This window comes from Oreochromis aureus, linkage group 16, assembly GCF_013358895.1.
Source record: "Oreochromis aureus strain Israel breed Guangdong linkage group 16, ZZ_aureus, whole genome shotgun sequence".
NCBI classification, from domain to species: Eukaryota; Metazoa; Chordata; class Actinopteri; order Cichliformes; family Cichlidae; genus Oreochromis; species Oreochromis aureus.
The window spans coordinates 13,555,314-13,664,198 of record NC_052957.1 but is presented as its reverse complement, the minus strand read 5'-3'; the positions used below and the strand labels follow the sequence as shown (position 1 = coordinate 13,664,198).

General features: G+C 38.7%; 8 protein-coding genes across 12 annotated transcripts in view; 5 read left to right on the top strand and 3 right to left on the bottom strand.

The window, feature by feature from the left end:
- The first annotated feature begins 6,180 nt into the window (after window positions 1-6,180).
- Window positions 6,181-25,784, top strand: ptprna (protein tyrosine phosphatase receptor type Na). Of its 2 annotated transcripts, none has more exons than XM_031730431.2 (24): window positions 6,181-6,593; window positions 9,814-9,864; window positions 14,573-14,683; window positions 14,894-14,999; window positions 15,089-15,236; window positions 15,408-15,603; window positions 15,848-16,000; window positions 16,144-16,281; window positions 16,408-16,442; window positions 16,532-16,773; window positions 17,023-17,109; window positions 17,231-17,310; window positions 17,707-17,771; window positions 19,415-19,624; window positions 19,908-20,126; window positions 20,225-20,372; window positions 20,508-20,581; window positions 20,918-20,995; window positions 21,185-21,304; window positions 22,662-22,828; window positions 23,587-23,640; window positions 23,796-23,860; window positions 24,536-24,609; window positions 24,720-24,791. In XM_031730431.2, exons 1-24 carry the CDS (start codon window positions 6,518-6,520, stop codon window positions 24,789-24,791), a joined length of 2,769 nt encoding a protein of 922 aa, XP_031586291.2. In that variant the 5' UTR covers window positions 6,181-6,517. The 2 variants fall into 2 exon arrangements, with proteins under 2 accessions (XP_031586291.2, XP_031586290.2); XM_031730430.2 differs by having other exon boundaries at window positions 6,183-6,593; window positions 19,860-20,126; window positions 24,720-25,784.
- Window positions 25,785-26,366: 582 nt separating this feature from the next.
- Window positions 26,367-36,103, bottom strand: dnajb2 (DnaJ heat shock protein family (Hsp40) member B2). 2 transcript variants are annotated; one of them, XM_031730429.2, is made up of 11 exons: window positions 35,477-36,072; window positions 34,134-34,229; window positions 33,637-33,746; window positions 33,478-33,531; window positions 33,126-33,239; window positions 32,508-32,582; window positions 32,010-32,142; window positions 30,991-31,061; window positions 29,867-30,151; window positions 26,719-26,790; window positions 26,367-26,587 (listed from the first exon to the last, which is right to left on the bottom strand). In XM_031730429.2, exons 2-10 carry the CDS (start codon window positions 34,196-34,198, stop codon window positions 26,762-26,764), a joined length of 936 nt encoding a protein of 311 aa, XP_031586289.2. In that variant the 5' UTR covers window positions 34,199-34,229; window positions 35,477-36,072; the 3' UTR covers window positions 26,367-26,587; window positions 26,719-26,761. The 2 variants fall into 2 exon arrangements, with proteins under 2 accessions (XP_031586289.2, XP_031586288.2); XM_031730428.2 differs by lacking the exons at window positions 26,367-26,587; window positions 26,719-26,790 and having other exon boundaries at window positions 27,357-30,151; window positions 35,477-36,103.
- A 1,086-nt stretch (window positions 36,104-37,189) lies between these two features.
- LOC116312895 (tubulin alpha chain) lies at window positions 37,190-40,520 on the bottom strand. The gene is made up of 5 exons (XM_039600545.1): window positions 40,444-40,520; window positions 40,167-40,296; window positions 38,787-39,009; window positions 38,384-38,532; window positions 37,190-38,277 (listed from the first exon to the last, which is right to left on the bottom strand). The coding sequence occupies exons 1-5, from the start codon at window positions 40,503-40,505 to the stop codon at window positions 37,300-37,302; spliced, it is 1,542 nt and encodes a 513-aa protein (XP_039456479.1). The 5' UTR covers window positions 40,506-40,520; the 3' UTR covers window positions 37,190-37,299.
- A 1,351-nt stretch (window positions 40,521-41,871) lies between these two features.
- On the bottom strand, window positions 41,872-43,528 carry LOC120433648 (tubulin alpha chain-like). The gene is made up of 3 exons (XM_039600283.1): window positions 43,385-43,528; window positions 42,950-43,098; window positions 41,872-42,861 (listed from the first exon to the last, which is right to left on the bottom strand). The coding sequence occupies exons 1-3, from the start codon at window positions 43,503-43,505 to the stop codon at window positions 41,887-41,889; spliced, it is 1,245 nt and encodes a 414-aa protein (XP_039456217.1). The 5' UTR covers window positions 43,506-43,528; the 3' UTR covers window positions 41,872-41,886.
- Window positions 43,529-47,639: 4,111 nt separating this feature from the next.
- On the top strand, window positions 47,640-52,967 carry LOC116312903 (tubulin alpha chain-like). The gene is made up of 4 exons (XM_039600181.1): window positions 47,640-47,774; window positions 51,137-51,359; window positions 51,454-51,602; window positions 51,721-52,967. Exons 1-4 carry the CDS (start codon window positions 47,772-47,774, stop codon window positions 52,693-52,695), a joined length of 1,350 nt encoding a protein of 449 aa, XP_039456115.1. The 5' UTR covers window positions 47,640-47,771; the 3' UTR covers window positions 52,696-52,967.
- Window positions 52,968-53,320: 353 nt separating this feature from the next.
- On the top strand, window positions 53,321-62,742 carry LOC116312900 (tubulin alpha chain-like). 3 transcript variants are annotated; one of them, XM_039600184.1, is made up of 5 exons: window positions 53,322-53,490; window positions 59,970-60,258; window positions 60,979-61,201; window positions 61,301-61,449; window positions 61,544-62,742. In XM_039600184.1, exons 3-5 carry the CDS (start codon window positions 61,081-61,083, stop codon window positions 62,510-62,512), a joined length of 1,239 nt encoding a protein of 412 aa, XP_039456118.1. In that variant the 5' UTR covers window positions 53,322-53,490; window positions 59,970-60,258; window positions 60,979-61,080; the 3' UTR covers window positions 62,513-62,742. The 3 variants fall into 3 exon arrangements, with proteins under 3 accessions (XP_031586282.2, XP_039456118.1, XP_039456117.1); XM_031730422.2 differs by lacking the exon at window positions 59,970-60,258 and having other exon boundaries at window positions 53,321-53,490; XM_039600183.1 differs by having other exon boundaries at window positions 59,970-61,201.
- Window positions 62,743-63,900: 1,158 nt separating this feature from the next.
- On the top strand, window positions 63,901-75,269 carry pofut2 (protein O-fucosyltransferase 2). Its single transcript, XM_031730423.2, has 9 exons — window positions 63,901-64,105; window positions 64,719-64,972; window positions 65,366-65,510; window positions 66,486-66,596; window positions 67,265-67,331; window positions 67,579-67,704; window positions 67,822-68,002; window positions 72,364-72,487; window positions 73,330-75,269. Exons 1-9 carry the CDS (start codon window positions 63,930-63,932, stop codon window positions 73,481-73,483), a joined length of 1,338 nt encoding a protein of 445 aa, XP_031586283.1. The 5' UTR covers window positions 63,901-63,929; the 3' UTR covers window positions 73,484-75,269.
- Window positions 75,270-91,018: 15,749 nt separating this feature from the next.
- The window catches only part of abca12 (ATP-binding cassette, sub-family A (ABC1), member 12), a 45,887-nt gene continuing 28,020 nt past the window's right edge, over window positions 91,019-108,885 (top strand). The window contains 24 exon segments of the mRNA XM_039600109.1: window positions 91,019-91,205; window positions 91,755-91,867; window positions 92,156-92,223; window positions 92,423-92,571; window positions 93,672-93,802; window positions 94,012-94,154; window positions 95,215-95,382; window positions 95,551-95,768; window positions 96,825-97,283; window positions 97,568-98,026; window positions 98,312-99,238; window positions 99,424-99,530; window positions 100,671-100,777; window positions 102,116-102,315; window positions 102,599-102,675; window positions 103,515-103,645; window positions 104,520-104,684; window positions 105,313-105,468; window positions 105,638-105,839; window positions 106,177-106,316; window positions 106,915-107,034; window positions 107,189-107,279; window positions 107,858-108,037; window positions 108,524-108,839. Coding sequence (XP_039456043.1) covers window positions 91,126-91,205; window positions 91,755-91,867; window positions 92,156-92,223; window positions 92,423-92,571; window positions 93,672-93,802; window positions 94,012-94,154; window positions 95,215-95,382; window positions 95,551-95,768; window positions 96,825-97,283; window positions 97,568-98,026; window positions 98,312-99,238; window positions 99,424-99,530; window positions 100,671-100,777; window positions 102,116-102,315; window positions 102,599-102,675; window positions 103,515-103,645; window positions 104,520-104,684; window positions 105,313-105,468; window positions 105,638-105,839; window positions 106,177-106,316; window positions 106,915-107,034; window positions 107,189-107,279; window positions 107,858-108,037; window positions 108,524-108,839 — 4,907 coding nt within the window. The 5' untranslated portion in view covers window positions 91,019-91,125.

Below are 108,885 nucleotides of genomic sequence, written 5' to 3'. Positions count from 1 at the left end.
CTAAAAGCCTTTCTTTCATATTTCTTTATGCTCTTCAGCGATGCATTTTTGTCCAGCCTTCTTTTTCTTGTCTTTCAGCCTCTCCCTGCCCCCCTTGTTGCACCTTTTGCCAGCCCTTGATTCAGCTGTTGTAGGGATCTGGTTTCACGATGGCCTTCTGCATGTATGTCTGTTTGACGATCTGTGATCGAATGAATGAAAATCAGTCAGACAGTCCCTTCACTTTTGTGCAGAAAGTCTAATATAGGAAGTTTTGATCAAGAGCTGTGAGAAACACTGCATCACATTATGGTTATATTTTGTATAAAGCTTCACTTAGTGGAAATTGTCAGACTTAATTCAGTTTAGGCTAAAGAAACTGGCTCAGAAAAGCACATAACCAAAATTAACATGAATGATTGTTCTAAAATATGGCCAACATCATGTTAAAAATTATTACCATTTTGTGTTATAAGTACGTGGAAAGAATGTGTTCTGCTCTGTCCTAATGTAGCACATCAGAATTTATTATATGCATTGTTTAAATTAGTATAAAGCTATAGAGTTACAATAGAGTTATGTAGCCTTGGTTATATAAGAAGTATGACCGACTACTGCCGGGAAGGTCACACGCTCAGCTTTGTCATCAGAGCTCTCTACCCGACTCGCACACACCGAGAGCAGATGGATAAATCTGTGCGTATCAGCCGAGTGCTATCTTGTTACATGCATCCTGAAAATTTAAAATAATGAATGTCAATACAAGTTGCAACTTTGTGTAATTCCATATATGAGTGTTTTAAATTTGTCAAATTTCTCAGCTCAGGAAAAAAAGAAAGAATGAAAAAGAAATCCATCCCAAAAGGTTTTACCCATTACCACACTGTTCTGACATAATACACAATCACAATGCTGTCATTGCTAGCATATTGAAAATTCTTAGTTAGATTTCAGTGTAGATTGTGTTTCTGAATATTATATAAATGTAAATGTTATTTAAATATTATTTTGCTACAAGTAGAAAAGGTAAGGAAAGTCCAGCACTTTCTGAAATACATTTTTAATCCAGCGTTGTTGAAGGCTGGAGCCTATAGGATGAGGAAATTAATGTAATGATCTCACTGGCTACAGCTGAAAGCATTCTAACACTTGAGGAATCATTGCCCTCTCGTGTGTCATAGCTGAGTAATGATGATAAAAAGGATGATGATGACTAACTCTCGTTCTGTAGGATGCTAAATATTCCTCTGAGTGCAATCTACCAGATAAAAAAGCAATGCTTACAACAGAACAAAGGCATAAAGTACAAATATCTGAGCTGTTTTGCAAAATTTAAAACCCTGTCTGTAGAATTTCAGTCCTGAATCAAAGAGGAAACATGCCACTAATGTACGTGGGAGTTGTGGCTGTTGGAGGAGTTGTGTGTGGTCGTGCACATATTTGCGTTTCACAGAGCAGTCTGCATGTCAGCTGCAAATGGTGTCAACTCTATTTTTAGATTTCTCGTTTGAACTCTGTTTTGTGGCCAATGGACTGGAGATAGAGCTTGACTACTTTTACTGCCATGCTGTGAGATTATTGTGGCTGCTAATCAAAGTCAGATAGAAAATGTAAATAGGCCTGACCTAAATTGGCTCACTACACAAACTGACTGGTGCCAGGTCATTATTACCAGATAAGAGTGATTCAAGATGGATCTCTTGCATTATAAAAACAACCGCAACATCAACAAAAGTTTAATATTTAGTTGAAGCAGTCAAGCTGAAAAATGTAAGATATGTGTAAATGTAAAATTTTAGTTTTCACCATTTTGAATTTCTAAAGTCTGTTTGCAATTCTTTAAAAACCTAAAGAATTTATGAAAAGCACTTCTCTGTGGGAGCTCAACAGTTTTTTTTTTTAATTACAATTCTTTAAATATTCCTGTCACATTTCATGAGCTATAACATAATAACAAGGGATATCACAATTACTTTAGTAAAAGTCAGACAGCTTGTCATACATAATTAAGTCCCATCTTATCTTAATGACCTTAAAGTATCGTATCACCCCATTAGAGCTCTCAGACTGTTGGTTTACATGTGGTTGCTAGAGTATTTAAAATGGGAGGCAGAGCCTTAAGCTTTCAGGCCCCTCTTCGTGGAGCCAGCTCCCAGTTTGGATTCAGGATACAGAAAACCTCTCTGCTTTTAAGATTAGGCTTAAAACTTTCCATTTTGATAAAGCATGTAGTTCGAGCTGGATCATATGATTCCCATGATGCACCGGGGATTTTTTTTCTTTGCTCACCTTTTCTTCACTCTGTGTGTTTCTGCATTTAATCATTAGTTATTATTAATCTCTGGCTCTCTTCTACATTGTGTCTTTGTCCTGTCTTCTTCCCTTCACTCCAACCCGTCACAGCAGATGGCCATCCCTCCCCGAGCCTGGTTCTTCGCCTTTTCCTGTTAAAGGTTTTCCTTCCCACTGTGGCCAAAGTGCTTGGTCAAAGGGGGGTCACATGATTGTTGGGGTTTTCTCTGTTTCCTTTATATTATTGTAGGGTCTTCATCTTACAATATAAAGTGCCTTGGGGGAACTAAATAGGGAAATACATTTATTGAAATTCATTTTTGATATTAGTATTGATCTGTCAGTCTAACACTAAAATCCCATTTTTATTATTTACAAAAAAAACTTCATATATAATGTTCATATGTACATGTCTTCATATGTAATGAATCATAATAGGTGATCTGACTTTTCTGAAGTTGATATCATATGAATCCATATGAATCATATGAATGAAGTACTTAATTTAGTTTAATTCTTTGGCTTACGACTTATTATTTGTAAAACAAATGACATTTCCTTTACCCTCCACTGCCAGCTTCTTTAGTGGTGATTAGCACATTTTAGCATGCTGACATGACAAAGAAAACAATCGTGATCATGATCAAAATTAGCAACGCACTAATTGTTAAATATTACCATGTGAGCATTGTTCTCGTTGGTAGGATGCTAGCATGCTCACGATGTTATATAGGAGTATTTAACTAAAGTGCAGCTCAGTCCACAGTCAGACACTGGGAATCAAGGACTTGTAAGGCTCCCTTCCAGGGCCATTTGATTGTTCCATTGCCAAAATCCCATCAAGTCTGGGTAAGATCCCTGTCTAGAATTGGACCCAAAAACATATTGTGTTCTAATGATACCATTACTGAACATGAATCCTGTGGTTTATTTCCTTCAATTTTCCATCCAGTTGCAAACATCCATCAGAAACGACGAGGGGGCTTTTCGCCCCAAGAAATAATGTAGGGACACCACCAGAGGTGATGGGAAAAATCTGATATGTGCTCGATGTGACTTGACTGTGGCATCTGCTGACGTGGCAGGAGCAGTCATCCAGGTGTTTTCCCGTTAAAGAACACATCATTAGCTCAGGACAGAAAATGAGCTACCTACAAGTTGCCTAACAACCCCAGATTCATAACTATTACACCATGACCCATAGCCTAGAAAAGACACCCTTAAATTAGAACCAGATCCCAGAACGGCTGGGAAAAGCATTATAATACAGACACATGCACGCACCAAGTCTCAGAATATCAACAGTGCATAGCAGCCGAACCCTTTACTCAGGGCATGTCACAATTCTATTTTGGAAGTAGGATGCAACACTGCAGTATAAAAATATCAGCAGTAATTTCCCCATACCCCCCCCATACAATACAGCTTTATGCCTGTGTTCAACTCTTAGTTGGGAAATACCCAGCCACTTTAGATATTTGGATTCTAATCCTTACACAGCACCCCCATGGAGGGTCTGGCTGACCCCAAATTTATCTTGGTTTGCATGACAACGACCCCAAACAGCCAGAGTAATAAAGAACAAGCCTATCTTCAGCAACAAGAAGGTTAAAGTGTCCTTCAAACGATCATATGATCTCCCATATGTCACCTTCCTCCTATAGGACAGCACTAATGTCAACCTCAGTAACAGAAGGATCCGTGTCGATCTATATCCAAGGCAGAACTGTGGCAAATTCTTAGACCCTGTGGAATGCTTGGGCAGTCAAAAGCCATGCAACGTGATGGCATGATGGGAAAATGGAATGATGTGAATACTGTTTGGGGATTGTTTTTTAAAGACTGAAACTAGAGAACATATAGACGACCTGTAAGCTTTTGTGGGAGTCCTGGAGAATCGTTACATAGCCCCTGTTTTATGGATACATTGTACATGACGGTGAATACACTTACAGTTTGGAAAAATGAAAGAAAAAAACAAAAATTAAAAATGAAATATGATATAACTAGCATCTATAGGTGATTAGGGGTCAGGCGACTTCATCATTCATGAACGCAGAATGCTTGTTGCCCTGCAACCACCCAAACATGCATACACACATGCCAAAGAGCTGAGCTCTAGCATAAAAGTGACTCTGGGACTAAAAGGATCTGAGTAAAGGCGAAGGGAGGAAAGAGACGTTCATGTGTATTTCTGTGTGTGCAGTATGTGTGCTTGCACATTAGTGATTACATACAAGTGTGTAACAACTTTATAGACCTCTTTTACAAGAGAACCTGTTCCAGATTTTTTTTGGGTCTATCACAGGAGAGAGATATGATATCAAATGCCAGCAGAACCACAATGTGCCTGAAATAGAGAGCAGCAGGCTCCGCATCAAACCATGTCAAACCATCAAATCATGAGTCACGCTAGATAGAAAGGCTACTTCCTATTTTATGAGACCCCAGTACAGCAGACAGTCAGCTGCTAAAATGAAGAGAATTTGATGGTCACAACAGGTATGCATTTAAAGGTGTAATGCAAATTTCATGACACACTTTCACATATTATATGTTACCGACCAAACTGTTGCAAAAACACAACACTGTTTTTAATGAAATTTTAGTATGTTTCAGAAGAGTGGCTTTCCAATTACTGCTGTTTACTTCGTAGGACAGCGATTACCACTGTTGCCTCACAGCAAGAAGGTCAAAGGTTTTAATCTGTTGGCTGAGGATCGGTAGTCAGCTGTCACAAATAAGTCATTTGGACATCTGACTTAAAAATAACAAGAAAAATAAATTGAATGTGCAGCAGTTGAAGGTTACATACAGCATAGAGTCAGATAAACATATATTGTAAGCTAGTAGCATGATTATATATTTAATTCTTCTTCTCCTTTTTTTTAACCTTTTTCTGTTGTTGTATTGGATCAGTATTATAAGTTACTTTGACTTCAGCAAACACCACATGTGTAGAGGAAATGATATGTATGCCCTTTCTAATCCCTGAGCTGTGTCATCATTTAAATATTTTATATGTAATAAAAAGCATCTTGAATGTTTTTGGTTTTGTTTTTTGTTTTGTTTTGTATTGTTTTGTTTTGTTTTGTTTTGTTTTGTTTTAGAGTGGTGTACCTCCAGCAACAGCAGAAGCCACAATCTAACAAGTGCCAACTGGTTTTTCACAGACACAAGATGGAGCAAGAGGACAAGCAGAAAAGAGAAAGTGCTGTGGTACTGCTTACTCTGGGGGAAAAGAGAGTTCTGCCATATTTAGTGGAGTTTCTATTAGCTATAGCTCATCAAGTGTTGACAAAAGAAAATTGCCTTGAGATGGAAGACACACACACACACACACACAGTAATAATAATGATGATGAAGAATATAAATGTGTAGCCTACATAAACATTATATTTGGGAGAGTAGGGCTCAGAGAGCCTTATTCTGTGGGAATCCTTTCCCTTGGTCTGGTCTCCTAGTGCACTGTCCTCTTACCTGAATTCATTGAAGGGCTGAAGAATTAACAATCTCGCCAAACCTTTGACTGTGGAGCACATTATTTTTTAACTATTTTAATAATAAACCAAAAACCTTTAGCGCAAAATTCTAACAAGACTCATATTTACTTTCAGCTACAAGAAAGTTAACCTCGGACAAATCCTTAATGAGGCAAGAAATTAAATATGAGGCTGTACTGTATACCCTTCAATTGATGCGACTGACACATGTGCACATGTTTGAAGGAAGAGAAATATATCTACATTTTACGTGAGAGGACGCACAAAAAAGAAAGAAAGAAAAAAGAAAAACAAATATGGATAACGAATGCATGACGTTCAGGAACGGGCGGACTATAAAAGTTAACGCTTTCGTTCACCCCCCGCCCCCCTTTCTCAAAGCCGTGATGACGTAGGTGCAGGTTGAGCTCCTGTATGGAAGAGAGCTCCCTGTTTCTACAGATTCTACGTTATTTCCGCAACTGTGCCGTCGTTGAGTCGATATACGTTGCATGTTAACAGTCTATCCCCGCTTCTCTCGATCTCCACGCCCCACCCGGTGACTGTGAAGAGTTACTTTTCTCTCCTATTTATTTTTTATATTTTTCCCGTCACATGGGCTTTTAGGGTTCAATGTGAGCTGTCGACTCCGCACGGGCTCTTTTTTTTTTGTCAATATGGACGTTTAAAAGAGGGGAAACGCAGAGGGACTCCGCATCTTTCTCTCTCCGTCTCCTCCTCTGCTGTGAAGCTTCGCAAGATCATGCAACACCTTAAACCATGGCGAGCTCTGCTCCTTTTGACGGTGCTGTATCAACCAGGGATCTGTGATAAATACGGTAAGACAATGATAGAAATGATAGTGGAGCGGTAATCATCGCGAAATACACTCCTGGGATATAGTCGCAGTTTGATGTTAGCAGATGACTTTACCATGGTGTCACCTTTACCGTGGGATACTTTATCCTCTGTTTTTGGTTTTATAATGAGTTCCTTTCTTTTATTATACTCTTCTTATCGTTCAACAACGGACTGAGAGATGGACTGTGTGTGTAAATACAGAGGATGTTTAATGAGATTAAACACGGGCAGAGGAGAGATGGAGGATGTGGGGAGTAACAGGGAAAACAAAACCGAGTCTTAACAATGAGTAGTTTTTTGTTTTGTTTTTTGTTTTTGCTTTTTGTTTTTGGCTTGTGATGCATTAAGGGATCGTTTTAGGGTACTATTACACTTACAATACCACCCTGACGCTCCTTGTTGGCCTCAGTTTTTATTTATTTTTTTATTTTCACGTTTCCAAGAGAGACAAGAGAGTAGGGAGCCACTTGTTAATGAATAACGCCCACACTAGTGTGTGTAGGCTCTACAAAACAAGATGAAAAGTAAACAGCAGGGGTATATACATGTACATCACTAAACTAACTAAAGCTGTATTTAATAATGTGACCAAAAAAACCCACCTAATTCAAGTTCAATAAATATTTTGTTTACTGGGCTGAAACATGTGAAACCAGTTAAACATTTCCACTCAGTAGAAATGATCGTGACATTATAGTCCCTGTCATTTCTATAACAATGCTAGGAATACAGTTTCAGCTTTATTATTTCAAACTGACGGCAGCTGGGTTGGGTTATGAGCTTAGTTCCTTTAGTAGATTGATGCATTGTGTGTGTAACATGAGCAGGTTGAGATTTGTGATGCAGGCAGTGAATTCAGGGAGTAATTCAGAATTAAGCTGAAAAAAGCAACTGTTTTTTCTCTCTCTCACTTCATCTTTCTGTTGTGGGTTTCTTTGGCAACAAACACAAGAGCAACCCAGAAACATTTTGTGACAATTTAATGATAAACAATAAATTGGAAGGAGGACAGAGCTACTTACTTAAAAAATCTCTATAAAATAAAATTTAAAAATCAACACAAAATCTTGGTGTGTTAGTTCTGGCTTTTGAGAATGTCATTAAAAAGAACAATGTGAATTGTAAAACCCAAAGAATAAGAAAGCGCATAAACAGAAAGAACAATGAAAAGCCGTACTGCTCAAATTTCAGCACCATGGAGAGAAACCAGTAACCACTGTTGCTTCCCTTTGTCCATTCATCCGCTGGCACCTCTCCTTTCCTTCCATCTCTCTTCTTTCACACATGCCTCCTTCCATCTGTTCATTTGATGAACAATCCATCCATATGTCTGACTGTCCGTCCTCTCGCAGACCGTATGATGCTCAGTGTCTGAGTAGCTCCGCTCAGTTATTTCTCTGATGGCCTGACAAAACAAACACTGTTTGATAGGTCAGGCTTCCTCAGAAAAGCTAATGGAATTACTGGGATCTTTGTGATACATTTGTGATACATTACAATACCTTGCTCTGGTATACATTTTACTGTTCCCTCTCTCTTTCTCTCTCTCTATATATATAGATATATACATATACATAAAATACAACAGTGAACATTATAATCACTATGAAAAGGATATATCTGATATATTTGCAATACTATCTCCATCTAATCTGTTGATGTGAGGAAGCTGACTTATTCTACCTGCCTGCAGAAAGTTTTACAGTGAAATCATAATAGTTGAATATATAGCAAGCAAACACATGTAACAATATCTTGTTGTCTTGTCTTCCTCTGTGCTGTTTTATAAACCAGAGTGCACAGAAACCATACAATGAAATAAATAAATAAATAAATGAGAGCCATAATTTAAAATCAACTTTAGACATTTTTTATGTTTTTTTTTTTTTATTTTATTTTATTAGGGTATTTACTTTCACTTATGATGACGTGTATGTCAGTCCTTCTGCAAGCCCCTGCAATTGCACAGATATTTTTTTATTCAGTGAGTGTTGCGCATGTATATTTTTATTTTTGCCAAAGCTTACTTCAGGTAGTAACCACCATCCCTTCTATGGTGGGTGTGTTGACGTCAGTGCAACGCAAACACATCTTTGGCTTATTGTTTGTGAAAGAAATCCAGTTTGTATTCACAGTTGTAAGATTTTGCTTCACTAATGCCACTCATTAAAAGAAAGTTTCAGGGCTTCTCAGCAATACAAAATCCATGCACTGTGTGTTTGCAGTGTGTCTGTTTCTAAGCGGTGAGTCATTTTTAGGTACTGCGTCATTTCAATAAAAGGTAGAGAAAATAGTTCTCATTCTTTGCTCTCTGCTCGAGTTTGAGTTTAACCAGCCAGCTAGATTACTGACATATTTGAGATATAGTTTTGCATGTACACACTCTGTCACACACATCTACTTAGAATTATTTTGTTTTATTTTATTGATTTTGAATTATTGTCTGGTACATGCAAAGGGATCCAAGCATTGACGTAGAAGAAAAAAGACAGAAAGCTTGGGCGAGTTATCTCATGCATATTCTGCTGGGTTATATTCCTCTCTATCGCCAGCCACCTGCTCTTTCCCACATTGCCGTACCCTCCAAGGTCTTACTCACTGACCTAAAAAAAAGAAAGTGTAAAATCTACAAATGAATTACAGTAAAATACCCCAAAATATATAATGAAAGCATTGTTATTTGCACCCATGTTCAATCACAGTGTCATCTTTTAACAAATATGCATTTTATACCCACAAAATGTAAAGGTCACGAACATTTTGTCTTCAGCCATGCTTATCAAATGCATTTGTTCAAACGCAGATATCATTTTAACTGTGTCATTTCATCAGAAAATGCAAATAATAACACAGTACAGTCATAAAGTTTTAGCCATTTAATTATGGGTTAACTGGGATGAGGGAATGACTAAAATGCCATTATATAAGAGGCTTATTCTTATGTAAATAATAATTGCATTTACTTGTATTGACATCCGTAACATTTGTATATAAAAGGCAAGGTGACGATAGTGGGTACTTGTGTTATGGTTGCCACTGAGTTTGTATCTCATTAAAATGAATAAGCCCAGGTTAAGCTCACTTTGTCTCATTTCCGCCCTCTGAATGTGCATTTAAGGCAGTCGTTTCCATGGAAATTACTGTAAAAGAATTTACTCTGGGTGCTTGTTAGCCTTCTCTTTTGTGTTTCTGTCTCAGGTTGCCTGTTTGAGCGAAAACTGTGCAGTAGGGATCAGTTCTGCTCAGATGGTGAGTACGACACACACACGTGCACAGACAAACACACACAATCAAACACAATGTTCTTGAACTTGTTAAACTTTTAAGACAGACCGCTTTCTTAATCCTTCTGTAACACTGCACCATACTAAATTATTAGCCCTCGACGCTATGCGCACACAGATCCTGACACAAAGGCTGCGCATAGACTCATACAAACACAAGTCAAGGATTTTTGCTCTCTCTGCCTTATTTACCACAGATTCTCAGTCACCTGCCCCTCTCCTTTTCCTCATTTTAAGCCCCACCCCTGCCCTCTGTCTCCATAGCAACACTGACATCACAGTGAGGTCGACACCCCCACAGTTGTTGTGCTAATACAGTGATGAGTCACTGACACACACACTTACGTCCTTCCCCGTGGAAGCTTCACTTACGCACACGCACAGTCATTGGACAGAATACTAAATGGATGAGCTGCCCAGGAGCAGACACAGAGACAGATATCAGCGTGTCTGACAACACTGGGAGAAAAACAGTCCAAGTGGATGAAATGTGCCCCTTTTTCTTTTTTCCTATTGATGTCTGTACCACCTCAAGAACCTACTAAGCAAAATAAGCTGTAAACGGTCTGTGTTTGTCAGACGGTCTGTGTTTGTGGCCAGCACAGCTCCTGTAACACCTAACAAAGATTAATTGAGCGTCTGGAATTTTTGTTGCTTGAAGACGTGAGCAAAGCTCCTGTAACAAACCTTTGACTACAAACCTGGATGATGAGAATCTCACAGACATTAACTCATAAAGAATAACAGCAACTGTGTTGAGTTTAGATGAAGACACCGAGGAGCAATAATAAAATAATTAAAAAAACATTAAGGCTGAATTAAGGTGTGTCCTCATTAACTGAAGCAACACATCTTCTCTGTTTGTGTTCAGAATAAAGGACTTGGATGACATTTTTCATATGCTGCTAACCTTGTAGTAGCCGTAATGCCTTATTTATTTATTTATTTATTTGACCTTCTAATGTACAGTCCACACAGGCTTCGTTGTAGTTATATAGGCCTAGCAGTTTTTGTTCATCTTTGAGACTTTAATATTTTATACTCTGTTCAGTCACTAATAATGTTTTCAATAATTTCTGTGATTACAAAGGTACTGAACTCTAAGAATAAATCAAAAAATAAGGTTTGCATTCTCTAACTTAACTTAAATAACTACAAGATTTGTGAATGTGCCTTTTTAAAAACTCAACAGAACAAATAATTTAATGATCTGCCAAATGTTGTTTATTGTTTCAACCCAACAGTAATCAGAGACTTATGGGCTTAATCTATGATGTCCTCTGAGGTTTCACCAAGGCTTCATTGCATCCACAATCACCCCTTGAGCAGTAATTACTCTAATAATGTCTGCTCATTGTAAAGCAGTCTTTTATATGGTTGCAGTAAATCTAATACCTTCATGAATTATTGTAGTGAAGTCCCCTTTTCACCTTCAGTACTGCTGTGTGCCTACCGTGTGAAGGAACAATGATTGTATCATACTGCATCTTTTTTAGTGTGTTTAATGAAATACACACCTCCCTTCAGATACTTTGAGTTTGTGTCTGTGACAGGATGAACAAGCTGCTTTATTCTGCATGCATTTGCAAGAAGTAGTGGAGTGTGCAGTGACACATTTTGCTCTGCACGATCCAAGTTTTTATGCTGAGGCCTGTAGTTTTTACTCATGACAGTCTCTTCCAGAAAGAAGTGTTTGTAGGTTTACTGATGATCCCTATGATTCTTAGAATCTCTGACTCTTTTCCCCTCTCAGTTGCTGGTCTGTTTATCATATTGTGAAGGGTCAGTTACTCTAGGAGGGTATGCTGTTGGAAGCATTATCAGTGTAATGTAGGAGGCATGTTAATCCCTCTTCTACATAGTGGTATAGTAACCTGACCTTGTATCTTTGCTGGTTAATGTGTAACAACACAAGTCTACTAAGGACGGTTTAGAGGTTTCCTATATTATATATGGTGCTATAAATGTGAGTGAATGCATATGACCTGATGATCGGGCTGAGCTTGTGCTTTTACATGTATGGGTAGCGTCAATTTATTAAATCATTACTTCATCTGGCTGTTTTTTCCTGTTTTATTTTACATTATTTTACATTATTTACCTGGGATGAAAATGAGATGAAACTGCTGTTGCAGGTTTTCTGTCAGTTGGACAGCAAGTTGTAGGTTACCAAAAATATTAAACTGGGACTGTTTCCAAACAAGTGGACTGGTACTTATATGGTTCTTTTCTATGCTATTTAAGCCCTCAGAGTGCAGAGTGTTAATATTTCTGTGTTGTTGTTGTTAAGGTGATAAATCCAACGTGACTGATAAATGTATTAATGTTTTACAGCTTGATTGTTACTATGCATACTTTTGTTCCAAGGATATGAATAACTAATGCATGTTTTTAATCACAGTTAATATATTGGGGGGAGTATGTTTTTAAATTAGATCATTTATGTTGAATGTTACCTTTCTATTGTCAGATTCTTGTCAGATTTCATATTGTCAGATTCTTTTGGACAACAACACTGAAATCGATGTCCTATGTTCCCTGCAGAAAAAAATGACATCTACTGCAATAACCTGAGCTCTCAGAATAGTCCCAGTCCAATCAAGCCGTCCAGTTTGATGGCTTCTCTTCATTTGTCTTCAATTCTGCCTTCTTCTTTCTGTCATCAGTCCATTCACCAGGAATAATAACAGCTTTACACTCTACTAGTACAATAAACTGCCAGGATGTCACTTCATCAACATTTGTAATTTGATGGTGCGTTTCACAATCATTAGGATGAGATATGTATTTATATGATTGTTTTTCTTTAGTGGTCTTGGTGGGGAAGCATATACAAGTTTGTATCTTTATTTCTTTATAAGAATTTTTAAATTCTGTATCTCTCATGAGATTGTAAATGTCTCTGGTAAAACTGTGATGCAGCACACGGCCTAGATCTTATCACATGAAACATTTTCTGCAAAAAGGAAACTAAATAAACATAATAGAATATTTATTTTTTACTATAGATAATGGTAAAATAGAGTGAAAAGTCTCGTAGTAAAAGTCTTAAAGAAATTCTCTTGGTTTTTACTGTCCAACCTCACTAATTCACAGCATTTTTAGCTGCTCCGATGTCAACCTTAACTCAAAGTGTTGTCTTGGCTTTAATCACAGATTATAATGACTGTGTAGGTATCATTTCTTTACCTTTAGTGACTGTTTCTTAAAGCAATAACAAGCTGGAACTGAATTAATGTTTTCTTTTCGGGCAAAAAAACAAAAACATCTTTTAAATCAATACCTGACCTGACATAGTGCATGTGTAACACTTTCTACACTGCTCCTGACTTTTCAATTGAAAAAATAAAAGCTGGGCTCTTTCATACAAAATGTGTGGCTATAAAAACACCTTAATCCTCTCTAATCTGTTCACTAAAACAATTCACTATCTCAGTGTGGCAAAGTGGGTTGTGTGAGATTTAGCTGGTGTAGTGGCTGTGGTGACTCATCAGTGCACCAGTTAAAGCATAGCCTGCTCGGTTTTATCTTTATTCCTATCACATAGCATTTCAGCAATCTAGGTCCTAATTCACTGAGTATTCAGATTAGAAACACAAGCCTTCTATATCTGATTTAGACTTTTCACAGCGTTTCATTTGCAATAAACTTACCCAAGTGAGTTAGATGCTTACAAAACTCTAACCTACACTTTTTATCATCCATCTGTGTGGAACATACACTTTTTAAGCACTGATTCCAGACTTTTTCCATGTAACCCAAACAGTTTATTTATTATTTATAGGGGTAATTCCTATTGCATTGCACTGATTACCTAAGTGCAAGTGCAGCAAATACTAACTTTGTTAAGATCCCAGTAATTTATCGTTGAAGAGCAGATCCATGACGATGCATGCGGTTTATGATAACAAAGAGAGAAAGCTGTCCCCAGGTGATCCTGACAATATGCTATTAATATTTCTGTTGCCATGAAGGTACCTGCAAGTTAGCGACTTCAATTTTTCAAAAGGACTTACACACACAGATGGCGACAGGAGCTCTTCAAAAGGATTGTGACAAGTGTGTGGGCTGAACTTCAAAACTATGACTCACTGCTGTGGGCTAGTGTAGTGTGGGCCACCATATGAATTACAGCTATGACTAAATAACCTCCAAAGCAGTGTCAGTGGAACCATTTGTATTGAAATGTATACGGTTAAATCACAAAAAGCACAAAAAACTGAACTTCGCTTGATGTCTTGTGAAATAATGGGATCATTCTCAGAGGCTTATTGAGATTTAAAAAATATAATAGCTTCTCCATTATGGCAATGTCTTTGTTATGAGGGGAATTTCTCCTGAGGGCTTTTTTTTACACAGCAGACATTTTGAATGAAGAAAAAAGTTAACGATTGCTCCCTTCTGTTCAAGCGTTGCACTCTGCCTTTTTTGTCATAACTGTAAGCAGACATGGCAGTATGTCAGTGATGCCGTAGTACAACGGGGTCCGGAGACACAGCTGACACAGCCACATAAAAAGTCAGCCAAATTTTGTTACTTGCACCTGTTGATTTCCTGCTGCGCTGTGAAATCACTATCAGCTTAGTTGTTGTATCCTGGACCAGGACTCGAGAGGCTGCCCTTGGCAAATTTGGGGTTACATAATTACATCCGTATTCATGTGTGTATTTCAGATGGGTTGTTTGGTCAGTGTCGAAGCTCTAAGCAGGACCAGGTCCAGTACCAGGTGTCAGTTCCTGTTCTGAAGAGGATGCAAGAAGTTCTAAAACAGCTCATGCTAGAAGGTGAGACAGAACATAATAGAGAGCTAAAAGTGTTAAAGTGAATACCCACGTGTATTTAAATAGCTGCGATCAAACAAAAAAGTGCTCTATTCATTCATGATTTCAGCCCCTTTTTCTGTCTGTATTTCTGTAATCTGTACACACACCTTAGTCTTGCACTTTTTACTTACAGCTATTTTTTTTTTTTTTATTTTCCATCTGTGTGTGCAGGGCTGTCATGGCAGGATGACATCACCCAGTATATTTTGTCAAAGGAGCTGAAAAGAGTTCCTCATACCACACTTCCCTCAAAGCCAAACACCTCATCCTTGTCTCAGCAAGTACACCTTAGTTATTTTGAAATTGACAGAGAGAGAGATTGTATATTTATATAACAGATTTAGTCGATTCTCTCTCGGTCGCCAGGTCCAAACAGCCCTCCTCCCACCACCAAAGTTCAAAGTCAGCATCTGCTTCTCCTAGTGGCAAATATGTGGACTACATGATTGTTGAGCCGCCTCAGTCGCCACTGCGCATGCAAACAGCATCTATGGACCCATACACATACCGCCAGGTATGAAAACACACACTGTGATTAGCAGCAGATTAGCTGGGTCTATGTCATTCATTTACACTTCATGCACAGGTGTAGACAAACTTTTGCATATAAGTGTAACACACATAATAATGTGCCACAGTTTACATCTAGTATAACAGGTATTATATACTGTCCCTGCCAACACAGCATAGGTACCAAGACGAAGTAGAGAGATCTCTCATGGGTTCAGCAGGTGCCTATGCCCGCCCTTCCTCGAGGTCCCAGACCAACCAGAGAGAACGTGAGCGTGACAGGCAGCTGCTCCTGGAAGCTCTGTCTCTTTACCTGGCATCTGCACAGCCGTCTTACCGCCACAGAGGAGCTCCTTCCATGGTTCCTGCAGGTAAAAAAATCTAAACATAATTACTTTTTTTCATAAATTTTTTTTACTAATTCACCACAAAGATAAATAGATAGTTTAAAAATATTTAAATGCATAAACTTATATATATTAACTATGAAATCTCATGCACACCTTCAGTTTCTCATGCAGAAAATATCCATAGACTTAAAAAAAATATAGAACTCTGGCACATTTTTGTGCCAATCACAAACAACTTTCCCACTGTACCTGCTTTCATGAGCAGGTCTGCCTTATTATGAGGACTTGGAGTTGGATATACCAGTGGACTATGTGGAAGACTACACCCTACAGGAGAGGCTTGGTACTGCAGGCAGGCAGCAGCCCTCGCAGAATAAGAAAGTTCTTCAGGACTATAGCGCACTGTCTGGGAATAACGGTGAGAAAAAGAACGCAAGCATAATTATATACAGCATAAATATAATGACACACATATTTAAACTATGGATGCACATACAAAATCTGCCAATATGTTTGAAAAATGATTGTTGCAAAAATAACGGTAAACCCATCCTGTGTTAGATGACTTGCTCCAAAGGATGTCGGCTGTCTTGCACAAGTACAGAGTCGATCCAAGAGACCTCAGTCAGGAGCAGCTCTACAAGCTAGCTCTCACACTGCTGCAGCATCAGGGCAAAACTGGCACACACCCCCAACTTGGTAATAAACCAAAACAAAAAACCAACAAACTCATAATTTCTTAAATATAGAAATATCCTAATCCCTACAATTTTCAGCAATTTTTATTTAGCATTTCTGTAAAACAGATTTTCTCTGTATTCATAGATCCAGTCGAAAAAGACCTCAACACCCTCAAGGAAGTATGTTAGCATCTACTGATAGCAGTCATTAAAAATGTAATCATAGGTTCTTACATAGGCATGTTTTCTCCTCTCCCCCTTATATGCAGCTGTTAAAAACAGACAGCATTTCCAATAAACCAGAGAAGCCTGTTCCTGTTGCCCCTGTCCCCTCCACTCCCTCAGTCCAAGCTACACCTTCATCCAAGAGTCCCAGCCTTCCCCCGTCTGCCTCCCAGCCTCCGCAGGCCGCTCCCGCTGAAGCTGGACTAGATTTTAAGGGACAGGGGCTGCCAGTAGTGGAGAGCACAGGGGCCAAAGAGGAGTATGGGTACATTGTCACCAATCAGAGGTCAGAACTTGATCTATTTTAACACTCAGTTCTTCAGTTCATAGTAAACACGTCTAAAACATGAAAAACAACTTTGTTTGAGTCACTAATGATTTGTTTAATGTAGTGATGCTTTAATAAATGCTGTCTAATTATAGCCTGTTTTGTAACGTCAATAGTCATTTATTTAAAAGTAAAAAGCAGAAAACAAGACATTTATTAAAAAAATTGTGTTTACAGCAAAATTAATGATGTTTGTTTCATTCGTAGTCCCCTGAGTCTGTACGACGGAGTCAAGATGTTGGAGCTGCTGGCTGATAAAATACACTTGACAACAAGCAGCTTCATCAACATTAGGTAGCACTGCAGTTGTATGTGTTTGATGCTTCAGACAGTTAGTTTGTTGTACTCTTCATTCCTGTATTTTTACAGTTTTCAGCGATCCAACATGTGTGTCCCTGTGTTTATGTGTTGCCAGCGTCGTCGGTCCTGCACTGACTTTCCGTATCCGACAGAACGAGCACAACATGACGGCAGCAGAGGTAGCTGCTAAAGCCGGTAAGGCTCAAAAACACAGATGTGCATTTATCCACATACTGTACATATGTTAAACACGATTTCACCATAAGGCTAAAAAAGACCATAAGGCTCAAAATATACGTTCCCAATCTTTGGATTTATCCCCACTGAAACACTAAGAAGAGTACAAGACAAAACAACATCAGAAATGAAAAAAAGTGATGAGTTTACCTTTCTATATTACATTAGGAATGTTTTTGTTTGGTAGACTTATACATACTATAGGCATTTCTTTTCCATGAACCGTTTGCCTCATGGAGAACTGAAACGTTGTAAATAAATGTGTTTTTGTCAGGTTGTATGCAAGAGTCGGTTTACAGTGTTAGACCCGATATTAAAAAGCCTGTGTTGTTTTTTTATTTTTTACTCCAACAGTATCTGAAAAGAATTTCCTGGAGTCTGAGACGGGTCTGAAGATTGTGCAGACTGGTGTGGGAGAGGTATTTGATTAACACACGGACATTTTTCATCTTTTTTGTTAACATTTTCTCTCTAATCTAATCACAGATGTGTACTGCTTCTTTATTTGCGCTTATCTTTTGTGGCTTTGTTTAGTACTGATACTGTGACATGAATTAAATGCATAGCTAAGAAAGTGCTGAGGATGGGCTATGTTAGGTTGCTCAGTGGGAATAACTTGATTCCAATCACTTTTATTACCTTCAGCAATAAAGTAACCTTTGTTAACACCATCACTACACTTGTGCTGTATACAACTCTTTTTTTTGTGTGTGTAAATTTTGGTTGCCAGAACCAATAAGTGAGGCAACACATCCTAACAACCAGCATTTCACTTGTTGCCATGGAGTTCCATCCCCCCCCTCACCCCTACTGAGGCTTCCAGATCCCAGGTGCTATGGCAACAGTCACCAATGTCATTAACCTCATTATTCACCGTTTCACATAAACAGCTTGATTCCTAGCCTCTGAATCCTTACTCATGTGTCAGTCTTTGTGTGTAATCGATCATTACTTCCAAAATGCACATGTAGATTGAATATAAGGATGACGCACACACACACACACACACACACACACACACACACAGGCACGCACACAGACAGATTGCTTTCAGGGCTACAGTGATAATATCACGGTCGTGCTGCCAGCATCTGTGTATCTGATACTGATGTGATCAAATGGCACAAGCTGATGTTTTTTTTCTCACTAGACGTGTGTGTGTGTGTGTGTGTGTGTTATTAATTTATTCAAATGATGTTGTCTCCCCCCCCCTCCTAAATTACTGCATTTCTAAATTACCTTATGCAGTTTTTAGCGGTTTTATGTAAATTTTGTAAACTACGACAAAGGACAATTTCTTTGCATTTTTAATCACACAATATCTCAGTGTTGGTAGTGTTTGTCAGAGAAACGATGATATACTGTAAAGTTAGGACAAAGTAAAGATACTGTACTACCTCTGTCTCTTTGGTTACCGCTGTGCACTTCCCTTCTGGCTTTTGATTTTCTTCTCTATCTTGGCCTTCAAATTTAACTTGTCCTTTCAAGGCTGGTTGGTTTATTTATTCAACCAATAAGTTGGTTGTTTTTCCTTGGACTGACATTTCAATTCCACCACTGTGAAACAGCCACAGCATTAGCTGGCAAAGCAGAGCTGGTGACTTCTGTTGTATGCGGGTAGTATGGGGAAAATTGTTTGTAAATAAAGATCAAGTTGAAGAATAGGTGGAATGACACTTGGAGGCAGACGATACCTCATGGCACTGATAGATGGCATGTCGTATAAGATGGTTGGCTGATCTCCTGGAGCCTCAGCTGTCTTTTTAATGATTTCTGGGGCGCAACACCTTGACCTTTAAGACCTCTGTCTTTTAAACTTAGCTCAGCTGCTCACTGGGCACACGTTGCTGTCAGGTGCAGTTACAGAGAAGCAATTCTGTTGGTAAAAGGAAATGAGTGGCCTTTGAATTGCAGTAGTGAGGGTGGATTTGCTGGAGCACCTTAGTTTGGGTTGACTGTTGATGCGCATGTTAAAAAATGGAGATAACAACCTGTTTTCTTTGTGTTCCTGCCCACTTGTCTATATCTTACTCACTGCTCTTTATGATCATCCTTTTTCTAGAGGACAGATGCGCGGGGTCTCCCTCAGGTAACCAGGGTTTCCCAGGGCTCCAGTGGGACAGTTATCACCCTTGTTTCCATGGCAGTTGTTGGAGGTGTGCTGGTATTGGCCATGGCCGTAGCTTGTCTCAGGCACTATGCTCAGCAAGTGAACAATGGCAAGCTTGGCCTGGGGCCAGAGGGAGGAGCAGAAACTCACTTTGACTACCAGGTAAGGCTACATAAGGGGTCTGGTCAAAATCCCTTACATACAAGTGTCCTTTTAGTGCTATTCGATGCATTTTCATCATTATGTATTTTCCCGGTGTTGAGGTGTTATAATGGATTGGAAAAGGAGAAAAAGGCAGATAATTTGAAGCATAGAGAATAGCTCTTAAGTCAGGCAGTTAATTGCGTGCAGTTTATGCATTAAATGCCTAAAGTAATGCAGTTTTCCATCTGTTCAGGAGCTATGTCGGCAGCACATGGCATCTAAATCCTCCCTGTGCCGCCAGGACTGTGTGGGAGGAGTGAGCAGCAGCATCTCTGGACCTGCTGTAAACACGGGTGCGGGTGGACGGAGGGGTACAGATACATCCCGTGTCAGCAGCGTTTCCTCCCAGTTCAGTGATGGTCCCCAGCACAGCCCATCCTCCACCCACAGCTCCACCCCGTCCTGGAGTGAGGAACCTGCCCAGTCTAACATGGACATCTCCACTGGTCACATGATACTAGTGAGTGAAAACAGTCTACAGTACTACAGATTGGTGAAAGGTATTCTCTGCTCTTTGTTTATGAAATATTTATTTCTCATGTCCTGTCTCTTCCTCAGGCGTATATGGAGGATCACCTGCGTAATAAGGACCGTCTCCAGAAGGAGTGGGAGGCTTTGTGTTCCTATCAGGCGGAACCCAGTTCAGTAGCTGTGGCTCAGTCCGCAGACAACATGGACAAAAACAGACATGCTGAAGCCCTCCCCTGTTAGTTCATTAACATGTAACACTTTTTATAATTTCTATATTTTGCACATTTTCATGCAAAGTGTTTAATTGAAAGTCTCACCAACCTTTAACCTAAACATAATTAAAGCCCAAACACCTTCTTTTTTCTTCCAGATGATCACTCTCGTGTGAAACTGAAGACTGATGTAAACCCCAATAAACAAGATTATATCAATGCCAGCATCATTGTAAGAATCCCTCATGTAAAATAAAACATATATAAAATATAACATAGTTATTCAGTTAGGTATAAATTTGTGTAATACTCTGTTGCTGCATAGATGACTTTATAAAGAAAGAAGTCGTTGTTTGGATGTAAGGAAACACTTTGAAGCATAATTATTTGGATGTGTTGTATGAGAACATACAACACATCCATCTGCAGCTCAATCAGGATACACTGTGACATATTTTTCTCTCTTGATATTCGAGATTTATGAAAATATAAATTGCATCTGGACTTTCTAATACTCATATTCTGTGCATGAATTTTAAGAGACTCTTTTTCCTTTTTCAATCAACAGTTTGATCATGATCCTCGCCAACCATCTTACATTGCCACACAGGGACCTCTTCCCCATACTGTTGCTGATTTCTGGCAGGTTGGTGCAGTCTCCCCTCTGCTTTCTTTTCCCCATCACTTTGTCTTTCTCCCATTTCTATGAATTTGTAATATATTCAGTGCAAAAGAAATAGTAAAGCAGTGCATATTTTACAGCTATATACTGAGTCTTCTTAAAGTGACGTTAAGATGTGTGTTTGTGTGTGTGCTTGCTCTGTTCAACCTTCAGATGGTGTGGGAGAACGGCTGCACAGTGATTGTGATGATGACAGCTTTGGTGGAGGATGGAGAGAAGCAGTGTGAACGATACTGGCCTGACGAGGGCTCGTCACTCTACCACATCTATGAGGTTCATTTCCTGTTTAACTTTGACTTTTCTCGTGGAGTGCAGAAGACAACATTACAGAGAAATCATTCACAAGTGGATACAAGTGCAAAAATTGGCACATATCTGCTTCTGTCACCACATTTTTGTTTTTATAAAGCCTGTTAGCTAATTGATGTCTTAAGATGGTGGCTGTTTTCAAGATGGCTGTCCACAAAGGCAAGAAAATATGTATATTTTTATGCAAAATAAACTAGACTTGCCATTCAATGATCATAGTGTCAAATTTGACAAGTTTCACCAAATTGAAGTCTGAAAGCTTTTAAATATTTTTAACAGTATTTATTTTAGTTGCATCTCCATGATAGATCTCTTACACTCCTCACCGGCTACCCAGTTCTTAGCTAGCCCCCAAAAAGCTTGTTGTTTATGGTGGGTTATGATTTAGAGAGGGCTGCCAACTATTCAAATGGATGGTGGTTCCATCTCCAGCTGTATGTAGGAGAGCTTAGACATGGTACTAAACCCCAAATACCCCCGGTGTCTACATCCGGCTTTGCATGAGTGTTAAAAATGTGTTTCTGGAGAAACAAATCATTCACCATGGAGTAAAGGAGAGGGCAGAACTCAGAGAGCAATAACTTTATATACTTGATATCATAGTTGGATTTGTCATTTTATTTAGCCAATACAACAAATATCTGGGCAGCCTCACAGCAAGAAGGTTCTGGGTTTGAACGTCTCCAAAGAACTGCTTGTCGGGTTAACTGGTGATACTTAAGTGGCTGTTGGTGTGACCTAATGTTATCTGTCTGTGAGCATGTTAGAAAAATAACTGGTTTACATTATGTTTGACCTACCTATAGCGAAAAGCATATAAATCAAAGTGAAACTTGAAAAGTAGGCAGTGGTTGAAATGATGTAATAAAACAGCTGTTTCTGAGATGGTCAAATTGGAAAAAATTGAAAACTGTTGTGGCTAATGGGATTTTTCAAATTAATGGCTCCATACCAGAGAGATAAAGATGCAAAGTTTGATTCCTGTATCGATATTTGCAAGACTGTTTCAACACTCATGGAAAAGATCCCTTGATTAGCCCTGCTGTTTCTGTTCAAAATATATGACAAAAAACGATGAGTCATAGAGAATACAGTGAATAAACTGTGCCTTGTTTATACTAAAGGTATTTTCACAGTAACTAAGTAAGTCAGTACACAGTATGTATAACCTTTTTTTCCTTCCTGTTAGTTTACCTGACTGAACGCTTGCAAGTTGAATCCCTGTATGTTTAAATTTTAAACAATTCAAAAGATTCATGAGTCATATTTTTCAACCCCTCCCTCTCTTCTTTCCTCCCCACTGTGTCTTTGTGTGTGTCAGGTGAACCTGGTGTCAGAACACATCTGGTGCAAGGACTTCCTGGTGCGTAGCTTCTACCTGAAAAATGTCCAGACGCAGGAGACACGTACCTTGACCCAGTTTCACCTGCTGAGCTGGCCAGCTGATGGCATCCCCACCTCCACACGACCACTGCTTGACTTCCGCAGGTAAGAAACTATCCACAAACATGCACGCAGACTGCCCTTGTTTATACAAAAGTATACAAATAAATATATGTATAAACCCTTGAAATACCAGTGGTCACATTGGTGGATTTGAATCCCGCTGATCGCCTTCATGTCCATCTCTTTTCTGTGTTTTCCATCCTCCCTGCCATTTGTCAGTGTATATGCTCAATTTCCATGTAATTCATTTCAAGCTTAATCCATCATCGCTGACACTCTCTCTCTCCCTCTACCCCAGTGTGCAGGTTGACAGGTTTGTATTTTAACATCTCCCAGTGTCATTTTTGTGGTTTGCAGCTAGTACTCTGGCTCCAGTTGCATAGTCACAAAAATGAGCATTGGCAGGTGTGACTGGCTACTGCAAGAGGGACAGTGAATCTGTGGCTTCCTCTCCACTTATTCTATCCTGTTTTCACCACCTCACTGCCCTCCACACCCTCATGCACTATCTAATTTTGTCCAGTCAAATTTCCAGCTATTCCTGATCTCATTTTGTTTACCTGTCACATACAGTTATTCCATTCCTTGTATTTCCAACATGGTCACTTACTTTGTTTTCACTGTGATATTCCACAAATACGCAAAGCAGAATTTGCCATTTCTATATTAATAATAAGATGTTATTATTTTTTTGTGCAAAGGTCAGTTGTAACCTTTACCATAAATATTTTATAACCAAGCACATTTTTCTGTCCTTTGTCCTTTTCTTTCTTTTCTCTCCCTGGTTTCTACTTGTTCAGGAAGGTGAATAAATGCTACAGAGGTCGTTCCTGTCCAATCATCGTTCACTGCGGGTAAGAATGAAAGGATGATACTCTGGGGTTTGTAGGATCACAGATTTCTGTGGAACAACAGAAATTGCAGATATACATGTGAATTTTCTGCTTAAAGGGTATTTTAAAGAAAAATACTTTGTAAGATCATGTTTGCGTTTGTGTCACTCCCACAGTGATGGCACTGGCAGAACTGGCACGTATATCCTTATTGACATGGTGCTGAACCGCATGGCCAAGGGTGAGTCAGTTAAAAACAAAAACATTACCCAGATACATTACATCCATACCTAATCTTTATGACTTACAGCCCACAGATGATGCAGTGAAAGATTTTGAGAAGTCAAACCTTTAATTGGTCTGAGTCATATTACGGTTGCATTTCCTGTCAACTACAGCAGAGGGTGCTATAGTTACAAGCTGCTTGTTGAAAGAAATTGGGTACTGGTAGTTCAGACTACATTTTAATAATTACAAACGTAAGCATGTGCGCATGCTTTTGCAGTATTTCTCGAGCTGAGTGGTTTAGCAGCTTAACTGGAATCCTTTAGAAAGAGTCAGGAAACTTGAAATGCAATCAAATTACATCTATACCATTCAAAGTCTTATTTTACTGAAACTAATTTCAGCTGGATTGCATTATCTTTTTCCTTTTTTTTTCTTGCAGTTGTCAGAATCTGTTTTTGTTTATCAGAGATGGTTGCTGTCTGTTTAATCTTCAACCTCAAATGAGACATTGACCTTTTCACTGTCTCTTGTCAGTTCTATCACAATAGTTCTTCACAAATAACCTCAACAGATCTATTTTGTGAATTTTCTACATCATACATCATATCATCTGAAAATAGCAGATTTAGATTGATGGAGATCAGAAAAAAACTATTAGTGATGCTGCTGCTATTCTTGATGACATTAGGGGTGAAGGAGATCGACATTGCAGCCACACTGGAGCACATCAGAGACCAGAGACCTGGCCTAGTCCGCACCAAGGTACATACCATCCATTGTTTGTAGGCATATTGTTTTTAGTATGTTTTTTTCTAGTCTTCAGATTGTGCATCATTACCCAAGTGCCTCACTTCCCTGCTCTTCCTAATTAGGACCAGTTTGAGTTTGCCCTGACGGCGGTAGCTGAGGAGGTGAATGCCATCTTGAAAGCCCTGCCACAGTGAGATGCAGCTGCTGATGGATACAATGACGACATGCAGACAGAAAAGAATACACGCTCCAGTGGACACAATTGTATGATTCAGTCATGTATGATCATTACTGTATATAAAAATCTGCTTGGCCACACTGGAGCTATTATTGCTCTTGCTTTTTTCCCCTGCTGACTCATTGTCTGGGTGTTTAAAACATTTTGAAATCCAATTTTATTTTGAGGATTTTTTTTTTCCAGGAAGCAAAAGGAAAGAGAATCAAAGTTCTTTACAATTACAACAAGATTTGATTTTTTCCATTAGTATCTTAAGTTTCTAATTACACATGGAGGCAGTTATCAGTTGGGAATTTAACAGAAAACCTTGGTGCCTGTGTGAATCCAGATGAATATGGGATAAGGGTGATCATGCTGTCAGACAGAATAGTTATCTTGCACTCATCTGATTAAATTGTTACTGGACATTATTACCTCAAATGATCAGCCAACATAAAAATAATTTATGACCAACACAGGGTTTGTATTGGCTGCTCTAGTGAACATGTAAATTGGACCAAAGTTATAATACTGTCAAATCCCCTGTCAAAACGTATCAAATATTTATGACTGCCATCCCAGTTAACCATGTTGTGGTTGTTCTCCGATCTAACTCTGAATGTGTTGTTATTCGTGTCCATCTGAATACTGTATTCTTTTGTCAAGTGTGTTTTTATTTCTGAGGCGTGTCTTTTTTGCCTTGAAAACATGATCGTTTGCTTTCAGCGCTGGTCGTTTCGTAATGGATGCTCGACTTGACCATGAAGTACCTTCTCGCTGTCTCCCTTTCTGCACACAAAGTAACTTTGCGTTCTTCTATTGTCTTACTCAGTGTACGACCTTGTGATTCGTGTAAATAATTCATTCTGATTGTGTTTATTTCATGTAGCAGACAGACAGAAAATATCTATAAAAATGTATTTTTGACTTGACCTAAATAAATTTGTGATGTGATGCAGCAGAAAACAAACCCAAATGCCTTCAGTGTTCTCTGTTTTCTGGATTGCTGATTCTACCATGACTGCAAGATAGTCACTGTGATATAATCCATCATCAAGTACCATAATGAAGCCTTGAGCATCTTGACTCACCAACTTGGCTTTTGGAAACAAGATGTGATGAGCTAGAGTGATCTGAGTGAGAAACCAAGGCACTCCAGACAATTACAAGGCGGGCCCACCCAACCACCCTACAGTATGGACTGCTTTATCCCTTTCTTAACATCAACAGACACCATAATCTACAAAATGAACATTAACACTTGAAACTAGCAATTCAGATCATTAGGAAATTTTTTCTTATAACAACAAACATGAGGACGCACAGCATTTTATCAGTGCTTCACACATTTGCTTTTTAACGCTCCAAAACAGTTAAAAATAAATGTATTACAATTTTTTACCTCAACTTTATGGTTTTATCTTAACCCTTAGACAGTTAGCCTTAATCTTGTCACAAAGACGCTACCACAAACTGAGGAAAAAAAATCAGCAGGAAAATCTTTATTTTCTCTGCTTCATATGTTTTACAAGAACTTTCTTTTTGCTTTGTGCACTGTTTTCATATTTATTAGAAATATGATCATTTGATGAAGAGATGATTATAACTACTGTACCTCTTTAGAGTTTTCAGTCTTTTGTTCCACAATGAGCTACGTACACACATGCACTCAGAGACACACACATATTAAATACATATATCTTATAAGTGTCATTCAGCAGGTAGGAGCCATGGTGGGCAGAGAAAAGTGCATCGTGGGATATAATCTTTGACCTGTAAGAATAGATGTACAAGGACAGGTTATACTTAATCAGATATGCAAGTAGGCATCATCTGATCTCGTCTACATAGAGTTTGGGGGCAGGAGAAGGAATGGGTGCCTCAGATTCACACTGGTTCTTTACCTCAGGGCAGGGCAAGGGCACAGAGCAGCGTGAGCCAATCAGGTTAGGTTGTGAAGGCCTCGAAGTCTGAGTCTGAAACAGGAAGCATGAATCGTAAGAGAAAAGAACAAGTATTCAAATTTATGTCCCAAAAATATGATACTAGATATGTTTGCTACATAACAGATGAAAAGTAATGTTTATGTGATCCAGCACATTTAAACATTAGAGCCAACAAGACTGAATAACCTGGTCCAAGGAAGTCGTAAGTTGAGATAAACGAAATTAAAAATACAATAAAATAAAAACACACAACAGTCTATGGGACTTAATTACTTTTTAGTTTAAAACACAATGTCTAATGATGCCCTTGCCCTTGTTACATATCTTATCACAAATGGTGCATTACACCGCTCGCATAATAAGGGCTACACTGAAAATACAAGCTCCTGATTTGAACTTAATGAAGACACACAGAGAAACAGTTAACCCACATACATGTGCAGTTTCCAAATCAGTAAAAGCAGGAAGTAGTTTTTAATGCATGATTCTGTTGTCTTATAATGTTTAAGGGTCCTGAGAACTGAAAATAATCCTTCAGATTTCCATGACTATATAATTATTAAACAGTTATCATACTGTATCATCATTTTGCACTAGCATGAATTTAGTGGAAATTAGTGGAAATACGTGGCTGCCATATTCTAAATAAAAAAAATATTCCAAATTATCTTGTGGCACAATCTTTATTCGTTAATTCCTTTTTAACAATGTGAAAATAAAAAGAACATCAACATATGAGTAATCAGTAACAATTAATACAGGCTGATATATTTATTAAAGTTTTCATTTGCCTATTTCACTCTTAGTCTTCGCCAGTGCTGACAGCTATACTTTCAAGTGAAAACAAAACTCATGCAATCTATGATGAATGAGGCACTCGTGAAAAATATGTGTCAATAAAAATTATAAACATAAAGCATAAAACACACCAGGGCAAAGGGACACTGCCTGTAATTAGAAACTAACTGTGACAGGCATGTGTGTTTTTTTAATGCATATTACAACATAACACTGGCAGCAGTAATTATTTTAACATCTGCATGATTTGGCACCAGCATGGTTTTCTTTTGCCTTCAGCTTTGCCCTGCAGCAACAACCACATTTAAAACATTTCTTAGTGTCGCACTTAAAACATTGGCAGTATCTTCATGTTACTTGAGATCTACGAAAAAGGCATATTTGAGTTTTATCCATGAGCTCCAACACTATCTTCAGTGACTCCGTCCTGTGACTGTCTCACATACACAAACATGCAACCCAACAAAATCTACATTAGCGGGACATGAGCTGGATAAACTATTTCAGTTACCATTCACATTAAACCCAACTTTAGTGGCAGCTGACTGATTGTCTAACTGAAATTTGGGAAGCAGTGCAGGAGGGAAAGTCATCAAGTCACCCCTAAAGTACAGTGTTTATAATTTTGCACACAAGGGAGCTCACCTGGAACTGGCTGAGGTTTAATATTTCGCTCAGGGAGCACGTAAACAAATGTTCTTTGATCATTTAGCTATTATACATCCTGTAACCAGATGTAATAATACAAAATTTTAAAAAATCCAGGACAGGTAACACACTGCCGTCACAATCATTGTCACTTTCTTCTTCCTCAAATCTCTTGACAACACTCTCAGTCACATCTACTGCAGGAGGACCAAGGAGAATCCAAAAACTGATTTATCTTTTTAATTTGTTTATAAAGCTTGGCACGTTTGCATCGTGTAATGTAAGAATAGTAAACACATAAGTAGTTAACATGTACAAAGTCTTAACAATCATTATTTGTAGCTGTTTCAGTCACAATACTGTGATTTGTCCTTAATAAAGTGCTTTCCCCAAACTATAATCTAAAATCTGATTACAATTTTAATGCTATTTGTGGTAAAAGTGCAGAATCAACATATGATAAACTTGGATTTAATGATATATGAGCTCCTCCCTACTTCAACTTTCCAACAACAAGATAGTCAAAGTGTGTGAGCATGTGCTTCACCTAACTACTTATTGCTTCATACATATTCTTGACATTATAACTAGCTGACTGAGAAACACTGGTCTTCAGTCAAAAGTATTTTATGTGGCAACCTGGAAATAAACCACAAAAAGTTCTGTGGGCTACCTTTGATTTTCGTGTGGCACAGTTGTGCAACATTCCCACTGCCAGAGAGTCTGAATGAGAAAATTCTATGGCAAGGTCTCAGCTGACTCAAACACACAAAGACCTACACAGTACAACATGCACACACAAACACCACCGCACACACTCAATTTTAGACCTTCACTGACATAATGTATTCTGAAAAAAACTTACACAAACCTCAAAATTCCCAAATATATTCCAGGTTTGGCTTTAAACCCAAACACAAACCTTAAATTCTAAAAGGCCTTTCAAGCTTTGTTTTAGAGTTACTTAAACTTAAACTGGTCCTCACAAAAGACTCAATTGCGGCCATATATACAACAGATCTAAATCATCACTTAATTGCAATTCATCAGTCTATGCAAATATCTGGCAAATTCGCGTTCACAAGCAATCCTCCACACCGGCTTGCACCCAACTGCAAAAACAATTTAAATGCCTGTGATAATGTAGAAATGTAACCACAAATCTTATCTTTAGTGTGTTCCTTTGGAGGAATGTGAAGCCTTGTCATCAGTATAGGCACTGTCTCAAATAAAGATCTGCTCAATTCACATTACATTAGAGCTGGCTGAAGGCAAAACACTGAGGTCAGTATAATAAGGCAACCCAAAGAAAGTAAACCTACACAAACACATCATTAGGAGACAACACACCCACACTTCTTTTTCTTTTTCACGCTGCAATCACTTTTTATCACAGGTTTAAACTTATCCTCACTGCACTGGCTTAGGGGTGTAGTGCTGGCAGTTGTGGATGACTCAGGAGAGAAGCCTGGCTCGACTGTACCCTTTGCCACACTTTTGCATCCATCTCCAGCCACTGAACCCAATTTAATCTCTTTACATTTCTGCCCTGCAACAACCTCTTCCCTGCTCTGTACATTCAAATGTTTTGCCTTAGCAATCCCGCCATCTAAACAGCCCCTGGTTTTGTCACTGACAGCTCTGCCCCCACCCCGAGCACCTGATATGTAGTCGTTAGCAGCAGCTCTCTGCTGGGCTTCCATTTCTGACAGGCTGCATGCCAAAGCCATCTGTAGGTCTTCATCTTCCTCATCATCCTCGCTGCCTCCTGCAACCCCGTAGTGGTAGAATGGGGCCGAGCTAAATGAACGATGCGTGGGTGAAGTGTAAGGGCTCAGCCGGGATCTGTCTGACTCTGTGGTTCTGTTCTGGAGTCGTGGCTTCGGAGCGGCCTGTTCCTCTCGTCGGCTCAGCTCCAGAGCAAGGGCCATTTCATCTTCCACACCTTCGATCAAAACAAAAACAACAAGACAGCTGTCTCACTGCACAATCAACACAAAGCAAAAACCTTAGACATACAGAAAAACACATAACCAAGCAAAAACTTCAGGTCAAGCAGAAATACGAAAAACTAAAGCCAAGGTTAATATAGTTAACCAAACTAAACCAAAAACTAAAACATTTCCACAGACTACAAAAACATGATTAAGGCTTAAAAAAAAAAAATAAAACTAACTGAAATTATTTTGTGAAAAATATCAAGCAAATATCCTTAGTTTTGGTATTTGTTAAACATGTAAAATTAGATATCATAACTTAGCTGATGACGCACTGATGAATGTGTTTATTGAGACTTCGGATGTCTACAAGACTAAGAGTTAACTGCTTTCAAAACATTCAGTGTTTTTATTGTAATATCTATACTAATTTTCTTAAATTTTGCCTTTGGTGCATGTTCTCAATACAATACGATTAAACTAACACTCAAAGTCATAAAAACTCAGCTATAACTAAACCTTTTTAAAAATTAAACTGAACTTAAAAAGCAAACCTACTGTGGGAACTGACTGAAAATAACCTGAATTAAAAATACAAAAAATATTAAAAATAAGAACTAATAAGACAGATTAAATACAAACTGAAACCTCGTCTGTTTTTTTAAAACATTTCCATGCTTGCATTGAAATCTTTTGAATAAGCAAATGCAGCACTGCATTTTGACACAATTGTTACTGTATTAGAAAACGCTGACACTGAATTTGTATTTTCAGGTTAAAGCAAATAAGCACCAGAATAAAGGTTTTTTTTGTTCTCAATTCATTTATTCAGTCAGCATTGTCTCACCATTAATTAGAACACTCTTTAACATGCCATCCTCCTCGATCTCTATTCTTTCCTGCCCATTCTCCTTTATCCTGTAGGAAAGACAAATACAGACATAAGTGGAATTATTTAAAAGCCACCATCATTGCTAGTGCCTCTGTGTTTGTGCAAGTGCACACTCAGTCTTAGGGCTGAGAGATTACAGCCAAAAAATATTTTGATTAACACCAAAATCATGATTATCTACCACGATTACTCACTTTCATTTTAGTGACACAAATGCACTGCCACATAAAGATAAGAATGCTTTCATGTCTATGCTTTGGACTGTCTACAAACCTTTGTAGACAGTCCCCTTGATTCATTTCAGTAGAAAAAGAATATAAACTAATAACGAGGGCACTGCTTTCACTTTTACATTGCACTATATTCCTGTTAATTACGCTTACCCTCCTGCATTTTGCATACAGTGCAAGTTTTCCCCCTTTAGAAAAACACAGATCTATAGAGAAATGAAATGAGACTGTGTTCGCATTTCCACTACATCTTTGTGGGCTTAAACGATATGCTGTATGTGATGTACAGCCTCACTTTTATGGATTTATGAATTGTTATTGGACGAGACATGTCATCAGCCTCTACAAGGTCTTTCAGGGTCTTCATGCATTTTTCATACTGCAGTGTGAATGCTGCATTTTTAGGAGGTGTATACATTAGTTTTGTTGTTTTGTAGTGCCAACACAACTTTATGGCGCCCTTTGCATACGATTTGTTCTTTGTTCTAAATCTAAAGTATTCCCTAACAATAGATGACAATCTGCTTCTAGGGACAATCTACTGAGACAAGTACAATTCAAATATGCACATATGCACTTCTCTTATTCAGCAACCACAGTCACATCAAGATAATTCTTAAAATGCTGGAATGTAAAACTGTTCACTGATGCTAAATTTAATATATTCTTCAATTAATTTTTCACTTTTTGCTTTGACGATAATACACTTATATACATATTAGGAATTGAGAAGGAATTACATACTTCTTGGTGGTGGTGCGTTTTCCATTTATGATGCGAGTGGAAGTAGAAACTGATCTAAAGTTGCCCATCCCTCCACCCATGCTGTCCATCCCATCCAGACCACCCAAGGTAGTGGAGAAAGAGGAGAATTCAACTGTAGAGAGTCAAACAATCAAAGAGAGGAGAGGAAAGCAGTATTAGTTTTTAATGTATCTAAACCATCTCCTGATATTAATTCTTTTAAGCATTTTTTTAAATTAACAACTGAAACTCTAGAGATTAACAATATCAAATATCATTAATCTGGCATTTGTTGATGATATAAAACACAAAAGGTTGTAGACCCTCTTTCTGTGAGACATTCCTGGCAACCACTGATGATAGAAACCACTTATGATAGAGGTTTAACTGAGTAGAATTGAATTAATTACCAGTAAAGGAAAGCTGAAAGAAAAACTACATGGGAAAATCCTCTTCAATCCTCTGCAAACAGTTTACTTATAATATTAAATTCTTTACCTCCTCCTGATGGAAAAGAGAAGAATCGCCCTGGGCCAAGACGAGAGGATGAGCTTCCAAACGAGGAGAAGTCATCTGAGTAAGAGACAGAAACATGCAAGTACATAAAAATACAACAGTAATGGACAATACCTCCCACCCAGTCCATGACGTGCTGGCCAGTCACAGGAGCACGGTCAGTGACAGACTGAAATTACCCAAATGCACCACTGAACGAAGCAGGAAATCTTTCCTGCCTGTGGCTATCTGCCTGTACAGCTCTAATGTACAGTACACAGTGCAATAGTTACTCCCTTTTGCAGTGAAAATAACAAATAGCACTTTAGAGGTTTTACAGTTGACAGTTTAGAGTAGAATATCGACCATTTACATTTAATTTCTGTAATATTCTGGATATTAATAATTGAGCTATTTGTCTATATTCAAGCTAGTTCTTATATTTGTTACTTTAGAATATACTGTAGTTTTTAATTTAGTTCGGTTACAGTAGACCTAAGACAAATTACTCTCATCATATTTTTTATTTTACCTCTAAACTGAATAAATAAATGTTAGTATTAGTTCCTGAACCTAATACTAATAACAGATGAACCCAACCCCAGTATATGTTTTACTTACCGAAGAAGCTGGCAAAAGGATCCTGTCCACCAAAGAACTCTCTGAACACCTCATCTGGGCTGCGGAATGTGAAGGTGAAGCCTGGGATATCTGTAAAGTCTGAGCTGGAGGAACCTGAGAAACCAACATGTCACAGTCAGGAGAGCGAGGAGGAAAAAGTAAAATAAAGACAAATGTAAAGGAGAAGTAGCAAGTAGGAAGGATAGGTAGTAGTAGTAAGAAAATTACCAAAACACACATTTTTTTCTTAAACTGTAACAATTAGAAGATTGCTAATGATTACTATAATGGATGCAACAATATCCCTGATTTTTAGATATATATATATATATATCTATAAATATATATATACCTGTGTGTCGCATTCTGTCATTTCCATATCTGTCGTATGCATCACGTTTGCTCTCTGTCAAAAAGGAAAAAATTACCCACGGATATCAATATCTGTACACATACACATCTACAGTGTACCTTGTACATATTAGACCAGTTGTCATCTATGGTGACTTACTGTCAGACAGGACTTCATAGGCCTCAGCGACTTCTTTGAACTTTTTCTCTGCTTCCTCCTTGTTGTCTGGATTTTTGTCAGGATGCCATTTCAAGGCCAATTTCCGGTACCTGAAAATACAAACAACATCGAACATCCATGATAATATATAAATAACCACACACATAATGAAGGTCTAGTTCTTAAACCTCTATCTATGAGATATGAGCTTATTTAGTGACATAATATGATGATGCATCTTTGCCCTGAAAAACACATTTTTTGGACTGAAATTAAACTCAAAGGTTATCTTAAGTTCGTAAGCTCTTAAAAAATAAACACACAAAAACACATAGTGGCAGTGGCCTCAGTTTTTCAGTGCTTACATAACCTTGTTATCTAAAGTAGGTTTTCACACTTCAAATATATCTTCAGAAACAGTATTTTTTTACTCAAGTGAACTTTTTGTTACTTATGACTATATTTTCTAACACTTCAAATAGTCCCAGGATACTTACGCTTTCTTGATGTCATCCTGAGTGGCTGTTTTGGACACTCCCAAGATGCTATAGTAGTCCACCATGTCACCTGCTGTTACTCCTCAAAACACCACGCTGAAAGAAAAATATAAATACAAGTTTTCGTTTGGTCAAAAGTTAAAAGCACCAATGTGTGTGGATGCACAGCTTCTGCATCATTTAAAAAAATGCTGCTCTTGACTAAAAAAAACTTTTGTATCTATGGAACCAAGTAGATTTTAAATAATGAATAGATAGAATATAACAACAATAACAATAATAATAATGATAGATTTTAAATAATACTTAATCACCATTGTAGTGGAGGTTATATGAGCCCAATGGATCTATTGTATACAGTAAAACGATTCTAAAACATGTATTTAGAAGCTGGGAAATAATATCCTCCTAAAATTGACTTAAATTATGATTTAACTGAGACAGTGCTGCTTAAACTGTTCAACAGCTGTATTACTGTAAGACTTGTGAGTTGAACTATACTGTGTTTAAAGCTACATTAATTTCACTAATGCTTTTTAACTTGAGTTAAGTATTATTAATCAGCACTTTGAAGCTAGAATATGAAATTTGTGTGGAAGCAGTATGGTTAGTAATGTTTTAATTTTTAACTAAACAATTAGCAACTTGTATGTGATGCATGCATAAAAGGACAGAAAAGTCAATCTGTAGAGATTTTAAAGCCAAATACATTCTCTTAAACTAGTCTAAAAAAACCCTTCAGGTCCTTTTATAATTTGAAATTTCCAACAAATATATTGCGTTTGAAAGAGTAAGTAAAAACCTAATCAGCGGACTTCACTGAATCATAAATTAACCTGTTATAAACTGTTTTAGAACGGTCACATGAAAGCATCAAGCCTGTGATCTTTTTCAAAAAAATAAGATCTTGGCACAGTCAGCAGTTCTATAATAGCCACAGACGACACCCTAACCGAGATGCCAGTCTCATTTGTAATCGTTTGGGGGCTGAAGGGGGCTTCCAAACTGAGGTGAAACAACTAAATCTAACTTTCTATGCCCCTACAGGATGAGCCATGTACTCATACAAGCCTCATTACTATGTTATTTCTAGCGCCAAGGCATTTGTCAACTGCTGCAGTGCTGACATGACTGCAGGCCTTATAGACGCTTAAATACAGGGACAGATGAACTTGGAGGCACAGGTGCTGTGCTATTCGAGTATTGACATTAGGGCACAATTAACATCATTTGGTATTTCGGTAGCACATCTCCTTTTATGGTAAAGTTGGACATCTGTCATAAATTGCAGCACCTATTTGGATAGGCACAAGTTATTACGCTAACCTCGGCAATGGACCTACCTTAGGAGTGTTTTGGCCTAATGAGTGAGCAGTTTAGCCGTCTGTCCACCACTTTGGAGCGACAATGAATTAGTTGTTATAGCGGTCCTTCTGGACTACACTCCCCCTCTTTTTCTTCTCCTTTGTTGACAGCCGTACAGGCACCTCCCCTGTTTTCGGCCCGTTTCTTCACCGCAAATATTTTCCACCAAGCCAATATGACTGTAACCTAGCGTTAGGGTCTGCGCTGAAGTCCCCACCGAGATAGCATGCGCGCAGTCAGCTGTGTTTGTCCCGAGTGCTCCTCTAAGCCGCACGCGCTACGTCACCGCGAGCGCATAGAAAAAAATTGAGCGTCTAGAAAATGCCAGTGTTTGGAAACGTCACCGGGCCCGCCCTGCATGCCTCAGCGCCCGCCTGTTGCTCCGTGATAATGCTTTAACCTCGAAACATAAACATATGCCAAAACCTAGAAACTATTTTTTTCTTTTCAAATATAGATCACCCAATCATCGCAGATATTACTAAATAATTTACAGTCGCTCCTATGTAGCTGGAACGGTGAAACGAGTACTGCGTTTTACTACAGTCAAGGTGTAATTCTGACATCCCGCTGCACTTTCTTATTGGTAGGTAATCATATAGATCGATTATAGAAATTAGATTTCCAGTTTACCACGTGATTCATCGGTAGAGTAATTGGTCTGGATCACACAATGAGCACATCATGTAATATCAGTTATGTGGACTGCTCAGCGATGTGTAATCAAACCTCCAAGGCCATGTTATGAATAGTAAAGTGTAGAAGACCACCTCCTGGTGGGCAGATGGGTACTGCAGGTGGGCTGTCAAAGAAAGATATCTAGATATTTTAAGTGAATTTTGTAAATAAGACTGAAAAAACATGAAACTTTTAGGATTTGATATTGGCATTTAATATAGTTCAACGAATAAATTAGATTAATTTTGTAATTTAAGTTATTTTGTTGTTAATCTGTTTTATTTTTGATGGGGGACCTTGGCTCGTAATTAGATTGCCATTTATGTATGAATGTTATCATTTGGCAGTGAATTGAAGTGGGCTCGACTTCACATCAAATCAGTTTGTTTAGGAGAATAAATTACACAGGAAAATAATTTGGTCTGAGACTATTATGTTAATCGGCGGGAATAAAAGTTTGAAGGGCGACCAGACAATCTCACCTACACAAACCTCGATATTTTAACCCGTGTCACTTTGTTTCCACCTGCTGGCCTAAGGAAAAAGTTCAGGAACCAGGAGTAAATCGAAAAGGCCTAATGGCCACTCAGCTTGGCGTGAAGAAAAGCAGGAAACTGAAAACAGAGGCTGGAATTTCTTTTCTAAAAGTAAAGTGGAGCCGCCCAGAAACATCGGGGAGGAAAAAAACAAAACAAAAAACAATATTGTGTATATCAAGTTTAAAAGTAAGTATATGATAAATTATGTAATGTGTCAAAACAGTGTTTTAGATGTCTTGGATTTGCTAATACTAACTCTCATGATAATGCTGATAAAATATCTTCCACTTTCAAATCCAGAACCTTGTTAAAAATTAAATATGTGTAATTGATAACTTCACCATTTGTGTCAGAAGATAAATTATTAGCATTTGAACTAGAAAGGCACTCAAGTGTGTAATATTGCAAGAATCAAGTTAACCAGGCTATGTTAGCAAATGTATAAGTAGATCAAGAATGTCCACAAATTCATAGGACACGTTTATGAGAACTTTTATTGACAATACTGACGAATCACCACATGTGCGGATTTTGGTGGGAATGTGTTACTTTCATAGCATTTGGAATGCGTGATGTTTGATTCTTCAGTACTCTTCTCCCTCTTCATCCTCCTCTCCCATGCTGTCAGTGCCCACCTCTTCATAATCCTTCTCCAGAGCAGCCATATCTTCTCTGGCCTCTGAGAACTCTCCTTCCTCCATGCCCTCCCCAACATACCAGTGAACAAAGGCTCTCTTGGCATACATCAGGTCAAACTTGTGGTCCAGTCGGGCCCAGGCCTCAGCGATGGCTGTGGTGTTGCTTAGCATACACACAGCCCTCTGCACCTTGGCCAGGTCTCCACCAGGAACCACAGTTGGAGGCTGATAATTGATACCCACCTTGAAGCCAGTGGGGCACCAGTCCACAAACTGGATGGTGCGTTTGGTCTTGATGGCTGCGATAGCAGAGTTGACATCTTTGGGCACCACATCACCACGATACAGCAGACAGCAGGCCATGTATTTACCATGACGAGGATCACACTTCACCATTTGATTAGCTGGCTCGAAGCAGGCATTGGTGATGTCAGCAACAGACAGCTGCTCATGGTAGGCTTTCTCAGCAGAGATGACCGGGGCATAGGTGGCCAGAGGGAAGTGGATACGAGGGTAAGGCACCAAGTTGGTCTGGAACTCTGTCAGATCAACATTCAGGGCTCCATCGAAACGAAGTGAGGCTGTAATTGAGGACACAATCTGGCCAATCAGCCTGTTAAGGTTGGTGTAGGTGGGTCGTTCAATGTCAAGGTTCCTGCGGCAGATGTCATAGATGGCCTCATTGTCCACCATGAAGGCACAGTCAGAGTGCTCCAGGGTGGTGTGGGTGGTCAGGATGGAGTTGTAAGGCTCCACCACTGCTGTGGAAACCTGGGGGGCTGGGTAAACTGCAAACTCAAGCTTTGATTTTTTCCCATAATCAACAGAGAGCCTCTCCATCAGGAGGGAGGTGAAACCAGAGCCAGTGCCTCCACCAAAAGAGTGGAAGATGAGAAATCCCTGCAGGCCAGTGCACTGATCAGCCTGAAAATGTATTAGTTCATTATTATTAAAACCCTAAAGTAATTTAGTTGAGCAAAATGTTTAATATACTCCAAATTTAAACGTTAACACTATCATAGAGTCTCACCAATTTACGTGTCCTGTCCAGGACCAGATCTATGATCTCTTTGCCGATGGTGTAGTGGCCACGGGCATAGTTGTTGGCAGCGTCCTCCTTTCCTGTAATCAGCTGCTCAGGGTGGAAAAGCTGACGGTAGGTTCCTGTACGCACCTCATCTGCAAGAAACAGAAAAAAAAAAAGTTAGGAGTGCAGCTTCGAGTATTCTTGCGTCAAATTAAGAGCAGTCCCTCTATTTCGCAGACAGTGCCATTTAGAAATAACAAAAAACCAATGACAATTCGAAAGGAAAAGGAAATTTAACCCAAACATCTGTTTTTGTTGTTTTTTTCTTTTTTTAAATTTATCTTATCAGTTTTCAGATTATCCATGACAATATATGCAAGTATGTGTTTATTTGCACATTACTTACCTATGACAGTAGGTTCCAGGTCAACAAAGATTGCTCTGGGGACATGCTTTCCTGCCCCCGTCTCACTGAAGAAGGTATTGAAGGAGTCATCTCCTCCCCCGAGAGTTTTGTCAGAGGGCATCTGTCCATCTGGCTGGATCCCATGTTCCAGGCAGTACAGCTCCCAGCATGCATTGCCCATCTGGGCTCCAGCTTGGCCAACGTGCATAGAAATACACTCACGCTGGGGGAGGGGAGAAAAAAAAAATTAGACAAAGGAAGTTTATGTACACATGTACTTCCTGACACCATTTATCATAGTTTGAACTAGCTATGACTGCTGAAAGGCACAGCAATATCTGGGGCACTTATTTAATGAGTACTAATGGGGGTGGGGTGGGCAGGCGGACTCTTAGGAGTGTATATTGTTAGAGATCCTTAGTGTGCCCCCCCATCAATTTACAAGACAATGTTCAATTTGTGAAGAGGAAATACCTCAGTGAGGAAAGAAAGCTTGCTTTCAGTGGTGCATATAATACAAGCAACGCAGTGTCTGAACTCTGTTTCTACAGTTGAAAGGGCAGGAAATATAGTTAATAACTGCAAGCTCCTTATTTTCCTAAAAGATAATTTTATGACGGGGGGCAAAATACAATCCTGTATATGGCAAACAGGAAAGTCATGCAGCAAGAAGAAAACCTTATCCCCACCTCTTCATCCTGAATCTCCTCCCTTTCCTCATCCCTCCCCATTTTGTGTCTCCCCTCCCCTATCCTGTCCGGCTCAATAGTGCTGTGTAACGGGAAGGGATGACTGTCTCACCCTCTCTTTCTCTCCACATCCTTCAACCCTAAAATTCTTAACAGCTGCAAAATGGCAGCGAACTAACTCTCACTTGTAGGCCAGACCACTCCTCTTTTTCCCTGTTCATTTTAATCCATCCCCCACTGCCACGATTACCCTGCTCACTACTTTGTAGTTGTGAAAACAGTATCCTATGCTTGTTTAGGAACTAAAGACTTTATAGATTTTCTCTTTTTATACCAAAAGCTCTGCATTAAGAAGGCTTGAAAAGGACAACAGCTCAACTCATTGTCTCATCTGACCTAGATTTTCCAATAGTACAGAAATGACTTCTCTTTTAGTCAAATGCAAGTACACTAGTGCATTGTTCTCACCGAATTCTCAGACAAGCCCTAAAAAAAAGTTTTGTATAAATTTAGCTCAAAAGTATGATCACTTAATAGAATTTGATTTTAAGTAAACTCCCACACAACACTGAAGACTTGAAGCATTTAAAAAAGCCTAGATATTTAATCCATGCAACAGAAACAAAAGGAGTTAGGAGGGGAGAGAGAATGAAAATTTCAAGGCTACGTCATCAGCCAGACAGTTACTCACCATTTTGTCTGCTTGTCCTTCGACCGACGTTGAGGATTCAGACACAAGGCAGAAGTGCCGAAAAAAGGGAGACTCACAGTTTATATAGACAAGGATGTGGAGGGGGCAGGCAGGAAACCACAGCAGGCAGCTGCATAGCTCATTTGTGGGAGGGAACAGCAGTTGGAGGGGGAAAAAAAGAGGGAAGTCCCTAATACTTATTTTAATGGCAAATCTCCTTACATTTATCTACATAAGATCATTATGAAAAACATTTTTTTCTTACTATTATACACACCTCAATCCCCTTCTGACTTGCCTGTGTTCTCTTTCCTTCCCCCCCGTTTGTTTTCTCTGCATGTCATGTCTCTATCTGTGTGTGTATAGCAGGTGTGGCTCGTTACGTTTCCCAGATCCTCTGTAATCATTGTGCACACCTTTGATCCCATCAGCCCACTAACCAGCAGTCTGTCTTATGACTATCTATAAGTCATTCCCTGTCAGAGCTTTCTACTAGAGATACTTAGTATCCCACATATTTTGTTCTGGTTTTGTTTAGCTTTCTTCCCTAGTGACTTCTTTGTTTTGTTCTAACTCATATCTCTTTTCTCCGGATCTGTCCACTCATCTAACCCAGAAAAGCTTCCCTCCACAGCTCCCCTTCAGACACCGTCATCAGCCTGCCTACAGTCCTCGCTGCTTCTTTTTTTAACAATTTCCCACCTACTTCTTTTTCTCAGTGTGCTTGTGTCCGTTTGCAATGGCACCATTTAGAGTTTCAGAGTTAGTTTGATTTTTTGACACATAACTTAAATGAGCTGTTGCATGCAAATACTCCACCCCCACACATTTCTCAACATACATATACTATAACAAAATCAGTAGGCAAGGAGATTGACAATGCTACTTTATGCAGTCATCTATACCCACACACACACTAAGACTTGTCTGTGTTGAACCACTAAATAAATAATCAAAAATGGAAAGACTGACATGTTTATTTGGGTTATTATATGTAAAAGAAAAATGCTTTAATGGTAAAAAAAAAAAAGTGATGAGAAGTAAACAATCATACAAATAATCAAGTAAGATAATCCAAAGTTCATCAAATGAAATAATATGGAACAAAGAAACTTCAGTGTGGTAATTACAATAATGTATCACAGACTGTGAAAAGATTAAAAAATAAAGTTTCCAAGAAATGTAGAGCTCAGTTTTAAATGCAGCTTTTCAGCCACTCTGTTTGAATCATAGTGCAGTGATTCATACAAAACCGAACTGGGAGTCTATTGTTGCTGCAGGCTATGGTCTGAGTATGAGCTACACAAGCAACACCAGCCAGAGTCCGTCGGTTATTTTCTCTTGCTTTCATTCTCAGAGTCACAGCTGAATGGTATATAGAAACGGACATAGGAGCCCTTTCATAACTTGCATTCCTCATGGGAGAGGATAGTGGGGGGAGGTGCAAGAGAGAGAGAGAGAGAGAGCGCGTGGTTAAAGCAGGCAGAAACCAGAGAAAGAAACACTTAAAACACCAAGAGCACATTATACTCTTTTGCTATGAATGTAAACACCTTTTTTTTTAGTGAAATGTGGATTATTAAAACTGTTCACATTTGCTCACACAAATTGTAACTTTGTTGGTGTAGTCATATTTCTGATACATTTATTTTCACTACAAAAAAAAAGCAAAAAGCCACATTTTGAAAACCAGGAAAAAGGAATTTACTCTGGATTAAAATCAGTATTCTTCTCCTTCATCCTCCTCCCCCACATAGTCAGCACCCACCTCTTCATAATCTTTCTCCAGAGTAGCCATATCTTCTCTGGCCTCTGAGAACTCTCCTTCCTCCATGCCCTCCCCAACATACCAGTGAACAAAGGCTCTCTTGGCGTACATCAGGTCAAACTTGTGGTCCAGTCGGGCCCAGGCCTCAGCGATGGCTGTGGTGTTGCTTAGCATACACACAGCCCTCTGCACCTTGGCCAGGTCTCCACCAGGAACCACAGTTGGAGGCTGATAATTGATACCCACCTTGAAGCCAGTGGGGCACCAGTCCACAAACTGGATGGTGCGTTTGGTCTTGATGGCTGCGATAGCAGAGTTGACATCTTTTGGCACCACATCACCACGATACAGCAGACAGCAGGCCATGTATTTACCATGACGAGGATCACACTTCACCATTTGATTAGCTGGTTCGAAGCAGGTGGTGGTGATGTCAGCAACAGACAGCTGCTCATGGTAGGCTTTCTCAGCAGAGATGACCGGGGCGTAAGTGGCCAGAGGGAAGTGGATACGAGGGTAGGGCACCAAGTTGGTCTGGAACTCTGTCAGATCAACGTTCAGGGCTCCATCGAAACGAAGTGAGGCTGTAATTGAGGACACAATCTGGCCAATCAGCCTGTTAAGGTTGGTGTAGGTGGGACGTTCAATGTCAAGGTTCCTGCGGCAGATGTCATAGATGGCCTCATTGTCCACCATGAAGGCACAGTCAGAGTGCTCCAGGGTGGTGTGGGTGGTTAAGATGGAGTTGTAAGGCTCCACCACTGCCGTGGAAACCTGAGGGGCTGGGTAGATGGCAAACTCAAGCTTTGATTTTTTCCCATAATCAACAGAGAGCCTCTCCATCAGGAGGGAAGTGAAACCAGAGCCAGTGCCTCCACCAAAAGAGTGGAAGATGAGAAATCCCTGCAGGCCAGTGCACTGATCAGCCTGAATAAATATTAAAACCCTTAATTTAGTTGAGCAAAATGTTCAATATACTCCAAATTTAAACGTTAACACTATCATAGAGTCTCACCAATTTACGTGTCCTGTCCAGGACCAGATCTATGATCTCTTTGCCGATGGTGTAGTGGCCACGGGCATAGTTGTTGGCAGCGTCTTCCTTTCCTGTAATCAGCTGCTCAGGGTGGAAAAGCTGACGGTAGGTTCCTGCACGCACCTCATCTGTACAACAAAACAGCGATAGATATTTACTGGATGAGAAATCAAAACATTTATTGTTTCTACTTTGGTACAAGAAACCTTTTCCAGGAATAAGAATATAATCTAACTTTCAAATTTTCAACATGCTGCTTTTCACATCTAAATGGTGTCTTTTAATGAATTGAAATTCTACAAATAGAAATGCAAAAAAACAGTAAACAAATATATAACTCTGTTTACAAACATCAATAAAGAACTTTAAAAACTATCCAACCTATGTAAAATATCAAATATAACTGGTGCTGACCTATGACCGTAGGTTCCAGGTCAACATAGATTGCTCTGGGAACGTGCTTTCCTGCTCGTGTCTCACTGAAGAATGTGCTGAAGGAGTCATCGCCTCCTCCAACAATTTTGTCAGTGGGCATCTGTCCGTCTGGCTGGATCCCATGTTCCAGGCAGTACAGTTCCCAGCATGCATTACCAATCTGAGCCCCAGCTTGGCCCACATGAATTGAGATACATTCACGCTGCAGAGAGTGAAACTGCTTTACTTTCCACATGTCTACATGCTATCAAACCACTTATCAAACCCAATTTAAGCTATCATATTGTACACTTATTGTTGGTTTTAGATAAAAAAAATATTCTTCAGCTTAATCCTGAAGAATATTCAATGTCTCACAGCTATTTAGAATATAGTAGCATGCTAATCATATCTTACCATACTTTTTCTCTTCGAAATGTCCAAGTAACAGGATGTCATTCCCGAGGCAGCTGTGATACTCTGCTTTATATACCTGTGGCTTAAGGTGTATAGTGATTTGATATGAACTGTAATCAGACCTACTGATGAGACCAAGATAATATCATATACTTGACAGACAATGCAAAAGGAGGTCAACACCCTAGTCATTGTGTTAGTCTTTGAGTGGATTGTACAGGTGTGTATATTTCACAAAGCAGAAGGAAACCCCAGATGAGGGGAAGGTAACGTATGGTTTCAGCTGGCAGTTCTCAATGTAGTGTTTGCAGTGACAGCTTATTTGATTTTGCATTTTTTTGAAAAACCTCATCATGCTTTGAAATTGTTTTTTTTTAAGTTAAAATATTCATAATCAGTCAGGGATAAACACAAAGTATGAGAAAGTGTTGCAGTCAAAAAACTGTAAAGTATGGTGGAAACAATCACTGACTTTCCATTGCCATATTGGTAATATATGTATTATTTTATAAAGTATGCATGATACATGCTGCTATGTTCTTGTTGATTCTTCAGCAAGGTGCTAACATAACTCACTGTCCTAGTTGTTTCACTGTATGCAAAACAAACGCCAGTCAGCATATACTGAATATTGTTCAGTTCTGTGATATGTAAAACAAGTCAAACCACTTTCTGGAGCCGTAGGTGCCCACAGTAAGAGCTGAAGTCAAAACATATGGGAATGTTGATTCATTACTTTCAGTGTCTTGTAATGAAACACTAAAGCAGCCTGTGGTTGCACTATTCACAAATTCCACGTAGAATTTAAGCATTAATAATTATTTTCAGGAGAGAAAGTGAGAATATTTGAAAGTTAAATATTTACTAATGTACTTTCATATAAACCACCCTGTGTAATTCTTTCCTTTTTGTCTTGAATCCAATTGCAATAACTAGGAACCTATAGTGAGAGTGATACCATAGTTTAAACTGCACCGCTATTCATTTTGAGCTCAGTTCCCCTCCTGAGGGACTGAGACTCACTTACCAAAGGAGTAACTGACGTTTTTATCATATCCTTTTATATCAATCACACAACAAAGCTCTTTTGTGTAAATAATACTCAGTGCTATATCATATTGAACTCCATTGTGTATTATTCTATGTGTTTAATTGATTTTATACACAATGGTATAGTTTATATTATTTTATAATTAAAGCAGTCTTACATTACATTTTAGTACCGTAAAACATAATGAATGTAAAAACGTCTTTGAAAAAAAAATGTTCTGAGCATTTAATGCTACTCCTCCACAAGCAGGGATTTCACTGGAAAAACACACATCCTGTTGTGTGTGTTATGTGATTTGTCATCAAGGTTGTTGCATAAAGCTGTGACCCACTTCTATTGTTTGAGAGTATAGTTCTCCAGTGTCGCAGAATTAGTTTTTTGACTAGTGGGTCATAACAGTGTTAGTGCTGGGAAAAAATGAGATGACATTTGCAACCTAGAACAAAGCAGAATAACAGAAAAGGATTTAAATAATTTCTATGCTTCTGTGAGGTTTTTATATGTGTAAAAAACAAATTAAAAAGTCAACATAAATTAACTGTATAATACAGCCTTAGAAGAATATAGTATAATTTAAAAAAGGAAAAAAGCATAGCATTAGTGGTATAAATATGAAAAAAGAAAAGAAATTATTGGGTATGGATAACTTATTATATAACATGATACTACAGGATATTTCTAACTAACTTGGCCAAGGTCATGACAACACTTTCTTTAAAGTTAATGCATTTTGGAATCAAATTTAATTAAATTTCAATTCAGTTGTTTTTACATATCTCCAAATCATAACAATAGTTGCCTCGAGGATCTTATATTGTAAGGTAAAGACCCCACAATATTATAGAAAAAGCCCAAAAATGAAACAACAACATATGAGTAAGCACTTGACAAAAGTGGAAAGGAAAAACTCCCTTTTAACAGGAAAAGACCTCTGGTAGAATCAGGTTCAGACAGGAGGGCCAGAGGACAGCCATTGTCCATGACCTGTTGGAGGTGAGATAAAGAAAAGCACAATCCAAAGACATGCAACTCATGGGGTTAATTGGTGTTCCTAAATTGCTCATGGCTGCAATTGGTTGTCAGCCTCTGTGTTAGCCCTGTGGCAGATTGGCTACCTGTCCAAGGTCCACCCCCCTCCCAATAAGGACAAGTGCAGAGGATGGCTGGCGGGACTATATTGTGATATTTCGAATCCCATATACCAGTATCATTTCTGTATACAACTTCTGCATATCCTTTTTTGTAGATACTTATGTTATTGTGCATTACATACATTTCCTGTGTTTACATGCATTCCCTGTGTAGGACCGCTTAAACTTATTTGTATCTTTATTTATCTTATATTCATCTTATTCTCTTACAAGCTGCCAACTGAGAGATGCCACACTGTGTTTCATTGTTCTAGTAACAGTGACAACAAAGATCTATCTTATCTTATCTTATCTTATCTTAAATGTTGCCAAATACTAACAAAGGCAGCACAATTTTAAGCATAGTTTTAAAGTAAAAGACATTTTTGAAAGGTTTAAAGAAGCTTGATCTTTAGAATCCTCACATTACCATTTCCTATATGCATGTATATGCATATATCTTGTCAAAACAAACAATGGCAGTAAGAATAGGTCTATATTACACTTTGACCTTCAGATCACTGTATTGACACTGTAGTGAAGATGAGGTAAAAGTTCAAACTTGCAATCATATTTTCTAAGTTATAAAACTTTTTGTCAGTTTTCGACCAGTAAATCATTAAGTTGACCTTAAGGACCTTGATGGATGTAAGCCAAATTTTAATGGATTGTTAACATGACTCCTCTCTAAACCCTGACTAATTTAATTCAGAATTCATTCAAACCTTTTCAAACTATCGTGGTTTTTAACAGAATGACATGGAGATGCTACCTAAAACATTACCTGCTTGGCAGAGGTAAGGAAAAAATGGCAGGATCCAATATAGGAGAGGGGAAAACAAAGTCTCTCACACATTTACTCACTCAGTGGGTCATAATGAAGCTACTACGACCTCTAGCTTTTAAAATGTTAAGTGGCAGCATGTCTGCACCCATTTTTAGGCATTTTTAGAGCTAGTAATGTACATTTTTTTCTGCTGATGGCTGGTGCTGTGACTGAAAATAATCCAACAAGGTCTTGTAACAACAACAAAAAAAAATGGATTTCCTGACCAGTAAAAGTAATTAAAAGGTGGGGATTGTTAAACCAGCTACGTTTTTAGTAAATAAGAATAAGAATATTCTGTGCTTTCATGGTTACTTAAATTTATTGTAAATGGCTGCCCCAAAACTATAAATGTATGCCATATATGCCTTAGACATATCCGTGATCAATCCTAATTACTCTTTTACTGAATAAAGCTGAATTTGATCACGTAAATGCTGCTGTCAGATTTACATAATTTATTTAAAAAACCCCCAGCTATAATAAGAATAAAAAACCATATATGCCTAGTGTTTACCTTGAAACTAAATAACTGAATAAGTGCGGCTCAGTGTTTAAATGTCTTTTATAATCCGGCACCTTGGACAATCACGCTGACAACATGACATTTGATAGCCACCTTTTTTCAAAAACAGTACAAATAGTTAGCGTCTTCACTTTTTCCCGACATATAGGATCAATGTCATTTCAGGGTTTTCTTCCTCTTCTCGTGCATCTTGCTCACAGATATATTTTCCACTATGCTCGTGCTACACTACCCTGCACATTCCAAACGTGCGTCCACGTCAGAGACAAGTGGGAGTGGCTTGCAGCCTAATATACCGTAACAGCTCCGCGCCCACCTGACATTACTTACTCACTCGGACCACATTGACGGCCGCTGTGAGAGGTTACACATAACCTGAAGCCAGGTGCAAGTCGTTTTTTTTTTTCTTTCACGGGGTAATCTACCAACAATCAACAATGGTAAGCATAACTCTGTCTGTAAAGAAATTTCCTTTCCAAAGTTAAGTAAAGGTTTATCATCTATGAAATATTTCCCAAGCAGGTGCATTTCCGCAGTATGCGTCAATGAATGTTCAGTAGATCTATTTAAATGTTCCAGATTTAAAGTGGGTGATGCAGAGATTCTTGTTACTGCTCCCCGTGTGGCCTCCTGCAGCAGAAATAGATTTTTAGCTCAATGACTGGCAGTAAAGCTGAGCTGACTGCTGTCCTGGAAAAGCAGTGGTGATGATTAGACACTTTCACCTCACTAGAGAGAAGCTATGCAAAGCAGACTCAGTTTTTTTTTTTAAAAGGAGGGGGGGGCATTTGTTGTATTAACAGAGTGTTTTTCAAATTAGGGAACCGTTTGGTTCTTTCAAATAGCTTTGAGAATAAGAATAAATAAAAATACTAATCTATACTAATCTTTCTTTGCTATAAGGCGTGCCTTGATTACCATAGCCTTTATGCAAGTGTGGAATGTCTCACATCTCTCATCAAGTCCAAAATAAGTCTCAGTGTGTAGTTCTGCAGAGCAGGAAATATTTTCTTATTTTCTGTCATGTTAAGCAAACAATGGCATAGATTAAATACATGGCCTGTTTTCTACTTTTTCAATAATAAAAATTTTAAATATCCTTTTTTTTTTTTTTTTTTTTTTTATATAAATCACCTGTTTATAATCAAATGAAACAAACCTTTCCCATCTGGGATAGATATGATCTTGGATCATAAGTGTTATGTTGAATTTTTAGTCACATGTTTCACTGTCAGGAAATTCAGCTAACACACAGACACACACACCTGACCTTTTACCTCTGTTTGCTCTGTGTAGTGTAAACACAGCTTGTTAGCACTGTCAGTACTGCTTAAACCAAATGGTATCACTGTGTACACTACAGTATACCCAACTTGATAACATTTTCTCCATACATAAATTCACAAACTGTGCCATTCCTTATGCAATATATATTCCATAATCAGGCTAAGTATTACACTTAAAGACAAGTTCAGGCACACCCAAACATGTTCTGGAAGTGCTAAATTCAAAACGGAGGCTTTCCTTCGATACAAAATCTGCAGAGCAAATGTGCTGAAAGGTGACAATTAAAACTGTGTTACATAATTTGTTGATGGCGCCATCAACCTGCTTGGCTAGTATTGCATCTTCACCATGCAGCTTTTCAAATAGGTCAGCAGCTTTTATTTATTTTAAAAATATCAGGAATTAGACACATCAATTATTTACCAGAATCTAGTGTTGAACCATCCCCAGAAGCATGCTTTGATTTTTAAGGGGTTTAAGGGGTGAAGAGTTATATCAGGAGAAACATCCCAGGATGGTCTTGATGAGAAATGATCAACTAGAAACTATGAATATCCATAAAGTAGGTTTTAGATTAGATAAAGCAGATTCTGGGGCAAGCGTGGCATTATGCAGTGCTTGTGGCTCAAGACTCAAAATTATTAATGAATGTCAGACTGGCAAAATGTTACATGTTTGACCTGACCAAGGTTTATATACAGGCAGAACTACTGGCACAAAGAAATGCAAATAAATGGTAATAACAGAATGTTCATCCAAGATTCAAATATACAAGATGGCCATTTAGATAGCTCTGAACCAATATGAACAAAACACATGACATATTATTCATCTATTGATTCTTGATCTCTTTTTTCCAAACTGTACTGTGAGAGTGGGCATTAAATCAGTTTCCATGCTCCTGACTGAAAAAATCTTTTGCAAACTATTATTATTTTTTTTATATTTTCCTTTCTTACAATCCACATGTGTCAGGATCGTGACTTGTTTGCTTGACGTGCTTTTTAATTACTGACGAAACTGGAATGTCAAGTAAGTGTTGAGACACCTCAGACATGTTTGTGTTTCTGTCGACACACCCTGACAGTCTGAATGAAAATTAAGTTTGACAGTTGGAGAGAGATTTATCTATGACAAAGCCCTAAATATCTACAACTTACTGTACTCATACTTATAGACATAAAAACATCTCAGCTTCCAAACAGCAAAATCATTTTAACACACACTTTCAACAGATAAGTTATAAAATTCCACCTGCCAAGGTCTACTGTTCTGGGGACCAGCAGTCAGTGTTTACAGGAATAGCCAGCCCTCACAGCTAGGTGTCAGGTTAGCATGAGGAACCGAAAATAACTGTTCCACAAAGCTCTGCTAACCTAGAAGCCCAGGCAAGTATGAGGGTCATCACTGAGAAGTCTGCAAGAAAAATGGCTATGTGAATTATAAGACTTCAAATAGTGAATATATCCAAGTATATTTTCTTCAGTAAATGGAATATGGTCACTCTCTAGATGACTTACACCACTAACACCATACCCTGACTCACCATCTGTTCACAGAGAAGGAGAAAATTGGGGACATGTAAAAATAGCTGCCTGACATAAACTAGTGTGGAAATACAGTGTACCATATGTGACAGGTTGTTGAGATATAAACTGGGTAGACTTATTTTCACGTACGAACCAAACAAAGATTGTTTAGCTCAGAGTCTATATAAAAGTCCAAACAAGAGACTAGCATTCAGTTTAGCAAATCAGTTGGGAAAATAAAGTTTTATGAGTTGGATATTGACGTTCAAAGATAGGCTTTGTTCTCTGGCATTCATATTATTGGAAAATATAAAGTAAAGTTTACATAAAAATGTGAGATATCATCCCAGTAACTGAAAATACGAATATTTTCAGCATTTAAACAGCATGTCAGACTGTATAAATCTCACTGGTAGAAAAATCAAGTTTTACCACAAACCAGTCTGTCTCTGTGTGATCTAATACCCAAGACATGCAAAGTGATACAGTGAAAAGCCGTCTTTTGTTCTCTGTATAATGAATATTTAAACCGTTTTTCAATTTATTTTAGGCTTCACATGCATAAAAATACTGAGGAAAACACAGTGCAGGCTTTGATTGCCAGTGGACTTTTTACTTTTTTTATTTTTTATTTTTTTAAATTTAGGTCATGTTTAAAGTATAACAAATGCTTAGTTGCTCTCTGGACTTGGCCTCCATTCCAGCTCATGAGCTCCTGACTGCTCATAGCAAACGCATGACATCCCGTGACAGCTGCAGCAAAAATTTGTTTTGCTTGTTAATCTTCTTTCTGATGCATCTTTGCTTCCATCTAGTGGCAGAGTTTCCAGATTGGTTCCTTGAATTCTGACAGCGATTGTAAAATATAATTATGCCCAAATTTGTGGTATTTTAGTGTCTTCTGTATTTCTTTTTTTCCTGTATGTATATATGTGTGAATATATACACCGAATTTATGTTATCTTGCACATTTTTCTGTCTTGCAGCGTGAATGCATCTCTGTCCATGTAGGCCAGGCTGGTGTCCAGATGGGGAACACCTGCTGGGAGCTCTACTGTCTGGAGCATGGAATCCAGCCAGATGGCCAGATGCCTAGTGACAAGCCCATCGGTGGCCATGATGATTCCTTTACCACCTTCTTCAGTGAAACTGGGGCTGGAAAGTATGTCCCCAGAGCAATCTTTGTTGACCTGGAGCCCACTGTCATAGGTAAGTAGGGCTCTGAATTTGACCTTAATTTAACTAAAAACATTTAATAACAGATGAATTTGTATTCTTAGCGCTTGCTCTTTTGATTTCCCAGATGAAGTTCGAACAGGAACATATCGTCAGCTCTTTCACCCTGAACAGCTGATCTCAGGAAAGGAGGATGCAGCTAACAACTATGCCCGTGGACACTACACCATTGGGCGAGAGATCATTGACTCTGTCCTTGACAGGATCCGTAAACTGGTAAGTGATTAAAGGGAATCCCCATGTTTTAATTAATGTTGCCCTCAACGGCACAAAATCTGACATTCAAACCCCACTCTGCACAAATAGCAAACTTTGTGATATTTTCTCCACACAGGCAGATCAGTGCACTGGTCTTCAAGGATTCTTGGTCTTTCATTCCTTTGGTGGAGGCACTGGGTCTGGTTTCACCTCCCTGCTGATGGAGAGACTCTCTGTTGACTTTGGCAAAAAATCAAAGCTTGAGTTTGCCATCTACCCAGCCCCCCAGGTTTCCACAGCAGTGGTGGAGCCTTACAACTCCATCCTGACCACCCACACCACCCTGGAGCACTCTGACTGTGCCTTCATGGTGGACAATGAGGCCATCTATGACATCTGCCGCAGAAACCTTGATATTGAACGTCCTTCCTACACCAATCTCAACCGCCTTATTAGCCAAATAGTTTCGTCCATTACAGCCTCACTTCGTTTTGATGGAGCTCTGAATGTTGACCTGACAGAGTTCCAGACCAACTTGGTGCCCTACCCTCGTATCCATTTCCCTCTGGCCACCTATGCCCCTGTCATCTCTGCTGAGAAAGCCTACCACGAGCAGCTGTCAGTGGCTGAGATAACCAATGCCTGCTTTGAACCCTCAAACCAAATGGTGAAGTGTGATCCTCGTCATGGTAAATACATGGCTTGCTGTCTGCTGTATCGTGGTGATGTGGTGCCAAAAGATGTCAATGTGGCCATTGCGGCAATCAAGACCAAACGCACCATCCAGTTTGTGGACTGGTGCCCCACTGGCTTCAAGGTGGGTATCAACTACCAGCCTCCAACTGTGGTTCCTGGTGGAGACCTGGCCAAGGTGCAGAGGGCCGTGTGTATGCTAAGCAACACCACAGCCATCGCTGAGGCCTGGGCCCGACTGGACCACAAGTTTGACCTGATGTACGCCAAGAGAGCCTTTGTTCACTGGTATGTTGGGGAGGGCATGGAGGAAGGAGAGTTCTCAGAGGCCAGAGAAGATATGGCTGCTCTGGAGAAGGATTATGAAGAGGTGGGGATTGATTCATTTGAAGAAGATGAGGAGGGAGAGGAATATTAAACAGGGTCAGCTGTCAAGTGTTTTCAGGGGAAAATTAGTCCTGCTAGTAGTTATTTATTGGAGGGGGAGATAATATTTTGGATTTTAATCCAGAAATGTAACTTTTTATTTACACTTTAAAACCGAAAAATCTACCTAAAATCTATATCTGTTTTGCCAATAAAATTTTGTTTTGACAGCTTTTATGTTTGTTAGGTTCTGTTAATATAATAAGTGGGTGAATCTTTATTTTTGAACTAATGTGGCTCAATAAATCTCTCCCAAGATATGGATTCTTTTTTTCTTTTTTTTTTTTTAACCCAATGCATCTCAAAAAGTGTGTGTGTGTGTGTGTGTGTGTGTGTGTGTGTGTGTGTGTGTGTGTGTGTGTGTGTGTGTGTGTGTGTGTGTGTGTGTGTGTGTGTGTGTGTGTGTGTGTGTGTGTGTGTGTGTGTGTGTGTGTGTGTGTGTGTGTGTGTGTGTGTGTTCTTGTAACCTGTTAAAATCGGCATGATACTGCCATCTATTGGAAGTTATTCACCTTTCAGGACACAAAGTTGTCTCATCAATTGGGTAACTTCTCAGTTCCTTTGAAATACGAAACACATGATTGTTTAGACTTGTTGATTTCTTTAGAAAAGTGGGTGTGTTTTAGAATTTGCTGGGAGTTGTTTGCAGCCATAAATACCAGCTCCTCGATCTCCTGATATTACTCTATCAAGCTGCAGTGACAGCCACTGTAAGAAGTTACATAGAAGCTGAAACCAGTTGGGACTCGCTTTTCGTTGAGGGCCAATCTACCAACAACCAACAATGGTAAGCATAATTCTGTCAGTAGACTGTGAAGAAATTTCTTCTTCAAAGTTTAGAAAGGTTTATCTGCTATGAAATGTTTCCTTAGCAGGTGCATTTCTGCAATATGTGTCAACGAATGTTCAGTAGATCTATTTAAATGCTCCAGATTTAAAGTGGGTGATGCAGAGATTCTTGTTACTGCTCTCCGTGTGGCCTCCTGCAGCAGAAATAGATTTTTAGCTCAATGACTGGCAGTCAAGCTCAGCTGAATCAAATGGCACAAATACCCCCTACCTGAAAGAGACATGATCTTGCAGCCTATAATACTAATAACTAAATAAAAAAAAAAAGCTAATAATTGTTTGTTACAAGGTGTGGTGATTAAAACCATAGCCTTTAAGTCAGTGTGGAATGTAAGTGTATCTTTTAAATCTATTAACCTGCAGAACAGGAAATATTTTTCGTTTAAAATTCAAGTAGCCCTGTTAAACATGCAGGTATGTACAGCATTTGCAGATTAAATTAATGGCCTGGTTAATAAATTTTTAATAATTTTAAAGTTTTAGAATTACTCTTAATAATCAAGCATGATGAGACATGACCTTGCAGCTTCTACAAATGGCTCAAATGGGTGGTGATGCACTGCATATTTCACTGTCAGAAAATTCTGCTCGTTAGTGCTGTTAATATTGCATTATAAATAAATTCATAAATATCATGCCATTCCTTGTGAAATATATTCGGTGTAAATATTGCATTGTGTTTAAAGAAAAGGTCACAAAGATACACAGAAATATGTTCTGAGAGTAAATTAAAAAGATTCCTTACATGCCAAGTGTGCTGAAAAGTGGCAGTTACAACTGTGTGCAACAGTAGTTCTAATCTGAAATGACATGAATCTTTGATGCCATCATCAACCTGTTTGGCTAGCATTTAATCTTCGCCAAGCTTTTGAAATAGGTCAGCAACTCCCCCCCTCCCTCCCCCCTCCAAACACCACCAGAAGACACATGTTTAACAGCCAGCCAGTGAGGGCTTTTCACGCTGGACAATATCAGTCGATTCAGACTTGGACATCACTAAAAGGAGAAAGAAACAAAGAGCTCATGAAAGTCCAATGTTGAACTATCCCCAGAGATATTCTTATATTTTGAAGGGGAGATTTTATCCAAAGAGTTACAGTGAGATGCAAAAGTTTGGGCAACCTTGTTAATAGTCATTATTTTCCTGTATAAATCGTTGTTACAATAAAAAAAAATATCAGTTAAATATATCATATAGGAGACACACAGTGATATTTGAGAAGTGAAATGAAGTTTATTGGATTTACAGAAAGTGTGCAATAATTGTTTAAACAAAATCAGGCAGGTGCATAAATTTGGGCACCACAAAAAGAGAAATGAAATCAATATTTAGTAGATCCGCCTTTTACAGAAATTACAGACTCTAAACGCTTCCTGTAGGTTCCAATGAGAGTCTCGATTGTGGTTGAAGGTATTTTGGACCATTCCTCTTTACAAAACATTTCTAGTTCATTCAGGTTTGATGGCTTCCGAGCACGGACAGCTCTCTTTAACTCACACCACAGATTTTCAATAATATTCAGGTCTGGGGACTGAGATGGCCATTCCTGAACGTTGTACTTGTTCCTCTGCATGAATGCCTTAGTGGATTTTGAGCAGTGTTTCGGGTCGTTGTCTTGTTGAAAGATCCAGCCCTGGCGCAGCTTCAGCTTTGTCACGGATTCCTGGTCTCCAGAATCTGCTGATACCGAGTGGAATCAATGTGTCCCTCAACTTTGACAAGATTCCTAGTCCCTGCACTGGCCACACAGCCCCAGAGCATGATGGAACCACCACCATATGTTACTGTAGGAAGCAGGTGTTTTTCTTGGAATGCTGTGTTCTTTTTCCTCCATGCATAACGCCTCTTGTTATGCCCAAATAACTCAATTTTAGTTTCATCAGTCCACAGCACCTTATTCCAGAATGAAGCTGGCTTGTCCAAATGTGCTTTAGCATACCTCAAGTGGCTCTTTTAGTGCTGTGGGCGGAGAAAAGGCTTCCTCTGCATCACTCTCGCATACAGCATCTCCTTGTGTAAAGTGTGCCGAATGGTTGAACGAAGCACAGTGACTCCATCTGCTGCAAGATGATGTTGCAGGTCTTTGGTGCTGGTCTGTGGGTTGACTGACTGTTCTCACCATTCGTCGCTTCTGTCTATCCAAGATTTTTCTTGGTCTGCCACTTCGAGCCTTAACTTGAACTTATCCTGTGGTCTTCCATTTTCTCAATATGTTCCTAACTGTGGAAACGGACAGCTTAAATCTCTGAGACAGCTTTCTGTATCCTTCCCCTAAACCGTGATGGTGAACAATCTTTGTCTTCAGGTCATTCGAGAGTTGTTTTGAGACCCCCATGTTGCTACTCTTCAGAGAAAATTAAAAGAGGAGGGAAACTTACAATTGACCCCCTTAAATACTCTTTCTCATTATTGGATTCACCTGTGCATGTAGGTCAGGGGTCACTGAGCTTACCAAGCCAATTTGAGTTCCAATAATTAGTTCTAAAGGTTTTGGAATCAATAAAATGACAACAGTGCCCAAATTTATGCACCTGCCTGATTTTGTTTAAACAATTATTGCACACTTTCTGTAAATCCAATAAACTTCATTTCACTTCTCAAATATCACTGTGTGTCTCCTATATGATATATTCAACTGACATTTTTTATTGTAACAACCAATGATTTATACAGGAAAATAATGACTATTAACAAGGTTGCCCAAACTTTTGCATCCCACTGTACAACAGGAGAAACATCCCAGCATGGTCAGGATGAGAAACAGTCAACATGAAACTGTGAATATCCACAAAGTAATGCATTTGATTCATGCTAAACCATATTAGTTACAAAGTTTAAACTCTTAGACTGTTGTGACTGCAAAGAGAATTGCTTGATTCATAGAATTGGAAAGCACACATACAGTCAGGATAAGCATGATGGTCCTGACCACGGTTATTCTACATGCAAAACTAGTGACCTAACGAAAAAGAAGCAAATGATTATTACAAAAGATTCAAATAACACTCAAACATACAAGATGTTGTCAAATGCATGTTAAGGTCAAAAACAACAAAACATTTGGCAGTGAATCATTATTTCTCATCTTCTCATATTTTAAATTCATTATGTATATCTTCCAGGTCTTACTGTGACAAGAAATAAGCGATCCAACACTTCCTGAAGCGGAAGTTTACTGTTGACTTTATTTCGCTTGTTCTTCCTTGTAATCTGTTTCTGGTAGATTTGTGAGTATTCATTTCAACCTGCATTTTTCAGTTACCAACAAAAACCGGAATATCAAGTCAGACATGTTTGTAGTTTTGTACATGCATGTTTGAAAATTAGTTAAAAAGAAACAAAACAGAGACAGTTAGAGAGACGTTTGTCTTTGACAAGCCCTAAATAATAGTTAATTATCATATCATACATACTGGGCGATCGTGGCTCAAGACTTGGGAGTTTGCCTTGTAATCGGAAGGTTGCTGGTTCGAGTCCCGGCTTGGACAGTCTCGGTCGTTGTGTCCTTGGGCAAGACACTTCACCCGTTGCTTACTGGTGGTGGTCAGAGGGCCCGGTGGCGCCAGTGTCCGGCAGCCTCGCCTCTGTCAGTGCGCCCCAGGGTGGCTGTGGCTACAATGTAGCTTGCCATCACCAGTGGGTGTGAATGGGTGGATGACTGGATGTGTAAAGTGCTTTGGGGTCCTTAGGGACTAGTAAAGCGCTATATAAATACAGGCCATTTACCATTTTACTTGCAGTTATCAAAATCTCTGTTTCCAAATAGTAAAATCATGGTAACACACACTTTTTACAGATTTGCTGCAAAATTTTCCCTGACAAGGACCACTGTTTTGATGATCAACAGTCAGTGTTTATTGGAACAGCAACCACTCACAGCTTGGTGATAGGTTAACACAAGAAACCTAAAATAAATACTACACAAAGCTTTGCTAACTGATAAATCTGCAAGAAAAATGACTGTGTGACAAATGCAACAGTAAATATATGCAAGTATATTTTCTATAAAATCACTCTGATAACTTGGCTGATAAATGATACATAAATATTTTCTGTGCTAAAGTTCATAAAATGATACAAGTCCCTTTTCTTTAAACTTTGTTTTGACAGCTCAAGGTCATGTAATGGGAAATGTGTAGTCAACACACCTAATGGTGACATAATGGTAAACCAGATAAACTGGAAGTCTAAAGGTCACAAGAAAATATTAATGAGAAACCAAGGGATTTTCAGTGATATGTCGGATATGTTTTTAACTAATATTTTGCCGATATTACAGCAGGTAGGCATTTTTCAATTGTTATGGTCATGGTAACAAACAAAAAGCGAAATAGATTTTTAGAAAACCATCCCAAAAAATGTCTCATCTGGCACTGATGAACTCGTTTATTTCTTTTCATTACCATCATCATCCTGCATTTTTAAATCTAATCAATTCATTACAAAAGCATTGTCAACTTATTTATGATATTTTCATTTGCAGCCCTGAAACACACACACACACACAAAACAGCAGTAACTTGCTTTACATTGTCTCTCCTGTCTTTTGCTAAGTATGCTGGAATCAAGAGAGAGGATAATAACAAGTCTTGTTGTATTTTTACTGTTAACTGTGAAGGCTAGAGTCATTAAAACAGTAGCTTTTCAATAACACTACATATATGCATACTGTTATTGCAGTACTTACTAACTTGAATCTCAAAGTAAGAGACTTCATTGTCTGAATAATACTTGTGAAAAGTGTTTAGTTGATTTATCAGTTCATCAGCTAAATATTAATTCATGGCTGCTGTCAACTGTTGCATAAAAGAACCTGGTGCAGCGTTGCAATTTCAAATACAAATGTTATAGGGCTTATTAGGTCTATAGTCCCAAATATTTTCCAAAGGATATGCAAAGCAATTAGTGCTTTTCAATTAGAAGGCCTGGCAAAAGGACTTCTTAAATTTAAGTGGTGCAGGAACACAATGCACACAATGTCTGCTACTGTTACTTTTGTGGAGAACAAAAGAGAAGAAGAAAACAACTACAGAATAGGACTTAATTTCCAGCCAAAGAAAATGTATACAACATTAGTTTAATTCAGTCAAGGAACTACCTTAGTCAAAGACACTGTGGGTATCATCTGTCATTTTTTCAAACACACATACTGTCCTGGACTACACCTCCACTTTTTTTCTCCTTTCTTCTTTTTTTATGAATTCTTTGCATTTGCATACACCCGAAAAAGTCACGTGGATGAATGATGAAACATTTCACCCACTAAAAACACTATGTTCAAATGAACACTGCCAATTTTCTGGTATTAAATACCTTTCTTTTTTGGTAGCATATTTTTTTCTGGACTTTAAAAAATAGATGTTTTTTTGCAGATTATAAACATACACAAGCAATTGGTTAACACACATATATTGTGGATCTCTGTCTCTGCAAACATAAATGAACATATATTGCTTCACCTTTGAGCTACATGTGGTTTTAGGGATAGTCCAGAGGCAGGATTTACCAAGATTTGTTATGTTATTGTTCATGTTTTGTCTTGGTTTTTTTCATCATGTTATCTTTCATCATGAAAAATACATCTCGAAAGAAATATTTTATTAAATAAAGAAATTGATTGAAAAAATGAAAATATTGTACTACATTTTGTTAAATACTGATGTATGGACAGCTGCAAAAACGGAATGAAAGAATTACATTTGTTAAAGGGTGCCTGGTGTACCGATCATACTAAGATTGTTAAAATGGCATTTTTCTCTATGTACAACATAATATCCTGCTCATATTTTTGTAAAACAGTGAAAAGGTTTAGTCTGTTACACATACATTGATTCTCTGTAGAAATTATGGCTGCGTGCAGTCTGAATTATATACATTTACAACAATGCCAGATCTGTAAAATGGGTTCTTCCACTGAGAGCTCGTATTCAAACTGATGACAGTGCTGGGTAGATGACTGAGGGGAAAAATACAGTGTTCTGCTCAGTAAGATGAGACTAAAGACATCAAAATGATAAAATCAGAGAAGTGGAATTGAAAAACAACAACAACAAAAAGAAATCCTATTGGCTTGATAGTAACATTGCAGGTTTACCAGGTGGTATGTGTGTGTGTGTGTTCATAACCGAATTGGCCCAAATACCTCTAGATGGCACTGCAATGCAGGCACTGGTGAAACAGCCAAAGCAAAGTCTGACGTCAAGCCACATGATTTAGAGTTATTATAGTTTATGCTGAGACAGACATTAATATGTATCAGTCAGCAACTCCTTAACAAGAAAGTAATCTAAACAACAGTTGTTGAGATATTTCACTTAATAACAAGTCAGATTCTCATTGTGAGATTAAATGTAAAACACTCAGAGAATCACTTGTTTTCAAATTCCAAACAGCGCTGAAAACTATCTTCTTTCCAGAAATGCAGTCTTGGACACAGCCACAGGCACCGCCTCTCTTCTTTTACTGCAAAAGGCTTCACCTCCTCATGGGCAAGGCTAATACTTAGGAGTCATTAGAGCCACAAAGCACCTTTCTCCTAAAGTCTCACCCTTATCAAGCTGGCTCAGACAGAGGTCCCCTGTAGCATAACTGAAGATGTACCCCCATCTTCCACTCAATCCATAAGGCTCTGGGGGCCACACCTTCTGAAGACACTAAAGTGGTGGGTACTGCAGGGATGCATCACATTTCCCTTTGGAGAATCAGGTAAAGTTTCTCAACAGATTGTCATATGGCGAACTGAGGTTTTGCTTTTTTTAAAAATCTTCTGCATGGTTTGAGATTATTTATTTAGCACTCGCAGATCAACTAGACTTTATTTTGTCACCCATTGCTACATAGGTACATAATTTCTTACAATCCTTGCAGTTCAACTTGTTTACCATTACCTCACTGTCATGTTACCTCATGTGGACTAAACAACAGCCACCACACCTTTTTGTTTACTATTATGTCATCCTGACCTTAAATTCCGGTAGATATTGTCTACATGATCCATGAGCTGTTAAAACAAAGTCTAAAAAAACACTGGTAGAAAGCAGTTTGGCTCTTTGTGGTCTACTAGCCAAGACATAAAAGGATAAACCCCAAAGCTTTATATTTTTTTCTCTAGCTTATGACAGATAAATAAAAATATATTTTGTGCAGAATAAGTGCAGAATTTGACTGCCATTGGGGTTTTTTTGAGCTCCTGACTGATCTTTGCAGGTACATAACATCTAGTGACAACTGCCATTTTGCTTGTTTTTTTTTTATTTCTTAAATATCTCTTTACTTCCATCTAGTGGCAAAATTTCCAAATTGCTTCCTAGAATTGTTCAGCATGTGTACAGCAGCATGTCCAAATGTACTATTTTTGGTGTTTTCTTTTCATAAACATATACTGTTTTGTTTTGGGGGCGTGGGGGATTGTTTTGTTTTTTGCAGCCCGAATGCATCTCCGTTCATGTAGGCCAGGCTGGTGTTCAGATAGGAAACACCTGTTGGGAGCTCTACTGTCTGGAGCATGGAATCCAGCCAGATGGCCAAATGCCTAGTGACAAGCCTATAGGTGGCAACAATCATTGCTCTAGTGCTTTATTCAGTGAAACGGAGGCTGGGAAGTATGTCCCCAGGGCAATCTTTGTTGACCTGGAGCCCACTGTCATAGGTAAGTAGTGCTCTGAATCTGAGCTTAATTGAACTAAAAGCATTTAACTAAAAGCACTTCCTGTAACAGATGAGTTTGTGTTCTCTTTTAATTTTCCAGATGAAGTTCGAACAGGAACATATCGTCAGCTATTTCACTCTGAACAGCTGATCTCAGGAAAGGAGGATGCAGCTAACAACTATGCCCGTGGACGCTACACCATTGGGAGAGACATCATTGACTCTGTCGTTGACAGGATCCGCAAACTGGTAAGCGAGAAGCCATTAGAGAGACAAGAACTTGCAATCAAGCCCACTCTGCATAACCACCAGTCTTAGTGGGGGTTTTTCTCCATATCTACAGGCTGATCAGTGCACTGGTCTTCAAGGATTCTTGGTCTTCCATTCCTTTGGTGGAGGAACTGGTTCTGGCTTCACCTCCCTGCTGATGGAGAGAATCTCTGTTGAGTTTCGCAAAAAGTCAAAGCTTCAACTGGCTGTTTCCCCTGCCCCTCATGTTTCCACAGCAGTGGTGGAACCTTACAATTCCATCCTGACTGCCCACACCACCCTGGAGGACTCTGACTGTGTCTTCATGGTGGACAATGAAGCCATTTATGACATTTATCAAAGAAACCTTAATATTGAACGTCCTTCCTACACCAACATCAACCGCCTTATAAGCCAAATAGTCTCATCCATTACAGCGTCACTTCGTTTTGATGGAGCCCTGAATGTTGACCTGACAGACTTCCAAACCAACTTGGTGCCATACCCTCGTATCCATTTCTCTCTGGCCGCCTATGCCCCTGTCATCTCTGCTGAGAAACCCTACCATGAGCAGCTGTCTGTGGCTGAAATCTCCAATGAGTGCTTTGAACCCTCAAACCAGATGCTAAAATGTGATACTCATCATGGTAAATACATGCTCTGTTGTCTGATGTATCGTGGTGATGTGGTGCCCAGAGATATCAACTCTGCTATCAGAGCAATCAAGACCAAACGCACCATTCAGTTTGTGGATTGGTTGCCCACAAATTTCAAGATGGGCATCAACTACCAGCCTCCAACTGTGGTTCCTGGTGGAGACCTGGCCAAGGTGCAGAGGGCTGTGTGTATGCTAAGCAACACCACAGCCATCGCTGAGGCCTGGGCCCGACTGGACCACAAGTTTGACCTGATGTACGCCAAGAAAGCCTTTGTTCACTGGTATGTTGGGGAGGGCATGGAGGAAGGAGAGTTCTTAGAGGCCAGAGAAGATATGGCTACTCTGGAGAAGGATTATGAAGAGGTGGCAGGTATCAACTCATTTGAAGATGATGATGAATATTAAAATGCATTATATCTTATTTGTTATTTTCTGGGATAAAACTAATACTGGTTATTTATTATTTGTAGAAGTGAGATTAAAATGTTAAATTCTAATCAGTTTACTTTTCTTCAATTTACCTACAGACTCTGTAGGTTGTTTAGTTTGTATCACTATGATAAAATGTAAAATAAACTGTTTTGAACTGTTGTTGCTCAAAAAATTGCTTCCAAAATGCAGTACTGTATAAAATGCTTGAGTGATCTGTCATTTCTTTATTTTTTTTTTTTCAAGAAACCAAACTTTATATTAATGTTTTCAAATTATGTTGAGCAATATTTCTCCAAGCTTTTAAAGGTCTTTCAAAGGCTTTCTTTGGACATGTGCTGACCATTTTCAGAGGAATGTTGGGTTATTGTTTTTTTTTAACCAATTAACACTACCCTTTAAATTGTTCAATCATGAAAATTCATTGAACTCAGTGGCTAAATTAATAGTGTACCTACACATAACAGACAGCTTTGCATAAAACCATTTTTTGTCTTTTTTGAGTCAAACTAAAACAATTTAGTTTGATCTGTAATTATATTCATTTTCCTCTTCCCTTCTCCTCATCCATTCAAGAATCCATTCTATCTTACCATAGGTCTTTTTTAAACAAAGAAATAGTTTATGTTCAGGGCTCAGTAACCATCATCAGCTACCTTCTTGGTTGCTTGAAAATACCAGATGCACACAAAAACATTTCAGTAAGGGGAAATTATGTGTTGTAGCCTCCTGTGTTTTTTCAACCATGTTGTTAAATGCCTCCCCTAAATTCTGTGTGCAGGTCACAGAGAAGGTAATTCTCAACCTCAAATTTAAGTAAAATATTTACTGCATGGAGATTTTCTCTCAATCATAACAAAATAATTACATGCCACAACCCGCTTATACATTCAACACTTTTGGCTGTATAAAAAAAATGCAGTTTAGTCCAGGCATTTGTGATGAAGTGTATACTGATACTCTGATGGTGCAGTGTTAAGTTAAATCAAAGATAGCATATATCAAGTATTTTATATATTATCAAGTATTTTACTTTAAGGTAATATTTTGATTAGATTCACTCACCTAATTCTACCTTTGACACTAGCTTTATCCTATCCAGGGGTTGGAAATTAGCCATATAACTTGTGAAATATCTACTTAAAAAAAAAATAGTCTGATTGCGAATATGGCAGCACAGCACTGCCTGCACAGAAAGGAAGCATGTAGCAGTCAACAAGATATTTATATTTTAAAAATGTAAGTTATCTAAATAGATAAACAAAAAAACAACTAACTAAAAAGGGCGAATAATCTTTTGCACTCTGGCCTCGTTTTTGTCGTCTGCGTCTCTGATTGCTGGTTGCCCGGCAACCATGCAGACGCTTCCGGAAGTGCGTGGCTCAGAGTCAATATGGCGCAGAGCGTACTGAATAGACTGCTGATGTTCTTTGCTTCAGCGTGTTCTTTCAGTTCGTTCTTGCTTTCAGTTTTCGTCGCCCTTTCCGCATTCGATGAAGGAAACAGTGATAATGTATTTAGTGCAAGCCAGACGGTTACTGCACCCGTTGCTGCCGCCAGGGATTTGCGGTAAGTTTATAGCGTAACGCTGGGCTAACCAGCAATGCTAACGTAAATTTGGAAGCAGCTGTTCATTTAACCGTACAGGCAGTGTTTCTTTGTAGTAAACACGTCGTTTTTTTTTTCTTTTTGGCCTTTTAAGTCTATATTGATATCGTGTCAGCTTTGACTATGTCAAGCGTCATCTTGATCTATTAAAAACTTTACAATTTAATGCCTTCTTCCATAAAATTACCACAAATCCTTGTAGATCTGTGCACAGCCAGAACATTATTGTTCTATAGTGGAGTTCTGCAACAACATGATTTCATTTGTGTTTACTTTTAATGCAGAATTTAGTTTTCTGGTTATTGTATGTGTATTATTGCTTTCTGTAGTTAGGTGATATGAATGAGTTATTTGTATCCATGCTTATTTGTTTGATCAGACTGTAACTTCCAGAATTGTTAAACAGCCTGCTGTAACAAAAAAAAAAACAGAGAACACAACTGCCTGGATCACTAAAAGCTAAATTTGCAGCAGTGAGTAAGGCTTTCTAAAGTTTTAAGGTGGTACCTCAATTTTGGAAAGTATTAGCTACAGTATACAAATAATGTGCTATGCTTTTGTCTTGTCACCACAGGTACCTTTTGTATGATGTAAACCCTCCAGAGGGTTTCAATCTGCGCAGAGATGTCTATATTCGCATGGCTTCTCTGGTCAAGACATTGAGGAAAGAAGGAGATGACTGGGTGTTGGTGCTTCCCCCATGGGGTCGCCTTTACCACTGGCAGAGCCCTAACCTCCATCAAATCCGCATTCCATGGGGGGAGTTCTTCAGCCTTACTAGCCTTCAGGCCAACGTACCTGTCATTGAGTATGAAGAATTCATTGCTGGTGAGCATTTGGATGGGTGATGCAGACTAGGTTTCATTTTTTTGAAAGAGATATATCTAATATATATAAAAAATTCCCCTCTTGCCCCTGCTGGCGGTCTATCCTTCAAGCTCGGGTCCTCTGGGAGCTTGAGGGTCCTGCGCAGTATCTTATTGTTTCCAGGACTGCGCTCTTCTGGACAGAGATCTCGGATGTTGTTCCTGGGATCTGCAGGAGCCACTTGCCTACCTTGTACTAGGAACAGTTAAGATAGTGCGCAGGACCCTTAAGCTCCCAGGCCTCTGGACCCGAGCTTGAAACGGAATTTCAAGCTCAATAAATTAAAATATATAAATTAAAATCTTTTGCAACACAATTATTTGTTTATGGCAAACTGAACTCTCCTTGTTGTAGAAAATGGAGGCCCGTTTATAGACCATGTTCTGGTACTGCAAAACTATGCGGAAGGATGGACTGACGGAAAATGGGAGGAAAAGGTTGACGAGCGGCCATGCATCGAGAAGTTGATGTACTCCAAAGATAAACATGGCTACTACAGGTGATTAAACAATGCAGAAAACCGGCAACATGTATAATACATTGCATTGCGAATACAATACCAGTCATACATTTTGTCACACACAACAACTAGATGCCATTATCTGTATCATGACAAGGGTCAGAAGTAAAGATGTGGGTATTAGTGTGATGAATATATTTGTTTAGTAACAAAGATGTAATTACACAAAAAAATACACAAACCTACTTCACGTCTACAGTGCTTTGCAAAAGTTTTAAACCACCCCTCATTTCTGTGAAATTTGCTTCCAAGGAGCCAGAAGTGGTCTTGAGCAATAGGTTTCCAAACCTTTTGAAGTTGTTTCAGGGTTTTTAAGTCTAGTTTTTCCACCTGGCCATTTTCAAAGAAATATTTTATGTTTGTTAAACCACTAGATACCACTTGACCCATGAATCATTAAAGCATAAAAAGCACCTGACTGATGGGATGAAGTAGTTTTGTGGCTACACATAACAGATAACTTAGCAAAGAACTCATTTTAAATTGGGGCTTGGGGATCAAATACTTATTTAACTCAATGACATGCATCAATTTATAACTTTTATATAATGTGCCTTTATTTCTGGATTTTTGGTTGATATTCTATCTGTCGGCATTAAACTGAAACAACAAAAATTAGAGACTGTTCATTTCTTTGTAAATAAGCAAACTTACACATTCAGCAGTTATTTCCCCCACTGTGTCTTGGCATGGTGCAGTGTGTCCTTAAAAAGTCTGAGGAAACTGGAAAATTGGAGGCCAAAAGAAGAAGTGCACACTGAATAAAAATGATCTATTAGATTATAAAATATTGACTTTCAGTCTTCCTGGGACATATTACTGACATTTCCTGGAAAACATAAAGAAATGAGGTGTGGTTCGAGATTTTTGCACAATACTGTAGATAGCACATATTCACAGTTCTGTGTCTATCTGTGTCCACTACTTGCCACATGTATCTTGTCTGTTTTTTAGGGGCTGGTTTTGGGGATACGAGGAGACGAGAGCTCGAAATGTAACGTGTTTATCAGCACAAGGCCATGCATCTGTCATAGCACCGGTTCTTCAGAAAAACATTACAGCAACGTGAGTCTACAAAGGAACATGCTAATAAAAAAGTCACCAACCATACATTATTGTTATTTGTTATCCGACATCAGTCAAACAGTAAAAGCTGTTGAGTGATGCTGGTAAAACATTTGGATTTATCATGAAATTTTCTTGCTGTTATGTCACCTATAGAGGGTGAGTCGACATTTAAACATACTAAAATATGAATAAGAGATTATATCTACTTCAGAAAATTATGTAATGGGTGGTGTGAATTCTTAAATCTGGTTTAGGCTTTTAGTTTACTGGAATAATGTAACATGTCTTCATTAAAAGTCACTATTTCCACCTTAAAATTGAACTGACTTAAAACTGTAAAGAACTTTAAAACATTACAATAGTTCAACTTGGTGTATCATTTTAGTATAGGCGTTACAATTAGACATTACTATTCCTGGTGTGTAATTCAGAATACAGGTTTATATAAAAAAGTATGCAAAATAACAGGGTGACATTGTCTCAACATAAAGCTGATCATATGATCATCGTTTTAAAAAATGGTGTTTGATTCTTCTTCTTTTTTTGGAACATGTCTGAAAGATGGTCTCACTTCATTATTATTCAGCTCTGCCATTACTTATAGCTCTGTCAGATTTTATGACACCTACAGTGGTAATCCTGTTTGCATGCTGTTGTTTTTGCAGATCTGTTATGCTCGACCGAGCAGAGACACTCCTTCATGATCACTATGCTGGGAAGGACTACTGGAATGTAAGTCAAGAAGTATAGAACTTTCAGTTTGTGATACATAACGTCTTATGTTTCAGGGTAGGTTAGGTCATCTTAGGCAGTGTTATTGTTCCCAGACTTTTTCTATGTGTAGTATACTGTAGCATTACTGTGGCATCACTGTATTGTTACTGATAATAAGTTACATTATGTATCTTTTGCATTTTCAAAAACAAAGGGATTCTGGGAAACTTGGCTGTCTGTAAATTGTGGTCTGTATTTATTCTAGACACGACGCAGCATGGTTTTTGCAAAGCACCTGCGTCTCATAGGGGATGACTTCAGATCAAGTTATCTGAACTCTACAGATGAAACAGACCATACGCCATACAGCGAGGACTGGACTCGTATGAAGGTTTGGCAGTGTCTTATAATAGTATATTTATGGGATTGTACTGGTTATGGGTGTGACCATTTTCCATGTTGAGCAGCATTTTAAGAAGTGATGTGCTATTTTTTGATCGCTCCTCAGGCCAAGCCTGGCTCAGCTAAAGGTGGTCCATATCTGGGCGTCCACCTGCGCCGGAAAGACTTTATCTGGGGTCACAGAGAGGATGTGCCGAGCCTTAAGGGAGCTGTCAAAAAAATACGCAGCTTGATGAAAAAACATAAACTTGATAAAGTTTTTGTTGCGACAGATGCAGACGATGAAGGTAGTGACACGCACACATTTTTAAAGATAGAGAAATTATACTTGTAATGCATTGACGCTTCAGTGATTTGCATATTAAGTCAAGTTTTAGAACACTATTTTCTAGCTAATACTTGTAATAAAATATAATCTGCTAATAATTCCTTTAACCCTTTTGTTTAGAAGGGTGAAAGAAATCTGAGCTGGCAGCAATCACTTCAGAGTGTCTGGTCAGAACACTTGCAAATGTTCAGATGTGAGAGGAACAAACAGGCAGAGTCCAGGAATAAAGTTGTCATTCTTTGTATTTCCAATTAAGAATGTGCCCGCAGCTGGGCGAAAGAGTGTGTGTGAGTGTGGTTTCTGCAGACAGAGCATAATGATACAAATCAATTAGAATCAAATTACATAATAAACATAAAGATACAACTGAGGTGTACTCAAGTACAGTATATACCTAAATAAGCTGAAATTATACTTCAGACTGGTTACATGAACTTAAAGTCAGGTGTTATGCATTAACACAACGCATACAACTATGCACTGAAGGCGACTTTACATTGTTTTATCATCTGTTACACAGAGCACAGAATCAACAACACGATAACGATGAATCTCTCTGCTAGAAGCTAATTAGCGAACAAATCTGTTATGCTAGCGAACTGCCACTTATACATAACGTCATTTAAACAGAAGCAGAAACTGCTGGTAAGTCATCAAATACACTCATAGCTGAACACCAACATAACTGAGTGAAGTAAAACATTAACTCACGGTCTTATGAATGCACACACTGTCCGTTGTTCGGCTGCTGTTTGTCTCTGAACTGAAGCTGCGGACATGCACACCTATGGTGCATTCAGGGGCCATAGGAAATCCCATACACAAACCTAACCCTTTTGTACAGCCGCCCCCAAATTTGGTGTACAAATTTGACCTTGATGGAATGTCCTCTTCACCTAAGCAGAATCCTGGGGTAGAACAGGCAACCTGATGAGCCGTGCCACCGGGCGAGTGTAAGTTCGGTCCTTTACTTGAACGATTGCAGCTCTGACACGATCATCGGCCCCCGGTAAGATAGTTTTCACGGTTCCTACTTGCCAGAGCGCTCGTGGGGTCTGCTGATCAACAATGAGAACCACAGACCCAACTGCAATGTTCTCTGTTTCCTTGTGCCATTTCTGCCGTGGTTGCAAGGTGGGCATAAAATGCCATATGAAGTGCTTCAAGAATTGGTCAGCCAGGACTTGAGTGTGTCTCCACCTCTTACGACTGAGCAGCTCGGATTCTGGATAGAACACTTGTGGTAGAGAGCAATCTGGCCGCCCCATCAACAAAGAGTAGGGCGTGATGGGATCTGGGTCTGCGATGTCTGAAGAAACATAACCCAAAGGCCTGGAGTTGAGTATACTCTCCACCTCAAGCAAGACAGTCCTCAGCACTTCCTCTTACACTATCTGCGCTCCCAACGTGGTGCGCAGAGCGGTTTTCACAGATCGTACCTCTCTCTCCCAAGACCCTCCAAAGTGTGGAGCACTGGGGGGATTGAAACAGAATCGGATCTGTTCTGCCGCCAGTTGCTGTCTAAGATCTGGTGTTAGGGCAGTGAATGCTTCTTGTAGTTCTTTACTTGCACCTCGAAAGTTGGTACCCTGGTCTGAAAGGAGTTCAAAGGGCTTCCCTCTACGGGCAATGAACCGTCTGAGCGACATCAAGAAGGAGTCTACATCCATATTTACCAGCAGATCCAGGTGAACTGCTCGAGTAGTAAGACACTTGAAAAGGATGCCCCACCTCTTTTCTGTGCGCCGACCCACTTTGATGAGCATAGGGCCGAAGCAGTCCATTCCAGTCGAATAGAAAGCAGGTCGGAAGAGCCTCAAACTTGAGGGCGGCAGATCTGCCATTTTCGGGACATCTGGTTGACCTCTCCACTTCTTGCATTCGGGACAGTAATGCTGATGTCTTCTGACTGCTTCTCTCCCCTTTAAGAGCCAGTATTTCCGGCGCAACTCAGCGAAAACACGTTCAGCTCCCGGGTGGTTGAGCTTATTGTCACATTGCTGGATCAGAAGCTTCGTAACTGGGTGAGCGGGCTCTAGAAGTACAGGGTGTAGTACCTCAGGGCTCAGGCTTTCGCATCTGCGGAGTTGACCTCCAACTCTAATCAAGTCAGAAGCCTTGTCATACTCAGGAGCGAGGGTAATTAGCCTGCTACTGGATGGAATCAGCTTCTCTGATTTAAGTAATGTGAATTCTCTCGGGAAGCTCTCCATCTGAGAATGTCTAAGTAGGGCCAGCTCTGCCCTTTGAAAGTCATCAACATCAGGGTGACTGGTGTCATTAGCCACCCCGTGCATCAATCGAGCAGTGGCTTTCAGGAGTTCCTCATACGTGCTGAACTGTTTGATGTCAGGTATCGCTGGACTAGCGGATCCAGTAAGCAGACCACAGAACACTGGCTTCTTCAGCTCCTCCACTTCCTCCTTAGCTTCTCCCACTGGTGGTGCCAAAGGCGGGTGGCCTGAAGAAAGTGGCCCCCGGGTGGCACTGGTGCTTGTGGCCAAAGGCTGAAGAAATGGTGGCCCCGGCTCCAGCGATTCTCACCAGCAAGCTGAGCCACAGTTTTCCCTCTCGTGATATCGTCTGCTGGATTGGTTCCTGAGTCAACGTACCGCCAAGATGCTGCAGCAGAGAGTTCTTGTACCTCTGCAGCTCTGGTTCCCACAAAGACTTTATATCTGCATGAATCTGAATGGAGCCAGTTAAGCACTGTAGTCGAGTCTGTCCAGAACACCACATCTTGGATGTCAAGGGTCAGTTGTTTCTTCAGAACAGAAGCCAGCTGTGCTCCTGTAAGGGCTCCACACAACTCTAGCCTTGGAATTGAGAGTTGCTTCTTGGGTGCAACTCTCGACCTCGCAGCCAAGAAAGCCACCTGGACCTTTCCTTCCCCTTTGTCGGTGCGTAGATATGCCACAGACCCATAGGCACACTGCTGGGCGAGCAGCCAATAAATATTGCGCATTGTTGGCTCTGAACTGACGCTCTGCTGATGCTTGTACTGGAGTGCATCAGCCTTACAGTGCCATACGAGTCCTAGAGTGTGCTCCTGAGGATCTGCTGACTCCTGGGAGAGCCAGAGAACGCTACCCTCTGACTGGCACTCAACTGGTAGGTGGCTGATGACCGTGTGGACATTGCTAGCCCATTGTCATAGTTCAAATCCACCCTCCAAGAGGAGAGACTGCAGGCGATCCACCAACTTCTTGGCTTGGCCTTCTGATGGGAAGCTCTGCAAACAGTTGTCAACATAGAAATTACGTTCTATGGACAGACGAGCATCCTCTTCTGGCTCAGTGTGTTTCTGGACATGGTCTTGAAGTGCAAAGGTAGCGCAGCACGGACTGCATGTAGTCCCAAAGGGAAGCACCTGCCATTGGTAGATGGTGGGTTTTTCGTTTACCTTCATGTCTCGCCACAGGAAACAGAGAAAGGGTTTGTCCTCATCTAGCAGACGGACCTGATGGAACATCCCCTTTATGTCACTGCTGAAGGCGACTGGGTGTTCCCTGAACCTGAGAAGGAACTGCCTCTGGTGTAGCACGAAGAGGGGGAAGATCCTTCTTCCACAGTAGTGGGGTGGCATAGCGGTTTACTCCATCAATTGTTACTCGAATTGTCCTTTCCTCAAGTCTCTGAATGGCCTCAGCGTCTTGTCGTAACCTGGTAATGAGCCTACTCCGGTATGGCAAAGTATCCATTTTCCAGAGTCGCTCAACATGGCTGAAGAGCTCAGCTTCTGGTGAGGCCCCAGAGGTGAAGAGACACTGCTGTGGGGTTAGCCGCTGATGTAGGAATCTCGCTGGACCCTGTAAAGTCCATCCAAGTCGGGTGTGCACAGCTGCAGGTCCACCTGGAGGCCCTAGACATACTGGCTCCACAGGAGTGAGAAGATGTGGATTATCCGACCCAATAAGCAGAAGGGGCTGTACTTCCTTTATGTCTGGCAGTGGCAGGTGCCTAAGGTGACGGTACCGCTCCTGTAATGCTCTTATTGGGTAACTATGGCGTGCTAGGCCAAGTTCCTTTGCTGTGAAGGCTCAGGGGGCATAGGAAACCCAATACACAAACCTAACCCTTTTGTACACCTTTGTTGGACGAGGGACCCTGTATGGTAACTTGATTTACAAAATGTATAACAATATATATATACATATAGTAATATCTTCCAGTAATACTCTGTGGTTTAAATTTCTGAGTATTCCTGTGAGTTTTCTATAAATATTTAAAGAACAGTGTGAACATTTAGTAGTAGTTTATCTAATAGATAATAGTTACTTATATGATTTTATTATACTTGTTAATCTGTAAACTTTGCAGAAATAAAGGAGCTGAAAAAGTTGTTGCCAGACATGGTGCAGTTTGAGCCATCCACAGAGGACCTCGAACTCTTTAAAGATGGAGGAGTTGCCATAATTGACCAGTGGATATGTGCCCATGCAAGGTATATTTAGTTTCACGGTTTTAATACATTCAGTATTTAATGCATTATTCGATAACATTTGTGATACTAGTAATAAGACAGGTTATTTATTTCAAAAAATATAAAATTACACGTATATGACATGGAAATCAGTTATTTTTTCATTCCAGTCATTACAGTTTTTAACATTAATATAACATTATGGTAGTGTTATTTTACCTCTGTAGAGGAGTATTGAGTGAGAAAATATAAATAGATGATACATTTTGAGTTTTCAAATTTGTGGTGTTGCATGTCTTTCTAAACTGAGCAGCCTCAGCAGCAAGCACATACAGCTAATGGTAAGTTTCAAGGGGGAAATGTCATTCAATCATTACCTATACTAAAAGGTAAATGCTGTCACATAGTGGCCAAACACCTTTATCCTTGAATGTAATGCACATTAGTTTGTAACTTATGGTAAAGGTGTTGTGTAGTTCAAAGTTCCCATTATTGTTGTATACGGCTGTTCTTTATGATTTTGCCAGTAAACTAATTTAAGCAAAATGTAAAAATATCACAATGTAAAAATATCCCAAACTTTTTTCCCTTTAAATTAGACATATAGGCACAATAATGTGCATCAGTTTAAACAAATGTTTGTTTGATTATTGTGGAAATACTAGTTCTTTCACCTATGCCCAACTTTAGTTTAACAGAAAATAGCTTAGATATTTCATTGGCTTTATCACGTGTTCCTGCCCATGGAAAATATTTCAACTTGAAAAACTACTCACGGTGACTCATGCTGTTCTCACCGTATTGCGTAGTTTTCATGGACACCATCTTTCTTTGAATTTATATTTTTCTGCGTGTCTTTCCAGATTTTTTATAGGAACATCAGTTTCCACTTTCTCTTTCCGGATCCACGAAGAGAGGGAAATTCTGGGCTTTGACCCCAAAACTACATACAACCGTTTCTGTGGGGACACTGAGAAAGAATGTGAACAGCCCACGCACTGGAAAATTGTTTACTGATGTGACGGTTAAGAGTTTGGTTATACAAAGGCCAAATGCAGTGTTTGGAATCTTCAGGATATTTTAACAATTTTGTTGTTCATTTTTATTTACTTTTCATGGTTTCAGTGTTGTGCTCCCAGGTCTGAAAAGACCGCTCTTTTGGACTTTATGCTAAATAGGCAAAGAGAGGACTGCCAAACATGTACAGTATTAATTAAATTTTCAAAAAATAAAGCTGCTTACATTTTAGTTTTTTAGATTGTATACATACTGTTTTTGTTTTGTTTATTAACTGTATTTTTCATTTTTATTTGTATTCATGGCAATGGTGAACAGATTGTCTTGTAATGGAACAAAAAGTATTAGATGGTGTATTCTCATTTTAAATCCAGTGGGGTTTTTGAGGGGAGTTTTTTTTTACAAATTGGTAATCAAAGGTTATACTGTGAATTAGATTAAGAAAATTTGCTTTTGTGAAGTGTCTTACCAAGAAGCACAATCAATTATGATTTTAGAAACACAAATATGTTTCACTTTTTTTATACAGTATCTTCCCTTTCATAATATTGCCAGTGTTGGAAATTAGAAAACAGAAATCAGGCATTTTACTTTGTGAATACCACCATGATGAAGACAATGCCTAATTTTTCCAGCCTGATTTTTAAACCGCAAACTGTTTCCAAGCATACACATTGCAATCCTCATTTAAAGTACTACAGGGAGCAGTATTGACATAACACAAAGAAGTCACACGTAACTTCCCATCAAATTGGTACTGTACAAAAGACTTGCATGTTTTTTTCAAGGAACTTTTACCCATTACCTTCCACCCTGCTAGAAACCTACTAAAACTAAAATAAAATATTTTGTTATTTCAGAATCTGATTAATACCACCACATAATTCCAATTCTTTTCAACTATAATTAAGTTTCCCCAGTACATATGTAAGTGGAGATGTTTAATAAAGCCAGTTTAGGGAATTACCTAGAAATTGATTATTTTCTGTAATTGTTCTGTTGTTTCAAAGAAACAAAAAGTGTTACCACTCCTTACTTTTTGAGAAAATGGAAAAAAAAGATGTATTGTCTTTTTGAAATATGTGTAAACATATAGTTTATAAAGCAAAAAAACAAAACAAAAAAAAACCCTTATTATACCATTCTGTTGAGATTGAAAGTCAAGACTCTTAAGGTCGTACTTCTCTAGTACTTCTTAGTGTTAAGTGACTTAACAAACAAAAGACATTCCTCTGAAAACAGTCAGGTACAAAAACTGAAAAAAAGAGACAAAGCAGCCAATATCCAAAGAAAACCTTTGAAAGATCTTTAGAATGACTGAAGAACTATTGTTCAAGACTTTATTACAATAAAGTCTGTGTCCTTGAAGGAAAAATATAAAATGAAGTCTTGCTCATGACTTTCGCACAACACTGTAGTGAAAACTAACTTTATGTAGAGCAAAGTCAAAAAGAAGAATGTATTATACATCACTGGATTCCAGTAGCTAGTCGAATGAGCTTCCTGTGGTAAGACAGTACACTACATAAAAACAGCTGACATTTTTTTCCCAGCACACTGCAAGATCAAAAACCAGTATTGCTACCTTTATGATAACAATACAAGTGTCATAGGTCATCATGGCCTTGTTGGGCATAGGTGAAATGGCCCAACCCTATTCCTGCTGTCCATTGTTTCGCAGTTGTTGTTTTTATCAAACAGTCTGACTGTGGAAAGATTTAGTATGTAATACTCAGCCTGTATAACAAATGTTAGTACCATAAAAGAAAGACTGGGTGACAGTAAATTTCCACTCGTACTCTGAGTTAAAGATAATGTAATGCACCATAATCTTCTTGATGCATGCTCAATCATCCAGGTAAGTAAATCTCCGAAAGTTGATTCTGTTCATCTGGACATAGTGTTTTCAGTGGGAGAAACGTTTTGTCACTCATCTCATCCCAGTTCCTTCATCGTAGAATAGAATAGAATAAACCTTTATTATCCCACGGTTGAAAAATGTCGGTGTTACAGAGCTCTTACAGCAAGGGAAAATAAAATATAAAAGGAAGACACAAGGTGTCCTATAGACATAAGCAACCGAAGTTTGTATATACAGGTATATACAGGCAACAATGTACAGAATATGTATAGAAAAATTGAAAAAAATGTATGGAGATATGTATAAAATGCACAGGGTTATGTATAAAATCTACAGAGCTATGTATAAAATGTACAGTAAACAAACAAGCTGGTGAGTAAGATGACCAAAAGAATGTTAAGCTGCATTATAGACGTCTTGATGCATTCTCAATCATCCAGGAAAGTAAATCTCCAAAAGTTGAATCTGTTCATCGTAGCATGACCATTGAAGACTGCATTATAGAGTCATTAATTATGCAAATTCTCATGACCATTGATCAACAACCACTGATCAAAGCCCACTGGTCAATGGCCATGAGTACCATTCACAGAGAGTTGGGGAATGGCTGCAATCACAGCATTGTATGATGGCGAAAGATGTACCCTTAGGCCCCCTCCTCGATTCAGAGATGGTCTTTCCCTTTTCACGTAAATTGACTCCGCGCTCAAACCAACGTTCCTCCCTGTCCAGGATGTGTACATCCTCATCATTGAAAAAGTGTCCACAGGACTGCAGAGTCCTGGCCTGACGAGGTAGCTCTTCTGTGTTGTGTCATCCGCTTCGCCAGAGGTTGTTTGATTTACCCAATGAATAAGTCCTGGCAATCCTCCTGGCACTTAACAGTGTACACTATATGTTTGTAAGTTTATAAGACTGGGGAAACATGCAGTCAGCTGAGATTGAAGAAGTCACTTGGATGAGTGATGAAATGTTTCTCCCACTGAAAACGCTAAGTCCAGATGAACAGAATCAACTTTTGGAGAATGCACCATAATGCAGCAATGTCAATGTCAACATTTATTTTTCTCACAAGGTCTGTACAGGATGCTTGTACATTTGAAAGAAAGCTTCAGTCATATTATTCTTTTTGAAAATACAAGAACACAAGTGAAATATGAATGTGTAAGATAATTTTTATTTATGTGTAATTTATTACGATTGGTGATTCGATATCATTGAATTGGACGGATCTTATTCCCTCTCAACATTATGTGGAAACAGTATTGTGTGTAGAGATGGCACGATACCACTTTTTTATGTCCGATACCGATATCATAAATTTGGATATCTGCCGATACCGATATGAATCCGATATAGTGTGTTTTTTAATGAATAAAACTGTTTTTTAATATCTTGCTGCATTTTGTATAAGTTCATACTCAAGTTTAAATAAACAACAACACTAAAGCTATTCTGTTATACCTGTATGTAAAAAATACACTGCACCCAAAGTATTTCATAGTTCATCAACACTGATCAATCTAATAAACTTAAACCTACTCCATCCTTCCTATTCTGGTATTTTAAAGAGTACTTAGCAGAAATATTAAGCAACCTAACTAATAGGGTTGCAAACTCCCAGCAAAAAAAAATAGGAACCACCCCCACCCTCCGCCTCATGATGCTTAATCGTCGGCGTAATCAACTTTAATTTGATGCAGTGTGAAAAAAAAATGCACAGAAATAAATTATTTTTCAAGAATAATTAAATAGATTCAACATCTTTCTTCTACAGAATTGCAGACTGCACAGATGGTATCTTCCCAAAAGGAAAAAGTACTATAGCTTACTAGGGTATATTAGACTTAACAGTTACAATATACAGTAATGGACTTCTATACATTTTACATCAGATTAAAACTTTGGGTGTAAGATTCAGATAATTATTTATTAAAAGCTAGACATTTTAAATGAGAATAAGAAAGAAAAATATGTCTTTGTGCCCCCTTTTCCCTGTTAATGCCCTATCGGCCCCCCTGGCTAAACTTTGCTAGATCCGCCCCTGCACGGTTACCAGTCGTCAGCTACGTGAAAAGGATCCTGGTCTAGAAAGTAATATTAAATAAATTCTAACAACAGCTTATCAAGGTTAAACGTGCTGCTGTTGTTCAGCCGCTGGTTTCCTCTTTCTGGTGCAAAGTGGGCCAAAAACAAAGAAGAGAGAGGGACTCGCCACAGAAAAGCCGATCAGCTGATCATTGATCAGTTTCACGATTGAAGTAGCAGCAGGAGAGGGAGAGAGGCAGTCGCTCCATATATCAGTTGTTAAGCTTAACGTGGGAACGCTTTACAAACATTCAGAAATGAACTTACACACTTGCTTTACTTCTCTCTGGGATAACTTCCTCGGAGATGAAATGCTGGTTTGGTAGCGAGGCTACAAATACACACAGCCGCTCAATCATGTGAGCACACTGCTCCTACGTGCTATGGTTATGAGCCGAGTTATGCCGTGTCACAAGTTTTGTGAGGTGCTTTTTTGATATTTAATGGATCGGATTACATTTTTTATTTCTCTCCGATATCCGATCCAGTAATTTACGTCAGTATCTGACCAATATCGGATCGGTCCATCTCTAATTGTGTGTGAGTGCTAACTTTTCCCAATGGATCCCTCACACATATCATTGTGACTATTCTCTGTGGAGACTTATACAGTAGCTCCTTGACAACACTAGATAATTAGGTGTGTAATTTCACACCTTGTAGATTTAATAAGAGGTTTAACTTTCCCAGTTTCACTGGTTATAGAAACGAAAAGAAGGCATTTAAGATCAATGCAACCTTCAAATTTAGGTTTTCTATTTATCATTTAGGGCAAAATACAGAAACATAAAAAAAAAAATAATACCAGTTCTAATTCCGTCATATGCTTCTCTAAGCAGCTCTGGTTCTCTAAATCTATCAGCTGTGATTATCTGAGGTACCTAGAATCTTAAATATTGTTCTAAGATAGGCACATAAAGCGTCCTCGAGTAGCGCCCTTTCTTGTACCAGTGTATGCGGTTTCTTGTTCTAAGCGGTAATGCGGCCCATTTTTTGTTGTTGTGGGCAGACAGGTGCAACAGGAGAACACGCCCTTTTCCATTCCAGATTTACCTTTTCATACACGCACACACAAGACAAGCGACAGAGAGGTTGAGGTTGTCAGTATTGTTGTTGCTTTTACACTAACCGCGGTGGCATTCAGAGAGGATTTTTCTACTTTTGAGCGTGGTCTTCTTCTGTCTTACTCCGGTGAACAACTGATGGAAAGGGCATCCTGCTAGGAGCCACCTGGCGCCATGCCCTCCCTGGCAAATCTGCGAGCGACAGTCACATAACAAATCATTTGAGCGATTAAAAGGAAAGCGGCTGCGAGGTGAGTGTGCAGTGGACTATTTTTTAGTAGAAAGCGTATACTACATGAGCCAAAGCTACTGAGTGACAACATTAATATATTTACATTGTTGTTATTTATTATGATTTTAAATCTATCTTTTATTTCCGCAAGTATGTGCTATAGACGTTAGCTACAGTTGATGAGACTTGCAAAAAAGCAGGAAAAATCTGTCATATGATTTACGTAACGTATACGTGAGCTATTTAATGAATACATCATCACCAAGTTATAGAGTAGCTTCCCCCCATCTCCCCCCAATTCCTCTAACTACTAGTGCTTTGTCTTAATCCCGTTTAGTTAAAATAGGAGAGTGTCTATGTCTAAAGAGCGTCTATGCCTACCTTTGAATTTGAATTTGAATTTGTTTACATATGTGGAAATACTAGTCATGAAATATACTCCATTACTCCATTTGTTTATGCTTTGTTTTTTCTCATTAATGGCCAGCTAAGGTATTTAAATGAACACTGAAATATATAATTTAATGGACTGAAAACTATCATTTTTGAAATTTTTTTCTGTCTTTCCTTATTTTAGCCTCTTCCACCAGTGATGGCCTTCTTTCAGCAACTAAAACTTCTTCTCTGGAAGAATGGACTGGCAGTAATTAGACGACCAGTGAGTGAGATTCAAAGAGTCAAAAATATCTAGTGAATTACCTAAGAATGAAAAAAGGGCATTGTGTAAATTAATTCTTCCTAAAATGAATGTTATTGTAAAGCTTTAAAATATGTTGTGTTTTAGGTATGGTCCCTAACTCTGATCACATGGCCTTTGGTCATCTTCATTATCCTTGCTGTGACCCGCTACCAGTTCCCTCCCATTGTGAGAGAAACATGTAAGTGTAAAAAAACCAAAAAACCAATTGCTGCTAATGCCACACACCAAATCAAGCCTTTATTATCTCATATTGGAGATACATAGCCTACCTATTCCACTGTAAGCGTCCTTTACAACAATAAAGAAAGAATGAGTAAAAGCTTTGTTTGGAAATATGACCTTATATTTTGCATTAATGCAAACCTAAAATATTTAAATAAACAAATTACATGAGGTTGATGGATTTTTTTAGACTTTTGTTAGTTATAAAGAATACTTTTGAAACCTACCTTTCATATAGTTATGTAAGTAATGACACAATAGTAACTTGATTGGACCGCAGGCTTTTGTTTGTCATCTTAAAGGTCAGCAGGTAAATACTTGGAGACATTCCAGTTTCGCAACCAAAGTAAACAAATGGACAGCTAAATTCAAACATCAATGGGCCTTCAGATTTGAGCTTATCCCATCACTATTGACATGGTGTTTGTTCTGCTTTATCTTTTCATGCCTACTGACATCACACTCTGCATTAGATTTGGGTAAAAGTGTAAAAGGAGAGGCTTTTGAGATACCTTTGTTTTGCCACCTACAGCCTTGTTTAAATAACTGTTTAAAGAGGGAAGGGCAGACTATCCAGTTTGTAAGAAAATATATATTTAGCTTTTCCAGACTAAGCTTTTTGGTTAATAGAGAGCCAGGTTCTCAAACTGTTTTCGGCCTCTGAAAAACACATGTAATCACAGCAGCATTCAAGAAGTCGTGAATCTAAATTTCAATAAAATCCATAAAAACCGTAGTAATAACTGTCTTTCTCATGATAATGGCCACCATGTGAAACAAAGGTTTTAGATAACCAGTTGACCCTCCCACTTTTGTTGGTTCAGACTTGATTGGCAGATTAGATTTGAAAGATATGTGAATTCACTTGAACTTATTAACCCAGTGTTTCAACTTTTTAGCAAATCAGTTAAACCAATAGGATGTCTTTTTCCTCCTGAGATACTTTTTAGTGGGTTTTTTATTTTATACCTGGTTGAAATCCGACTTATGTATAAACATTTTTGGAGACAGCAAAGCAGTTCTCATTGTTGTTCTAGCTTTCAAAACCTCGCATGTCATGGCAATCAATCAAAAGTTACCCGATTAAACACAAGTCATTCTGAGTTAATCTTTGGATCTCTCTTTTTTGCCAGATACAATAGCTCAGATTGTTTTCTAACAAAGAAGGCAGGTCATGAAACACGTGTACAGTTATGCTGTAGATGCTTCTAACTATTCCAGGAGCTTCTCAGACAGAGTGTTTGTAAAACTGTTTCTCAGTATCAGATATCCTATTGTCATTCACATTATTACCTTGAATTGATGTCATTTTTAAGGCTTCTGAACTATCTGCATTTGCCAAATGCATGCAATTACGTATCTAGAAACAATTCTTAATGAATATGACATTTTCCAGAGTCATCACTACAGCAAAACCTTTATCATGTCTCCTCTAGGTTATGTGGGTCCCCGAAACCTCCCCAGCACAGGCTTATTTCCTTTCCTCCAGACCCTCATGTGCAACACAGATAGCAGTTGCCATAACACATCTCGCCTGGTAGAACCAACAACATCAAAGTCGAGGAGAGCAAGGTACCTTCTTCATCAGTATAGTCAGTGTATATACAGTCTATGTATATAATCTGCAATCTAAGTACTAAAACATATTTACAAATTGCATATTTACTGCAACTATGATTTAAGTCAATAACCCTTCATATATTATTGTTTAAAACTACATTTTGAACTCTGCTGACTTTAAATCACAAGGTCCCTGTGTCTCAGAGGAGGGACACGCCTTAGGATCACAGCATCACGGGGCATGATTAGTCAGTGTGCGATCAAAAAAAAAATTGGCAACAACAGACTTTTCCCTGTAGAGGAAGGGGAGGATCTTAACCCTTACCTATCACATTACATGTGTTAACAAATGCCATTATCTGGAAGCTTCTTTGATTTAAATTCCCTGCTACTGGAATGTCAATGGCTGCTAGAAGAACCTGTTTGTCTACCTCTTATCTACCAGTACATTTTACTTACGCGTCATTTCAGGGAACAAAAGTATTGTTAGGTTAGGTTTCTTTTCAGGGAATCAAAGTGTCATCGAGTTAAGCTTCATTTCAATGAACCAAAGTATTGTAGAGTTAGGTTCTATTTCAGTGAACTGCAGTATTATAAATATGATTACTGTAATGCATGGTCAAAATCAAGCGCCTTAAACACAGAAACAAAAGGTACTTTTAATTTAAGACAGAAAGATGAAACCTTGAAACCACTAAAAGGGACCTAAATGCATCTAATAGAATGTATTTACTACTTCACCTGCCCTGTTATACCTGTACCACAGGTCTGTGACAGAGAGTTCTCCACTGGAGAGTCTTGGTCAAGTGGGGGATTTTCTTAACCTTCTCCCCAACGACTTCACCAATGATCATGCAGAACTGGTTAAACTGCTGGACAATTTGGGTACGTTGCTCAACTAACATAATCACTTTGATGTTTTTGAATAAATATTATCACCGGCAGTTTGGGGTAGATGTAGGTATTTGGATTTTTTTTTTTAATGGTTATCTAGTATTTATCAAAGTCCTGCAGTTTTTCACAATATCTTTTTTGCTTTTTAAAGGCACATCTCACCATGGAAGTCCTAAAAATGCTCCTGTAACGACTTTCTTCAACAGTACTGAAGATCAGGTGGGTATTGTGGAGAAATAGAAGAAGATACAAGGGTTCTCAGTACTAGTACAGTTTGTATTAAGAGCTGATTGATAGCATCTTCAGTCAAGTTTGAAAATGATCCTGTAGGTCCTGTAGATCATAGTCAAACCTCAAGCTTGCATTGCAGCAATGGCTACAAAACATATACTGCATTTATTTACTAAGTACACTTATACTTATTTATGTTGTTACTAAACATATACCCAGTCCAAGATTTGAAAGATAACTAGATAGATAGATAAATTTATGTGTCAAAAATATTCAGTTTCCCCTACAACCATGCTGCTGTTACTGACTAAATTTGGAGATATTGCATTTACAATTTCAAATAATGTTGTGTTAGCAGACCACTTGTATATTTGCTAGTAATAATAACAACAACATGCATTCACCTAAACTGCATTTCTTGCAGGAGAACCTGGATAACATGCTTGAGTCAGCCAACCTGTTAAAGAGGGGCATATGCACTGTGACTCTGCCCATGCTGAACGAAAGCTCGCTAGATGTTTTCACCAATGCTGTGTTCACTTTCTGCAAGACCAATAACACCGTGTTCGAAGTCTCACTCTATACAGTCAATCAGGTATATTTTTGTGTTTGCACTTGATCCTATACATTTTGTTAAATATAGGCCCATGTATGTTAGGTTGACTTTAGACAGCACACTGCGATGACACTAACCAAATGTATTCTTTTTTATTTGTTTTATGTTTAGTATTTTTTGTAATTGAATCTTGCTTTCGGAGGCTTAGATACTTTCTCTGTCTGGTTGTCAGATACTGGAAGAGTGGATGCTGACCCAACCAGAGGAAATGATGGAGGTAGCATGGGTGACAGTGACATTCCTCAATCAGCTGCAAAATGACAACTTGCTATGGGACCGTCTTCTAGCTCTTCCTCAGCTCTTTTCAGATGGTTCTGTTGACCAAATGCTGAGAACACTGGAAGACATACTCAAGCACCTACAGGGGTAAAGTATTTTCAGTGATGAAACAGTTTTTAAAAAATAAATGAAGGTAGCTGAAGTAAGGGGTTAACATAGTATGTCAGATTATTTTAAAGAATGGAATGGCAAAATCAAACCATATTTAGTAAAAATAACATATCATTCAAAGTACCTATTAGTGGTCAATAAAAGCTTGAAACCTGGTGAATTCAGCTTAGAAGTACTCTTGATATTGCCCTTCACTTTTTAAACTATATTTCCAGCCCACACTATATTTTGGACTTGAAGATTTAATGCTTCTGAAATTCTCTTTAGTGATGCATATACCATTGAGGAAGATTTCCCTGAGACCAGTGGCCCATTCTCCAAGTATGATTCATTTCTTGCTGAAGCCATCAGAGTGATCACCTATATCAATCATTGGCCTGGCAAAAGTAACTATGGACCATTAGCTTTACTGTAAATACTCTATGTATCACCCATGTCTGCTAATATCTGACAATGTGCTTGAATTCTTCATAGATGTCACCATTCCCCTTGGAAAACTGGTCACAAATGACTCACTAGGTACAACAGTGAAATACCTCGTAGAAAATGTTTTGGATTATGAGATACCACTGGATAAGGTATGCATTATCATGCAACAGTTCAGTAAACAGTACTATGCAGTATATTAAAGAAATAGCAATGCCACAGAAGGCAGTTCCTTTCATGTGAAAAAAGGTAATAGCAAAAGAGTTTTACATTTGCCTTTCAATACATTGCACATTAAATATTTCTAGTTATAAGGTTAAAAGAAAGTCATCATCTCTTTCTTCAGGGTCATTAAGGTGGTCTTAGGAATTTTCATTCTAATAAGGAAGTCTTTTATGCAACAACAACAGTTCCCCAAAGAGGGTTGTGATGGTTGTGTGCAATTCATTTACACATTTAAACAGACACATACTGTTAAACTTTTACTTTATTGTCTTTACTGACTACTGTACTGACTTTACATATGAAGAGATTTTACATGAGAATGTCAGAGCAACTGTATAAATCCAAGTTCAGGAAAGTCATTTATTCAAACCACATATTTAAACCAACAACAAAATATTTTAACACAGTTAAGAAACTTGAAGGGAGTAGTGGTCCAGTATCCACTCACTTTTACAAACACATATAAAATACAACTGTTTTTCTCTTAGTAATTTGAATTTCTGGCTTAGATGAAGATTACAGCAGAATTTATTCTTAGCTGAAAGTCTGGTTATTCCAAAGTGCTCACAGACATTACCTTGTAACTGAATTTCACAATGGGAATTAGAAAACAAGATTCAAATGAGGGAAAACAGAGAAATAACATTTGCATGTAGAGCAAATAAACATTTTGATAAGTAATATAATGACTGTTTTTGTTTTTGCTGATTGATAAAGTGATATTACTCTCTATCAGACCATACTATATACAGAAAATGCAACTATTAAGGATACCAAGTTTAGCAAGTTAAAAGTATCTAAAGCATATTCCAGTTAAAGAGCCCACTTAAAGCTAACATATATATTTACTTTTTTGGTTAATACTATCATCTCTCCATGACCATTGCATTCTCTATTTTAGGCTTTCGGCCTGATGTTGGACAAAGATCTGGTGCGTTCTTATCTGTGTGATAACAGCAGCAACATCTTGTGGTCAGCAACAGCGTGCAGCTCAGGAATTGTGGACAAGGTTCTAAGCGTGATCAGCACAGAAAAAGTGGCAAAACAGGTAGGCTAATGTTATTAGCATTAACAGAGAGGATCACATATATAAGAAATAAAATTCTATTTTAATACCTTTTCCATTGTTTTGATTGTTTTATAAAATTGTTCCATATGCTCCTAACTTGCTTTCCCAATGCCACTTAAGATTAAGAGCATGCCAAATAATCATTTGATGACATTAGAAATGCTTTCGTGATAGCAAGAAGCAACCACATCTTCCAGTCCACACCTGCACAGAAACCTCAACGGTATTCAGTTGGCAATGGCTTTACAATATTGATGTTTTGATGAGATTCATGTTTCGTTCCCAGGTTTTCCTGGCCTGGATTAAGGAGGTTGCTAAACATGACGTGCCCTTTGTCAGAGGACTGGTCTACAATCTGACTGGAGATTTCTCTTCAGGAGAATCTGAAGCCTCCAACATCACAAGGACCAGGCGCAGCTCAGATGCAGAACCACAAAACGCAGAGGAAGAGCTGTGAGTACAGTGTTTTCTCCAATTTAAATACTGCTAAAACTAGTAGAAAATCCATTGAAGCTAAAATGACTGTTCTTCTTACCTTTGATCTGAAGCTGATAAAACTTTCGTATTACTTATGTGTTCTGCTAGTTCTCCTTTGATTCTTGTAATTTTGATGTCTTGTGCTTTAAGCTGAGTCTTATCATTTGCTTTGTTAGGTTTCTGAACATCGGTCAGACAGTATTGGAGCTTGTACAAAATGTGCCTGAGGTGAATACGGTTGTCCAGGGCATCCTCAGAACTGGTTATCAGTCCATGAAGCTAGCGTCAGAGACCATTGAGATGCTAAAAGGTATGACAACAAAGCATCATGTCCATAGTGAGGTCTCACCTGTGAGAGCATTTACTTGAAAATTAACATTACGGTGAATGTTTCACTTTTATTTCCAGCACTATTAAAATGGCTTTCCAATCATTATTGGTGATTCTTATACATCCAATAGGGAAACATAAACTAAAATAAAAATAAAAGACATGGGCTGTAAGAATGTCAGGTTTAAAAAGAGAGCAGCATTTGAGAAATAGAGAAGCTTATGCACTCAGCGGACATTTTGTTTTATCATCAGTTGCGTTACATAATACATATCAAAGACATGAATGGAACAAGTTCACACCCTTTCTCATGGGACTGATGAAAGATGAAATGTTGAACCAAATTCAGATTAGTTAGCTTGTGGGAAAGTACACACACACACACAAAACAACAAAACAAACAAAACTGAACAAAACAGCACTTGTACTGAAGAGATATGTGTGTCATTTGTAACTTAACAAAGTGTCTAAACTAGGAAAAGTTACAGATTTTATGGCCTAATCAAAAAAAACGATTTTCTCACTGAGTTGAGTTTGGTTTGTTTCTGTCTTTTGCAGACATTCTAGAAAATGTCCTGGAAGATGCTAATAACCTCCAAATGACTTATCATACGTTGCTGACAAACCAGTCCGAGTCACACGCTTTGATGGACCGTGTCCTCAACAGTGTGATGGAAGTAGTTATGAAGGTATGTAGGATTTATGTTAACTGACCTTAACTTTTGGCCTGTGAACAGGTTCTGTGTCAAAATCTGGCATCTTACACATGTGATCTCCGCTGTTTGATGTCGACTCATCTGCCAGTTGAGCTTTTCATTGTCACTTCATACATTAAGTATCTCCTTCAAGGCTTCCGCAGCAGTAAATCAGATGATGTGTTGTTCTGTTTTACCAGGTGATGTCAACTGAGGATGTAAAATGTGAAGAAGTTCTGGCTTCCTTGGACTGGCTGTTATCCATCAATAGCATAAAAACTGAAGTATGGACAGCACTGATCTGCCCCAACAACGGGAGTCTGCAACAAGCTTTGCTGATGGACTGGGAGGACTTGATTAAAAAGGTAAAAATGTATTTTATGTGTGCAACTTGTGGTCTAAAAAAATGCTATATTATGTCATAATTGTTTTACTATATTATAATAAATAAACCTACTCAAGTGAAAAGCAACCGATTCTTAACAAGGAAGGCTTAATCTTGTAAATTAAAAAGTATAAATATGTTTTTTAAGGGATTTATTAATTTATTTTGCTTTAACTGTTTAAAGAAACGATTTCTTTGTGTCTTATATCGTTTATATTATGATCCTCAGGGACAAGATCTGTACTCCAGCCTAACAGGCAAAGCAGATTTCAACATAACACTTCCCATGATTCTGTCTGAGTGGCAAGAGCTGAATGAGGAGAGCTTTGAGTTTACTGAGCTTTTGACCAAAATGACAGAAAAGCTGGATGAAGAATACTGGATGAACTGGACACCGGACAACAACACCCAGTTTGCTTCTGGAGCTCTTCAAAAAAGGTCTTGACAAAGTGTTCATTTTCTACTTGGATAACAACATAGCATAACAAACATAGCACATAAGAAACAGGTCTAACATAGGGGTTTTTTTTTTGGTAACTAGATTTAAGTATGATAAGACAGTGCAGATTTCCCACTTTACTAAATGTAATAGAAGAAAACAGATTTCAGATAATGTGCACAATGCAATACAAGGTGTGTGTTATTACTTTACTGACTCAGACATGTTGTGATTTTTCTTTGCTTATAGTCTTGTGTGGTTTATGATCAGTCTTGGTGAAAGAATTGAGAATAGTGATCAGTGGCCACCGGTAAAGGACTACTTCCACATTGCTTACTGGATTTTGAACTACCACCCTGATGTCACCACTCAGCCAGCAAACTGTGAGTTCCTCTTCTCTTCTCTTCTCTTCTCTTCTCTTCTCTTCTCTTCTCTTCTCTTCTCTTCTCTGAACTGAACTGAACTGAAAACTAACATATATACAAATATCATACAAATATATCTAAATATATTTAGACAATATGTGACTACTAAACTGTGTTCAACAAAAGAAAGGATTAAAGTTGTATTTTGTTATAATTCTACAAATCAAAGAAGCTCAGTTACAAAATATATTTTAGTATACGTGTAAAAGCCTGTTAATCCAGTTTGTTCCAGTCAATGCAACTAATTCCTAGCATTTGTTCTTTTTGTAGGTTCTTTGAACAAGAACTTAGCCCTTCATTGTGACACTGGTTTCGACTGGCCACACTTTGTTCAAGCAATGACTCAGGCTCTGATGTCACCAAGTGATGCCCTTGTGAAGTAAGTGACAAAGATTTTTAGTTTTGATTGAAATATACATGGATTTTTTATGCTTTAGAATTGAAGCATGTCTTCTGTTTATTAAAAACATAATAATCAGTGTAGATTAGGAGATTTACGCTGTTCTGTTCTGTTTGTTAAATAAGTAGTTACAGTGAGCTGCCTATTTAACAAGCCAACAGGAATTGCTGTCGCACTGCCTTTTTGTAACTAGTAGCCTACAAAAAATGTTTTCTTAATGTGTACTAGCATAACATGTTTGTCAACACTTTAGTTTGATTACCATGTTTTTTGTAGTGACAACAGCATTTCATATTGCAGTTAAATAGAAACGCTCACTTCTCTCTGTTATTTTTAATGTTACACATGCATTGCTTTCAGGACTTTATAAAGTTTGCATGTTCTGTTTTACTCTTCTATTTCTCTGTAGCTGGCTCAAAGGATCTGTGAATCTACTGCAACATGTGTATGGTGAAATCTATACAAATAAGACAGCTGTATATTTGAAACAGGAAATCAAAGGAGGTGATGCCCTCTCTGATTATCTGATTAACCTGATGCATAACCTGGATGAATTCCTCAGTACAATCTCCCAGCTTCCCAATCAAAACATCACTAACCCTGCTACCATGACTCTAAACATTCATGCCCTGTTAGAGTCCACGGGTTTGTCATCACTTGTTCCTCTGCTCAGCCAAGAGTCTCCTCTTAATGCCTCCACAATCCTTGCTGTAGCCTCCAAACTTGGCAGGTTAAGCCAGCATATTTTTACCTTCAATGAAACAGACCCAACATTGCCTGAACTGGAAAAGCTGATAAGGGAGTTCCTCTCTTTGGAGGGTAACCTCACATTGTCTCTCCCAAACATCATGGGACACACTCTGCTTACCTATTCTGATTACTTCCATTCTGATGAAGCGGACAGTCTCATAAAAGCAATTGAGCCTTTCACCAACCAGACCTCAGTGGGTTTTGTAGAAGCCATCATCAGTGCTGTGGAGCTGTTCAAGACAGTGATGGACTCTCCAAATGGTGACCCAACTGAGATCATTCTTGGGTACATCCGTCAGATTCAAGAGTTTGTGGTTTCCCTCTATAGGCTGCGAAGAATTGAACATGTCGTGTTACCAAGTGGCCAGTACAGCACGGCTCAAGTCACTGACCTCCACTTGCTTTCCATGGACTTTCTCAACCTCCTCACACCTGAGACCCTGCAGAACCTCACTCAGGCTGGACCAGATGCTGCCCAGGACATCGTTATCCAGAAATTTGTAGCATTCCTGCCAAAGGAAATCCAAAGTGACGCTGCTCAGTTTCTTCAGGATTTTAAGGCTCTGCAGAGTAATATAACCAAATGTGCAGCAGGCGAGGACTGTCTGGCTGGATTTTCAGAAATCTCTAAATTTCTGGATCAGATATTAGACATGATGCTCACAGCCAACGGTACTGTCACCATCAAAGTAGCTCCATTTGGTTTGGGGGATAAAGAATATGAAAACACTGCTTCCTTGGTTTTCTCATTGCTCCTGTCACCAAATGATAATGCCTCTCTGGAAACATTCAAGCAGACCCTCCAATTCATCAAATTGGTCATGAATACACCAAATGTTACTGTGTCCGATGTCCAGAATGCCCTTACACAGACAAACCTAACCATTGAGGACCTAAATGCTATTGCTGAGCTAGCTGGAGCTTCCGACATAAATAAACTCATGTCAAATATAATCGGGATTGCAAATGTTGAGAGCTGTTTTGAACCCCAGAATGACATCATGCTAACAACCAAGTGTGTTACGGGACTCATAGATATGTTCAGCAGCTTTCTGACACAGGTACCTTCTCTCCATAACAACACAGACATTCTCTCCCTCATCCCTGTAATTGTCAATAAGACTATTAATGACTTCACCCAAGTTAACTTCAACTCCGGTCCTAACATGGTTCTTGTAGACAGCTTGGATCTCACCCTAACTAATATCAAGATGAGCCTAGACCAGAGCCACCTAAACACTCCCGAGATCATGAATGAAATACAAGTGGTAGAGGGTCTGATACAGTTGATTGCCGACATGCACCCAGTAAACACCTCCCAAATGACGGACCCTGTGCAAGTCCAGACAGTATATCTGAAGCTTGTAGAATGGTACTTGAAACGGCTGGAAAACATCACCAGCGATAGTGCAACCGCAGAGCTCCTTCATCCTTTCTTTTCCATCACACAAATGCAAGTGGCATTACAGCTGGCACAGACAAATTTCTCTTTGTTTGTTAGTGACAAGGTCCAGTTCCTAATAAACAGCCTCCAGGGCCCAATAGATGGCACCGTTGTGAGTGAAATTGGCCAGACAGCAACTGAGATTCTTCAGCATCTGTTGGACTTAATAGAGGTCAACCTTGAGTCATGGAGTAACACTGAAGGCTCTGAACAGCAGTTCAATGCAACCATTCTGCATTCCACTGAGCTCCAAATTAAGCAGTACCTTGGTCTCATTGAGAAGTGGATGACAGAGCCCAATGTCACATTGCTCCTTAGCAGTATGCTCCAATGGGAAAACTCCACAATTGCCACCCCTGTGACAGATCTCCAATACATCCTAAATTTTCTCAGTGATGATCAGCTGGCCTACCTTTCCATAATGAACAATATCACAGAGTCTCTAAGCAAAGCTGTGATGGTGGCAGAGCAACAAGGCCTACAGGATGAAAGCTTCATAGCTGCCATTGTAGAAGTAGTGCAACATGCTATACAGATCCCAAACATTACTGTTATCCCACTGCCACAGCAGGATTTTCTGGACATTGTGCAAGAGTCAGTAAATCTCATTGTCCAACCAAACATGAGCTTCGCTTCAGCTAAAAACATCTCCATCGTCATCCTGGAGAAAGTTGAGAGAATCATCCAACAAACTATACCAGAAAGTGGTTGCAGAATACATGCTTGGCTCACTCAAGTTTGTAAAAACATATTTTGAGACCATCTCTGAAGCAAGTGGACAAGACAACCTGAATCAGATGTGAGTTTCCCTACTTTACTGTACACAATTACCATAATTTTGTAACAGAAAGGGCTCAAATGAGTACTCTTTTACTATAAAAATAAACAAGTACAGTAAGTATCACTTTGCTTTTCCAGCACCCAAAATTGCAAGTTGCTTCAAATTAAAGTTCTTAATATATTTTTTAGCTGCAACAGATATGTTTACTCTACAAAAGTAGTCTGTAGTAATACTCTGCTTTCAACCTATTGCAGTTCTTCGTGAAATTTAACAAATCTGATGTTTAATTTTTCTAAGGAAAATTTACAGGTCTAATTGTAGTTTAGATCTTGTCCAAAAGTTCTCTCTTATATTTTATTTTTATTTTTGTCAAATAAAAAGGTTATTTTAGGTATTAGGGATTTTACATGTACTTCTAGTCCTTATTAATGCTCTGAGATAAAAATAAATAAATTAACAGAATGATTTCATGCATGCAGTTCTATTCTATGCAATCATTAGAGAACACAAAGAACTTTTGATAAGACTTGTTAAGATCTGAAATGTTGATTTGCTTTGTTTCCTAAGAATTTTCAATGAAATGAAGACGCTGCAGAGCCTCCTGTCACAGCAATCCCCAGTCCAGCCCTACATTTCTGCCCTCATTAACATCACTCAGGTTATCTTGGAGTCTGGCCAAGGCAAGTCAGCTTCTCACTACCACTGTAGGTGGACTGCATGTTAAATCCTGATGAAATCTGATTGAGTGGAGGTCATATTGTGCACTTCATCATTCAGGCATTTATGCCAAAAAGCCTAAGAACAAAAGTAGATCAAAGTACCACAATGCTTCTGATGTATGTTGTAAGAGTTGGTCGTTCTGCTTGCAGTTCCACATGGGTGATTACTATAAGTATCTAACATATTAGTATGTTAGATACTGGAAATGAGGCCTGATGTGTGAGCACATTTTTTTTTAATGATTTCAGGTAAAATGAACCTCTGGGCAGGCTTTGAAAATGCATCAGCAGACAATGCACAACAAATCGTTCAGCAGGTAAAATGTCTGCACTTTTATTTTTATTTTATTATATGTCTGGTAAAATTAGTTTAATGTACATTTATGTATTGAAAACATAAGATCTAAAGGTGTTCAATTTAAAAATTACATTTAATTAATAATAAAAACATCTCACGGGACTGCTAGGCCTCTAATTCCAAACTGCACGCTTATTGTTGACACTTTTTATTGTTAGTTGGGCAAACTTGTGAGCATGTTTTGGCCACTGGTTGCGGATGGCACTGGCTCACATATGACTGCTCCAAATCTGGAGGCTTTTACTCAACTTGTTCCAGTCCTGGAGACCATATTAACCGGGAATGCAGACCAAGACACATGGAACAAGTAAGTGTAATTACCAGTGTAATGGCAATAAACCAAATGGCTTGTTGTTATACAGCAGTTTGATATTAAATTGCACACCTGATATGTGTAGGAAGTAATTTTGTTTTATAGTTGTAAAAAAAATAGTTTACATATACTCATCATGAGCATAAATTTCATGGCAGTTTGGGGATTTTAATGATTTCTTTGAACTGTTCTTTTTCCAGAGTGTAATGATTGTACTGTGTACGTTCTTATCTTTTTGATAAGAATCTTTGATTACCTTTGAAAAACAGGAATTGGGTGCACAAGATTGAATAAATATATATTTATTTCTATTGTCCATTTAACCCCAGTAATATTTTGTTAAATGTGCCTTGGGAAGTTGCACCTCAACCAAATTTTAGTAGCAATCAGCAAGCTTCTGGTCATAATTCTGGCTGGATATTTAACCACCCATCTTGGCAGAATAAGTAGAGTTCATTCAAATTGATCGCAGCAGCCTAATGTTAGCCTGCTTTATTCATTTCAAAAACATTGTTTTTGTTTGGCATCATTCTACTTTTGGACCATCCACTCAAAGATTTTGAAGGTAGTCTTCCTTCTTCATTATTCCATCTGTTTTGTTTAATGTATCAGTACTGCTGGCAGCAAAACAGCCCCACGATCCTATCACCACCATGCTTGAAAGCTGATAAAGATTTCTTAGGTTAGAAAACCTTTCTTTTACTACTCCAAACCCATTTAATGTTGGGGTGTCCAAATAGTTTGTGTGACCATAAAAATTTTCTTTAAAGGGCATTTGACTTTTTCATTTGGGCAGCAACAGATTTCAAGATGTCTCAGTCCATGGCGATATAAATCTGGCTTCACTGTGGACAGTGACTCTGGCGTTGCTGTGGTTTCAAGTTCATGGCCTTGAGTATTGGGGGTTTCCAGATTGATCTTTGAATCTGCACTTGTTTATATATGTAACAGTTCAAAGAAATCATTAAAAGCCCCAAATTACTCTGATGCCCACGATAATTTGACAGCAATTGTAACTTGCTCCACAGTAAAGACTGCCGCTCTGTTCTGTGATTACCCTAAACCATACCTAATATGTTACTAATTTGTTACAGGCTTGAACAGGTGCTGGGAACCCTGTTGTCCACCCTTGAAGGAACAGAGTTATTGGACAATTTAACATCTGTTATCCCACAGTTTGAAAAAATGGTTGGAACTTTAGTGGAGAACATCCAAGCAGGAAATGGTGAGAATGTTAAGGAAGAACATATAGAGTCAGGTTTACTTTTGTTTACTTGTTCTTTAGACACAACTTATGACTAATGCAGCACATGCCAAGTAACAGATAATCATTTCCTGATATGTCATTTACTAATGTGCTGTATTGCTGCTGTTTTGGGTTGTTTTTTTTTTTCAAAACTTGTGGGTCAAGCCATTTTGTCGTCTTCTTTTCAGTGATGATACAAAGCCTTCAAATCCCCATCCTGAACCTGATGAGAGAAACTGCACAGTCTTTGAACAACACTCATTACAATTTTTCTGAAGTCCTGGAAAAATTTCAGGTTGCCATTGAAAGCACAGTGCAGGCCGCTCAGCAGGTCAGTGTTCTTGAAAGAATGCTTTTTATCCTTCGTGCAAGTGTGTCCCTAGTCATCTGCTGGTATCATATTTATGGAAATGTTTGCGTGTGTATGTGTGTGCGTAATTGCACACAGCAATGTCTGTCTTACTTGCTTCATCCTTGACAGAAGTTAAAACAGTGAGACAGTGAGGTTTTTTTCTCTCTCTCACCTTTTCTCTGTTCCACTTCTCTGCATCAGAATTTGTTGAGTTATTTAACTTTCGGCAGATTTAGACAGATGTAGACAGACAAGATTCTGAAGCGATGACACAGAAAACATTTAGCTATGGCTAACACCAGGGTAGAGTTGTTGACTATATATAAGCTTTTATTTTTTTTCTTTTGTTATTTATGCCAGGTAGACGTTATATAGTCTTGCTGAACCACAAAATAACACACACAATAACAACTTGTCACAGACCCCCAAACTCGACTCTTAAGTCTTATAGTATATACTGGCCAGGTGATAATATCAACATATTTAGCCTAATCCAAGATACCTGTATCAGAATAGGTCTTTTTTTAAATGTTTTTTCAGCCTTGACTGGGAGATATTTGAAACACATAACGTGATTCATTGCAGGACAACTACTGTTGCGCTTGTTTGCAACGTGCTGCTCTCTTAAACTGGTGTGGCAGTAATGACTTACCTTTTGAAGGTTGTATGTATATACTGATATCACTTAAATGTCTATTGAGTTAATATATTGATATACATTTCTAGCAGCTCTGTAAGCTTACTTAAATTCCTTGCATCAGTGCATATTTATGTATTCATATCATGTTAATTAGATTTGTTATTATAGCCTACCTTAACATTAATCCCTGTCATAGACTTTTGACGTGACAGAAACACTTGCTGCTTTGTAAATACATTTTTTTAAAGAGCAGCTTGCTTGTGGGTGTGTACCAGTCTATTAAAAGTGAAAATATCTGTGTGAACCTTCTGACCTTTCCCTCATTTCTTTGTCTTAGTAACTGAACAGGTTTTTTCAGTGCTTATGAAACACGTGAGACATCTTTTTGTTTTGTTATAGGCTAATGGCACCTTGGAGTGCAGTGAAGTTCTCAAAGTGTGGGAGACATTCAGTGAGGCAGCAGGGTTAAGCCCTAACACCATGGCTGTGTGGTGCAACATCAGCCTGCAGCCTGTTTTGGAGGCCTATGCTTCCGCACAGAATCTCTACTCCCAAATGAACATGAGTGTAAGTATAAAAATGTCAAATTAAGTACTACTTAATTTCACTTGATAGTAAAATATATACCGCATTCATACATGCAAGTACAATTAACAGTTTTACCACTTGGGGTCAGTGTTGACGCACGGAGAAAGTTGTTGATTGGTCCCTGTCTGCTCTATGTTGTCTTTAAAGCAGATGATCATGGGACCAACCAATGTGAGCAACACAGCTGCTAGGATTGTAGAAACTGCAAAGTCACTCTACCAAGTCAACATTAACAACATACTTGTGATAAACCAGTTGGTCATGAATTTCTCCAACCACCTCTCAATGCTGGTAGAGCAGTCTATGAGCCCTGAGGCACAGCTTTACTGGCAAAACCAGCTCCAAGACATGCAGTTGCAAAACAGGTGAGCTACAGTCAGATAATTTCACTGCTATGTGCAGTGACCATGGTTTCCTGTGTTTTAGAGGAAATGGTTTTTATGGTCAAAATGGTCAATCCATTGAATTACTAAGTGACTGTTGATGAGACATCACATCTAGCTGGATTTAGACTTTCAAAACTTACTTGAGGAACAAACTGTTTTTATGACCACAGCAAGTATGAGGAATGAGAATCGTGTCATAGTTTTATCAGAGTAATCCAAGCCTTCAGTAGATCACAATCACAAGATACAATCATAACAAAATGTCGTACAGCCATGTTAGAAACCCCCTGAACATGGTATCTGAATGTGGAAATGTTCTTAACATTCCCATTAAATTCTGTTAACAGTCAATTTAATTTTTATAAAGAACCACAGAAAATGACTCACCTATAGTATACATGAACTCACCATGAACTTACCACTCCATTTGGTATAACAGCATTATCCACGATGCTCCAGTCAAACCAATTTGATTCGTACGTAATTACACAAGGATGTGAAGTGATCACATTTGCATTGAACTTGATTAATTTAATGCAAGCCTGCCTGAAAACTGGCAGGCTTGCACAGATAGCGGCTTAACTATGATTCAGCTAGCCGAGACATCCTCTTAAAATTGATTTCCCTTTATATGCCAGCTGCTATAATGAGACCAGCGTGGTGATAAGGATCACATTTTGCATATCGCAGGGAATCAGTCAGGTCTTACTACATAAGTCATAGATCACTGATCACAGTGGAAACACTCTACAGTCTTTTTCATCAAAGATGAAATGGGAAAAGGCTGATGAAGAGGAAATATTACTTCTTTCTAAATCTGCATAAGTTCTATCTAATCATAGTATTGAAAAGACCAATTAAAAAAATCTGTTTCATTATATTCAATGAGTATTTTGGCGTTCCAATAATCTCCAGATTTTGAACTCATGTTTATATTTTTTACATGAGACAGCTTACAGAGTCACAGTCACAGAGACCATGTTTGATGTACTGTGCTGCTTAACCTGACATTCAGTCAATTTCTTTATTCTACAGTTTGTCTTCCATCAAAATGCTCTCAGATGAATTGCATAATGTGGCCCCGGCCCTGCAGCCCTACATGGAAGCTCTTGTGAATGCTACAGGCTACATCCTGGACAACTATCAACTACTTCAACAGAGCACATCAGCCGAGGAACTCCTCAAAGAAGCAGCAATGCGCTTCCTTTCCTCTGCAAACATGTCCTCTTATGATATCTTCTCCACGACGGCAGGGAACACGACTGCATCTCTTTATGACTTGACAACAGAAATGATCAGACGGATGATTAACATTAAGGCATTTGGTGATGATCCTATGATTTACCAAGTCTTGGAGGAATTTTTGAGATCCAGTGACACAAACTTGATAGCAGAGAAGGTGGCCGAGTTGTCTATGTGGTTAAACTCCACCGAAGCATCTGGGATAGATCTGCTGAGTGAGGCTCTGTTCAGATCCTATGACATTGTAAGAAGGTAAGAAATGGGAAATCCCTGTTAATAAGTATAAAGACTGATGATAAGGAAATATTTCTTCTTCCTAAATCTGAATAAGTTCTATGTAACCATTGTATTGAAGTGATCGATTAAAAATTTGTTTCATTATATTCAATGAGTATTTTGGCGTTCCAATAATCTCCAGATTTTGAACTCATGTTTATATTTTTTACATGAGACAGCACAGAGTCACAGTCACAGAGACCATGTTTGATGTACTGCGCTGCTTAACCTGACATTCAGTCAATTTCTTCATTCTACAGTTTGTCTTCCATCAAAATGCTCTCAGATGAATTGCATAATGTGGCCCCGGCCTTGCAGCCCTACATGGAAGCTCTTGTGAATGCTACAGGCTACATCCTGGACAACTATCAACTACTTCAACAGAGCACATCAGCTGAGGAGCTCCTCAAAGAAGCAGCAATGCGCTTCCTTTCCTCTGCAAACATGTCCTCTTATGATATCTTCTCCACGACGGCAGGGAACACGACTGCATCTCTTTACGACTTGACAACAGAAATGATCAGACAGATGATTAACATTAAGGCATTTGGTGATGATCCTATGATTTACCAAGTCTTGGAGGAATTTTTGAGATCCAATGACACAAACTTGATAGCAGAGAAGGTGGCCGAGTTGTCTATGTGGTTAAACTCCACCGAAGCATCTGGGATAGATCTGCTGAGTGAGGCTCTGTTCAGATCCTATGACATCGTAAGAAGGTAAGAAATGGGAAATCCCTGTTAATAAGTATAAAGACTGATGATAAGGAAATATTTCTTCTTCCTAAATCTGAATAAGTTCTATGTAACCATTGTATTGAAGTGATCGATTAAAAATTTGTTTCATTATATTCAGTGAGTATTTTTGGCGTTTCAATAATCTCCAGATTTTGAACTCATGTTTATATTTTTTACATGAGACAGCACAGAGTCACAGTCACAGAGACCATGTTTGATGTACTGTGCTGCTTAACCTGACATTCAGTCAATTTCTTCATTCTACAGTTTGTCTTCCATCAAAATGCTCTCAGATGAATTGCATAATGTGGCCCCGGCCTTGCAGCCCTACATGGAAGCTCTTGTGAATGCTACAGGCTACATCCTGGACAACTATCAACTACTTCAACAGAGCACATCAGCTGAGGAGCTCCTCAAAGAAGCAGCAATGCACTTCCTTTCCTCTGCAAACATGTCCTCTTATGATATCTTCTCCACGACGGCAGGGAGCACGACTGCATCTCTTTACGACTTGACAACAGAAATGATCAGACTGATGATTAACATTAAGGCATTTGGTGATGATCCTATGATTTACCAAGTCTTGGAGGAATTTTTGAGATCCAATGACACAAACTTGATAGCAGAGAAGGTGGCCGAGTTGTCTATGTGGTTAAACTCCACCGAAGCATCTGGGCTAGATCTGCTGAGTGAGGCTCTGTTCAGATCCTATGACATCGTAAGGCCTGTCTTGTCTGCCCTGGCCAAGATGAACACAGACATGCAAGCAACTGTAGAGCTCCTGGAAGACTTAGTAGGAAACTCCATTGCTATGTTTAGGCAGTTGGTAAGCACCGGTAATGTTCCAGACCCAATGGTCCAATATTTGAGTGACTCAGAAATGACAGACGGTTACCACACACATTTGGTCAGACGCAGACGTGATGCCTCATCAATGATGACAGACCCGATGAATGACTTCATAGACCTGTTCTACATTGACTACCCAACCATGTTCAAAGCTATGGCTGTCCCTCCTACAACACCAGAAATTATGGAAACAGCCCATGTGTTCTTTGCCAATCCCGATTTGAGCATTGTGATGAAGGGAGCTACAAGTGGCATGCAGTGGGGCTTGAATGCCTCTCAAGAAGAGACCGTTGATGCTGCACTTGGGGTACTCTCCTTCCTCACTCTCCCTGACGTCTTTGAAAAGTAAGTGTTATTTTCATGTCCTTCATTGCAACTCATCTGACTGAAAAGGATGTGTCTTGTGCATTATGTAGTGTGAGATCTATATTTGCTCTAGCTTCAAGAAACTTTCATTTTAGTTTGTTTGCCTTATAGTCAGCTATTTTAAAAGCCTCCATTTAACAAACAGTCCTCCCTATTTCCTGTAGGTCATCAATGGATCTCCTGAAGAATGCTGTGGATATGCTTCCTGATGCCTTACCATACTCCTCTGTGATTAAAAATTTCACCAGAGCACTAGCCAATGAATCTCAAGGTAACTCAAGAGTTCAGTTCTTTTTGACCCAGTCTGGACATTTATAGTCTTCTGTGTCCAAGAGGAGCATTATGCTGAGAAATGCACATTTATTAGTTAAACTAAAGTGACTTCACCTTACTGACTCCAGAGTGAATCTCCTTTTATCCATGCTTAGTCTAATTGTTGCCATGCTGTCAAGCTCACGCTGATGCTTCAGCTTGTGTTTACATACCTGCTGGGAAGGTATGTACATATAAGCAACAGTCTGCTATTAAACAATCACACAGCTTAGAGCAATGCCACCCTTTTCTCCAGCTTTTGTAGCGTTTGCGAGACCATAGGAAGACCAGAATATATTTTGCCAATGCTGTTGCTATTGTATACATGATTAAAGTATTGCAAAATTAATTCTGGAGATATGAGGAATAAGACTTCACACCAGCTTAGCTTGAGCTCCCAAAGAGCCCAAGGCCATATGGCCGTTCTCCAGCAGAAAGCCACTCAGCACCTTTTTAAATCTCATTAGCAAAGTAGAATTCAATCACTTATCCTGTCCGCCCTCGCTAAACGTCTCCCCTCGCACTCACACAAGTGGACATCTATGACCTCCTTTTAATTTGCTTCTGTGCTTGTGTGATAATGTTTTTAGTGCATAGAATCACTTTGTAAGCAGCAGCAGCTTCACTTCTCTGCAGCCCTACTCATATTTACTCACACACACACACACAGATGCACTCACGCACAGCCCACTGTTGTAATTGCAAAGGCCTCTAGGTGTTTAGCAGCCTGAGATTAAACATCAACATTGTCTAATTTTGGACTAATTAAATATTCTGTCATCATATCATGCTGCCTGAGGTGGTGCCTTTCTTAGGGCTTGTCAGATGCGTTTTAATGCACGACAGCATCTAGTACTGCTGGCCCTTCTGGCCCCATCAGTCTAGTACAGGGTTTCACTTTAAGCACATCATTTGCTGCTTGCTGCCTGATGACGATGCCCCGTAATGGTGCAAGTTGTAATGAAGCCCAGTGGGATGTCATGTTATTCTGTCACCTTACAGCCCTTACTCCCTAAGACTACAAACTCTAATAGCATCCCTCTCACTTTCATTTTCCCCTTCCCTTTCTCGCTTTCTCTCTCTCACTCACTGTTCACAGAGAACATGATGCTCGTGCAGCAGATCATCCGAACAGCTGGTCAGCTTTTCCAGATCCTCCCAACAGACCCACAGTTTAAAGAAAATCTAGACCTCCTGAGATTCCTGGTTTGTGACTTAATTACTCAGATTGCACACATTTATCATTAAAACAAAATGTAAAATAATAACTCACAACTTAAAATTACAGATGCTCGCTGCTTCAAAAAGCAAAACAAGTGTCTGGGTTCTTTCTTATAATTTAGAGATTAATCGTATATGAGAAATTGGTAACACCATTAAAAAGTTGTTACTATACTTGAGAATCCCAGGGTTTTATTCCTTTTACATTGTGGAAAATACTTGCATGCAATAGGTTGCAATGTGTGCTACCAATTAATAATTTTTATTTGCTTGGAAAACTTGGCATGCCAAATTTGTTCCTGCTGCACGTTCCATTAGCTAACCCTAGTTATGTGATAGCTTGTAATTCAAAACCTGGTTGAGAATCCTAATTACACTAACTAAAAGGTAATTATGAGGTAAGTCATAATTATACATGCTGTTGCATCCCCAAGATGAGGTGGAAGCAGTGTGTTTCCATGGAAAACACTGTGTGGGTTTTTATATATTTTACTAACAGATGATTTAATTAGAACTACTTAAAATGTATATCCTTTTGTTATTGCAGACTTCACACATATAGTCTCACTTGTGCTGTATATACCTATGAAAATATAGTTTTTAATTTGATTCTTTATTTAGCTGAAGCCTACTTTTCCAGAGAGACCTGTGCAAACTTGTTAAACTGCTGAGTTTAATAAGTAGCCACAGCATTGACATCAGTATTCCACAAAAATAACACTGAAACACTTTGAACAAGCCCTGTTTTTTTAAGGCTAATAGTGAAGCTATCTCAAACGAATATCACAGCAAAATGGGTAATATACATGCCTGTCCACCGTGTACATTTCACATTTGCCTCTCCAAAGTGTGAAATGCACATGTATGCAGAAGTTGCAGTAAAGCAGAGGGAGTTTTTTTTTCAAGCAAACATGAAAATAATCATAGGAAAGGGTTTAAACAGACATGAACACATTTTCATGTAAATACATATTAGCCATCTAGCTTAATCATTTCTGGTGATTAAGGACCCCGGAATGTACTTCATACATTCTTTTTCTCACAACCGAATATACACGCATGTGGAAGTTGGTAATGCAACTTTTGCATGTGGGTCCATTTATGCTTTCCCTCTCCAAAGCATGAAATGGACAAGGTGAAATGCTGTGTCCAAAAAGAACAAGTTCATTTTGTTGGATTAATTATAAATCCTCAAAATATGTAATTTTTAATTTCCCCACTGAGTAAAATAGTCCCACAAGAGACCAGTTGATCTGTCTTGCATATGTTTAATCTTTAGACAAACTCGTCATTGCACTTCATAATGTGACTGATTTCTTACAGGTGTGTATGTTAGAGGATACAGAGACTGTACACCTCCTGATGCAGAGCCTCAACATAGAGTCCGGTCAGCTTTGTAACACTTTCCTGCCCAGCCTAGAGGTCATAGTTGAGGGTCTGGTGATGAACACAACGTCTCTGGTTGATATCTTCTATCAAACTGTAATCGGGGACCCCAGGAGCTACAATGTCCACACAGACTGGTACAAAGATGTCATCATCCTTCTGTCAAAGTTTTTATTTCAACGGTTTTCCTAGCAGAGAGTAACACTTTCTTCAAAGAAAGCTGCTCTTGCAATTGACTAGAGATTTACCTATCATTTAATTTCCAAAATACGTTGTATCACTGAATTGTCCAAGCTCTGTTTGGATAGTATTGAGGTCTGGAAAATCATATATATATATATATATATATATATTTATTTTATTTTTTTTTTTCATTTATTGCTCAAAGTGGGTTTGTCTGTTTTCTGTTTGTGATAACAGGTCTGCTGTGCTGAGCCAAACTCTGGGCTTTAACATCAGCAGCGTGAGCTCTCTCAACATTAACAGCACTTCCTCAAGTGAGATATTTCTTTATGTTGCAATAGTTTAAGAATTTTGCACCTTAAAATTTTTTATATGGAAGAAGGAAAGTTTATATGTAAAATTATATAGCAATTTTGTCCTAAATTAGGCGTATTGTGACCGATAAGTATATTTCGAACTGTCAGAATTAAAAATGTAAACTTTTAGTCATGTATTATTATTTGTTTCTTCCACGTTGTAGATATTACACAAAATACTAATTTTAGCTCACCCTTCGCTCATTTCCATCTGATGCCCCCACTTTGTCTTTCCGTTGACCACTGTTCGTATTTGTTGCTCGTGTAAACATCAAACCCACCATTTCACTGAGTGTGACTGGCTGGAAAACAGTGCTATGTTTCTAAACATGTTTTTTTTTTAAATATATAAAAACATCTACCAGGAATTGTGAGGCTCCTGCATTGTTTAGACAGTGCCTGTGTTCCTCTGGATGTAGAGTTGGTTGTCTGCCAGTCAGAAATAGTTGGGGATCAACCCCTGGCTTCCCCAGTCTGTCAAAGGGTCCTTGGGCAAGATCCTCAAGCTGCTTATTGCTCAAGTTGCATGTGATTGTTAGTAAAATCGGCTTAAAGACATTCAGTAAAATCACCATATAAACGTATCCATGACATTCTGGGCCTTTCAGTATTTTAGATTAATTGTTTATAGATAAGCATATTTTTAGAGGTATATCAAATAATGTAAAATAAATTTTAATGAACAATTTGTAACTTTCAAAGTCTATTTGTAATTTTAAGTCTTAGAAAAATATACAGAAACAGCAGGAATCAACTGACAATATTTGATCTGTATTCACTTGACATTTTTTTCACAGGAGTGATGACATTTGGTGAGATGCTGAAGAATAAAACAGACTTTGTTCTGGACGTGCAGCAGTACATGGATTTGGATCCAGCAACTCTTGACCTCCTAATGAACAGCACGCTCCCTAACAACAATCTAGTGGTAAGCCAAAGACAGCTTGTGTCACTGTTCAGTAAATTTGAATACACACAACACTGAGTCTATAAAAAAAATCCAGAGTCGGTAAGACTGCTTCAAAATACCACAGCTTTAATATAGCTTTGCTTTTTACTTATTTTATATAGTACATTTACAACAAAGCTCAAAACAGGCTGTATCTTTAATGTTGCAGGGAACATTGCAAGCCTAATGAAAATTACTCAGCAACTGGTCACTGTATTTAGAAGGTTTCTCTCGAGCAGACGTACAGCAGAGCAGAATAAAAGGCTGCTTTCTTAATGTCTTTGACTGTGCACTGCAGATTATGTAAAAAAAAAAAAAAAACTACAAAGAAATCACTTAAATAGAGTTTAGCCAGCAGGAGGCAAAACATGCCTGTCTGCGCAATACATAGGTGAGTAAACTGACAAAATAGACTACTAAGTGGCTGCCAGTAACATTTGTGACTTGCTCATTCTTTGAATTGGAGCAAACTCATTTCCATGATTGTGAACATCTTTAGTGCGGTTTAAACATCTTTCAGGCTTTCACCTTCACGAAGCCTCATAGTATTTTTTCTCTATCCAAAACTCATGTTAATAAATATGCTAGACAGTGTCTTTTTTATTCATTTATGTTTACTAAATGGGACAGAACTCACACCCACTATGTTTCCAAATGCCTCACCAGTACAGGGATTTGAAAGTCGGCTGCCCACAGAGACCTCAGTTAGACAGTGTGGAAATGCAAATTTGTTATTGATGATATATATGTGCTATAAGGCCTGTATTTTTGTGCATGACATGCCTCCTTCCTTCTGCTCCCCTGTTGGTCATATAGGCTGGTTCTTTAACTCTCTTCATGTTTTTTGGAACAGATCCTGTCCTGGCTGTTGAACCTGCGTCACTGCCCCTCCACACCACTCGCAAACATGGAAGAGGCTGATCTGATGAATACCTTCTGCTCTCTGTCTGTTGAACAGTGGTACACATTGTCACTGCTGATGACTCAACATCTAAACATTGAACAAGTGTTATACAAAGTAAGGCTTTAAGTCTATTGTTAATAATTGTTATGTAAAAAACCCCAAACACACACACTCTCACGGACACACACACAAAAAAATGTGGGAATTCTGTCACGGCACATAAATCTGTCTTCAACAAAGAAATCATTTTTATTGGGCAGTCACAAAACATGTTTTTCCAGGGTGTGTTTGTTTGAGCAACGTGAGCCAGAAAAAATGCCTTTGTACAAGAAAATGTTTGTTTACTAGACAAACCCGTTTTTCCCCCAATGGCTGAAAACTCATCCAAGGCTCAACAAAGGTTAGGCCAGTAAAGGTTAAATGCAGCATTTTATCTGTTTGACCATGATAGGTCATTTTAGTTACTTACAAAATTTGTTTTATTTCATGTAATCTAATTTTTGATTGTGCCTTTTTCTCCTGATATAAAACTTGTTAAAGACGCACAACCTCGGCTTATATGAAACTTTTCCCTGTGGTTTTTGGTGACATGATAGTAGCTAATCACCGAAATGAGTTATTTGTTGGGTGTTATACTGTAGTGGTAGACCGATGTTTTCAAAACCCTGTAAAATATTAAAGACAAGAAAGGCGAAAAAGTGTTACAGTGATTAAAGTGTGTTTAAATGTTTTTTTCTTTCAGATGGTTTTGTCTGACGACATACAGACTGTGGTGGGAATCATGGTTTGGGTGGCTGAGGCTATAACAGACATGATGGACAAGATGCTTCCTGCCATTAACCAACTGCAAATCTACCTGAACAACATCAAAAACCTCAACCATTTTAGAACCAAGTGAGTTCTTTTAACTGCTCCACCTTTACTGCTCTTTATCAATAATATATTCATGTTTGTGAGATCACTCAACTTACACCTAGCCCAAGCAAACAATGTGAATGATTCAGTACTCTGCTGCATTCACAGTACTGAATCAGATAGTAAGTAACAGCATCATGCTTTTTTTTTAGCCACACCCAGTGAGGCAGCGGAGGTCCGCCACTTCCAGCGCAGGATCATTCGTTACCCTTTCTCGAGCGCTGTGCAGCAATGGTATCAAGGCTCTTTTTGGAATTTCCAAGCTGCCCCTCGTCTCAGAGTCGGACCCTTCCATTACAGACAACCCACAGAGGGAGGAGATGATTGAGAGGTTCAAGATACCACGGAATGCCAGTATGTTCTGAAGGGAACAGATTTTAAAATGGAACTCTGTCACCTCTGCATTCATGTATATTTGCTCTTGATTCACACAGTTCCATTACTAGTTTCTTTCTTTTTTTCTTGTAAATCAGCAAAAGTAGTTATGTAAGAGCCACAGTCAAAAGCAAACAAGTTTAAAAGAAGGATATCTCGATAAAGTGCACAACAAATGGAGAGCAATTCTAGCCAGTTGTTGAAAAGCTGTTATAAAATTTGGAGCTCCTGTGACTTTGCATTTTGGGCAAAAAAAGCCTCGTCCACTTTTGAATTCTGCATATCTGATCTGCTCCTCTTTTGTGTCTTTGTGTAGCTCCCTTCTGTATGAACATGTACCTGGACATGGTCAACACCACAGGAGGAGCTATTGCCTGGGCCTTCCTCAAGCCAATGCTGATGGGACAAATCCTGTACACACCTGATACACCCAGCACACGTGCCATAATAGAGAGGGTATACAATATATGCAATATAAAAGAACAAATGCATCTAAAGTCAGCTCTTGTGCTCCATGCACACAACAATAGACTGATGGATTGAGTTTAGTGGGAACCTTGCTGACTGATAGTATTGTGCTGCTTTGCTGTTTAAACTACTTATGTACTCACCTGCCAGCAGCTGCAAGATCATGGCTGGCCCTGTGTATAGTCATCTCCACTTTCTTTTCTGATCCGTTGACCTTGTTTTTCACTTCAAACATTTTAACTGGGGATTAGCGACTCCATGACCTTCACGAAGTTTATGTTCTAATCCTTCAAAATCCCTCATCTGAGGCCTTTTTTTTGCTAGAGTTATTATCACTGCTATTTCTAGATATTTTTTTATTTAGTTGATTTTAATTTTTTATTATTCATTCACCCCCAGCCACATGTAGCAAACAAGAAATATTAAAATTTGACAAGATACACACTTATTTGTAGGCATCACCATCTCCAGCTGTAGTTCTGTTTTGAGCAAGTTTGACTTTGTTTTTTTGTACACTGCCACCTTCACAGCTTCATACACATAACCAACTATTTTACATGTTCTTGTCTGTCCTATCACTGCTCAGGCCAATGCCACCTTGCAAGATTTTGCAAATGTAAGGCAATATTCAGAAGACTGGATAAAATCCTCCAAGTACCTCTTTACGTCTGCGAACAAACTCAAAAAGACTTTGCCAATGCTGCAGGTATGAAAACTCAAAACTGTCGTCCTTGTATCTGATTATTCTAGCTGGCTTGCTGTCATATGAAAATATAGAGATAAACTATGCAGTGGTCTTCAACAAGTTTCTGCAGCTGAATCTTGATGTCGTCTTTTCCACTCTTTCTCCCCTTCTGCAGAATTCCCTTGGCAATCCCTTTGTGAAGAACTTCATTCAGAGGCTGACAGGCATCAATGTAGACAGAATGCAGGAGACACTCAGCAGCTTCTGTAAGTGAGCATTTGAAGGTCTTACTTTTGTAAGCTGCATATACCACGTTTACCTTTACATTCCCATCTTGCTTATTACTGGTAAAATATCCACACTTCCATGGAATAGGTGAAAGATGAGACTTTACAGGAAGCATTAGATTTATTTCTGCATGGATTTCTTGGGCTGTTTCTTCTTGAGTCAGTCAGTTTTTCCCAGGTGTGACATTCACATACATGTACGCTTAATTTGATCACTTGTATTGTCAGACTGTGTCTATTTGAGTTATCATATAATAAGGCAGAGAATTGCCTGGAAGAGATAAATAGTTGCTTCTGCTGGCTGACATAAAAATTTTATTAATGTTAGCGCATTGTTACAGCCAATGTGATATAACCCACCACTTTGGTAATTACATGATACGAATAAATTATTCCACCTTTATTATCAAATGCACTCCACAATTACCACATTATTTCCGATCTGCAATGTAAAGTGGTGCCATTATTTTTAGGTGCACTCTATTGCCATCAAAGATAAAACTGCACCTGGAGTTTTAATCCTGTCACTAAACTTCTAAATCTCATTCTTTTCAAAGCTAACATGACACTGATGCTGGAGAAGAACAAAGAGATAGTGGATCACATCAACACCTTATCCACCTTGATGGTTGACATCTCTTCCTGTATCAAGTTTGACCGATACCGTGGCTTTGACTCTGCCGACGAGCTCAACAGTGCAGCGCAGGAACTTGCCAAAAACCGTGATCTCTATGGAAGTGAGTAAATGAGTTGAATCTCTGTGTGAAAGGATGAGATCTACCAGACTATGTCACGTGTATCTAGGACCAGCAGTGGTTTCTAATCTGCTTGAGTGAAAGTTAATTTCAGTTGATCTAAAGTTCCTTAACAGATGAAATTATGTGTATGAGAACACAACTGACCTAGAACAGTGTAATGCTGTAGAAAAGAACTGTGATATCACCTTAATAATAGGGGAAATTCCAATGATTCACCCATTAGGCTCAGAATAGCAAATGACTACAGCTCACTTTTACAGCCACTCAGGTTGTTATTGTGCCTTTCACGACCTTTTCTCAACTAGTTTCTGGGTTAGACACTAGTGTTTTCTCTAAAGGCTGTTGATAATGTATTAAGATGAGATAGATTACAAGGGATGTGACCCTGCAACTTTGTATTTAGGGTAATGAATTACGAAGTTAGTTGGGTAACCTAACAGTGAGGTTGTACAATCTGCCCTTCAGGTGTGATCTTCAAGCTTCCCAAAGATGCAGACTCATCCAGAAACAAGCGTGAGGCCACAACCTCTCTGCCTCCCGAAGTCAGCTACACTATCCGCATGCATATGGACAATGTAATGCGTACTGACAGAGCCCGGAACGGGTTTTTTGTCAAGGAGTCGTACATCTCAGCCAGACAGACAATGCGCTACAACCGGGGATTCATCTACCTACAGGAGAGCATCGACCGAGCTATCATTGAGACGCAGACGGGACAGAAAGCCAAAGAGACAGCCGTGCAGCTGCAGCCATTCCCCTATCCGTGCTATCACCGGGATGAGTGAGTTCATATTCACAGTAATATTCACAATTAAGACCAGAGTTAT

What these genes read in the sequence shown, in the direction of transcription:
- ptprna (XM_031730430.2), top strand. Translation starts at nt 6,518, where the DNA reads ATGCAACACCTTAAACCATGGCGAGCTCTGCTCCTTTTGACGGTGCTG. An exon ending in TACATTGTCACCAATCAGAG is followed by an intron (nt 16,774 to 17,022) that starts GTCAGAACTTGA and finishes TTTCATTCGTAG; the next exon opens with TCCCCTGAGTCTGTACGACG. An exon ending in AGCAGCTTCATCAACATTAG is followed by an intron (nt 17,110 to 17,230) that starts GTAGCACTGCAG and finishes ATGTGTTGCCAG; the next exon opens with CGTCGTCGGTCCTGCACTGA.
- dnajb2 (XM_031730428.2), bottom strand. Translation starts at nt 34,198, where the DNA reads ATGGTGGACTACTATAGCATCTTGGGAGTGTCCAAAACAGCCACTCAG. An exon ending in CAGGATGACATCAAGAAAGC is followed by an intron (nt 33,747 to 34,133) that starts GTAAGTATCCTG and finishes TTGTATTTTCAG; the next exon opens with GTACCGGAAATTGGCCTTGA. An exon ending in AAAGAGTGTTCTAATTAATG is followed by an intron (nt 30,152 to 30,990) that starts GTGAGACAATGC and finishes TTTTGATCGAAG; the next exon opens with GTGTGGAAGATGAAATGGCC.
- LOC116312895 (XM_039600545.1), bottom strand. Translation starts at nt 40,505, where the DNA reads ATGCAGAGAAAACAAACGGGGGGGAAGGAAAGAGAACACAGGCAAGTC. An exon ending in CAAGTCAGAAGGGGATTGAG is followed by an intron (nt 40,297 to 40,443) that starts GTGTGTATAATA and finishes TGAGCTATGCAG; the next exon opens with CTGCCTGCTGTGGTTTCCTG. An exon ending in TGGACAGGACACGTAAATTG is followed by an intron (nt 38,278 to 38,383) that starts GTGAGACTCTAT and finishes ATACATTTTCAG; the next exon opens with GCTGATCAGTGCACTGGCCT.
- LOC120433648 (XM_039600283.1), bottom strand. Translation starts at nt 43,505, where the DNA reads ATGCCCACTGACAAAATTGTTGGAGGAGGCGATGACTCCTTCAGCACA. An exon ending in CCTGGAACCTACGGTCATAG is followed by an intron (nt 43,099 to 43,384) that starts GTCAGCACCAGT and finishes TTTGTTGTACAG; the next exon opens with ATGAGGTGCGTGCAGGAACC. An exon ending in TGGACAGGACACGTAAATTG is followed by an intron (nt 42,862 to 42,949) that starts GTGAGACTCTAT and finishes ATATTTATTCAG; the next exon opens with GCTGATCAGTGCACTGGCCT.
- LOC116312903 (XM_039600181.1), top strand. An exon ending in CCTGGAGCCCACTGTCATAG is followed by an intron (nt 51,360 to 51,453) that starts GTAAGTAGGGCT and finishes TTGATTTCCCAG; the next exon opens with ATGAAGTTCGAACAGGAACA. An exon ending in TTGACAGGATCCGTAAACTG is followed by an intron (nt 51,603 to 51,720) that starts GTAAGTGATTAA and finishes TTCTCCACACAG; the next exon opens with GCAGATCAGTGCACTGGTCT.
- LOC116312900 (XM_031730422.2), top strand. An exon ending in CCTGGAGCCCACTGTCATAG is followed by an intron (nt 61,202 to 61,300) that starts GTAAGTAGTGCT and finishes TTAATTTTCCAG; the next exon opens with ATGAAGTTCGAACAGGAACA. An exon ending in TTGACAGGATCCGCAAACTG is followed by an intron (nt 61,450 to 61,543) that starts GTAAGCGAGAAG and finishes CCATATCTACAG; the next exon opens with GCTGATCAGTGCACTGGTCT.
- pofut2 (XM_031730423.2), top strand. Translation starts at nt 63,930, where the DNA reads ATGGCGCAGAGCGTACTGAATAGACTGCTGATGTTCTTTGCTTCAGCG. An exon ending in CTGGGAAGGACTACTGGAAT is followed by an intron (nt 67,332 to 67,578) that starts GTAAGTCAAGAA and finishes TATTTATTCTAG; the next exon opens with ACACGACGCAGCATGGTTTT. An exon ending in AGGACTGGACTCGTATGAAG is followed by an intron (nt 67,705 to 67,821) that starts GTTTGGCAGTGT and finishes ATCGCTCCTCAG; the next exon opens with GCCAAGCCTGGCTCAGCTAA.